The 144,179-nt window shown below is 41.0% G+C and overlaps 1 protein-coding gene and 2 pseudogenes across 4 annotated transcripts; 2 read left to right on the top strand and 1 right to left on the bottom strand.

Annotated features, from left to right (window-relative positions):
• Positions 1 to 28,427: 28,427 nt before the first annotated feature.
• LOC134484153 (ragulator complex protein LAMTOR5-like) lies at positions 28,428 to 28,727 on the top strand (annotated as a pseudogene).
• Positions 28,728 to 40,647: 11,920 nt separating this feature from the next.
• On the top strand, positions 40,648 to 89,652 carry Lamp2 (lysosome associated membrane protein 2). 3 transcript variants are annotated; one of them, XM_087599122.1, is made up of 9 exons: positions 40,648 to 40,835; positions 54,659 to 54,771; positions 56,362 to 56,575; positions 61,541 to 61,699; positions 63,020 to 63,219; positions 64,017 to 64,139; positions 70,689 to 70,752; positions 71,621 to 71,785; positions 87,004 to 89,652. In XM_087599122.1, the coding sequence occupies exons 1-9, from the start codon at positions 40,778 to 40,780 to the stop codon at positions 87,144 to 87,146; spliced, it is 1,239 nt and encodes a 412-aa protein (XP_087455248.1). In that variant the 5' UTR covers positions 40,648 to 40,777; the 3' UTR covers positions 87,147 to 89,652.
• A 19,972-nt stretch (positions 89,653 to 109,624) lies between these two features.
• Tex13c3 (TEX13 family member C3) lies at positions 109,625 to 111,174 on the bottom strand (annotated as a pseudogene). Its single transcript, XR_015646708.1, has 2 exons — positions 110,431 to 111,174; positions 109,625 to 109,766 (listed from the first exon to the last, which is right to left on the bottom strand). The product of XR_015646708.1 is annotated as a TEX13 family member C3 (transcript).
• Between the last annotated feature and the right edge of the window lie 33,005 nt (positions 111,175 to 144,179).

Below are 144,179 nucleotides of genomic sequence, written 5' to 3'. Positions count from 1 at the left end.
ATGGGGGTCACAACCCACAGGTTAAAACCTGTAGGGCCTAGGCCAAGGACCCACTGAACAATACATTAAGCACTAAGCAGATGGGTGATAACAAAAGCCTCCTCCCACCCATTCTGGAGACTTGAGGTGGTTAACTGTTTCCAGTTGCTAAGATCAGAGAAGATTTCCTCTTATCACTGATATGTCTGCTTTCTTGATGAGGAAGTTAATTATGTTCCAACCACAAACATTAGAAAAGGGAATGAATTTTTTGAGGTTGGAGAGGTGGCTTAGAGGTTTAGAGCACTTGCTGCTCTTGCAAAGGGCCCAAGTTTGGTTCCTAGCATCTACATGGTGGCTCATCCCCATACATAACTCCACTTCCAGGGGACCTGACACCCTGTTCTGACTTCCACAGATACAACTCACATATGTGGTGTACATACATACATGCAGGCAAAACACTCACGCACATAAAATAAATAAGTCAGTTTTTTAAAAAAAAAAGAAATGAGAGGCTAGAAAGAAGAGTACTCACTGCTCTTGGAGAGGATCCAGATTTACATCGCTGGGCCATGGTCACGCACACCTTTAATCCCCAGCACTGAGGTAGCAGAGGGAGACAGATCTCTGTGAGTTAGAGGCCAGCCTGGTCTAGAGATTGAGTTCCAGGCTGGCCAGTGCTGCATGGAGAAACCTTGACTAGAAAAACCGAAAATAATTTTTTTTATGTTGACCAGAGCTTTGCTAACTGGTCTTACGACTGGAATTTGTCATACCCCACCAGCAGCCTCCCAACTAGCTGTGACCCCAGTTTCACGCCACCGTGCCTTGCAGACCAAAAGTATTTTAATGCAACTTTTGGGGGTGGGGAGCAGAACTCAGAACCCAGGACTGTGCACGATCATCAACTGCTTTACCACTGAGCTATATGCCCATCCTCAATGCAACTATTAATAGTAACATTTAGTCCAAAGACAAGAGCAATGTGGGATAAAGTGCTCTATTGGATGAGATGTGGGGAATCCAGTGTAAACTGAGACTGTCCAAGACAAAGTGGTAGGTACGTGGTCATCCTGGCTATGCTTCTTTCTGGATTGTTATCCCTTCAACATAGTCTTTTCCAATTTCCTAGACTAATGTCACAATGCAATGACTAACTACTGACACAGATAATTACACAAGCTTCCTTCCAATGTTCTTCAGGCTTCTGGGGAGTTTTTGTCCCAACCTTGCTGTTCCTTTCTGTTCCCCATGTTATAATGTTAGTATCCCTCAATGGTCCATTTGGACCCTGCTTCTATTTTCAATTGGCACTCTCTTTTTATGAGCCTGTATCTAGTTTTATGGCTTTAAAATTAATTTTCTTGGGGTGTAGAAATGCCTCATCAGTGGAGTGAACTAGCTGCTCTTGTAGAAGACCCAGGTTAGATTCCCAGCACCCATGTGGCAACTTAAAACCCACTGCAATTCCAGGTCTAGGGACTCTAATGTTTCCTCTGGCCTTCCAGGGCACTGTATGCACATCATGCACTTACATGCTGGCAAAATGTTCAAATACATAATAACTTTTGGGGGCTTGTTTGAATTTTGAATCAAGGTCTTTGTCAATGTTCTGGGACTCACTTTGTATGCTAACAAACATTAACTATTATTATGTCTATCATACTTCTTTTAGGATTTATTTTTACTTATGTGTATATGTGTGCATCTTTGTGTGTGTGTGTGTGTGTGTGTGTGTGTGTGTGTGTGTGTTCATCTAACCCCTTAGATCTGGAGTTACAAGTGGTTGTAAGTTGCTTTCAGTATTCCAAAAGATCAGACAATACTGCTAAGCCATCTCCTTAGCCACTATCCTATTTTTAATGTCATAAAAATCATAACATTGGAAATTATTTTCTTTAATTACTCCTCACTAGCCTCCTAAACTAGAATAGAAGCTCCTTGAAATTAAAGCAATCCCTGCTCTATTCATCACATTATGCCTGGTCCATAAGAGGTGTTCTATAAACATTTGTTGAATTGAAAGAAAGAATGAGAGAGAGAGAGAGAGAGAGAGAGAGAGAGAGAGAGAGAGAATGAAACAAGAACATGAACACATTGCTCAAACTTAACAGTGTCATAAAGCATTTTTTGTCTCTCTTTTCTTTTCTTTTCTTTTCTTTTCTTTTTTGTCTCTCTTTTCTATTGTAGCTTACATGAGAAATTCTTGGGAGAAATGTAAAAAGTAGCCATGTTGACTGAGGGTCCAGGTACAGTACAAATGACCTAATGTAGGTGCCTACTGACAGCAAAAACTGCTGTGCCACCGAGGTTTCTCTCTTCTGTGGGATGTGTCTCTTCTTGGTTGAAGGTTTGAGGGACTCCTCAGAAGCTGACATACAATAATGTTTTAAATGAATAAAATAATTCAGATTTTAAAAGGAACTAATTTTATCAAGTATAACTATTTAAACTTTTAATGATGTTTTAAACATATCTTTACTTTTTACTTATTCACTTTACATTCCGCTCACTGCTCCATTCCCAGTCTCCCCCTCCTACAATCCTTCCCCCATCCCCTTCTTCTCCTCTGAGCAGGTGGAGGCCCCCTCTGGATATCCCACCGTCACCTCACTTCAAGTCTTTGCTAGGCTAGGCACTTCCTCTCCCACTGAGGCCAGACAAGGCAGCCCAGCTAGAAGAACATATCCATATACAGGCAGCAGCTTTGGGGTAGCCCCTACTCCAGTTGTTCAGGACCCGCATGTATGTTCTTTGGTTGGTGGTTCAGACTGAGAGCCCCAAGGGTCCAGGTTAGTTGACTTTGTTGGTTTTTCTGTGGAGGTATTATCAGATTACCTCAGAGGCTGCAATCCTTCCTCCTGTTCTTCCATGAAAGTCCCCAAGCTCCATCCACTGTTTGGCTGTGGGTATCTGCATCTGTCTGAGTCAGCTGCTGGGTGGAGCCTCTCAGAGAACAACGTGCCCCTATCTGCAAGCATAATAGTGTCAGGGATTGGTGCTTGCACATGGGATGGGTCTCAGGTTGGACAGGTTGTTAGTTGGCCATTCCCTCAGTCTCTGCTCCATCCCCCATGCCTGCATTTCTTGTAGACAGGATAAATTTGGGTTGAAAGTTTTGTGGGTGGGTTGGTGTCTCTTTTGATCCACTGGGGTTCCTGCCTGGCCACAGGAGATAGCCTCTTCAAGGGAGTCACAGTTAGGGTTACCCCCATTGATTCTTGGGCAACTCACCTATCCCAGGTCTCTGTCTCATCCTGGAGATGGCCCCCACCTCCCCCTCCTGTCATGTTCAGATTTCCATTCATTTTCATGGCCATCTGGCCATCTCTCCTATCCTTCCCCACACCTGATCATGAACCCTCTCCATTCCCATCCCCATTCCTCTCCCTTCCAGTTCCTTCCATCCATCTGTCTCATGACTATTTTATTCCCCCTTCTAAATGAGATCCAAGCATTCTTTCTTGTGCCTTTCTTCTTGTTTAGCTTCTTTGGGTCTGTGGAGTGTAGTATGAGTATTCTGTATTTGATGGCTAATATCCACTTATCAGTGAGTACATACCATGCAAGTCTTGGTATGTCTGGGTTACCTCACTCAGGATGATAGTCTCAAGATCCATCCATTTGCCTGCAAAATTCATGGTGTTTTCATTGCAGCAATCGAAACCCAAACTAAGACAGGTAGCCATTTTTACAATATTAATTCTTCCGATCTTTGAGCATGGAATCGCTTTTCATTTTTAGATGCTTCACTTTCTATCTTGAATGTTTAAAGTTTTCATTGTAGAGGTATTTAATTTTCTTGGCTTTTTTTCCAAGGTAATTTTAAGGTAATAGTGAAAGGAACCATTTCCTCGATTTCTTCAACAGTTTGATATTGCCATATAGGAACGCTACTGATTTTTGTATGGTTTTATATGTATTTTTGTGTGTTAATTTTATATTCCAACCCTTTGCTGTTTTATGAGTTTTCTGGTAGAGTTGTTAGGGACTTTTTTTTTCTTTTGGTTCTTTTTTTCGGAGCTGGGGACCGAACCCAGGGCCTTGCGCTTCCTAGGCAAGAGCTCTACCACTGAGCTAAATCCCCAACCCCAGGGACTCTTATGTAAGCAACCATGTTCATCCACAAATAAGGATGCTTTGACTTCTTCCAAAATTTTTGGTAAATAACCTTTAAGTACATCTTTCCATTTTCTTTTTATGTGATTTATGCTCTTCTAATATTTTTCCTCTTTGTGTGCTCGTGTGTGTGTGTGTGTGTGTGTGTGTGTGTGTGCGTGCGCGTGCATGCATGTGCTTGTGCCTGCATGCCTACCTGCCCTTTTGTATGCACGTGTATGTGGAGGCCTGAAATTGATGCTGAGAATGTTCTTCTACAGCTGCTTCATGGAAGCAGAGTGTGATGATTTGCATATGCCTGGCCCAGAGAGTGGCCCTACTAGGAGGTATGGCCTTGTTGGAGTAAGTGTGTCACTACTGGATGTGGGCTTTCAGACCCTCATTCTAGCTGCCTGGAAGTCAGTTTTCTCCTAGCAGCCTTCAGATGAAGATGTAGAACTCTCAGCTCCTCCTGCACCATGCCTGCCTGGATGCTGCCATGCTCCTGCCTTCATAATACTGGACTGAACCCTGAAACCTATAAGTCAGCCCCAATTAAATGTTGTCCTTTATAAGACTTGCATTGGTCACGGTGTCTGTGCACAGCAGTAAAACCCTAACTAGCTCAGTGAAACTCAGAGCTTCCAATAAGACTAATCTCACTACCTCGGAATGCTGTCTGCTTTCCAAAGCTAGAATTGGAGATGGTGGCTATGATGCTTGTGCAGTCAGCTTTCTAATCTCCAATTAGAAATAGATTGAAGATCAGTGTAGCACTATGCCTTTGTTTAGTCTTCTATGTCTATACTACTGAAAGATTAGTGCATTTCTTCTGCTTATTTATTTTAGTGTTATTCATAATTTTCTTCTCTATTTCTATTGTGTCTATATTAGGTTGAATGACACAATGTGCTCATTAGGTGAACTTGTAATTTGTGACAGGGTGATGAAATCTTAAAATCTAAAACTTGGAAAACCTGGATCATATCAGAAAGTTTCCTCCCTGTGGTGGCTTGAATATGCACTAATAGTGACACTATTAGGAGGTGTGGCCTTGTTGGAGTAGGTGTGATCTTGTTGAAGAAAGTGTTTCACTGTGGGGATGGGCTTTGAGACCCTCCTCCTAGCTGCCTAGAAGCCAGTCTTCTGTTTGCTTTTGGAACAAGATGTTGAACTCTCAGCTCCTCCTGTACGATGCCTGCCTGCATGCTGCCATGCTCCCACACTGATGATAATGGACTCAACCTCTGACCCTGTAAGCCACCCCCAATTAAACGTTGTCCTTATAAGAGTTACCTTGGTCTTGGTGTCTTTTCTCAGCATTAAATCCTTAACTAAAACGACACTGAGTCCTAATTTTAATTTAAAATGTTTGAGATGCCGAGCTCTATCCCAGGCCCTTATGCACTTTAGGTGGATGTCCTAATACTGAACCACTTGCCTACCCCTCCGATTTTATTTATCCCACCTATCTTTAAAGGGGTTAAAACCTACCAAGTATAGAATCGTTGTTTTTCTATTATGTTTATGTATTTTCTAAGTTTATATGTCTACATGCGGAAAGGTGACCTTTCTCTCCACTCTCCTGGCTGCTAATGCTCTCTTCCTCTGATGTCATCCAGGTGTTCTGGCTCCTGTCCCTGCTTCCGCACTGCTGGAGGACTGATCTCAATTTAGTGTAGGGATGAGCTGTGTCCTGTTTAAAATCATTCCTGCGCTCCCTTAACCTTTAGGACAACTGTCAAACCTAGCCCGATCAGTCGTCACATATGCCTTTCTCTCCCTGCAGCATTTGTCGTAATCTCAGTGTGTCAAGGACGAGGAAATGCAGCCAGGACATCCCTCTGCACTACCACCCTAGGTAGCATTTGAGGCATTTGCCTTAGCTTTTAGAAGCCTGAGTCAGGCCAAACAGGGACTCATGATTTGCATGCTGAAAAGAATTCCGGGTCTAGCCTGTACAATAAGGCAGAGTTGGTTATTTTCTTAAAGGTCTTTTTTTTAAAATGAATTATTTATTATACTTTAAGTATATGAGTACGCTGTAGCTGTCTTCAGACACACCAGAGGAGAGCATCAGATCCCATTACAGATAGTTGTGAGCCACCATGTGGGAATTGAACTCAGGACCTCTGGGAGAGCAGTTAGTGCTCTTAACCACTGAGCCATCTCTCCAGCCCCTTTCTTAAAGATTTTAATATAAGCTTGAACAGGAGGGTTAAAAAGAAAGTTACTTTGAGGATGTACCAAGCGAGGGTACATGTTTCCCAAGAGGGGGAAATGAGATGTACTGGATTGCGTCTACAAGCTTCTCCCAGAAAGAGTAAGCAATTAGTTGTCCGAGCACTGGTCATATCCATCCTTTGGATGGCTCTTGAGTTATATCCCGGGATGTTGCTAAGAAACCCTTCACATTAATTTCGTCCCTATTTGACAAGAGAGCTACCGGAGGTGGCTCCAGAGATGTATGGGTGGAATTAAATCTGATGAGGTAAACTCAGAAGCTGCTAGGGTTACAAAAAAGAGTTTAGTACATATCCTTCCTCTTTTTTTTAAATTTACTTTCCACCCCCATCACAGCCTCCCTCCCTCCTCTCTTCCCAGTCCTACCCTTATAAATCCCTCCCCCATTGACCTCTTGCCTTCTTCTCACAGAACGGGACCCCCCCCCAGTACTACCCCGCCCTGCCCTGGGACATCTAGTCCCAGCAGGACTAGGCATATCCTCTCCCACTGAGGCTCAACCAGGCACTGCAGGTAGAGGGAAGGAGATCCAAAGGCAGGCAACAGAGTCAGAGACAGCTCCCTCTCCACTGGTTAGGGGACCCACACGAAGACCAAGCTGTACAAAACATAGGAGCTTCAGTTCCTGCATCCTCGCTAGTTGGTGGCCCAGGCTCCAGGAGCCTCCATGGTCCCAGGTTAGTTGACTCTGTGGATCTTCTTTTGGTATCCTTGACACCCCCCCCCCCAACTTGTTCACTTCTATCCCCCACTATGCTGTAAGAGTCCCCAGGCTCTGCCCGATGTTTAGCTGTGGGTCTCTGCATCTTCCCCCATCCACTGCTGGGTAAGACCTCTCAGGAGACAGTTAGGTTAGGGCTTTTTATCCCTGCAAGCATAGCAGAGTATCATTAATAGTGTCAGGGGTTGGCTCTCTCCCACGGGATGGGTCCCAAGTTGAGGCAGTCAATAATTTGCTTTTCCATCAGTCTCTTCTCTATTTTTATTTCTGCACATCTTGTAGGCAAGACAGATTTGGGGTTGAAGGTTTTGTGGGTGGATTGATGTCTCCTTTCCTCCTGTGGAAGTCATGTCTACTGCAGGAGCTGGCCACTTCAGTCTCTATATCGCCCTCTGGTGGGAATCTCAGCTAGGGTCACCCCCATAGACTCCCCTAATCCTCTCTAGTCCCAGGCCTCCAGCTAGTCCCAGAGATGCCCTCCCCCAGTGCTTTCCATCCTCACTACCAACCCCGTCTCACCTCCATATCCGATCACCATCCCTGTTCCCCTCCTCACTCCCTCTCCTATCCTGTTCCCTCTCTCCATGCTTCTCAGATGACTAGTTTCCCCTTCTAAGTGAGAGGCACACATCCTCCCTTGGGACCTTCTTACTATCTAGTTTCTTTGGGTCTGTGGATTGTAGCGTGCAAATCCTGCACTTTATGGTTAATGTCCACTTATAGGTGAGTACATGCTGAATGTGTCTTTCTGGCTGTGGATTATCTCACTCAGGATGATATTCTCATGTTCCATTCATATACCTACAAAATTCATGATGTCTTTCTTTTTAATAGCTGAATAGTATTCCATTGTGTAGATGTACCATATTTTCCTCATCCATTCTTCAGTTGGGGGAAGTCTAGGTTTCCAGTTTCTGGCTATTATGAAAACAGTTGCTATGAACATAGCTGAGCAAATGTCTTTATGGGATGTTGGAGCATCTTTTGGGCATATGCTCAGGAGTGGTATGGCTGAGTCTTCAGGTGGAACTATTCCAAGTTCTCTGAGAAACAGTTGAATTGATTTCCAACGTAGTTGCACAAGTTTGCACTCTCACCAGCAATGGAGGAGTGTTCCCCTTGCATGTGCTATCTCTTGAGTTTTTGATCTTTGCCATTCTGATGGATATAAGATGGACCCTCATAGTTGTTTTGATTTGCATTTCCCTGATGACTAATGACTTTGAACATTTAAGTGCTTCTTAGCCATGAGAGATTCCTCTGTTGAGAATTCTGTTTAGCTCTGTACCCCATTTTTAATTGGTTTATTTGGGTTGTTGGTGTTTAACTTCTTGAGTTCCTTGTAAATTTTGGATATTAGCCTTCTGTCCACTTTTGTCCACTTGGTGAGGGTCCTTTCCCAATCTATAGGCTGCCATTTTGTCTTATTGACAGTGTCCTTGGCCTTACAGAAGCTTTTCAGTTTCATGAGATCCCATTTATCATATGTGATCGTAGAGCCTGAGCCATTGGTATTCTGTTCAGGAAGTTGTCTTCTGTACCTATTCATTCAAGGGTGTTCCTCATTTTCTCTTGTATGAGATTTAGTGTATCTGGTTTTATGTTGAGGTCCTTGATCTACTTGAACTTGAGTTTTGTGCAGTGTGATAAATATGGATCTATTTTCACTCTTCTACGTGTAAACATCCTGTTAGACCAGCACCATTTGTTGAAGGTACTTTCTTTTCTCCATTATATGGTTTTGGCTTCTTTATCAAAAATCAAGTGTCTATAGTTATGTGGTTTTATTTTTGGGTTTTCAATTTCATTCCATTGATCAACGTGTCTGTTTCTTTGCCAATACCTTGTAGTTTTTATTACTATTGCTTTGTAGTTTGGTGATTCCTGTGAAGTTCTTCTAGTGCTCAGGATTGTTTTTGCTATCCTGGGTTTTTTGTTTTTCCATGTGAAGTTGATAATTGCTCTTGCAAGGTCTATAATAATTGTGTTGGAATTTTGATGGGGATTGCATAGAATCTGTAGATTGCTTTTGGTAAGATGGTCATTTTCACTATGTAAAGCCTGGGAAATCTTTCAGTCCTCTGATATCTTCTTCAATTTCTTTCTTTAGGGACTTGAAGTTCTTGTCATACAGATCTTTGACTTATCAAGTTAGAGTTACACTAAGATATATTATTTGTGCCTTTTCTTTAGTTTTTCAAAAAGAATTATTCGTTTGTTTGTTTTTTATTTATTATATATAAGTACACTGTCACTGTCTTCAGACACACCAGAAGAGGGCATCAGATCCCTGTACAGATGTGTGTGAGCCACCATGTGGTTGCTGGGAACTGAACTCAGGACCTCAGGAAGAGTAATCAGTGCTTTTAACCTCTGAGATATCTTTCCAGGCCAGTTGCTCTAATTTCTTTCTTGGCCCATTTATAGTGATTTTTTTTTAGTTAATTTTGAATCCAGCCACTTTGCTTAAGGTGTTTGTCAGCTGAAGGAATTCTCTAGTCAAATTTTTGGATTTGCTTGTATATACTATCTTATTATCTGCAAATAGGTATACTTTGACTTTTTATTTTACAATTTGTATCCCCTTGATCTCCTTTAGTTGTATTATTGCTCTAGCTACTTCAAGTACTGTAAGAGGAATGGCAGGTTTCACTGACAAGGCGGTGGTCGATTCTGCATAAAGGTCAATAAACAGCTAGACAGGCCACTCAGCCACAGAGGCAACCTATGCATGAAGGCCAAACTGAAGTTTGCCTGAGAGACTAGTGATTGGTGATGCAGACAATGACAATCAATGGGAAACTGCCACTTGGAGGACACAGTTGCTTGAGGCCAATGGGATGCAGGTGCAGGGAATAAAGGGCACACCCGAGAGTTAATAAAAAAAAAACTTGCTGCTGCATTCTCACCTGCTCCAGGAGTCTGAGCTCTTGATTCCTGCTTTCTCACCCACTGCCCCCAAGGTGGATGCCAGGCAGGACGGAGGACTCAGGCAACAAAGCACTATATTAAATAGATAGGGAGAGAGTGGGCAACCTTTCCTTGTCTCTCATTTTATTGGAATTGCTTTAAGTTTCTGTCCACTTAGTTTGATGGAAAAAGAAAGCAATACATCTATTGGCTTGCTGCATATCATTTTGATTATGTTTAAGTATGTGCCCTGTATCTCTGATCTCTCTAAGCCTTTTAACATGAAGGGGTGTTGGATTTTGTCAAAGGCTTTTTCAGCATCTAGTGAGATGATCATGTGATTATTTTTCTTTGAGTTTGTTTATATAGAGGATTACACTGATGGGTTTCCCTATGTTGAGCCTGCATTGCTAGGATGAGGCCTACTTGATCATGATATTCCTGGATTTGCTCTGCAAGGATTTTATTGAGTATTTTTTGCATCAATGTTCCTAAGAGAAATTGGTCTGAAAAATTTTCTTTCTTTGTTTAGTTTTTGTGTGGTTTAGGTATCAGGGTGACCGTGGCTTCATAGAATGAGTTTGGCAGTGTTCCTTCTGTTTCTATTTTGTGGAGTAGTTTGAGGAGGGTTATTAGTAGCTCTTCTTTGAAAGTTTGGTAGAATTCTGCACTAAAACCATCTGGCCTGAGCTTTTTTTGCTTGGGGAATTTTAATGACTGCTTCTATTTCTTTGTGATTTATTGTGCTGTTTCAATAGTTTAGCTGGTCTTGATTTAACTTTGGTAAGTGGTATCTGTCTAGAAAATGAACCGTTTCATTAAGATTTTCCAATTTTGTGGAGTACAGCTTTTTGAGGTAAGACCTAATGATTCTTTGAACTTCCTCAGTGTTGGTTCTTATAGATCCCTTTCCATTTCTGATTTTGTTTATTTGGATACTGTCTGTCTCTATGTCTTTTGGTTAGTTTGGTAAGGGTTTGTTTATTTTGTTGATTTTTCTCAAAGAACCACATCTTGGTTATCATAACTTTTTGTATTGTTTTCTTTGTTTTTAACAGATTGATTTCAGCCCTGGGTTTGGTTATTTCTTGTCTTCCACTCCTTTTTGGTGTGCTTGCTTCTTTTTTTTTTCTGGAGTTTTCAGGTGTACTTGTAAATTGCTGGTATGAGAACTTTCTAATTTCTTTTTGGAGGAATTTAGTGCTATGAACTTTCCTCTTAGCACTCTTTTCACTGTGTCTCATAGTAGGGAGTTGTTCAATTTCCATGAGTGTATATGCTTTCTGGTGTTTCTGTTGTTGTTGAAGTCCAGTTTTAATCCATGGTGGTCTGAGCAGATACAATGTGTTATTTCAATTTTCTTGTATCGTTGAGGCTTGCTTTGTGAACAACTATATAGTCAATTTTGCAGAAGGTTGTATCAGGTGCTGAGAAGAAAGTATATTCTTTCGTGTTTGGGTGAAAGATTCTATAGATATCTGCTAGGTCCATTTGATTTATAGTCTGTTAGTTTCATTATTTCTCTGTTTAGTTTTTGTCTGAATGACCTGACAATTGGTAAGAGTGGGTTGTTAAAGTCTCCCACTATTCAGGTAGAAAAAAAATCTATTTTATTAGATATTAGACTGGCTACTACAGCTTGCTTCTTGAGTCTGTTGCTTGGAAAATTTCTTTTCCAGCCTTTTACTCTGAGGTGCTGTCTATCTGTATTACTGAGGTGTGCTTCTTGTATGCAGCAGAATGATGGGTCCTGTTTTCACATCCATTCTGTTAGCCTGTGTCTTTTTATTGGGGAATTAAGTCCATTGACATTGAGAGATATTAATGACCAGTGATTGTTGTTTCCTGTTATTTGATATTGGTGGAATGTGTGTGAACACATGCACTTGAGCTTCTCTTGTTTTTGCTAGTATGGAATTACTTATTTCCCGTGCTTTCTTGGATGTAGTTATCCTCCTTGGGTTGGAATTTTCCTTCTAGTATTTTCTGTAGAGCTGGATTTGTGGAGAGATATCGTTTGAATTGGATTTGCCTTGAAGATCTTGTTTTCTCCATCTATGGTGATTGAAAGTTTTGTTGGGTACATTGGCACCTGTGGTTTCAGAGGTTGCAAGATACCTGTCCAGACCCTTCTAACTTTTAGAGTCTCTGGTGATAAGTCGGCTGTAATTCTGATAGGTCTGCCTTCGTATGTTACCTGCCCTTTTTCCCCTTGCTGGTTTTAATATTCTTGCAATGTTCAATAGATTTTATGTTATGATTATTATGTGGCCAGAGGATTTTCTTTTCTGGTCCAGTCTAATTGGTGTTCTATAAGCTTCTTGTATGTTTATAGGCATCTCTTTCTTTAGGTTGGACAAGTTTTCTTTTATAATTTTGTTGGGAATATTTCTGGGCCTCGAAGCTGGGACTCTTTACCTTCTTCATTCCTACTATTCTTAGGTTAGATCTTTTCATGGTATTCCAGATTTCCTGGATGTTTTGTGTCAGAAATTTTTTAAAAAGATTTATTTATTTATATATTTATTCATTTGTTATATATAAACACACTGTAGCTGTCTTCAGACATAGCAGAAGAGAGCATCAGACCTCATTACAGATGGTTGTGAGCCACAATGTGGTTGCTGGGATTTGAACTCAGGACCTCTGGAGGAGCAGTCAGTGCTCTTAACCACTGAGCCATCTCTCCAGCCCTCCTGTCAGGAATTTTTAAGAGCTAGCATTTCCTTTGACTGATGTATCAATTTCTTCTATTGTATCTTCTGCCCATGAGAGTCTCTCTTCCATCTCTTGTGTTCTGTTGGTGATGCTTGCGTTTGTTGCTCCTGTTCTCTTCCCTAGGTTTTCCATCTCCAGGATTTCCTTAGTTTGTGTTTTCTTTATTGCTTTTATTTCCACTTCCATGTCTTGTACACTTTTATTAATTTCCTTTACCTGTTTAGTTGTATTTTCCTGTATGTTTTTTAAGGGATTTATTTGTTTCTTCTTTGAAGACCTCTATCTGTTTGATTGTATTTTCCTGTATTTCTTAAAACATTTACTTATTTCCTCTTTAAGGCCTCTATCATCTTTGTTAGATTGGATTTAAGGTCATTTTCTTGTCTTTCGGTTGTGTTAGGATATGCAAGGCTTGCTGTGGTTGGGAAGCTGTGCTTTGGAGGTTTCATGTCGCCCTGCCTCTTGTTGATTGTGTTCTTTTCAGAGCCTTTAGCCATCTGGATGGTTTTGGTCCCTGGATGTTCTTGTTGTAGGTATTGGAGGTGGGGTGAACCTCCATGGTCTTGCTTTGGCAGGCCTCTGATTAGTATCCCTAGGATGTATGGTCCCGGACCTGCAGTTCTGATTGTATCAGGATCCTCCAGTCTGTATCGTTCAGAAGCCCCAGGACTAATGAAGCTGGTAGGGAAGGTGGTGGGAGACTGGAGGCCCCTCCTAGGATAGCAGGCTGCTCAGGATAGCTTGGCTTGCCCCAGAGGACTCAGCCAGCAGGGAAAATGGTTAATGGAAGGGAAGCTAATTTGTATGGTTTAGGATCCACAGGTCTGATGAAGGTTGGGGGAGAGATGGTAGGAGAATGGAGGTTCCCCCTGGGATAGCAGGCTGCTCAGCTATTTTTTTTTTATTTTATAAGTATTGGTGTTTTGCCTGCATGCATGTCTGTATGAAAGTGTCAGATCCCCTGAAACTGGAGTCATGGTGATAAGCTGCCTTGTGGGGGTTCTGGAAATTCAATCTGTGTCTGTTAGATGAAAAGTCAGTGCTCTTAAATGCTGAGCCATTTCTCCAGCCCCAACTATATAAATTTTTAATAAGAATGCCAGTCGCCATGGCATATACTTTTAAAACACTCAGGAAGCAGAGACAGAAGGTGGATCTCTATGAGTTAGAGGACAGCCTACATAGAGTTCCAGGACAGTAGGGCTATGTAGAAAGACCTGGTCCCCCCGAAAAAACATATTTAATTAAAATATGTGATATAAGGGGCAGGCATGACGGCTCATATCTATAATTGAAGCACTCAGGATGCAGGAGCAAAGGATTATTACAAATTCAATATCAGATTGGGCAACTGTCTTAATTATTTTTCTGTTACCATGACAAAACATCATGACCAAGGTAACTTATAGACAAAAACATTTAATGGAGCTCACACTTTTAGAGGGTGAGTCCATGAGCATCATGGGGCAGGGGAGCATGACAAGCAGGCATGGCACTGGAGCAGTAGCTAACAGCTTACATCTGATCTACAAGCATGAGGCAGACACAGTGAACTAAGAATGGTGTGAGCTTTTGGAACTTCAAAGCCCACCCCCAGTCAATATCCTCCTCCAATGAGGCCATGCTTCATAATCCTCTCCCTCTCATCTGGGGACCAAGCGCTTGAATATATGAGCCTATGGGGGGGCATTCTCACTCAAACCACTACATCTACATAGCAAGTTCTAGGCCAGCCAGGGCTACATAGAGCAACCCATCTCCAAAACTGTGTGATAGAATAGGGACTGTGTTTCTCTGTTAACATATTAAATACCAAGAGCTGAAGGAGAATTTAGAAAGTAATAGACCAAGTGTTGACAATGTAGTTCAATGTTAAAGTGCTTGCCACCATGCATAAGGCTCTAGGTTCAATTCCCAGCACAGAATAAAAGGTATATGAGTAAACAGGTTTATGTGGGTAAAGTTGAAAAGTTCAGAAAGAAAACAGAGAGTAATACTAGGGATGAGGAAAGAAGGCAGGTGGATAAAGGACAGATGGGATATGAGGAAAGGAAAGAGCAGGATAGGGGGACCTAGAAGGAGAAACATTGGGAGTAAGGGGTGGAAGAGATGAGGCAAAGAAGATACACATGAACATATTTTATTGGAAAATGCCATAATATATCTAATACACTATATGATGATTAAACAACTAAAACATAAGAGAGTAATAGTCCTAAAGGACTGGGCAAAACAAGCAGTGTTTCAGAAGATCCACAATAATAATAATTGTGATATAAAACCACAAAACAGAGTGTGGCAGTAGATGCTTTTAATCCCAGCACTAGGGAGGGTGAGGCTAGTGGATCTATGGGAAGTCAAGGACAGCCTGGTCTATATAGCAACTTCCATACAGCCACATATTGAGAACCTGATTCCAAAGCAAAGCAACAAAGCTAATTATGAAAAACACAAAAATGGGTTCAACTAGTGATGGTGGTTCACGTGTTTACTAAGTCTGCTGAGGCTTGTGCCAATATTCATGGTTTAAGGAGGTCCCAGATTTTGGCTGGAGGTTAGTTTAGAGTAGTGGTTCTCAGCCTGAACGTCTCAATTCCTGTAGGGATTGAAGGATCCTTTTATGAGGGCCACATATCAGATATCCTGCATATCGAACAGTACAATTCATTAACAGTAGCCAATTTGCAGTTATGGAGTAGCAATGAAAATAGTGTTATGGTTGGGGGTCACCAAAACATGAAGAACTGTATTGTGATGGTTGGTATGTGCTCTCTCCAGGGAGTGGCACTATTAGGAGGTGTGACCTTGTTGGAGTAGGTGTGTCAATGTGGGCATGAGCTTTTTTTTTTTTTTAAGATTTATTTATTCATTACATATAAGTACACCATAGCTGTCTTCAGACACAGCAGAAGAGGGCATCAGATCCCATTACAGATGGTTGTGAGTCACCATGTGGTTGCTGAGATTTTGAACTCAGGACCCCTGGAAGAGCAGTCAGTGCTCTTAACCACTGAGCCATGTCTCCAGCCCGGGCATGAGCTTTAATACCCTAATGCTACCTGCCTGGAAGCCAGTCTTCTGTTTGCCTTCAGATGAAGATGTAGATCTCTCAGCTCCTCCTGCACCATGCCTGCCTGGATGCTGCCATGTTCCTGCCTTGATGATAATGGACTGAACCTCTGAACCTGTAAGCCCAATCAAATATTCTAAGAGTTGCCTTGGTCATGGTGTCTGTTCGCAGCAGTAAAACCATAACTATGACATGTATTAAAAGTTCTCAGTTATAGGAAGGTTGAGAACCACTGCTTTAGATGATTGTGCTCTGTTTTTCCTTTTGTACTGTGTATATCCTCTGAATTCTATCTCTAGATGTTGAGAGAGTCCACATTATTTTTGTTCCTCGGGGCTCTAATCTTTTTTAAAAAAAGATTTATTTATTTATTTTATGTATATGCATACACTGTACACTGTAGCTGTCTTCAGACGCACCAGAAGAGGGCGTCAGATCTCATTACAGATGGTTGTGAGCCACCATGTGGTTGCTGGGATTTGAACTCAGGACCTCTGGAAGAGCAGTGAGCACTCTTAACCACTGAGCCACATCTCTAGCCCCTCAGGGTTCTCATCTAATAGTCTTTTCTTTAGTGTGTCTCTTCAGCACTTAATGTATGATGCATTTTGAGTGATTGTGACTGTCTGGTATGTTCAGGAAAACTCTCTTACATGTGTCCTTATGGCATGTGCCACAAGGTTCCCTTTTTTTTTCTTTTTTTCAGAGCTGGGGACCGAACCCAGGGCCTTGCGCTTGCTAGGCAAGCGCTCTACCACTGAGCTAAATCCCCAACCCCCACAGGTTCCCTTTTAACTACTTGATATTTCTGTCATCTGAGTCTTAAAGCAGTGAGCATGGAAAAGAACATTTCTTCCTCCAGTTTGCAACAGCGAGGGTGCTGCACCTAGCCCTGAGGAGTGTGATCCACATCCTTTGCTAATCCATCCTCTGCTGGGTTCTCAAGTGGACTTTGCAAAAGAAGCAGTGGTGATGCTTGGTAAGCATGCTCAAACCCAGAGATTCTGGTGAGTATATGGAAGGGGTGTGGTGGCTAACAAGAAACAAACACCTTCCAGGAATTGAGGGAGATAGTGTGTGAAGCCCTGCCTTTGTCTTCCCACTGTGAGACAGATGGCAGCACTCACCAACACTGTCCTGTGGATTTGGCCCAAGCCTTGTTGAGCTGTTGTTGAAGTTCAACTTTTTTTTGCTTCATCTGGCTCCCTATTCTTTCCTTTCACAGTGATTAATCTCTAAACACACTCAATTCACACCCTAAAATCAGTGACTGCTCTTGCAAAGCCCAACTAATGACAAGCCATGCCCTGACCTTTAGGAATATCTTAGTTTCTTTTTTCTTTTTAAAGATTTATTTATTTTATTTATATGAGTACACTGTCACTCTCTTCAGACTCACCAGAAGAGGGCATCAGATCTCATTACAGATGGTTGTGAGTCACCATGTGGTTGCTGGGATTTGAACTCAGGACCTCTGGAAGAGCAGCCAGTGCTCTTAACCACTGAGCCATCTCTTCAGCCCCTTACTTTCTTTTCTATTGCTGTCACAAAACACCATGGCCAAGGCAACTTATGAAAGAAAGCATCTGATTTGGGGCTCACAGTTCTAGGAGGTTTAGTCTATGACTATGATAGTGGTGAGAATGGCAGCAGGCAGGCAGGCAGGCATGGCATTAGAGCAGTAGCAGAGAGCTTACATCTGCTCCACACATAAGATACATATCTCTACCTCTATCTATCTATATCTCACTGGGAATGGCATGGATTTTTGAAACCCCAAAACCTGCTCCCATTTACACACCTCCTCCAACAAGGAGATACCTCCTAATCCTTCCAAAACAGTTCACTAATTGGGGACCAAATATTCATACATATAAGCATATGAGGCCATTCTCATCCAAACCAGCACAGTGAGCTCAACTTCAATGTTTGGAGTCCAGGATGCTACCTCTAGGCAAGCTTACTTGCTTCCCTGTAATTCAGTGCAGAGAAGTCAGGTCTCCCACAACAACCTGTACTTGGTAGTCATGCTTCACCCATGAGGTCCCAAAACAACAAAATATCTCTATTTTTGGAGCCAGGGGTCATGAAGCAGGGAAAGCTTCATGGAGTGGACTGGATTGGGGAGGAACACTCTGAAGGGGGACAGGAACTAATCCCAGCTCTGTCTTGTGTCTCAGAGTCTCTGCTAGGAAGTTTACTTCATTTCACTTAATACTCTGCTCACAACAATACTACAAGATAGATAGGTCTGCCACCAATGATAATGAAAAAATAAAATCAATACTACTTATTCCCTAGTATTAAAAATCAGGTACTGTTCTGACCTATCACTATCCTTTTTATCTTGTTTGACTCTTAAATGTCCTCAAAGATGGGAAACTTTCTTTTTAATGCCACTAACTAACCAGCCCCTCCTAATCCCTAACCTCATACCCATATAAACTGGAACCTTCTAGTTCTTTGGAAAGTCAGTTATGTCAAATGATGCTTTGCTGGGGCACACCGGTGAAAGGAAGTCTTGCTGAAGCAAACATGTAAAAGACTGTTTCCCTGAAGCAGACTCAGGTGAAAGAATGTTTGAGTATAGCAAACACGTGAAAGGACGCTTAATGAAGAAGTAGAATATGACCCCACAGGGAGTGGGGGATGGGCATTGAGCCTTGGTTTGCTTTGCTCCACCTTACTCTTCTTCAGTAATGACATGCATGTATTGGTTTGCCTTACAGTTTTGTTGAACTGAACTTGTGGTAATGCTGCCATTGAGGAAAACTCCCCCAAGAACTGCTCCTGAGGTTTCTGCAGCAGTTTGCCACCTCCATGACCTCTCCTCAGGTCAGTTGGTGAGCATGGCAGTTTCCTCAGGGTTGCCCAACAGCTGCCTGATGTCTGCTTGCTGAAAGGACTGGGCTGTAGCTGCTGGTTCATGCCTGGTGTCTGCCTGCCTAGAAGACTGATCTGCAGCTGCTAAGTTATATTAGGTGTCGGCTATGAGACTGAGCGGCTGCCAAAGAACATTGAGCTCACCCCCAAAGAACTATTGCTGGACAGGTCCACTTCTCTCCTATCCTAATAACTTGTCTCTTCCACTATATCTGCTGGAGGGTGGGCTAGAGGAGATGTTGAACCCTTATTAAAAGTAGCTTGCAAAAAGTTTATGCCTACACCCACACCTTATCTAGCATTAGAGTCAAAAGAATGCATCTAAAGTGGAAACAAAAGAAACTTATCCTAATACCACCAGTTTGTTTTCATAGGGGAAAATGGAATCCAGGGTCCCAGGTCCTAGGGGTGCTAGGGATTTGCCAATAGCTGGACAGCGTCTATGAGAAGAAAACAGTTGTCTGAGTGCAGACAATCTCAAGGGCAATCTTGCTGGCAGGTTCATGTTCCCAGGCCCAGGAACCTTTTCCTAACTGGATTGGTGAAAACTCCCTTGCTCAACCTTTATGTCAAAACATGACTGGGCAAGGCTGCAACCTACCTGCTTCCCGCTGCTTTGTGATCTCCTCCTTCCAATGTGCTGTGCAGTTTCTGTGTCGTCAGCTCCAGCCTCTGTTCTGTGGTCCCTGATAGATAGATCAGTAGCAGCTTGATCACAATCGATTTTTGTCATCTGCATAGACCTGATGTTTGAGATATGGTGGATCTATGTTGGATTGAAATGGCCCCACAACACTAAGATCCATGTTCGTGATCCTTGTTCTCTTAGTAATTCTACACACAGATATATTGCGCGGCAGCAGCCCACATTTGAGACCCAGCTAGTTTGAAGGCACCGACCAAAGGGTTCATCCTTTGCCTCATCCTTGGCTAACACTGGTTTACTCAAGAGCTTTCTAAGGAAGTAGAGGCGCCGAGAGAATAAACGGCTAATTTTAGCACTCTTGGTTGGCAATGGAAGGTGCCATAGTTTGAATTCAGGTCTGTGACAGCCTGGACATGTAGCTAGAGGTTCTCATTTCTATGCTGTATACTTGTATATTACAGGTTTTTGTTCGTTTTGAGACAGGGTCGTAGGGAGCTCAGTGTTGACTATGTAGCTGAGGGTGACTATGATTTCTCCTCCTGCCTCTACCTTCTGAGTGTTGGGCTTATAGATATGGGCCACCATGCCCAGTTCCACGGTGCCTGTGGATCAATCCAGGGCTTCATTCAAGCTAGAAAAGTATTCTGCTACCTAATCACCGGACCGATGGTTTGGTCTTTGTAGTTTTTCTTTCCTTTCTGTCATTCCAGTTATTTTCTTTAGGGGTGGAAGGTAGTAATGGTGGTGAGTAATGACATCTCTAACCTGAGTTGACCTTGAACTTGGGCTCCTCCAACGTCTGCTTCCCAAATGCTGGTAATAACAACCATGTGCCCCCCTCCAGCGTCCTTTTATTGAGGCCTGTGGATGTTGTGTTTTCTTTGTTATTACAGCTATCAACATAAAAACACAGCTCTCACTTTAGAGGAAATAAGAGATAGTTTATTCTGGAGGCAAATATGGACCACCACAGCCTCAGAACACGGAATCAGGTTGCCTCAAATATCATTTTAGCACACAGTAGCAGTTTAGTGAAGTTTTTATATTTATAAAAATCAAATAAAACCGTAAATCAGGATACTTTTACAAGACAGTGATGGAAACACCAGCTAGGCAGACTGCCCTGCTGACAGGCTTCCTGTTGGGGCTGGAGGAAACCAGCCATCTAAGTTAACATCCCCAAAGGCTTAAGACATCGCCTTAGGTGAGCAATGGATGGCTATTAAGAGAACTCAAGCCAATTTGGTTTTGTGTTTGCAAAATTTCAACTTGCTACAATCAAGATGTTATATATCTTTGTAGTTGTTTTAACAGAGAGATATTCCCCCTTCAGTTTTTAAGATAGCAAAATATTAATGGAATATTCTAATGAAAACTCTGGAAGTAAAAACTGTGTTTCTATACTTATAGAAACTCAAGATTTTAAAGTAAACAAGTTATCCAATGAAAGGAATAATAGATGTGATTTAAAAAATGTCATTTTCCTAACTCGTTAGTTACTTAGAAGCTAGGGTGATACTGATCATTGAATCCTGGGAGTGTGCTTTTTGAAGCAAGTTTCGTCGACATGTAAATTACACATATTTCGAGTGTACAGTTTGGTTAAGTTTTGAAGGAAATTAGGCTCAGGAAATGATGGTGATGTCTCTGTGGATCCAAGTAAGTTATGTGCTAAGCCAAAATCAAAGCCGGGCTGCTGGGCATGCTCATGCTTGTATATAGAATGCTGGCTGAGTAGGTACGCAGACGACTTCAAAAGCACATCCTGCCAGTAAAGCCAGGAGTACCTAAGGGACAGCCCCTTTTCTCGAAAAGGCCATAATTAATTGGTAGGGCTTGAATGCAGCTCTTGGCGCCAACGCCAAGAATAAAGCAGCATCCCACGGTCAAAACAAACTGCATTTAAAGCCCAGGCCTGCAGGGGGAGAAAGCTCCCGGAAGAATGCCTGGAAGGCAGCGGAGCCCGGGAGTCTTTCGCTCAAAAGTACAATAGTCCCTTTTTGATGAACAAAGTTGCTTTGACCTTTGGCAGCACGCATGGCCTCCTGGGGCAACGGGTGAGGCTCTAGCACACCGAGGGCACAAAAAGCCAATGCCTCCTCGGGAGCTTCTGGGCCCCTCGGCTTCCAAACGCATCCCACGTGCCCTTAGGCGCTCCACCCTCAGCCTAGGTTCCGCCCACGGGACAAAGCAAAGGCACTCTGAACTCTAAGCTCCCCAGCCCGCAACAGAGACTAAAGAGGGTGGAGGCGGCAGGAGGCTGGGTCCGCCTAAGTTTCATTTTTTTTTTTTTAATTTCAACTATTCACGTGATTGTCCGACTCCTGACTCAGCGATTTCCCTGAACCGCCGCCTTTCATTTCTTGGTTTGTCATCACCGCCTTCTCCTTTTTCTTTTATGGTCTTAGCTACCACTTTTGAACATTTGAAACGGAACTTTCTTATTCCACACAAACTACAAATGACTTGGAAATTTAAAAAAATAAAAGTTGAAACCACAGGTTTAGGATCAGGAGTTGGGAGGCCAGCTTATGACATACAGCAAGACCCTGTCTGAAAAAAGAAATCACATCTATTTTAAAACTAAGGTAGCTATTTCTTTTAGCCCAATTTACTTCAAGCCCACAAAATGATAACATGTTTTTAAATAACCCTGTGGCTGATTTCTCAGGGAAGCAACGACCACACAGTTTCTTAGTTTTGTATTTTAATTCTGGATTATTATATTGTTTGTGTTTCTCTTTTTGTTAATGGATAAAACCATATATGCTTACTAATAAGTTGAATATTAAAATTGTTTATAATTTACACTATATTTTGATATGTGGCTACTTAAATATTTATTTTTATTATTTTAATTATAACTGTCTACATGTATATGTGTCTGGTGCTGGAGGGCTCAGATTGGCCTGGAGTTGGAGTTACAGGTGGTTATTGCAAAGAACGTGGGTGCTGGGAACCTAAGTGCTTTTAATCAGAGCCATCTCTCCAGCCTCCAAGGCAACTTCTCTTTTGAAATGTCAAACTCGAGCCAATGAGCTGGCCCATGATCTATCATTCTTTTTTCCTCTAATGAGAACGCAAAAGCTACTTTTAGCAATTGGGAGGGGCTGGAAATATAGCTATCAAATACTGTCACTGTGATGAGTAGTATCTAAGGACCCAATGCAAGAATTAGAAGATAGGATATGTTTTTATAAAGAGATAAAGAGAGGGGTATTATGTTCTAGGGAGGTGTGATGAGGTATGGGAAAGGGGGAGCCTCAGTGGGACCATGCTGAGACGTCCCTTCCCTCCAGGGGCCAGGGACACGAAGGTATAGTATAGAATAGAATTCATTCAGGGAATGGTGTGGGGAGTTAAGAGGGTAGTAGGGCAGAGAAAGAGAGAGAAAGAGAGCAGTAGAGAAATTGAAGAGTAGAGGTCAGCCATGACCACGTAGAGAGAAGGGGGAGGGGAATGGGGAGAGAAGGGACAAAGAGTGGGGAAGAGCAAGAAGGCAAGAGAGAGCAAGAGGGAGCGAGAGAGAGGAGAGGGCAAGCAGCCCCTGTTATAGTGTCAGGCGTACTTGGCTGTTGCCAGGTAACTGTAGGGGTTGAGCTTAGACAGAATGCTAACAGGTTAAGAAATAAAATGGGGTGGACACCTGTGATGCCTGGAGCGGCAGGGAATCCAAGGCCAACCTGTTATAACTGCTCTCTGCCCTCAAATTTTTAAAGAGATTTGATGAACAATTGCCGAGATGTTTTTCTCCTTCTTCTTACAGTTCTACTGTACAATTCAATTTCTTAGAAAGCACGCTTTTGCTTTCACTTTTCTAAATTGGTGATAGGTTATTTCTCCACTGGTGACCTGAGGCAATTCAAACCAGATTGCAGTATATTAAATGCAGGTTTACTGGGAAGGTGCTCTCCTCGAGTTTACTGGGCCCAAGGGACCAAGAGCAGGGAAGTCACCATGGGAGGGGGTGGGGAAAAGAAAGGGCAAAAAGAGAAGAAGAGGGGAAAGGGAGAAACCAAAATGTCCAGGTATAGGGAAGAGTCTCTGGGGAAGGGTAGCCCAGTTCCCAGTCTGGAAAATTCAGAGTTGGGGGCAGAGTGCCAGTTAGGGACTGAGGGATGCTGGGAGAACCTGGAGGTCAGGTCTGCTTTGACACTCAAAATATTCACTGGACCATTATCCCTTTGCTTACTTGTTTGTTTTGAGACAGGGCCTTTCTCTCTCTCTCTCTCTCTCTCTCTCTCTCTCTCTCTCTCTCTCTCTCTCTCTCTCTCTCTCTCTAGTCCTGGCTATCCTGGACCTCACTATACAGACCGGCTGGTCTCAAATTCACAGAGATCCCCCTGAGAGCTGTGGTTAATGCCCACCATGCCCATTTTACAGGCAGTTATGAACACCTGACTTGGGAACAGAACTTGGGGCCAAGCACTCGTAAATGCTGAACCATCTCTGCAGACCCTAAACGTTTGTTTTCATCCTTACGTGGTCATTATGGAAGATAAGGGCAACTGGACAGCTCAAACGACAGTATGGGAAACAGTTTTAATCCCAGTCCTTGGACATAATCCCTTAATAATATTTGGTGGGTTTTTTGGTTACTGTCTTTAAAGAAATTATTGCCACTAAACAATTCTGTTTCTAAAGTATTTCCTTCATCACAATGCCTGCACTTTCCATTTATTGACAACGTATTTTCTGTCAGTGGTACTGAGAGGACAGAAGGCAAGGTCTCTCCCACATGGTAGGCAAGTGCTCCACAACTGAAGCCCAGCCCATCTCCCAACATGCAACTTAATGGTCAGTTCATGCACGGTTCATTTTATGAGTTGAATATGGATCACATGAGCCCAGTTTCTCCATTTTGGGGTGTGTGTGTGTGCTGAACCCTGCAGTGAATTCTTTTTGAGAAGTGAGGCAGCCTTTGAAATGCTAATAGCCACTCCCAAACCAGTCTATGTTTATAAGTTTGTACTCTCATTTATTGGAGTCAGCATATGCTTGAACATCTGGGCCTTACTTTTGAAGACTGAGTCTTGTTCAAAGTTTTCCCTCACATAGAGGATAAAAACCAAACCAAATAGCCTGGTCTACATAATGAGTTCCAAGCCAGCCAGGGATACATAAATAGAACCTGTCTCAAAACAAACAGACCACAAAAATATTTTTCTAAATAATTTCTTTTGTGCTTGTCCACAGGGTTTCATATGTGTGTGTGTGTGTGTGTGTGTGTGTGTGTACATTTCCATTAATACCCAGGTTGTGTAAAAGAGTGATTTAACTCCCTTTGTACTGAATAGTGAAGAGAAACTTGAAAGTAATAGGTGTCCATTAGATTAGCAATCAGGGCTGGAACACAGGAAAGCGCTGGGCATCACAGAACTTAAGGAAGAGTTAAAGACAGCCAGTGTATTCACCTCCTAGTGTTTATTAGTTCATGCTAGCCAATATGTAATCAGATATATATATGTACTGTTTGGTCAGGCAGATTTTAAGCCACATATTGTCTTGTTACTTTTATAGCCCTATCCCAAGATCATCTCGTATAGGCAAAGGAGAAAAATTGATCCATTCTATAATATTTTCCAAGGAGCAGCTATTTAGCATGCATTATTCTTGGTCTTTGCTTTAATATTAGTTAACATGAAAGAGATAACCCCCCGCACTTCAGGCATTAGTGCTTTAATGAGGAAAGACTTAGTGGATGTGAAATGCTTTTATTTTATGATAGAAGGAGGTAAGCACTATGTGAAAATAGGAATGAGTAGTGTGTGTGTGTGTGTGTGTGTGTGTGTGTGTGTGTGTGTGTGTGTGTGTGTGTTGGGGTTCAGTATCAAATAGGGTAGTCATTAAGAAAGTGACCGTGGGCTGTAGAGATTACTCAGTGGTTAAAAGCACCTGTTCTTGCACCTGGGTTCACTTCTCAGCACCCACCTGGTGTTGCATAACCAACTAATGCTAGTTCCAGAGTATCCAAGGCTCCTTTGTGACCTCCCTAGGCACCAGTCACACATTGGTGCACATACATTCACGAAGGAAAAACATTCATACACCTAACACAGAATAAATAAATCTACAGGAAGAACATTTAAAAAGCAATGGGGCAATCAAGGAGAGACCATGAAGACTAACAGGGAAACTAAAATGAGTAAATGGATAAATAAATCGTGGCTATGTGGCCCCCAAGCAAGCACGATTTTAGTTCCACCTATGCTGCGGACTCTCCTGAGATGGAGGCAAGCTATTGGAAGATGCTTCTAGGTTGCTTTCCTAGAACTTGAATCTCAGAAAGAAGATAGCATCGCGCTATAAAGTGGAGCCAGAGCCACCAATGCCCTTGGAGTCAGCCACTCACTTTCAGACTTGCAGGCTCCAGGAGGAATAGTCCCAAAACTGTTGAGACCAGTGTGTGCTCATTCCCCTGGATTGTTTTTGTGTTGTTTCCCCCTCTCTCCATCCCTTCTACTTCCCCTTCCCTCCTCTCCCCACTCTGCTTCCTGCTTCCTCTCCCTTCAGATTCATTCCATCTCTCCTCCACTCTACTTATCATCCCTAAACAATTCCCCTTCCTTCCTCTTTTGTCCTCTCACAAAGCCCCCAGAGCTTTATAAATCTTTCCAGTTCCACTCCTCCCCCTCCCCTACTCTCCCCTCCCATCGTCCCCCCTCCTGCATTTCCAGGATTCCATGTTACTGCACCCTTCGACCTTGACACTGCCTCTTCTGGTGACTCTGAGCTGTCCTCCACCTTTCACGCCTTCCTTTGCTTTCTCCACTATCCCCTCTTAACCACACCTGCCCCTCTTCCTCAACCTACCTCCTCCCATCCTCTGCCCTCTCCCCTCCTGTCTCACCTCCCTACCTTCATGAACCCCACTCTCTTTTCCTGTCCTACCCTTTCCATACACACCTCAGTCCCTTTCCATCTCTCCCCTCTCCCACAGCCTTCCTTCTTCCTCCCCTTGTCACTGCCTGAATTTCCTCTCCTGTCTCCTCCTTTTCTTATGAAGTCCCACCCTCTCCTTTTATCTCCTCACCTCCTAACCATCCCCTCTTCCTATCTCTACCCTCACCCCTCCCCTTTGCCCTTCTCCCCTGCCCCTTCCGCCCCTAGCCTTCTCCTTTCTTATCCCCTTCCCTCACTCGCCTCTTCCCCATGTTGATACTTTTCCATCTGTTTTTATCTTCTTCTCACTTTGGCCCTCTTCTCCCCCCACCCATCCCTCAGCTCACCTCTTCTCCTCCACTACCCTTGTTTGATTTTTGTAAAGAAAAAAAAAAGAAAAGGAAAGAAAAAAACCTCAGAAAACTCCCTATTTCCTTTCAACATGTTCTAAACACCACTTCCCAAGGTAAAATAATGGAAGACTCGCTGTTTGCCATTCCCAAAACATGTCTTTTGCTGATTCATCAAACCAACACATAGTAGGTGGCTTAAAACAATGCAACTATATTGTAGCACCATTCTGACCTAAAACCAAGTGTCAGCATGCGGGCAGTCCTTCTGGAAGTTCTTGGGGATATTGCTTGCCCTTTCTAGCTTATAAAGTTGGTGGATGCCCTTGGTTCACAGACCTCTCTTCCATTGTCCATCAGAACCGATAATGCAACCCTCTTACGAAGTGTCCAGTTTCCTCTGAGCGCCACCCCAACAGCCAGATTGCTTCTTGAGCTCTGGAAAAAGAATCCACCATTGCCAGTGAACCAAGCAGCTGGAGCCTGTTCCTACCTTCTCTGCTGTCCCTTCCCTGTGCCTCCTCCCATCCAGGGCAGTCACTTCTAGAAAAATGGCACTTTCCTCAGAAACCCACTTTAACCAGAATTCATTCTTAGATGTGTGAAATGCAAGAAAGTGTGTAGGAGTTCATGTACTGCTAAAGCTGACAGGTCCAGGGAAAGAACACCAGCACTCTTCACATACTGTCTTGGAAAGGGAGTTTTGAAGTTGCTTTAGTCTCACATAGGGCACTTGAACCACCATCTCCTACTCTCCCTTACATCTAGCACATCTGGAATTGACCATCCCAGTGTCTTCACATCCTGTCTTGGGGCCTTGAGCTGCCACGCCCACTGTTCTTTATGGCCTATCAAGGGCTTATTGTCAGTCCCGCCTGGAGCTGTCTTCACGTCAACCTCTCTGATCCCTGCTTCCGCTGTTACATCTCTTTCTCCAACTCTACCACTTCCTTCTCTCGCTTGCGATGACTCCGTGACCACATTAGGCCCAGTAGAGGAAGTCTGTCATACTTGTTCATTTTAGAGTCTGTTGAAAGCCACCTGTAGTCCCAGTGCTCAGGGGGCAGAGGCAAGGAGATCCTGAGTTTGAAGTAAACCTGAAATCCTGTCTCAATATAATAAAATAAAAGCCAAATGACAGCAAGCTTAGTTTCAACAGGGAACCATTAATTCACTTTTTAAAAACCTTTTTCTGGGGCTGGGGAGGTAGTTCAGTGGTTAAGAGCACTGACTGCTCTTCCGGAGGTCCTGAGTTCAATTCCCAGCAACCACATGGTGGCTCACAACCATCTGTAATGGGATCTGATGCCCTCTTCTGGTGTGTCTGAAGACAGCTACAGTGTACTTACATATAATAAATAAATAAATAAATAAATAAATAAATAAATAAACAAATAAATAAATAAATCTTTTAAAAAACTTGCCCTGACAAGATATGGGCATCTTTACTTTTTGAAGATTTATTTTATATGAGTACACTGTAGCTGTCTTCAGACACACCAGAAGAGGGCATCAGATCTCATTACAGATGGTTGTGAGCCACCATGTGGGTGCTGGGAATTGAACTCAGGACCTCCGGAAGAGCAGTCAGTGCTCTTAACCTCTGAGCCATCTCTCCAGCCCTGATATGGGCATCTTTGTAGGAACATTGCTCTGCATATCAAAACTCACCAGATGTAGAAACTCTGCCTCTACTAGCATTAGTTTAAATTATTTTTGTTCATTCATTCATTCATTCATTCATTCATTCATTCATTCATGTTTTTAAAGACAGGGTCTTTCTGTGTAGTTCTGGCTGTTCTGGAACTCACTCTGTATGCCAGCCTGGCCTCAAACTCACAGAGATCCACATGCCCCTGCCTCCCAGGTGCTGGGGTTAAAAAGGCATGTGCTAGAGGAAGTGTTTTGCTGTGGGGCCTTGGGCTGGGGCAGACAGTGTTCAGGATGGAGGTGACTTTGGAGCAGCATTTGGAGGACACAATGAAGAATCCATCCATTGTTGGAGTCCTATGCACAGATTCACAAGGACTTAATCTGGGCTTACCCTGTCCAATGAGCATGCTGGAATGATATCTGTTCTAGCCCTGCAGGCAGCTAAGCTAACCTCTGACCCCACCCCTCTGACCCGACATCTCTGTGGCAGGTTTAGAGTCAGATAATGGGAACGTTATGATCCAGAAACACGATGATACCACAGTGGCTGTGCACAAAATGGCCTCTTGACATCTGATGCCAGCTCTCTAGTGACCTCTCACCGGGATTCAGTCATGTCTGTCTCAGTTAACTTGTAAAACTATTAAAGTTCCAGAAATCAGGCCATTTACTTAATGTCCAATGTGGACTTCCTCATTTATATGGTAGCCAGTTACCAAGATGTCAGCTAGAGAGGAGTGTGGTGGCCTTGTTTGGGCTTTTGTCACTCTGCTCTATGGTAACAGTAACTGTAGTCCAGGATTGCGACCCATCATGGCCTAGAACTGTGTAGCTCAGGCTGACTTCAAATTTCTGGTCTTCATGCTTTCAAACTCCTACATCCTGGGATTATAGCGTTTGTCTCTAAGGTCTAGGCCACTTGGTATATAGAACTTTGTTGTGGTCAATAAACCTGTTCTGAGGGAAAAACAAGGCCTGTGCCACTGCTACTGCCTGGTCATTTTCATTATTTTTATTTTATGCATGCGGGTGTTTTTTGTTTGTTTGTTTATGACTGCATGTATGTCAATGCGCATGCCTGGCGTTTAAAGAGGCCAGAAAGTGGTTTTGGATCCCTAAAACTGGAGTTACAGACTTGTGAGCTGCCATGTGGGTTCTGGGAACCGAACTCAAGTCTTAGCAACTTCTCTCCATCTCTTCAACCCCTACTGGTGTTACTTCAGTTTGCTTGTTTTCACGATCTGTACTAGAGGTTGAACCCAGGGCATTGCATGGGGTAGGAAGCTGCTGTACCAAGAAACCACATTTCCAGCCTTTCATCAGTTGTTTGGTTTTGCTTAAAGTCTACATTATTTGGGGAGGGGGCTGGGGAGATGGCTTAGTAGGTCAGAGGCTCCCAGCCGTCAGCTGTTGGCTCACAACTATCTGTAGTTCTAGTTCGGAGAGTTCTCCACCAGCACTGCATGCACATGGTCCAATTACAAACACGGAGGCCAAACACACATACTCATTTTAAAAGAAGAGGATCTGGTGCTCTTGCAGAGGACGTGAGTTCAGTTCCCAGCACACAGGCCCACAATGTGATGTAACTTCCGCTCCAGGGAATCCACCCAGCTCTTCTGACCTCAGCAGGGACTCACTGCATGAACATGGTACTCGTACGTGCAGACAAACGCCCATACACAGAAAAGAAATCTGAATCTTTTAAATAATTTTAGCATTGAACACAGAGCTTTGTGCCTGTGAGGCAAGCACTCTCTAACAATGAACTATGACCCCCTAGCACACCTCTGGTTACTTTGTAAATTTTTAAAAGGTCAAAGTCTTTTTTGAAGCATTTGTCAATGAAATTGTGTTGACACCGAATGTGTCTGTCCTTAGATGCCACTAGTGAAGGCCTATTCCCTTCTCCTTCACTGTCCACTACATCCTGTATCAAACACTGTAGCCCAAGTGTTCAAAAGCTCTGGAGTATGTGTTGGCAGAATCCTTAGAAGTCACCTACCTAACTTTCCTTTTGATGGCAAATTTCTTCGTGCGGTTTCCTGTCAAGCAGTCTTTGCTTTCTCTGTAAACAGTCATGAATTTGGAGCACATAGCCATGAGTGAATTACTTTTGGTTTTGCTTTTTCAAGACAGGATTTCTCTGTGTAGCCTTGGCTGTCCTGGAACTCACTTTGTACACTTGGCTGGTCTTGAACTCACAGAGATCAGCCCGCCACTGCTTCCCCATTGCTGATATTAAAGGCTGCACCATCACCACCTGGTTGAGTTAATAATTTTTCAGGTCTTGTTTGAAAATGTAAAAGGAGCTAAAAGTTCAGGCGGTAGGAAAGGAGAATTTTTAACTGTTTTTTTCTACTTCCTTCTCCGGAACTGCAGGAAATCCCCCCCCCCCCAGCCCTTGCCTCTGTAGGTATTTACGAACTAACTTATAAAGGGATGTACTTTCTTCTTAGTTGTGTGTGGGGGTTGGGGAGCAGTATGTGTAAGCATATGTGGGTGCCAGCAGAGGCCAGAGGCATTTGATCCCTATTATGAGAGTCATAAGCTCTTGATGTTGGAAACTGAAGCCTGGCCCTACAGGAGAGTACTAAACACTGTTAACCCCCGAGCCATCTCTCAAGTCCTTCTATGGGTATTTGAAGATGGCTATCTTACTGAGACTTCCGTTCTCCTGCCTGAACGTGGCTCTTGACTTTGTCAATGTCTGTCGGCAACTATGGTGCCCAGAAGGAAACATAACATACAACTATATCAGAGGTCAGTGGGACAGTTCCTCTCTTCACTTGAACTTTCGGTCCAAGTGGCCTCAGCTTGTGCTTTGCACTTTTAAAGAGTCTGTTCTTTTACTCTTTGTAAGATAGATGTTCAAATGTGTATTTATTTTGTTTTGTTTTATGTGTGCATGTGCACATACTAAAGTAAGCCTCTCTAAGCAGTAAAGACATCAGCTCCTCTAGAACTGGACTTACAGATGGCTGTTAGCTGTTATGTGGTTACTGGGAACCAAACCTGGGTCCTCTACAAGAACAAGTGGTTTTTAGCCATTGAGCTCCCTCCAGCCCCAAGAATAATGATTTTCTTTTCTTCTCTCTTCTCTTCTCTTCTCTTCTCTTCTCTTCTCTTCTCTTCTCTTCTCTTCTCTTCTCTTCTCTTCCCTCCCCTACCCCTCCCCTCCCCTCTCCTCTCCTCTCCTCTCCTCTTCTCTCCTCTTCCTCTTCTTCTTTCCCTCCCCCCCCCTCTCTCTCTCTCTCTCAGAATCTCACTTTGTAGCCCAGGCTGGTTTGGAACTCATTATGTAGTTCAAACTCAGAAGAGATCTGCCTGCCCCTGCCTTCTGCATACTAAGGCTAAAGGTGTCAGTTTTAAGAGAATTTTAAAAATCAATGTAAAACCTGGCTTCACATCTAAGCATGGTGGCACAGAAACCAAACCCCTCCCCCTCATGGTTAGCTAGCTATGTTCAGTGTAATCTCACTGGTGTGAATCTACTATTCAAGTTGGGTAACAGTAGATTTTGAGGCACTTGAATTTGAAGGATCACATTAGCTCGTGTTCTTAAATGTGGCTTGTGTGCAGTTGACGATCACTTAATTCTCTGGATAATATTCCATTAGTTGCTGGTCAAGCATGGTAGCAGGCTCACGCCTGTACCGCTGGCACTAGGGAGGCTGAAGCAAGAAGATTGCCAGTTGGACAATAACTTCAGCAACATGGTAAGTTAGAAGCTAGTCTGGACTGAATAGTGCTGTGTTACAAACAACATTGGGATTCTTTTCGTTTTCATACTTGTTCTCAGGCATAGAACAACACTTACACACTTACCTATACATTTAACAGATTAGCTCTCCCTCTCCCCTTCTTCCTCTTCCTTCTCCTCCTCTTCTTCCCCCTCTTCTTCTTTGTTTTTTTTTTTTTTTCGGAGCTGAGGACCGAACCCAGGGCCTTGCGCTTGCTAGGCAAGCCCTCTACTACTGAGCTAAATCCCTAACCCCCTTCTTTGTTTTTTTTTTTTTTTTTTTTTTTTTTTTTTTTTTTTTTTTTGAGACAGGATTTCTCTGTGAAGCCCTGGCTGCCCTGGAACTCATTCTGGAGACCAGGCTGGTCTCAAACACAGAGATCTACCACCCTCTGGCTCCCCAATGTTGGGATTAAAGGTCCATGCCACCATGCCCAACTCCCCCACCCCTACTCCCACTCCTTCTTTCCTTTAGAGCAGGAAGCTTCTATTGTTTTCCCTATATTTGACTATATCAGCAACGGACTGATTTTCTGTCAAACATAAAAAACTTTTGTAAAAAGAAAACATTTTTAAAGAGGTCTTTGAAAAAGGTTTTTTGTTTTATTTTGGGCTTTTGTTATGTATCCTAGGCTGGCCTTGAAATCATAGCAGTTCTCCTGCATCTGCTTCCTGAGTTCTTTGCCACCATTCTTGGATTATAGAAATGTATGAGCCACCCACCATGTCTGATCCAAAAGTTGAAAATGGTATTTTTTGAATAAGTAAAAATAAAAGACTACAAAATTTTCTCAATATAAGTTTATTTAGAAAAAAGTCTGTCAAAGTGTTCCCTCTACAAATCTTTATCATTTAACTAGTTCATTAAAATGTAGATTTTCCAGCCCCACTAAGATCTTTAGATTCTTTGGTAATAGGGCTCAGAAACCTTTTACCTTTGTGTGTGTGTGTGTGTGTGTGTGTGTGTGTGAAGTTTTACTGTATAGCCCTAGGCTGGTCTCAAAGACTTAACAGTATCTCTAAAAAGGAAAGGAGGGGTGAGGATGGAAGAATAAAAGAAACACACACACACACACACACACACACACACACACACACACACACACAGAGGGGATGGATAATAACTTTATAAAAGGAGACTAACTACTAATTAGTTGTCTTGCTTTTTTTGCTAAGGAGAACAAGTGGCTCTTAGACATAAGCATCTTCTTAGTGACAGAGTGGTAGTGCCCTGGAGACTCAAAAGGTTTATGTGGCTGTTTTGTTGTCTCTGTCCCTGGTTACAGAACTTTGCCTTCCACAAACCACTGAGACTCGGAAGAAAGGAGTCATATCAAGTGAGTTCTACTCCCCTTCTCTGTAAGTGATCATTCTTTTTTAATATATTTTTTACTTTTTATATTTTGTTTATTTTTTTTGAGACAGTTTCTCTGCATAGCCCTGGCTGTTCTGGAACTCACTCTGCAGATCAGGCTGGCTTTGAATTCAGAAAAATCCATCTGCCTCTCCCTCCAATGTTCTGGGATCAAAGGTGTGCATCACCACTGTCAGGCTGTGTGGTAATTCTTTATTTACATTAGTATGTAGTACCATATCTAATAATTCTATTGCTGATGCTCGTAAATGATGTTTTGAAATATTTACAGTAGAACTGTTACATGAAAATGTCTGCTATGTCTGTTGATAGCAATTCACAAAGTACTGACAATATTTGGTTTGTTTTTTCCCAATGGCAATAGTAATTATTATTATGATTGTAGTTTTTCTTCTTTTCTTTTCTTTTTTTTTTTTTTGAACTGGGGACCGAACCCAGGGCCTTGTGCTTGTTAGGCAGGCGCTCTACCGCTGAGCTAAATCCCCAACCCCATGATTGTAGTTTTTTAAGACAAGGTTTCTCGGTGTAACAGCCCTGACTGTCCTGTAGCTCACTCTGTGGACCAGGCTGGCCTCAGACTCATAAACATCTGCCTGCCTCTGCCTCCCAAGTGCTGGGGTCAAAGGTGTGCATCACCAGTGCTTGGCTACTATTAATAGAAAAGTAAATATTGGTATTACTTCTACCAGAACTAGTAGTACTTATTAGTTATTGAATACAAGTTGAACACATTTAAGGTGCACACCATGGTCTTCTGATGGCTTCTTTTTACTAATTTTGATTGCATTAGCAATGAAAAAAATTGGATGGGTGGACATTCTTTTTAAAAGCCGATTGCAAGTCAAGAAATCTTTCCATGAGTATGCACTGGGATAATCAAAACAACCTCTGAAGCGTGGCATTGCTAGCAAACCTGTGCATTTCAATGGGTGAGAGTGCTAAGGTCACCATCTAATAAATTCTGTAGCAGAAGTGCGCATTGCTTTCAGTGGTTCCTGCGCCTCTCTCATTGACATGAAACTTTAATGAAGGGAGCCTTTTAGAGCACAGAGTTAGAGCCAAATGAGAGCCGACCAGCAGACAAGAAATTCTGAGGTAAGAGTTCTGTTCTCAGCTCTGCTGCCAACTCGGGGAAATAATGACCTTGGTGAGCAAAATGGCATGGTTGACATAGAAATTCCTTCTTCTGATTTCAAAATACCTGCTATTTTATATAAAAAACGCTGTATCACGTGACTACCATCTCATGCCCGAGAGCTTGTGGTGGCCATTTCAGTTGACTTTTAGGTGCCGATCATCAGTAGTCACAGGGTGAGGTAGGACTTCTTGAATCTGATTCTCTCTTCTAAACTGACACTAAGAAGGAAGAGAACAATATGACATTATTTCCTATAGAACGTCATTTCACAATTTGGTACATAAAGTTGTCTTAGGATCTAATGCTTCCTTAATCTATTGAATAGAAAGACAATATTAACGCCAGAGATGGTGGCTCTCACCATAATTCCAGCACTTGGGAGGCCAAGGCAGGAAGATCACTTCAACTTCAAAGCTATCATGGACTATAAAATGAGACAAAAAAAATAAGAAGAGAAGAAAAAGAAACTATGGAGAAAGGTGTGGTAGTACGTGCTTGTAATCCTAATGCTGGGAGGAGTGTTCAAGGCCAACCTAGGCAGCATGAGATCCTATCCAAAAGGAAGAAAATAGAGGCTGGAGTGAGAAGGTTCGTGGGTAAGAATGCTTATTGGTTTTCCAGAGGACCTGAGTTCAGTCCCCAGAACCCATGTCAGACAGCTTGTGACCACCTGTAGTTCCAGTTCCAGGGGATCTGACTCCTCAAGCTCCTCCATACACAGTCATGCATATTCAAAAGTACACATGTGTATGAGTACACACACACACACACACACACACACACACACATACACACACACACACACAGAGGCATACATAAAGTTTGGAAAAAGAAATAGCAACAAAAGAAAATCACAGAGAGGGGGGGCTATGAACAAGGCTGGATAAAAGTGTGTGTGTGTGTGTATGTGTGTGTGTGTGTGTGTGTGTGCGTGTGTGTGTAAGAACACAGAAGTAGGTAGAAAAACAAAGACTCAGAAGGGAAGAGACAGCAGGATAAAAATAGATGTCAGACCTGGTGCTGCATTCTTTTAGCCTAAGCACTCCGGAGGCTGCAGTAGGGAAATAAACCCAAGGCTAGCAGGGCAAAGTGTCCCACGTCTTTAATCCCAGCACTCTAAAGGCTGGTGGACATCTGTGAGTTTGAGGCCAGCCTGCTGTACACAGCAAAGTTCCAGGCTAGTCAAGGCTACACAGTGAAACCCTATCTCAAAGCAAAAGAAAATCACTGAAACCATGAACACAACAACAACCAAAAGTCCAAGGCCAGCCTAGGCTATAGATTAAGATTCTAACTCAACAACAACAAAAAGACATATATACAAGGAGAAAGTGGTCAAAGTAGGGGTCAGAAGTTTGTTATAGCTGGTTAGTCAACTGGGGGAAAAAAAGAACCAACCCTCCACTTTCCCTGACATGACACAGACGGAGAAAACAGGAAGTAGGCTGAGGTAATTCCTCCTGCTCCGTGCTGACGTTATATACTCTCTACTTTTTCCTGTATCCTCTGTTTACTTACTAATTCAAGAACTGTTCAGGGCAGTGCATGCCTTTAACTCCTATACTCCACAGAGGCAGGTGGATCTCTGAGTTTGAGCCAGCCTGGTTTACAGAGAGAGTTCCAGGACAGCCAAGGCTACACAGAGAAGCCCTGCCTCAAAAAAAAAAAAAGGCAAAACAAACAAACAAACAAACAAAAAACCATTAAACATTTATGAGTACAGATTATGAGAACAGAATATTGAAAGATACGGCCGCATTCTCTGCCCTGAAGACGCTTAGAGCTGGAACAGCCTCAGGATCATGGAAGACACAAGCTTTGGAAGGACAGCCAGGGTGCTGGGGCAACACATAGGCTCAACCCGTTTGTTCTTTTACTGGCTTAAGAGGGGTTCCTAAGGGAAACTATCACCTGAGGGGGAAGCCAGAGTCATCCTGCTGTGGGAGAGGTGGGAGAAGACACTTGCTGGGCAGACATTGGGGACTATAGACTAGAGGTTATTTCAAGTTTTGTTTTTGTGTTTCGCAGTGGTTTTACAATGTTCTCCATTCAATGAGTATACAGTTTGTAGAGAATAATTATAAAATATGAAAGTCAACTTGGTTGTAATAATTTATATGTGGAGAGGATAAGATACACCGAGAGAGAAAGTGACATTGCATAATAATTAAAAAATCATTCTTCCAGGATGAGGCACTAAATTGTCAATTTTGTTGTTTTTGTTTGCTTTTGGAGGCAAGTCTCACTAAGTAATACTAGCTGACCTTGAACTGGCATATAGACCAGGATGATCTTGAACTAACAGAGATCTCCCACCTCTATCTTCTAAGAGCTGGGAATAAACGTGTGAGAGATTACGCCGAGGCCCCTACATTTCCTTTGTAGTGGTATTTTTAGTATGTACTATAGCGATTCTCAATCTGTGGGTCTCAACCTGTTTGGTAAACTCTATCTCTAAAAGTATTTACATTATGATTCATAACAGTAGCACAATTACAGTTCGAAAGTAGCAACAGAGGTAATGTTATGGCTGGGGGTCACCACGACATGAGGAACTGTATTAAGAGGTCACAGCTTTAAGAAGATTGAGAACCACTGATATACTACATCGCCGAAGCCAAGGCCTTGTGGGGCAAGCACATGCTCCCAAGGCATTTGGATGCCATGGCAGAAACTAAATTTCAGGCCTGTGAGAGCTACAAAGGGAATTCAAGGGCAACCCGGGCAACCCGGTAAGACTCAGTTTCAAAGGAAAAATACAAAAATAGAAGGGGTTGGGACTATTGTCCAGTGATACGGTGCTTGCTCTGTAGGCCCAGTACATCACATCCAACCCCCAACCCAAAATAAATGGTCCCACATATGCACACAGGTCTATCTTTAAACTGTCTATTCTGTTCCGTGGACTGGACTGTCCTTGGGACAATACTGCTATGAAGATGTTTCTAAATGAAAAAAACATGCTCCTTTTTGATGATCTTTTGATGTGTCAGCAAGGCTAATTAATCAACCTAAAACTAGCCGGGGTACTGTGATGGGATTGTTCAGTTGTTCCTGAAGTTTGTTAATGTGTTGACTTTAAGGAACGGGAGTTTTGCCAGGTGAACTGTGGTCATAATGTAACTAGTTCAAAGGTATTTAGACTAGAACTGCAGCTCCCTAAAGAAGAAAGACAGCGGGTAGGCTGAATCTGACTCATTGCGAATTTTGAGAATGGAAGCTCCTGTGGTAATCTGATGGTGGAAGGGGCTCCAGAAGTCTAGTTCAGCACTACAAAGACCCGAATCCACTTTGCTCTTGCCTCACTGCCTGACACTTACCTGACACTTTTCCAAATGCCCAAAACAGTAAGACAAATCTAAGTAGTTGGTTAAAATTCCGTGTTAAAGAAAATGCTGATGAGACAGGAAATGGTGGTGTGTTTGGAGTACCAGCTAGTCAGGGCTCTCTGCAGGAGGATTGCTTGGACTTATCTAACCTTTCAAAAACCAGTCTGGAAAATGGAGCGAGACCAGGTCTCAAATATATAACAAAATAAAATAAAATGAAGCATTCTGAGATAGCTTTCATACTAACCATATGAGTCTGGTGAGTGTGGCTTAAAAATGTATTTATTAAGCTTTTTTTTTTCTTATGCAGGGCCTTACTGTATAGCCCAGGCTAGCCTTGAATTTCTGATATTCCTGCTTCAGACTCTTTAGCTCTGGGATTACAAGCATGTGCTATCATGCTTGATGAGAATGTTTATTTATTTTTAAAATAAATTGTCATAAAGCTATACAAATTCAGTTCACAGAGCAATTTAAACACTGGGGTCCTGGGAGGTAGAACAGCAACTCAAAGCCCATCCTCAGCGACCCTGGCTGTCCTGCAGCTCACTCTGTAGACCAGGTTAGCCTCAAACTCAAAGATTTCTCACAGAGATCCTTCTGCCTATGACTCGGTAGTGCTGGGATTAAAGTTGTTTACCACCACATCCAGTCATTATTTTTTTATTATGAATAACATTTGTGATTTATACACACTAATTGACTTCAGTGTGATCTTTTTCATACATTTGTAGGGCACACTTTGATTATATTCACAGGGTCTTTTTACATCATTCATTGTCCTGATACTGGGGAAAAGGACTATTAGTGATCGTCTAGCCAGGCCTGATTGTGCATACCTTTAATCCCAGCACTGGAGATGGATGCAGGAGGATCTTTGTGTGTTCTTGGCTAGCCTGGTCTATATGAGATCCAGATCAGCCATGGCCGCATAGGGAGACCCAGTCTCCAAAACAAACAAACAATCCTCCCCCCCCAAAAAAACAAAAATAGAACGAAAAGAAAAAACCCAAACAAAACAACAAAAGTGAGTTAAGGAAATGGACAGAGTTCTTTAGTAAGGATTGGTGGGGCAACTTCTGAGGGCTTGATGTAGTCATGTGTTCTCGGCAGACACAGGACATGGCTCTAGAGGACTATTACGAGTGGGAGAATGGTCAAATGACATTTTGCTAAAGTTAATGACTAATGCTGTAATGTGTGTTAGTCCCATGTTCAGCAAGGCGTTTGCTCCTGACTTACTTTCACCCATGACAGAACACATTCATTAGCAAGTGCTCTTACTTTCAGGAATGGATCACATTAAAGGAAATAATCGTGAATGCAGATCTGTGAATACTAATATTTGGGTTGGAGTAAGAAACTGGGGTGGGTAGTCACCAGTCCCATTAGAGAATTAACTAAATCTGTAAAGTTCCACAGAAAAATCCTCATCAATGTCTTGTGTAATTCTTGAGAATTCACTAAGCTGCCCCCACAAATCTCTTCTCAAGCTTATTTTTAGATAGAACCTCAGATTAAAATCTCCTAGACTGCATGACTCAGAAGCTATGTTTTAGAGCTTCTTCTTATCTTTTTGTTTATTTGTTTGTCTTGAGACAGGGTTTCTCTGTGTAAACAGACCTCACCTGTCCTGAAACTTGCTCTGTAGCCCAGGCTGACGTCCAACTCACAGAGACCTAACTACCTCTGCTTCCAGAGTACTGGGATTGAAGGCATGAGCCACCATGCTTTTAATACTTCTCAAAGTTCAGTTCATGGACCTCAGCATCCGAATCACTCCAGGTGTTTGTTTAAGAAAGGAATAAGACAGGATTGGAGGATTGCTATCCCAGCTACTTGGCATGCTGAGACAGAGGAATCATATATTTAAGTGCTTCCTGAGCTACAGCTGTATGAGTTTAAGGTCAAACTATTAGGCAACTTAGTGAGACTATCTTAAAAAAATTAAAAAAAGGACTCAGTGCTTGTTTAGCATGTGTGAGGATTCAACCACAAACAAGCAAAGAACAGTGAGCTTGTAGGACAAAAGGCCATTTGTTTCAGAATTTCTAAGGCATCAGATAAAATAAACAAAACTTCTTCTAAAAATCCCTGAGACGAGTGTGTGTGTGTGTGTGTGTGTGTGTGTGTGTGTGTGTGTGTGTGTGTTTTGGAAAGTAAAATTTGAGGGCCATTCCTTTATTCCAACGCTGGGGTTTTATGTTTATGTTCTCCTCAGTTGTTTTAAGTCATGTTTGTTTACTACTCACTTGGCAAGTATACAGAATACTGTTTAGTATGAACTCATTAGAGAACTTCAGTGTATTTGTATTCCAGATAGAAAAACATCTGGAAGTTTATGTATTTTGTAAAGAGTGTCTCTGGGTAGTAATGGGAATGATCTTTATTTCTTTCTATTCTTATTTCTCTCTCTCTCTTTTTCCTTCCTCTATTTAAAAATACGCTTCCTCTTTCTGGGTTCAATTTCCCCATCAAGGAAAGAGAGTGTTATAACTTTTTGAACTTCAAGAACATAGTCTGATCCATACTACCCGCTAGCTTCCCGGTTCACTTATAGTATAAACTGTGTAGGTGGTCTCTGTACTTGAATAATGAATGGTGTATTATTTTTACATACATTATCTTAAGATGTTTAGCAACGGTTTTGTTGCCAGAAAAATGATTCTGTTTGTTCTCAAGGACGTAGAATAGAAAACCCACTGTCTACAAGCATCAAAGTTCCTCCTTTCCTCTTAGCCTTAAAAAAATGCCCTCCTCGCACATCTCTTCCTAACGTAATAATGGCTGTGAACCAAAAAGCCAGGGCGTGGCCACCGCCCGGACATCACCGCCCCTCGCTCTGCTTTCAAACACGCTGATTGGCTGAAAGGAATAAAGAGCCCCGCCCCTGGTCTTATGACTCCAGCTGAAGCAGCGAGTCCGGGCTTCTGCGGTGCCTCTGGTCGGTGGTCGCCCGTGCTTTCGCTTTCTCAGGGCTGTGAGGGTGTTCGTTGGAATTGTCGGTCCAGTCGTCACTTGTCCTGAGGGATCACGATGCGCCTCCTCTCTCCGGTTACGGGCTCGAAGCTCGTCCTGCTCTTTCTGTTCCTGGGTGAGTTTTCGGGCCCTCTCCTTTAGTATCTTTCAGCTGGGCCCGGGGGATCCGGGGAGTTTCAAAGGCCACAACCTGAAAGACTGGTCTTTGAGGAGGCGTTGAGAGACTGAACAGCTGACACAGGGCGGCGGCGGCGGCGGCCACAGCGGCGGCCCGAGGCGGTGGCGGGGGTGGGGGGGGTGGTGGTGGTGGCGGGCGTTGGGGGTGGGGGGGCTCGACCTAGAGAAAGGCCTGGCCATGGGATGGCCGGTAAGGAGGGCCTTTGAGAGTAACAACGGGGCAAGTAAGGGGATGAGGAGGACGTCAAGGGATTCGGCAAGAGGAGCTAAGAGTTCAAGACCTCTGGGATAGAGAGAGCAACTTGGAAAAGTGTCGAGGAGCAGACACCGGAAAGTCTTGGTGTCCTGGATCAGGCAAGAGTTTTGAAGATGGTGGGGGAAAACAGTATAGAGTGAGAAAAGACATTTGGAACGGAAGGCACTGCACCCTTGTGAAATTGTTGGGGGGAAGAGCACAGGGGCTAGGTAGATAGAACAGGAGGGCCTACGGGGCAGAGACATCATTCAGGGAGCTTCAGAGGTAGGATTTGAGGCTGGGAGAAAAGGTGATTGAAGAGATAAGGAGTGGTCTTGGAGTTTTGTGGGTAGAGGGATTTCTATCTAAAGTGACTGGAGTTAACTTCCCGAAAAGAAAACTTATACCCAACCTCTGGAGACTAAAGGGGTGAGTGATTAACTTTGGTGGGGAGAGTATCTGAGTTGAAGGTGTTGAGGATCTTGTTTTTTGTTCGTTCCTTTGTTTTTTTTTTTTTCTTTCTTCCTTTTTCTCCTATAACTTTCGCTACTTCCTCCCAGCCAGACTTCGACAGAAATATCCCTAGGTGCTAAAGCCCGGGAGTTTCCAAGATGGTAATTGTGCATCTGAGGTTTAATCCATTTTCTTCACAGCCTCTTGGATTTCTCTCTCTCTCTTTTTTCTCACCACGATCAGCTTATTCGTGGTTTTAAAGTGGTAGGTAACAGCCTAAGAGTTGTGCTGTTACTAGGTGGGAAGAGTAGCCAGGGTAATAATGTCGGTTGTTTTTGATCTGCCTCAATAGACGTGAGAGTCCATAACAGCCAAAACTTGAACTTTGATCCCAGTGTGGCCTCCTGACCTGATTAACTCTGCTGGTTGTTACCTAGTGCCTCCTGCTGTTTGGGCTTTAATAAAGGAATAGAAGGAAAAGACCCAGATCTGAATGGACTGGGAATAGGTATATTGAGGGGGCTTTGAGAAGGCAAAAGAATTGCATTTGGAATTCACATGTTGTGGAATAGAATCAACTGGAACAGTGTGTTCTTACTCAGTGGGCATTTGGCAATATCTTCTCAGAGGCATTACATTTTTTCCCTTAATAGCTTTTGAGGGTTTTTTTTTTTTTGAGATTGTATTTCAATTACATTTTGTCTTCTCTTACCTACTTCCGAATTTTTCCATATACTTCTCCCTGCTCGTCTTCAAATGCATGAACTCTGTCTTCATTTATTGTTATTGCATGCTTATAAATTTGTATATATCTATGTATTCTAGAGGAATTTTCGTTTGTCCCACTGTACAAGCCAGGGATCCTGCTAACCTGCTTGCAAGAACAGCAATGGCCCCTCTCAATAAAGAGTTCTCTCTCTCAACATGTCAGCAGTGCCGAATGTGAGGAGTACAGCTTGAGAGCATAATATTCAGTGAAATCATCCAGTAATTCCCAAGGAGCTTACTAGGGAGTCTTTGGAATCAAAACTTTCCCCGATGTTAAGGTCTTTCTTCTTTTCCCTCCTAGACTTTTGTTTATGTACAGTAGAATTTTCTAGAAGTTGTATACATAAATTATGCTGATATCACCACCCTTCTGATTCTAGTGTTCTGGCTATTTATTAATTTATCAACTTTCATTTCTAATATAGTAAATGTCAGGAGATATAATTCACCTAAGCCAAGACTCTGTGAAGTCTTCCATAGGCCAAACATTCTGACTCTACTACATTTGCAGGCCCTTGATCTAGCTGACCATACTGTGTAAGAAACTCCTATAACACTTCTGAAATTGGGTCACTAGCCTTGGCATGAGCACTTAATTCTAAGCCTTACCTGTGAGGCACTTACTGAAGGCTGGCTGTCCCCAAAGAGAGGCTTGTTTGCAGGAAAAACACCTTATCAGTGACAAGAAAACATCTGACAAAGGCCTATTAACCAGTAATTCCCTGCCAGTTGAATCTGCACAAGCACAACGCTGTTATTGTTCAGAGAGGGTGAGAAAAATACTTGACCTGTGTGCTGGCTTTTGTGCCATTAAAATATTTTTTTTGTTGTTGTTGTTCTTTTTTTCGGAGCTGGGGACCGAAACCAGGACCTTGCGCTTCCTAGGTAAGCGCTCTACCACTGAGCTAAATCCCCAGCCCCCATTAAAATATTTTTAATGAGCTCTTTTCTTTTGCATTTAAAAAGGCGGTGCATGCTCATTACAGAAAATAAACAGACAAGAAGACTCAGTACACAGAAGAACAGCTCAGACCTAGTGATTTGGAGTTAATTCAATCCATCCTTTTGGATGTTTTCTGAAGTTGATTCCCTCCATCCACGCATTCAGAAAGGGAAGTTACAGGAGCAGCAATGTAGGATGCAAGTTTTTTTTAACTACTTTTTTGATTTATCTATATTTTATGTATGTTTTTTCTGCCTATATGTCTGTGTCTGACACATGTCCCTGGTACCAATGGCAGTTTGAGGAGGGTCTCACATCCTCCTGGAGCAGGAGTTTACAGACACTTATGAGCTGCCATGTAGTACAGGGAGTCACCTGGCTTCTCTGGAAGAGTGATGGCTGAGCCACCTCCAGCCCCAGGATCTAGTTTTTAAGTTTACACAGCTGTTCTTTCAGTCATTTCCTGGTTTGTTGTGAGGCTGAAGAAGATTCTTTCACTTAAGAATTGTTTTTCGATTTTCTGTTTTACATTCCCATGTCAAAATGGACACCCAAGAATAGGGTTTTGAAAACTGTAGGCATAAATGTGTCCTGGTGCTTAAGTGGGTACCAGTCCTGAATGTGTACTCTCATTGGTGTTCTGGTTCATTTTGCAACTTCATAACTCTATTCCATCTCTCTCGGTAGCCTCTTAAGTATTTTAGTGGAGCAGTAGTTATGCAGGTTTTTAATCCTAGCACTGGGGAGACAGAGTCAGGCAGATCTGTGAGTTCTAGGCCAGCCTGATCTACATAGTGAGTTCCTGGATAGCCAGGGCTGTTACACTGAGAAACCTGATCTTGAAAAACAAAAACAAACAACAATCTACTTTAAGGCTGGGGCTATATCTCCATTTTAGAGAGCACTTACACAGAGTAGGTGAGGCCCTCCTAGGTTTACTCTCCAGCCAGTTCTGTAAAAATCCCTTGCTTTAAAGGAGATACAGGAGATACTCTTAAACTTTATATTTAATATTTATATTGGTGTCTTCCACAGACTTCTAAAAATTTTTTAAAATAATTTTTTATTTTTTATTTTGTATTTTTTCAATGCGAGGTTTCTCTGTATAGTCCTGGCTGTCCTGGAACTCATTGTGTAGGTAGGTCAGGCTGTGTCTGCCTCCGGAGTCCTACAAATGGCTCACAAAAATCTTTTGTTGGCTTTCATTTGAATGAATTATGAACAGTGAAAGATGACCATTTTGGGGAGAAAAGCCTGTGAGTTAGAGACATGAAAAAGGCAACAGATGAAAGTCCTTTCCTAACATCATTGCTTAATTGGGTTTCCATCATTTCCGGTGTGCTCATCGATTTTTTATAACTAGCCTAACTTCTGTTTTTTTTTTTTTTTCTCAGACAGGGTTTTTTAGTGAAATAGCCCTGGCTGTCCTGAAACTCACTCTGCAGACCAAGCTGGCCTCCAGCTCACAGAGATCCACATGCCTCTGCCTCTTTAGTGCCGGGACTAAACATTTGTCCCCACCATGCTCCACTTAACTTCTTAGTTTTATTTAAAGGGTTGAATGAGACTTAAAAAAAAAACCAGCTTTGCTAACCGTCTTAGAGTATAGTTCAGGTTGGGGCCACTCCCTCCCATAAATTATTAACTGCCTATTGTAGGCTAACCATCATAGCCAGACAAAAGGGGACAGCAGTGTAGACAGTGGATGGTCCACTGTCCTAGGGCCTACATTGTAGAGGGTGAAGCTATCTCCATAGGTCAGTAACATTTCAGATAACAGGGAATGAAAATGAATAGCTGAGCTAGTACATGCTGGGCTGACCTGTGTGTGTGCTTATATTATGTGGTAAAAGACTTTCTAATGTTGAATGGCATTTGGGTAGAGACCTTGGTGCTGAGAGGATGCCCACTACACCTGTAAGCATTTGGGACAGTGTGGGTGAGGAGGCTTCGGGAGGATGGGGGGTGGGAAATCATGGTCAGACTAGTATGAATTTTCAGTCAAGTACAAAAAATTACGTTAAAACAAGAGTGTTTCCCAGCTCTTAGGTGTAGTAGCCTATTTTCTGTTTTTATGGTCTTAGTCTCTGAGTGGATGAGGTGACTGGTGTTTCCTGTAGCTAGCAGTAGACCTACTATGGAGTGGCTGAAGGTCAGTAGTTTTTTGCTGGGGGTATTTATGGCTAGGCTCGGTAGGCAGGATGGTGAATGAGGTCAAACGTGATCTCTCTTTGTCTTCTCTGGTTCTTACATGATGTTTTACAAACAGCTCTGCTGTGTCTTTAATTGAGCAGTAAGAGTACAGGTCATTATAGGCTGTCTCACATGATAATTCTAGTCTCTCCTACTTGGGCTCCTTTTTGAGGGGTTAGGGGAAACACGGTCTCACTGTGTAGCCCTGGAACACCCAATGTAAACCAGGCCAACCTCAGATTTACTTAGGAGATCACCTACCTCTAGCTTTTTAGTGCAGGGGTGTAAGGCCTACACTATCACATTGGGCACTTGAAATATGCCTGGGTAGGCCTGAGGCCCAAAGTGGAGAGCTAAGAAGGACATGGTGGGAATGAATGTTCTCAAGCAACCAGCACCTCTCCTTTCTCTTTCTCTTTCAGAAAGACAAAACATTTAACACCGTTTTCCTGTTGGTTTGTTTTTCCTCTTGTAGCCTTACCACAGTTTGTTTAAATAGCAACTTGTGATTGTCATGGTTCAATTGAAATTCATCTATCTGTTGTAGAGACACTCTAAATAATGTCTACGAGTCAGGAGTCATATTGGTTATTGCAACCGATAGGGTTCTAAATATTTAAGTATTCTGTGTATCTCTAGCCTTCTTGACCTGGAATTTATAACCCAGCATTGTCTCAGCACTGGACAGAGCTTCTGTGACCCTGCTTCAGGAAGGCGGCACTTCCTAATCACAATTTCTAAAGTGGTCAGAGATTCTTCCATTCCAGAAGTGTATTTTATGAGTACTTTGTTGGTATCCCAGTGTGCATTGCAAAAGCACTCTGGAGGCTGCCAAGTGTGGCTCAGCAGTAGGCACTTTGATTACGTCAGTAAAGTTGTCTCATTTTCTTACCTACTCTCTGACCTTAAAGAAGAATCAAGGAAGTCATTTTATGGTTTAGAACAGTATGTTTTGTTAATTTTAACTGTTGCTTTTCACACACCAACATTCATAGCTTAAAGTCTTATTCGCTGTTGTAGCAGACCTAACAAAAAGAAAAATGTAAACAAGGGAGCCACAGATAAACATGAGAACAGCTGACCGGTTCTAAACCCATGGGAAAACCATCGCTTAACAGAGGAGAAAACAGAGAAGAAATTGTGGGCCTTTTGTCCTGTTGTGGTTTTTCAGTGGTCTCATTCTGTAGCCCATGCTCACCTGCAACTCATACTGTGTAGCCTGGGTTAGCCTGGAATTCATGGCAGTCCTCCTGCCTCAACCCCCTGAGTTCTGAGATTATAGGTTATGCCCTGTTTGTAAAGAGAGTGTGTGTGTGTACAAGTATGAGTACATATGTCCATATTGCACATGTGAAAAGTACAGGACAACTTGTAGGAGTCAGTTTTTCTATCCTGTGGGTTTGAGAATTGAACTTGCTTCCTGGCTTCTAAGTTGTCAAGTTGGTACAAGCACCTTTACTTCTGAGCCATCTCTTTGGCCCCTTTTTAAGAAAAATATTTATTTTCTATGTATGCATGCTTTGCTTGTATGCATGTCTGTGTTCTATGTTCATCTCCTAGTGCCCCTCAGAGACAAGAAGAGGGAGTTGGTTGCCCTGGAGCTGGAGTTATGGATGGTTGTGAGCACCATAAGTGTGCTGGGAACGGAACCCAGGTCCTCTGCAAGAACAGCAAATGCTTTTTAACATTGAACCATCTCTCCAGCTCTGTATGCCTTCCTCCCCACCAAAGCCCGCTTTTTGGCCAACCTCATGGTAAATGGGTAAAGTTTAGGATAGGAGTTCATGGGATGAAGGTAAAGGTACATTGAGAATTTCTTTTAGTCCTGCGTTTACCGAGAGGAAGGCTTGGAAACAGGATCTTTAACGTGATGAAATGTTTATACTCCATCGAGAAACCCATTAGACCAATCCTGCAATTCTTGGTAAGAGTGACTGGCCCAGAGTCCCACAGCTAGTAAGCTTGGCTTACTGAGTGGAATTGTAGCTTTTCAGCCCCACAGATGGGTGAAGGGTTCTTTGTCATTTCGTCATTTCATTATATTGTTTCTGACGTCACTGTTGTTTTAGTCTGGTTCTTTTGCACTGTATTTCTATGAGTGCTTTGCCTGCTTGTATGTTTACCATGTTTATGCCTGGTACTTGAGGATACCATGGGAGGGTTTTGGGTCTGGTGGGACTAGAATTAGAGACTATCATGAGCATCCATGTGGGTTCTGGGAATCCAGCCTGGGTCCTCTGGAATCATCAAGCCATTTCCCCATCCCCTGTTGTATGGATTTGATTTCTCTTCTGTCTCTAGTTTTTGTTTGTTTGTTTTTTTCCCAAAATAGAGTTTTTCTGTGTAACAGCCTTGGTTGACTGTAACTTGCTGTGTAGAGCAGACTGGCCTCAAACTCCGAGATTTGCCCAGGTCTGCTGATCAAAGGCATGTGCTGGCACAGTGCTTTGTTTTAGTCTGTGTACCGTTCAGGCACATCTTGGGCCAAACAGACCTGTGAAAACCCAGCCACTTTTTTCTTTGCAATGCTTTGTGTTTGGATAGCCAAGTTCTGAAAAGCTATACATGGCCGTTTCGGAGCAGCCCTGAGAGAGAGCAGCATTGCACTTAAGAATGTCGCTTTTTGAGACATGATCTTTGTTCTTTTCTTTTGAGAATAAAGTCTCAGCTCCATAATCACACATTCTAGGAGATATTCAGCTCTGCCTTTGAAAGGCTGCACAGCCTTTAAAATCCACATACAGCCTTTAAAATCGTTTGGCTATTTTACACATCAAGCATAGCGGTGAAGTGTGGAAATCACTTGCTAGTGATACTCTACTCAAGTATTACATTTCAAAATTAATCTCTCCCTTTATGGGAAAAAGCATTATTCATGGCTTGAAATCTGAGTCACAGTTTATGGAAAATTGACATGAACCTTGTGGCAATATCCAGAACACTGATAATTTCATGATTTGAAGTTCAAAAGAACTGGCCTCCTGTCATAAGACTGAGCCATATATCAGGTCCACAATGCAGGGTATTTTTACTTGGATGTAATTGATCAGTATTTATTGAAAACCTAACATGTATTCAGCATTACTAGAGATAGAGGAACAGTAATGGACCCGTTTTCCAGTGTGACAGACAAGATAAGTGACATTCATATAAAAGATACACTCTTAGGGACTGTGACTTAGATAAAATCTTATGATTAAAGGAGCATATTGGAAGTCTAATGAGTGACGGGAATATTTGTAAAGGGAATCTTTATCCACATATATCACCCATTCGCAGACTTGGTACTTTATTAATAAAAAATTGCTTACTATAGCAATTATAGCAACTATAGCATAGTTTCCACAGCATACTAGTTTGCTGTGAAGTAGCAGTTGAGAAATGCTGTATTTTGGAGCCTTTGCCATTAGGAGAGACAGGATTAAATGACAAAATAAGTTGGGTTTGCATTGCCCCGAGAGCTCATGATGTCGAATACTTTTAAATGCATTTATTGGCCAGTTGTTGTTCTTCATTTGAAAATTATCTGTCATTTGTCCCTATAATAAAAAATCTTGAAAGAGCATTAAAAATATCAGTAATTCAAGATAGTGTAAAGTCCACTGAGATGTGCAAATATGTTTTATGGACTGTTCTGTAAGGGCTTTTATATTCAAGGGAACTTTGTGGAGAAATGTCTGCTAAAAACTGGATAGCATGTAAGTATTTTTTTTTTTTTTAGTTTTTGAAACTGGTTGGTTGTAGAGGGCTTATTATCTAGCCTAGACTGGCCTTGAACTCATGATCTTCCTGCCTCAGCTTCCTGGGTGCTAAGGTTTCAGGTATGCATAACCATGCCCAGCTTCAGTTTCAGTTACAAGCATGAGAAATAAAACCTGATGGATTTTAAGCAAAAAGAGAATTTATTGAAAACATAGTAGGATAGGGTTTGGTAGCACAGACCTGTAATTTCAGGCAGAAGAATGGAGTTTTCAGCCTGGAAAATCGTGAGTTCAAGGTATTCTGGGATATATAGCAAGACTGTCCAACTGGGCAGGGTGATTCCTAGGGACTGGGAGGCAGAAACAAGTGATCTCTGAGTTCAAGGACAGCTTAGTCTATGTAGTGAGACACCACTGTCTCAAAAAGAAAGGGGAAAAAAGGAAGAAAAAATATTGTCTTGAAACAGACAGACAAACTAGAAAATCAAACAGCTTTCCCCCCCAGGTACCAACAACAACAACATCTGAAAACTATAGTGGGGCATATTATATAGTCTTTGAAACCATAATTCAGCTGTTAGGTAAATATTCAATATATAGGTTTACAAACATGAAAGAATGTTTACAGCAACGTTTGTGATGGGATAGACTGGGACCTTTCTTTTTTTTTTTTTTTTTCGGAGCTGGGGACTGAACCCAGGGCCTTGCGCTTCCTAGGTAAGCGCTCTACCACTGAGCTAAATCCCCAGCCCCGACTGGGACCTTTCTAACTGTCCATCAAAAATACCACAGATAAATAGCAAAGGTTCACCCCATAATCATAAGCAGTAGAATAGAATGAATAAATTGCAACGACACACCACAGTGAATTTCACAGGTGATAATGTTGAGTAAAAGAAGACAGACCCGAAGGAGAGCACAGTCCATTTTTCTGTTTATATCAAGCTAAAGAAGAGGCAGTATTCATCAGTTACAAGTTAGGATGGCATTTTACTTTAGAAAAGAATATTAACTGAATGGAGAAGCTATAGGAACTTTGAGTGTATAGTCAGCCTTTTTTGTCTTCTATAGGTTCCATATCTACAAATTAAATCAGGTACAGATCAAAGGATGAGGGCGAAAAAGAGCATACTTAATATTATGGACTTTTTTAACATCAAATTTATGCTGTATTGTATAAGTGATCCAGGGAGGTTGTAGAAGGATGCAGATGGTTTATGTGCAAATACTGTGTACAGCATTTTATGTAAGGGATTAGAGCATCTGTGAACTTCAGTATCCTCTGGGTGTCCTGAAAGCTGTTCCTGTAGACACTACTTGGAATGTTCTGCTTCTTGAAGGACAGTTCACACCTGCCCATATTAAAAAAAAAAGCTCTGAGCTGTGTATACCTTTTCCTTACATGTTATGCTGTATATATTACATCTCTATAACATATTTTACTTTAAAGTGAGCAAGGGCTGGGCATGTAGTTGTGCGGTAGCACACTTGCTCCCCAGTTCAATCTCTTGTACTCAAATCACAAAATAATGTATAAAAAAGGTGCGTAGTATATCATGTTACTTAGAAGGAGGAAGAACTCTGGTCATGTATACCAAAACCTAATACCCTAGGTCATGCTACTGGATGCTATGACCAAGTACAAAAAGTTAAGCTTCTACCATTGGCTAGCATACCTTTTTCTTTTTCTGGTACTTGAACCTGCTAAGCTATTTCCTTGCCCATAGGATGCTTTTTCTATAGCTGGTTCCATCCTCAGCTCTTACTTTTAAGTCTGGGTGGAGTTGTTAGGGCCAGTTTAGCTGTAAGGAAGGTTGGGAAAGCAAGTGTCCAGCAATTCTAGTTTCCATAGCAGCCAATGATGCCATGGAACCAGTAGTTACAATCATGTCGAAGGGTACAGTTATTTTACCTTTTCAGCCCCAAAGTAGTAAGTCCTTGAGGTGAAGATTTAAGCCAACAGAAGGAAGTGGGTCTCAAGTGCTAGAGAAAATAGAAGTGAAACTGAGTGAACTATAGCCTTTGGGCCCAGTGGAAACCAGTTCAACCAGATTAAAGGGTGTGTTCTGGGAAAATGGTCTGAATGATGGTGAAGAAATAGGGTGGGACAAGATTAAGGGTTACTTTGAAAGTCAGACAGGAATTTAAACTTAATTTGGGAGTCTGGGAACCAGTTAAAAAGTTTAAACCTGTGTGTTGGAGAAAGAAGTGGTATCTGGCAGTGCTTTCTAGGGACAGCTCAGAGGGGTCTATAGTAGTGTAAGGATGGGGTGGTAGATCGGGAATGGACGTGTAGGGAGGAAGAAAATGCCTTTGCCTTTGTATTTGATAGTATGGGATCAAGGGAGTTCATTTGGAGGAAGAAGTAAAAATGAATCTGGAGTTTGGAATTAGTTTGAGCTGATAAACCTATGAGTGAAAGCAGTTCTGATGCAGGTAGACTTGAAGAAGGATGGATAGGTGTGTCTGGGTCCTCAGGGCATCCCTCTGTTCTCAGTCTTGTTCCAGGACTTAGATTAGGTATCTTGAATTTGATCCAAAGTAATAAATGTGAACTACAACACGAATTCTCTTCTTAAATACTTTACTTTCTTACCATGACAAATTGGTTCTGTTACTATCTTCCACAATTTTCTTCTTAAATTTTTCCTGTTCCTTTTCTTCTTTCTTCTCTTTTTTTCTTTTAAGACAGGGTTTTGCCTGTAGCTTTGGCTGTCCTGTAACTTGCTCTGTAGACCAAGCTGGCCTCAAGCTCATAGAGATCCACCTGACTTGAGATACCTTCTTTTGAGATGAGCTTAGGGTAGCTTTTTACCTACCTTATCGTCTTTTTAAATATTTATTTTAATTTTATGTGCATGGGTATTTTGCCTGCATGTATATCTGTGACCACATGTGTTTCCAGTGCCAGCCTAGATCAGAAGAGGAGATGAGATCTCCTAGAACTGGAGGTAATGTTGGTTGTGAGCCACTATGTGGTGCTGGGAATCAATCTCAGGTCCTCTGGACTAGCATCTAGTACTCTTTTTTTTTTCTTTTCTTTTTTTCGGAGCTGGGGACCGAACCCAGGGCCTTGCGCTTGCTAGGCAAGCGCTCTACCACTGGGCTAAATCCCCAACCCCGCATCTAGTACTCTTAACCACTGAGTTGTCTCTCCAGCCCAGCTTGCATCCCCCCTCTTTTTCTTTCATTCAAGTATTTTAGATTTATTTTTTAAGTGCATCAGTATTTTGCATGAATGTATGTTTGTGCACCATGTGGGTGCCTAGTACACATAGAAGCCAAAAGAGGATATGAGATTCCCTGGAAATAGAGTTTTAGACAATTGTGAGCTGCCATGTGGTTACTGGGAATCAAACCTCCATCCTTTGCAGAAACAAGTGCTCTTACCCACTCAGCCATCTCTGCCGCCCCATGCCTAAGCTTTCCGAATCCCATGCCTCAGTATTCTGGATGCTGGGGTTGTAATAAACCATTATGGCTGGCTTCTCAGTTACTTTCATAATAGTTTTGAGTGGTTTGCATAGAAGAAGAGTATCCTTTATTTTTAAAATGATTTTAAATAACACATAAAACATAAAATTATATACAATAAATGAGGTATAATTTTTTGGATGCATATGAATATTGTCTAATTTTAAAGAATCAAACTAAACATTGATCCCTGGTGTTGCTCGTTTCTTTTTGTGAAAGCTTTGAAAATCCTTTCTTTTTGAAGTGTGCAGTACACTGCTGCTGTCCTGTGCAATGTGTTGCTGTTGAAACATATCAGGGATGCTTACTCCTAAATGTCCTATCTGTAACTTAATCTCTCTTGATTGGCATTTCTCCATCCCTTGTCATCTACTCTGCCCAGCTTCTTGTAGCCACGATTCAACTTTCAATTTCTAAAGACTACAGCAAAAGAGAGATGTATATTCAATCCTGTATGAATATAGATACAAAACTCTTAAAACCATAAGAAATTGAATGCAATAACATATTAAAAAGATAATTTATCATGACTAAGTAGTCTTTATACCAGGGATACAAGCTGGGGACTTTCTGCCAAGCTTTGAGATCCAGCACAGGTGCAGCAAAACTCCAGCCCATTAGGAATCATAAGTTTCAGTCCTCAGCAGCACTCTCCAGTAGACTTGGATCTGCTTGACAGCTCCATTTCATGTCCACGAAGAAAAGAACGGTGACAAAAACCTATGTGCATCATACAAGGTCTTTCCGAAATGCATCTTTGCCAATACTTAGTCACTGTCTGCCACTCCAAGCTTCAGCATTGTGTTGGGGCTTGCTAAGGCAGCTAGGTCTCTGGAGCATGAAAGGTAGCCTTTTGTGTACAGCTTGGAAGCTGTTGCTGAGGCATGCTGCTTGGTATTCCTCTTAGGAGTTTTCTCTTTAGTCTGATAGCGTGTCCTTGCCTGTACATGATACTGCCTTGCTTGGATAGCATTAAAGGGTGCGCAGCAATCTTAACAGGAAGCGGCTTCCCCTTGGGTGATGTATCAGACAGGCAGGACAATTCTCAGAAGGCTGCTCGTTATTTATGTTGTAGGTGTAGTTGCTGGCCTATTTCCCCCTTCTCCTTAAAATAGGAAGCTTTAGGGGCTCGAGTTTAATAGGCAATGTTTCAGCAACCTTTAAGGAACAGAAGATTAAGAGTTGATTAGATGAAAAGTGCCAAAGCATTTCTGCATGAAAATTTCTCCATTTACAGAAGGCATAGGTTGAGATTTGAGGAAGTGATTGTGGGTCCATGAGAAAGGTTCAAACTTTTCACTCAGTTAAATTTTAATGAGAAAGTTATGAAGATTGACTTTTCTTATGGATCTAGGCTGTAACAGCCCTTTGAGATGTTGCTTCTCTGGTATTGTGATACATGTGTTTCGAAAAGCTAAACCTGATCACATCAGAATAAAATGATTTGGCAAGATCTCTATGTGTCCTAGGTCATACACTTGGCAACAGAATTTTGCGTAAGAATGTAAGCCATGTGATTTATCGTCATTGCAGAGGAAGTTTCACTGACTGGGTTGAGAGAAGCAGGAGTTTAATGCACCTTCCAAACTTGCCCCACCTTAGTTACTTCAAAAACTAAAGAAAGCACTGGATGCAGCGCAGTGGAGTCCTTGCCAGATGTATGGGGCCCTGCCTTTGGTTCACAGCACTGCAAAACCACATAAGAGCAGCAAGAAGACAACTGTAATGTCTAAAACAGAACTAACAAGGCACGAATGAATGTCGGGACCAGATGTCACTAGTTTCTGCCATTCCCTAAGCATCAAGGATCTACTCACCAATTTTCAGAAGAGAAAATTCTACGTGTATTACTAGTAGCCTGTTAAAAACTACAAAGAAATAGCACCAAGATAACCATCTACTTAAACATACATGTTTTATTTTAGAGCTGGTTGAACTTCAGCCATGGCTAGGATTTATTTTATCTTATATTGTACTTTTGTTTTTTAATTTAGGAGCAGTTCGGTCCGATGCATTGAAACTTAATTTGACAGATTCAAAGGGTACTTGCCTTTATGCAGAATGGGAGATGAATTTCACAATAACATATGAAGCTCTAAAAGTCAATGTAAGTAAACATATTTGCCTTTTTAAAGGTTTGTTTGGTTTTTATGTTTATGGTGTTTTGCCTGAATTGGGGTCTGTGCACCATATGCATACACTGCCCTGAGAGGTCAGTAGAGGAGATTCAGTCCTGTGGAACTGGAAGTACAGTTGACAGTGAGCTGCTATGTTGGTGCTGGCAATCCTCTGGAAGAGCAGCTGATGCTGTTAACCAGGGAGCAGTTTTTCTAGTCCACTTGAGTAAGCAGGTTTTTTGGTATGTGGTGATGGTACTGGGGTTTGAACCCAGGGTCTAGTAGGTGCTAGGTAAGCACTGTACTACTTCCAGTCCCATATTTGTCTTGAGTTTCCTATCAGGGATTTATTTACATTTAGCCTTTTTTGGTCTGTGTCCCACCATCCCAGATAGGGTCTCTGTGTGGCCCTGGCTGTCCTGAAACTCAGATCCACATGCCTCTGCCTCCTAAGTGCTGAGATTAAAGGTGTGTGCTACCATGGCTAGCTTGACATTTAGACTTTTTTTTCACTTTAATTTTTTACCTTTTTAAACAAAGATTTATTATGTATTCAGTGTTCTGCCTGCATGTATGCCTGCAGTCCAGAAGAGGGCATCAGATCTCATTACAGATGTGAGCCACCATGTGGTTGCTGGGAATTGAACTCAGGACCTCTGGAAGAGGACCTCTTAACCTCTGAGCCATCTCTCCAGCCCCTACTTTTTTACCTTTTATACTGCATACAAATAAGATCTTATGTTAATTGGCCTAACACTTACTATAAAAGGATTAGACTCTTACAAGTATTTTGTTTAAGATTGGAGGGGATACTTTGAATTCATTGATTCTTTGGAGTTTTCCTTGGAGATGGTAATATGCAAATGAGGAAAGACTTCATCATATTTTAGTTACAACTACTTTTGTAATAATAGAATATACTATAAAAAAATTGTTTTAAAGTTTTTTATGTGTATATAGGTTGTGTGGGTGTAATTTTTTTTTTCTGTGTGCTTGTGCACCATTTGTGTGCCTGGTGTCAGAGGAGGGCAGAAAAGGGTATAGCGTCCCCTGGAACTAGAGTTACCATTGTGAGTCTACAATGTGGGTTCTATAAATGCAACTCAGGTCCTCCAGATGGGTAACCAGTGCTCTTAACCAATGCCATCTGTCAAGCTCCCAACTTCTAAGAAGTAGTTGGCTGTATCTACCTTTTTGTTGGTCTTTTTGGTCTTTTTACCTTATTTTCCTTTTGTTAAAGCCCTATTTATAACATGACTTTAAAAAAAAAAGTCTACAAGCTGAGAACTTGCTCATTGGTAGAACTCTTGTCCATTGTGCATGAGACCCTGGATTCTCTCCCCAGCTCTGCTGAAATGAACAAACAGCTAAAGAGTCCAGGCAAGTTTTCTTGCCCAGAGAACTGGTCTGCAGCTAAGGAATCTGAGATTGGCTCTCATAGCACACCAAGCAAAGAGCCTCTTGGCTAAGGGGAAAGTGTGATTTAGCTAAAAGTGGTACACCTAACTCAGTTCTCCAGGGGTGGGCTTACTGATGTCTGTTTTGTTCTTACCCACTCCTAAACTTTCTTTATCTTTTAGGAAACTGTAACCATTACAGTGCCTGACAAGGTGACATACAATGGAAGCAGTTGTGGCGATGATAAGAATGGTGCCAAAATAATGATACAATATGGATCCACTCTCTCTTGGGCTGTGAATTTCACCAAGGAAGCATCTCAGTATTTTATTAACAACATCACGCTTTCTTACAACACTAATGATACCAAAACATTTCCTGGTGCTGTACCTAAAGGTAACCTTAATTGGATTTGTTTCATATTCTCTTGCTTTCATTAGTAACAAAAAGTGTCAACTAAAATAATGATTATTATGCCTATCTGCCATCCTAATAAGAGTGAAAAATCAAGTCCTCATTTTCATTTCAGCCTGAATCCATGCATAGACTAGTGTTGGACACAAAGTGATATTGAGTGTCTTGTCTGGACTCTTTTACTCTATACCATAAAGTACTCTGATTGTCACACACAGTATTTTACTGAGTATACAGTTTATAGCAACCCTGGGAAGTAAATAAAGGGAATGAGGCTTGGTGACTTCCCCAAAGGCTCACTCTAAATTTAGTGAGTGAGTGAAGAGCTAGTGTTTGAAATAAGTTCCCAGAGATGGCGACTTCCAACACTTAACTGTTGTTATCTATTCGGTAGTGGGTCCTCAACAAATGTTGAGTGAGAAAACTCTTTACTAATTGAAAGTGTACATGTTCAGTAATGTAGAAGAAATACCTCACCTTCAAATGCTTTTACTATTAAGATGAACCTTTACTTGCAAAGTAAATGATAAAGTAACTAAACGTTTGCTATTTTGAGACATCAAAGAACAACTTCAACAACAACTTAGATGATTAGGCCAGTCTTGTCATTCTTCAACAATTATGCATTTGAATATTCTGAAAGTGTGTATGGTAGGGAATTTAAGGGTTTTTTTGTCAGGCTGACCCGAATGTGTACTCCCCATCAGCGCCATTGAGGATCGAGATCCTTGGTGTTTATACACCGTCATGCTCAGTTCGTGATGCTGATTTTATTAGGGATGTGATTCTCTCCCTTTTCAACCGCATCAGTGATGTTAGATTAGCAGGGTGTCTGGAGTACTTAGCTCTCTTACACATAACGTGCCATTCTGATTGCAGAAGCACTGACAGGTTGACATCAGGTGCCAAGATCTGGGGTTATTACCACCTTTGGACTTGTGGATGGAAAAATCATACTTTAAAGCCATGGATCTCTTGAGTTCAAGACCATTCTGGTCTACTCAAAAATCAAACTCAAATTTTAATTCTATTAATCTCTTATTTTGACAGGAGAACCGAGGCAAGAGGTTATTGGCTATTTTTAGATATTTATCTTTGGCTAGGGCATGGTTGTATTATCTTTAGCTACTAGAAGATTTGTCCTTGACTTTCAAGTTTAGAAATCACTGAGGGAGACAAAGCTTAATTGTGTTCCCAAGTGATATGAAGAACATTTAGCCCACTCTGAATTTTCTTTGTTCGTATTTTCTGTTTAAGTGGGTAGACAGCTTATAAATCCTTTGCGACCCTGTGAGGAAAGTGCTAGATCCTCCCTCTCAACAACAACAACAAAAGGCACACAGTAAATTCAGAATGTAAGATGCATTCTGTACTTGCACCTGTGGGTCTCTGAGTGGTCTCACAGGGGTCCTGATGAGGAGCAGAGAGAGACGAGGGATTGGGAACAGTGAGGAATCAGTTTATGATAGAGGGGTAGAAGTGCTTGATCCTGAGCAGCTGGCTAATGGTGGGCTATAAGTGGAAGGATTAGAGCAGGATGCTTCCACCAGGGGGCGTCAGAGGACGCACAGCAGTCATTGGACAGTTGCCTGATTAAAATCCAGGCTGTCTGTGTAGCAGGAGGCAAAAAGCCAGTTGGCTCAGTGCAGTGGACCTCATTATAGGGGCCTGGGAAGCCAAGAAAGGGCTTTTAGCATGATGAAGGTAGGCACTAGGGAAACTGTGGTAGGCTTTTCTAAGCCAGAAAATGATATAAGCAAAGCAGAGAGAATGGTTTCCAGAGAATATACTGCTGGATTAATTTGGAAGTGAGGAGACTACAAGCAGAGAAGCCAGCTTCAAAGTCTGTTATAATAATCAGGAGATGATGTAACTCATCCCTCAACCACATGGGCAGCTGTTAAAAGAAGATGGCTTTGGTCAGACAAGTTAGATAAAATCACTAACATGCTAACCCCCTTCCTCTTCTTTATTTTAAACAAGTGGTTGACTTTTTCTGTGACTGTCTTCTGTATAATATTTTATCAAAACTTTGGAATTTAAAATACTTTCCTTACGTGCACTTCAGGGAATTGTCTTTGAAATAATTTAGTATTTTGAAATGCTGCTTTCGCTTTGTTTTGTTTTGATTTGTCTCTTTTTCAAGACAGGTTTTCTTTGTGTAGCCTTTGCTGACTCGGACTCACTCTAGACCAGACACACTTTCAACTCACAGAGATCCTACTGCTTCTGCCTTCTGAGTGCTGGGATTAAAGGCATGTGCTACCACAGCCCTGAAATACTAATTTTTAGTCATTTAATAATTGAAGTGTCTTTGAAGCTGCTACTGAAAAAAATGTTTTCATGATTAAATATATATAAAAAACTCAGAGTAATACTGCAGACCTATAGAGATTATTACCCCAACTCTTTTTTTTTGAATTTTGAGTCTCATTGTATAGCCCTGGCTATCCTGGAATTCCCTATGTAGACCAGATTGGTTTTCAATTTACAGAGATCTGCTAGTTTCTGTCTCCTGGGTGCTGAGATTAAAGGAGTATGCCTAGACTAATAAATGTAATTTTACAATGGCTGCTTTATTATTTAAAAAAGGAAAACTTTTCTGATAAATTTGAGGTACTCCTTGGCTCCATTTTCCTCCCTGCCTGCTAGAGGCAACCAGCCTTATAACTTCCGAGTGTAATATTCCTGTCTGTAATTGTTTTAACTTTTTTAATATAGTTTCATAGTATAATCCTAAAATGTTTAGAAGCTGTTTTTTTTCTATCATCTTTTTTGTTGTTTTGTTTTTGAAACAGAGCTCACCAAGTAGCTTTGGTTTGCCTGGAACTCAGCTATGTAGTAGAGTAGGGCTGGCCTCAGACTCAGAGATCCATCTGCCTCTGCTTCCTGAGTATTGGAATTAAAGGCACGCGCCACAACTTCTGACTTCCGCTCATTGTTTTTTGAGGTCTGTCTTTATATAGCAAGTTCACATCTGTTCCTTTTTGATAACAAGGAGACAATCTTAGGAAAACATTCAAATTGAAAAATTCCCCAAACCTCATCTGTCCGTTAGGGGGTGCCAAGACAGCACTAAGTGGCTGCCTTGTTACATGATGGAGCCGCATAGAAGGCCTGTGTTAAGGATCATGAATACATTCTGTTCTGCTTCTCCAAGAGACCAAGCCACTTAGGTCTACATGATTTCAGTATTTTGGAGTTTCACTATAGGCATTCCAGTAAAAATTCTGTTCACAGTAGCATAACTTTTTACCTGAAGATTTCCTGAAATGGAATCATTTGTTTTACATTTTTATTTATTACTTTTTTTGAGACAATTTCTCTGTGTAACAGCCATGGCTGTCCAGGAGCTTACTTTGTAGACCAAGTTGGCCTCAAACTCACTGAGATCCGCCTGCCTCTGTCTCCAGAATGCTGGGATTAAAGGCATGTGTCACCAGTGCCAGACTGGGACACAGTCACCAGGCCTGTCTCTGAATCACCTCACTAGTCCCAGAAAGAGGAAGGCTCTATCATTTCTAATGTAGCTCAGGTGGGACTCTAGCTAGCTGAATCCAAGAATGAGCTTGAAGTCCCAGTCCTCCAGCCTCTCTGTCTCGGGAGCAGCAGCTACTTCAGTGCTGGCTCATGTGGTTCTACCGCCTCATTTTATGGGGTGCTGAGTATTGAACCTAGGGCCTCTGACATGCTTGTAGGCCAGTACTCTACTCACTGAGCTGCATTCTCAGCACTCCGCCTTTCTTACAGTCCCATCTGTTTACTGTAGAAAGGCGTTTTGAACTTAACCCTGGCTTTCTTCTTCCTGCCCGTCACTGTTCACCTAAGTAGCCCATTGGCCTTCTGTTTCCACTGCTAATTAAAAGTTAGGGTCAGAGTTTTTCTCTGCCTATGGCTGCATATTTGTTAACATTCCTTAAAATAAATTAGGTCTTATTTCCTAAGGCCCACTCCTAAGATTGGTACCTGCTGATAAAGGAGATCTTTTTTCTCCAGCAAAAATGGACTCCCTTATGCTATGTTGTTCTTGTTGCTGTTGTTGTTGTGTGTACACCTTTTGTTTTGACACTTTTTGTCTTCTTTGTTTCAAATTTCATTGCTACGCTCATGGTTATTTTGAGAGCAAGGGTGTAGGAAGGGGAAGGATCTTGAAATTGGGTGGGTAAGGAGTGGGGAGGGTCAGGGAGGGATTGGGGGAGGGAGAACATGATCACTTTGTGTGTAGGAGTATTTGCTGTCAAGTCTGACAACCTGAGTTTGGCTGTCCGGAACCTGTGAAGAAGGAGAGAAGCATCTCCTGCAGTTTATCCTCTGTCCCCGTCCCCCACATATGTACTCTTGATAACCAGCATGCACGCGAGTGTCCATGCACCCAAAACAATAACAATAGCAACAGATATAGTGAAAAACAGAAGCAAGTCCTCCATTGTCAACCCAGCGCATACTGTCCTTAGATGTGAGAAGTTTCAGAGGGCCACCACCTACATACACCTTTTTAAAAAATGATTTTTATTATTTTAACTTTTATTTTATGTGTATGGGTGTTTTGCCTGCACATATGTCTATGCATCATGTGTATGCCTACTGTCCACAGAAGCCAGAGAGGTGTGACATCCCCATGAGACTGGAGTTACAGGGATTTTTGGCCACTAAATGGGTGCCAAGAACTGAATGTGCTTATTCTGGTATAGCTGCCGGCGTGCTATACCACGAAGTTATCCGTCCAGTCACTGCTTTCTGATTTTTTTTGTAACCCTCATGTTTTGTCTTCCCTATGCCTACAGTTCCAGTCACAGTGAATTTGTCATTCCTGTCAATGCTCCACAGTTTATTACTTTTGGCATGGCAAGGCCTAGAAGGAAAGAAAGGCTGTATTTATGTTAATGTAAATATATTAGCAGTTTCTCATGTCTTCCTGGAAATGCCATTGTTCACCTTGTTTCATAGGAATCCTTACTGTTATCATTCCTGTGGGATCCCAGCTTCCATTGGGTGTCATCTTTAAGTGCAGTAGTGTTTTAACTTTCAACCTGAGTCCTGTTGTTCAGCACTATTGGGGCATTCACCTGCAAGCTTTTGTCCAAAATGGTACAGTGAGTAAACATGGTGAGTTTGTTTTTGTTTGTTTGTTTGTTTGTTTGTTTCTTTCTTTCTTTCTTTCTTTCTTTCTTTCTTTTTTTTTTTGACAGTATTTCTCCATGAAACAACCCAGGCTGTCCTGTAACTCTGTAGACCAGGCTGGCCTCGAACTCCCAGAGATCTGCCTGCTTCTGCTTCCCTAGTGCTGGCATTAAACACATTTTTCCCCAGTTCCTGACCAAAAACCATGAGACCGTAAAGTATAAATTTATATATGTGGCTCTTATTTTAAGGGCAGATTACATCAGGTACCATTCATTGAGATCATCGTCTGAGAACATTTCTTAAGGTGCAGACTAAATATTTTTAAAGTTATTTTTCTTTTTCTCTTCTTTCTTTCTTTTTTCTTTTTCTTTTTCTTTTTCGCAAGACAGGGTTTCTCTATGTAGTCTTGGCCATCCAGAACTCGCTCTGTAGATCAGGCTGGCCTCACATGTCAGAGATCCACCTGCCTGTGCCTCTGCATCCTGGGATCAAAGATGTGAACTAGGATCAAAGCATAGGCTTAAAGTGATAGCCATTTTTAGTGATAATTTCAGTTGAAAGCTTATGATGCATGGAAACGTTTTGTTTGTAGTATGCAGTATGTGTGTGTGTGTGTGTGTGTGTGTGTGTGTGTGTGTGTGTGAGAGAGAGAGAGAGAGAGAGAGAGAGAGAGAGAGAGAGAGATTAAGAGAATGATTGTATGCACTAGAGGCCCCCAGTGAACCATTTAATGAAAATGTAAAATTTCACATTCATTACTAGAAAACTACTAATACTTCCTAAGAAGGAATTTTAATTCCCATAACCTACTATAGGAGTGATAGAAATAAAAGGTTCCTTTGAATTTAAACCCTTCAACGATTTCCAAGCTAGTTTTAGTAAGCACTTCTTCACAGTGGTTGTTGTGTTTGAAGGAAAAAGACTTTTTAGCTTGGAGGAGGGGGGCGTTGTTTTTAGACTTGGCTCTGAATTTCTCATCAGATCAGAGACAGGTGAAATTCTTTGAAATAAAGACCTTTGCGAGTGCAAGAAAGAAGAGTATGTGGCTTTACTTGAGTAGCTATAACTTTTGATATGTTCTGAGTTTGTTTACTCTGGTTATAACTCATAAGAAATTATCTGTCTATTAAACAGTACTTTAGGAACCTCTGCTTCATCCACTTTAAAAATATACCACCAAGGTCTTCTTTTGCCCTAATTAACCCTCTTGGACTGTGAGAACCTGACTTGGAGAAGTAGTTTGTTCTCTTCCCTGGCCCAGTAAAGCAAGATCACCCTAGCTTATTTTGTCCTTTGTTTTAGAACAAGTGTGTAAGGAGGACAAAACTGCTACCACTGTAGCACCCATCATTCACACCACCGTGCCATCGCCTACTACGACACTCACTCCAACTTCAATACCCGTTCCAACTCCAACGGTTGGAAACTACACCATTTCTAATGGCAATGCTACCTGTCTGCTGGCTACCATGGGGCTGCAGCTGAACATCACCGAGGAGAAGGTAGGGTTTAGTGAAACCTTTTTTTGTAATGTATAGCGTACCATGCACTTAAGAACTAGACTGACTCAAGTTTAAATGCACAGTTGGTGTTGAGTTTTGAATAGTTTGGAAAGACGATATCCGTGAATAGTTAATATCACCATCAAGGCATCTTGGCCAGCAGAGAACCTGCCAATTTATTTAAAGACTTCTTTACAAGCTTAGATTTTATAAGCCTTCAGTAGAGGCTCAGCATATGTAGTTAAGTTAGAGATGGAGTAAAGTTCAGGGGTAGAGCACTTGCATCCCATGCACAAGGTTTGGGTACCATTCCAACACTGCCAAAAGTGAAAAATCAAACTGTAGCCTATTCAGCCTCTTGTTTGAACCACACTGTAGGTTGGTGCAAGGCTATTTGATGAGTCAGACAGAGGAGTTAGGCCCAAGTACTTGTCGAGTTGCAATACCTCATTCGGACAGCAGAGGGCGCGCCAGTGAACAAATCCCATTTTTCTATGATTGAAACAAGCCAGACAGATGGTTCTTGTGCTCTAAAAAAAAAAAAAATGTGTTTTCATTTTGGCTCATTACTGAGGAAACTTCCCTCTTCTTATTGTTGTTGTTGAAGTCGGCTGAGTCATAGCTTGAAGGCTTGTGTCAAGTTTTCTTGAAAGTAAGACAACAAGCATTCTACATTAAAAGACAACAAGCAGTCTACATTAAAAGAGGTTGTGCTGTACTTTGGTTTTATCAGTGTAATGGGCTTTGGTGTTGACTTTTACAGTTAATCTGCACCTTCCTTCTTTATTCTCCTGAAGGTGCCTTTCATTTTTAACATCAACCCTGCCACAACCAACTTCACCGGCAGCTGTCAGCCCCAAACAGCTCAACTTAGGCTGAACAACAGCCAAATTAAGTATCTCGACTTTATCTTTGCTGTGGTGAGTACTGACTGTTTGCTAAAGCTAAGTTCTTTCTCTGAGAAGTGCCCCTGCAAGTCTCCAGAGTGGTAGGTGTATGCCAGGGTGGGGGCGGGGTGATATTCGGTTTACTTATCCCTGCTCATCTCTGAGTCAGCTGGACTATCTATGGGCTGGGCTCTTGTATTAATAATTATAGAAAGTGGCTATTGTACTATTATATGTACTTCAGTGTAGAAACACGAATGAACTCACATAAAAAGAAAACTAAGTATAGTTTTTATACTATTTTCTCTTATTAGACAATTCTCATGCTAACACAAAATTTTACATATTTTATAGTTATATTCTTCTTATAAAGATACATTTATTATGTACATTGGTGTTTTGCCTATATGTATTTGTGAGTGAAGGTGCCACATGCCATGGAATCACAGAGAGCTGTGAGCTGCCATGTGGGTGTGGGGAATTGAACCTGGGTCCTTGAAGAGCCACCAGTGCTCCCAATTGCTAAGTCATCTCTTTAGCCCCATTAACATTCTTTATAGTAGTGTCTGTACTAGTAATAGCTAGCATTAAATAAGCATTGTTAGCTGTCTGTTTCTCTAGGTCCTGCATACACAGATTAAACCAACCTTGAATTAGTATTAGGTAAAAATGTCTCAAGTTCACTGTCTGTGGCAAACATTCTTGCTTAGAATGCACAAAATCCTGCAATTGATCTCCATCCAAAACCAAAAAAATACATTTACTATGAACATGCCCGGGTTTTGTTTCTGTTATTAAAATATAAACAATACACTTTCTTTTACACATTTATATTTAAGGATTATAAGTAATTTGGGGATGACTGAGAGTATACAGGACCCACATGGTAAGCAAATAGTACAGCACTTTGAAAGGGGGACTTGGACTTCCTAGATTTTGGTGTCTGTAGTGGGTCTTGGTTACTAGTCCTCTGAGAATCTGAGGGACAGCTCCCTTGTTTCTATGTGTAAGTTCATACATCGATTCATTAAATTAGGATCTTTTGCAGTGCCAGCATTCAAGTTTCTTTTGCTCATGCTTATATTAAGAGCTGAACTGTAAGAAGTTAGATATACTTGTTCTACTTCTTACGACCATTTATTAGTAATTGGGGACCCTAATTTCTAGCATTTCAGAAGCAATTACTAGTCTTAATTTTGTGTGATTAGATCTATGTGTACAATAGTAGCAAATGGGAAAGAAGAGTAGGAAATAGTTGTAGGTGAGGGAAATAGGGAGCCACCACTCTTCTGTTCTTGTGCAGAAGTAGTGGGTAATTGTATAAAAGCCACTTCTGCTTTCAATTCATATTACTATATATAGGTATGGGAATATGGTCTCGGCATCTGATGTGTAGAAAGTAGCTATGGCCCAGCAAAGTGGTATATACTTAAAGAGTGAAACAGGGGAATCCTGAGTTCAAGGCCGGCCTGAGCTATGTAGTGGGGCGCTCTCTCAAAAACAAAACAAAACAAAACAAAAACCCCAAAACACAACCATACACACAACAAAAAATGTCAGAACAGTATTTCAGATCTGACCTTGTTATCTCTAGTATAACTTTTTCTTCACAGACTATTGAGTAATTAATGACTATATTAAATTCTTATTCTAGAAATATTTTTCCCCAGTATTCAAATAAATCCTTTGTTATAGTATGTATGTGACCACCCATTGGCCACTAAACATGTCCAAATACTTGGAGTTTCAGTTGTCAAGTGTCCATGTTGCAAGTGTGACACTCTGGAATTCCATCTCCAGCACTGTGAATTACAAAATAAACAAAAAAGACTTAATGTCTTTGATGTGTCAAGGACAGGCTTGCTCTTGCTCTCCTTCCCCTTCTCTTTTTCTTTTTCTCTCTCTCAGTTGGGGTTGGATTCAGGGACTCACAAATGCTAAGGAAGCATGCAGCTACCTGGCTACATGCCTAGTGCCAGGCCAGATGTTCACACAAAGAGGAAGCGAAGAACATAGTTGTGACTGGAGGAGAGGTGAAGGTGTAATGGAAAAGATGACATTCGAGGGCATTCAAGGGTAGGTCAGATCTGTACATATAGAGGGAAGGAGAAGTGGGAAAGTAGAGGTTGGCTCTGGATAAAGGAACATAATCAGTACCAGCTGGGAGGATGATGGCAAGCTGTGTTTTCAGCTGGGTATATGAATGTAGTTAGAACAAAGTTAGGAGCACATCTTGAGTGCCAGGCAGAGGCATTGACTGAACAGAGGAAGGACTTAGTAAGAGGAAACATCAAGCCCTCTGGTACACTTGCTGCTGAAATTTCTCTCTGTCTTCATTTCATTCCAGTCTCTCTGCCTCAGGTCTGCTTCCAGCCGTGGTTTCTCTTGTCTGGGTTGTTCAAAAGCCTCTTACCTAACCTCCCCCTTTATCTCCCTTAGATTAATCTTCCCAAAGCACAGCTCTTTCCATAAATCTTCAGTGATTGTGTTTTGCCAACAAGGTAACATCTAAACAACAGAAGGGCAGCTCAAGCCCTTTCCTCCATGCGGTGAAATCTGCTCTGGTAGCTTTTCTTTCACTCCATGAACCTTCCTTTACTCTGACTTTCATGTAGTAGGTTGTGATGTCTAAGAGCATAGAAATAACCAGTCCATATGTTTGGAGCCAGACTTTGGGTTTTAATTCCAGCTCACTGATTGCTAATTGGCAGCAGTGGGGGAGGTCACTTAGCAACTCTGTGCTGGAATGACTCATCCCAAACTGGGCATAGTAACAACATCGGTAGTATAGGGGGTTTGGAGTCAAGGCCTGTGGCATAGCTCTATACTTACTTCCAGCTACCTGGGAGGTTGAGAGAAGAAAGCCAGCTTGCACTACTTGAGTTTAGTGCTAGTCTGGGCAACTTAGGGAGACCCTGTCTCAAAATAGCAAATGAAATGACTGAGGACATACAGCTCAGTGTCAGGATGCTTGTCTAACGCCTGCAGAATGCCAGGGTCAGTTTCCAGTGTCTCACACACAGAACGAATAACGGCTAGCACTTAGTTTATTTAGGTGTTTATTTAGGTAATGTTTTTTTCTCACTACCTTTGCTTTATGCTCTTGCCTTCTTGAACATATCCTTGGTCCACTTGTTTCCTAACCAAATCCTGCCCACCCCAAATTCCCCATCCCTCAGCTAGCATGATTTTTACATCTTCCCTCATTGAAGATAATTTCTTTCCTGTCAAATTTCTAACTTGTCACTTTCATTTTTAACAAGATTAACTTATTTGTATACTTTTCTTTCAAGTCAAGGAGCAAGGGGGTTACAACTCCAGGACTCATAAATGCTAACTAAGCAAGCCCTCCACCATTGAGCTATATCTTCAATTTCTTATGTATATATCTGTGTTCCTGGCAGATTGCAAGCACTGGGAGGGCAAGATACAAGTCCGATTCATCTTGCTAGTCCTACGGAGTATTTAAGACATGTTACTTTGTGTATACTAAGCATGTAGACTGTTAGAATGACTGGCTGATCAGTTAAATGCTTAAGAAAGATAGTAGGGAGTGTAGACTAGATAGAGGGACAGTAAATGTTCCATACTACAATAGGATGACCAGTTCAAAGTATCCTAGGTTGTACTTTATGAAGATCTAGAAAAGGGGGCTTCAGAATTTAAAATATTATCAGTTCTAAGGCAAGAGGAATGGCAGTTACCCTTTATTTGATTAGTATGTGGTGTATGCATGTGTCAGAATATCACACTGAACTCTATTAATACATATAACAAAGTGCTGGGTGTAGTGGTACACACTTAGGAGGCAGAGGCAAACAGATCTCTGTGAGTTCTAGGCTAGCTTGGTCTACATAGTGAGCTCCAGAACAGTCCTGACTATGTCAGAAAAACCCTGCTCCAAAACAGAATACATACAATTAACATATTTAGTGGGATGTGGTAGTGCAAGCCTTTGATCCAGCACTTGGGAGATAGTGGCGGGGGATTGCTGAGTTGAGCTAGCCTAGTCTACATAGTAAGTTCCAGACAATCCAAGGCTACACAGTAAGATACTGTTTCAAAATAAAAGTAAAATATATGTTAGTAAAATAGTAAATTTCCAAGCATTTGGGAGGCAGAGGCATGTGAGTCTCTGAGTGTGAGAAAGTTCCAGCAAGAGGGTATATAATAGAGAGATACCCAGCCTCTAGTAGACAGACAGACAGACAGATAAAAGTTTGACAAAATGGGTCAGTGGGTAAAGGCGCTTGCTGCCAAGCCTGATGATGACTTGAGTTTTGTCCTTAGAAGCAACACGATTGAGGGAGAGAGCAATGAGTTGTCCTCAGATCTCCACACACAGGAATATATGCATGTACACACACAAACAAAATAAGTATAATAAAAATTTTAATAAACATTGTCCTGATGATGCCCTCAAGCCTGTTGCATGTAATAAGGCCTTGGGTCTAAGACCCAAACCACAACATTTAGAAAACAAAGCAAAATGCACAGGTAATGTATTAAAAGATCAAGATGATGAGCAAACGAGAGATAACAGTAGTGAAAAGCAGAGAGCTGAGTGGGTTAAAAGATCACATGGAGAGCTGGCCATGGTGGCACATGCCTTTTTTCCCCCAATTTATTTTTTTATTCACTTTACATCCCGATCATAGCTCCCCTTCCTCCTCTCTTCCCAGTCCTGCCTTTACAAATTCTCCCCCCCATTACCCTCTCCCCTTAACCTCAGAGAAGGGGAAACCACCCTCCTCCTTGGGTACCACCTCATCCTGGGACATCTAGTCTGAGCAGGACTAAGTCTATTCGCTCCCACTAAGGCTGAACCAGACAACTCAGGTAGGGGAAGGGGATCCAGTGGCAGGCAACAGAGTCAGAGACAACCCCCGCTCCAGTTGTCCTGGGACTCACATGAAGACCAAGCTGCACCTCTGCTTCAAATGAGTAGGGGGCCTAGGTCTGGCCCATGCATGCTCTTTGCTTGGTGGTTCAGCCTCTGTGAGAACCAGCCCCTGGGCCCAGGTTAGTTGACTCTCTAGGTCTTCTTGTAGTGTCCTTGACCCCTCTGGCTCACTCAGTGTTATCTCCCACTCTTTCACAAGACTCCCGAGCTCTGACTGATCTTTGGTTGTGGGTTTCTGCATCCGTTTTCATCTGCTGCTGCATGAAACCTCTTGGGAATAGGCTAGGCTCCTGTTTGATATAGCGGATTATCATTAATAGTGTCAGGGATTGACTCTCTCACATGGGACGGGTCTCAAGTTGGGGAAGTCATTGGTTGGTCATTCCCTCCATCTCTGCTCCATCTTTGTCCCTGCACATCTTATGGGCAGGACAGATTTTGGATTGAAAGTTCTGTGTGGGGATAGATGACCCCCTCCCTCCACTGGAAGTCCCATCAGGCTATAGGAGGTGGCCACTTCAGTCTCTATATCCCCCTCTGGTAGGAATCCTCAGCTAGGACCACCCACAGACTATTAGTAGCCTCCACTGTCTCAAGCCTCCAGCCTGTCCCAGAGGTGCCCCCACATATTTCCATTCTCAGTCCCAGCCCTCTACTGTTCCCCTCATCCCACTCTTGTTTGCTATGCCTGTTTCCCTCCTCACCACTTCTCTCATCCAGTTCCCTCTCCATCCACCTCCAATGACTATTTTGTTTTTCCTTCTGGGGGAGAATCATGCATCCTCCCTTGGGCTCTCCTTATTACCCAAGTTCTTTGAGTCTATGGAGTGTAGCATGGTTAGCCTGCACTTTATGGCTAATATCTACTTATCAGTGAGTACATACCATGTGTGTCTCTCTGTGTCTCGCTACCTTACTCAGGGTGATGTTCTCAAGTTCCATCCATTTACCTGAACATTTCACAATATCTTTGTTTCAGCTGCCTTGGTTTTAGCTGAATAAAGTTCTATTGTACATACGTACCTATTTAGGCAGAGGCAGGAGGATCTCTGTGTTCCAGGCCAGCCTGATTTGTAGAGCTGAGTTCCAGGACAGCTAGGGCTATGCACAGTAACCCTGTCTCAAAAAAGCAAAACACAGGGCTGGAGAGATGGCTCAGTGGTTAAGAGCACTGACTGCTCTTCCAGAGGTCCTGAGTTCAAATTCCAGCAACCACATGGTGGCTCACAACCATCTGTAAAGAGATCCGATGCCCTCTTCTGGTGTATCTGAAGACAGCTACAGTGTACTTATATATAATAAATGAATAAATCTTAAAAAAAAAGCAAAACACAAAACGAACAAAAAACAAAATAAAAAAATGATCACATTGTGACCTAGGCTAGATAATAAGGACTGAGAAGGGGACAAGAAGAATAAAACAGAGGAGAAGATGAGTTATCATATATCCAGAAACATCTGACTGCTGCAATCAAAGAGTTTAGAAATGAAATGCATTGGAAAATAATTTTGTGACTATTAGTGACAGGACTTAGTTGTAGTTTATGCTGCTGGCCCAGGTCTTATGGTTTTTTTCCTCATCTGTATAATGGTACTAGATTTCTATTCTGTGGATGTCAATTCTTTTTTTTAAAGATAGTTGTGATATGTTATTAACTAGAAGCTCTTTTTTTAAACAGAAAAATGAAAAACGGTTCTATCTGAAGGAAGTGAATGTCAACATGTATTTGGCTAATGGCTCAGGTAAGCACAGCATAGGCTTGGAGGACAAGAGTGGGTTTTATGGAAGGAGAAGAAATACTAATTAGCTTATGGCCAGATTGTGTCTTATGAAATAGAAGATGCTGTGTAAAAATATTTCTTGATCACAACTTAAAATCTAATGTAGAATTATAGTGTCCTATCCCTTGCAGAGTCATCTTTTCAAAGTATGGTGGATATTTGTTAAGGAAGTGACTGAATTTTAGACTACTGAAACATCTATGGAAAGATTAGGGAGACATGGATGAGGTGGTGAATGCCTGGGATTGCAGCCTTGGGAAGCAGAGACAGAAAGATCCTAAATATGAGGACAGCCTGGGTTGCATAGTGAGCCCTAGGTCACTTTGGGCTATTTAGCAATATCCTGTCTCAGAAAACAAAATAAACAAGTGAACTTAGTAATGGCAACAGTTGTTTTTTGGGGGGTCAGAGCCTGACTCCAAACTCTTATACTTTACTAAAAAGCCCTGAGGAAGTGCTAGGGAGAGAGCTCAGTTGTTCAAGTGCTGGCAGAGCACAAAGATCTGAATAAAGAAAAGGTAGATGTGGCAATGTGCACTTGTGATTTCAGTGCTGGGGAGGCAGAGACAGGTGGATCACTGGAGCAAGCTTATCCAAAAATAAGCTTTAAGCCAGTGAAAACCCTTGTCTTCAAAACCAAGATGGATAGCACCTGAGGAACAATACTCAAGGCTGTCCTCTGGCCAACCCTCCACATGCATGCACACATCTAGGTAAATATGCACACACACACACACACACACACACACACGTCCTCCTCCCTCACACATGAAGACAGAATCCTGGTGATACACTAAGAAGTTACTGACCTGCCTTTTTTCCTCTGCAGCTTTCCATGTTTCAAATAACAACCTTAGCTTCTGGGATGCTCCTCTGGGAAGTTCTTATATGTGCAACAAAGAGCAGGTGGTTTCCGTGTCTCGAACATTTCAGATAAATACCTTTAACCTGAAGGTGCAACCTTTTAATGTGACGAAAGGAGAGTATTCTACAGGTAAGAAACAAAGAAACCTTATTCACTACATTGTTCTATCTCCCTCTGGGTGGTTTTTCCTCTGGGTTAAAGGGATTCTGTACATGAGCATAGAGAAATAGCTTCTGATGGGAAGTTCTTACAGCCTGGAACCAATTGTGTAACTCTTCACTTGGTCATCAGTTTTCATTTTTGAAAACCTGAAAATAATTTGAAGTATTTAAGGATCCTTTTTCAGGAACAGGTACTCCCCTGGGGTTTTGTTTGGGTGGGGATGGCACTTGGAGCAGCAGCTTTAAGTACCTTATATCTGCCGCCTTGGACCCTCTTCTTGGGGGAACATTTTCATACCCATATGAAAACAATTTGGTTTAATTTGCTTAAGACACAAAATACAGGGTAGTAGCAAAGCCTCACAGCCCGTGAATTCATCTTGCTTGCCAGAGTGACATAGGGAGATCTGCAAGTATAATTTAGTTCAAGTAAGGCTTTTTGAAGACCTACTTTAGAAGGGCAAATGATGGCCTTTATTTGAGTTTTAATGAAATCCTCATATACTGTATTTGTATGAATATAGAAGATGGATTTGGCATTGCAAGATTAAGATTTGCATGACAGAAAAAAAAGTACAGCAAATTCCTTAAGTGACTTATGCTTTTAAACCAATTACTTAAATAGGAGGTTTGTGGAGCAGAGCTTTGCTGAGCAGAGCTTTCCAGTCGTTCCCATCCTTCCCAAAAAATTAATCTAGAGGCTTATAAGTAAACAGAGATGCTATGATTAAAGTGAGTATGCTGTGAACGATTCGGCTGCCTTTGCAGTGCTATGGAATACCATCTTGGCCTTGCTCCGTCCAAAAGAGACTTTACCATTCTTGTGGGTAGAAAGGTTAATCACAACTTAAAAATATATTCAAGACTCCATTTCCTTTGCCAGAAGTGACATGTGCTTATAATCATAGTACTTAGGTGGTCAAGGCAGTCATCTGGGGTTCAAGGTCATCCCTGGCTGAACAGTCACTTCCAGGCTAACCTGGGGTATATGAGATCCCATTTCAAAGAAACAAAAACAGAATCCAATTTCTTTCTCTGTTTGTTTGCTTATTACTTTAATTATTTTGATCTTACAATAGATTTATTTTTGAATCTTCATCTAGCTCCCCTACATTATTATCCTAGTTTGAGGTCCGGTTTTGTGTTTAAAATTTAAAATCACCTGCAGTACTATTCTCAGTTCAGGTCACTCTCTCGTTGGCAGTGGCCCGAGATGAGCCAATGCTCTTGCCTAATTTGAAAGTGTGGGTGCCAGAGAGATATATAACATTTTAATACTGATATTGAATGCATGATCTATTTATGGAACTAGGTTCTTGGTTGTGGGTAACTATAAATATCATACCCAGGTAATACTTAAGTGTATTCAGGGAGGAAATAGAATTGCAGTCAGGTTGAAGAGTGTTGATTGGATTTTATTAGATCAGACTACTTGCTATAAATAGAAAAAAATAGCCCCTTTGGGCTGCTATTCTGAGCCAGATTGATAAAACATGTAGTAAACACACTCAAATTAGTAAGCGGTCCTAGTTTCTTAGCTCTTCCACCCACTGAAATCACGTATATTAAGTTAGGGACAGAAGCTTTTTGTGAGACAGTTTGGACAGTGATTTCTCAAGTGTTGAAGTCATACGGTCTCTGTTGTGACTCTAACTCTGCCTTTGCAGCCTGGAAACCACCCTAGGCAGTTCATGCAGATGAGTGTGGCTGTGTTCTAGTAAAACTTGAAGGATATGAACATCTGAATTTCATGTAACTCCCATGTTTCACAAAAGACTATCTTCTTTTCCAGTCATTTAAAATTATTCATCTTATTTTAGCTCTTCAGCCAGATTTGCTGACCCCAATTGTTAATGAACTCCAGAGCCAGCCTGAGTTCAGTCCAGCAATACCCTAATGTTTTCTATTTCCCCAGAGATGCACATTCTCCCACTTAGAGGTTAAAGTGGTTCTATAGACATAGGCTGGCTTAGATCTCTTCATTGATGATAAAGTAATTCTCCATCTTAGAAGTATGTATAACACTGTGTGCATATCACGTGATACATTGTTTACTTTGAACTATAAAAAGTCTGTATTCATACATAAAAATATCTTCATATGTACTCACAAATGAAAGGACAAATACACTTTAGGATTGTAGCTTTAACTGGTCATCACTTTCTATACTTTATCATAAAAGTATGCCTGCTTTTGCTAATTTGAAATTTATTTTATAAGAGCATTTCTGACTTTTAAATCAACATCTTTTACTTCTGGCTATTTCTTTTTGATTATACTCATTATTTGTTACACACTTTTTCTCACCTACAGCCCAGGAGTGTTCGCTGGATGATGACACCATTCTAATACCAATTATAGTTGGTGCTGGTCTTTCAGGCTTGATTATCGTTATAGTGATTGCTTACCTAATTGGCAGAAGAAAGACTTATGCTGGATATCAGACTCTGTAACACTAATCCAATGTGATCTCTGTTATAAAACAATAAAGCAAGTACAAGTTCTCGCATGTAATACTATTGAAGGTACATTTAGTTCCAGTCCTGCTCTTAGGTTGGGTGGTATGGCAGACCTCAAACTAAAACAAAGACTCCCAAATGCGATCCACTTCAAATGAATCGTGTGATTTTGGTTTTCCTGACTAAGGAGTTTAAAACTACTATAGCAAAATGCATGGACAAAATTATCTGGACTACAGGTTCTGTCTCACTGTCTGGAATTCTGATGAGAACGTCCAGTGTAGGAAAAAGAGCAGGTTTCTTCTGCCTGCATGAGGTTGACTGCGACCATCATGATCTCCAGTGGATTTGTACTTGCTCGTTCTGCATTTCTTGTGACTTTTGTTTGCAGGTTGACTTAGCTACTTCAGCATTGCTCCATGTTTGACCTATGAAAAAGGTATCAGTAGATTTGAGCAGAGCCCAGAAGTATCATGCTCTTGCCAGTAAAATTCTTTTCCCATGTTTTTTTTGAATATATTTGTACTGAAATGACAAAAACACAAAAGTCCTAAATTTTAGAATAGATGTTAATCTTTTTATTTAATCTTTAAAAAAACTGGATGTTTCAATCTTTTAAATTGCAAGACACAAGGCAATTCCAACTGGGCATTTCAATCTGGTTTTAGGTGCTTTAGAGATAATTGCTAGGCAGTGCCAAATGAGGGCATCAGTGCTTTGTACCCGGAAATTGGCCTCTATATGCAGCACTAAGATTAATACAGCTTTCTCTTGAACCTTCCAGTCTTCCATGTCGGTGGTAATGTGCTTTGTTTTTTCCTTTTTTTTCCTCAAGAAGAAATGTTAGTATGTCCTAAATAATGAAGTGCACTTACGCTCATAAAATTGCTTGCACCTAATCCAAAAGTCATGGTCTTGCCTTAGTTCATTAACATGGTCTTCATTTCCGGTTTGCATTGACTGCTATAACACTTACTCATTTGGCTTTCATGTTTAAATGGTTCTGTGATAATCAAAACTTAGTTACTGTTCACTGTGGTACTTTTCCATTCAGTTCTGTACTCAGAGATGGCACCACCTACTGCTTCTATGAGAGAGTTAATTATTTCAGCCCAATGCCTAACACATCATGTATTCCTTACAGCTTCTAGGACATCTTCCATACATGTATGCGTACATGTGTCCATACTGGTATGACCCAGCAAATATTTCTTAAGATATTGATCTGCAACCATATATAGAAGGTTCTTGTTATTGGGAGGGCAGATTAAATGCCTTTCATTCTCAAGAAAGTGAAGAGCTATCTGGGTTCCAAAATGCTGATGTTGAATACATGATATATATGCACACATATAGGCACTTGCATGTTAGCATGTTTATGTCTGTGACTGTCTTTTGAGTTATATAGGAGTGACAGAGTTTGTGTCACTTTAACTTGCTGTCTACTTAGCCTGAAAACCTTACTCGTTCAGAATCATAGTCCTGACTGACTTCTAGAGCAACCAGGGCACTGCATGGCCAACTTAAAACACTTGTTATAAACGAACCAGAAATCTGATTTTTAAAATACATTTTTCATTTTAACTGTGTTTTAGCATAAGCTTGTTAATTCTAAAAGAATGGATTGTGCTTTTAAGAACATAGGTCTTATGTATTTGTCATGAATCAACAAAACAGCTTTTAAAAAAGGACTAATTGGAACAAGTGGGTGGCACTGGCTTAATGCTGTTAATGTTTCTAAACGAATTTACATTTAGATCATATATTGGATTCATATTAAGATACCTCCAAAGCACTGTTTTATAGAAAGATCTGATTTCAATAAATATTTTTGTATTTTACATGGGCCAGTTTATGTCTGCTATTTACACTATTATTTCCTATAGACAATACACACTATCTTTGTATTTTTTTTTTTTGTATTTTTGTTTTGTTTTACTGGTTTTGCTTCTCGACGGTAATACTCTATTTGGTTTGGGATGTTTTCCACACTTTAGTATTTGTATAAGAAACTGGTCCATGTAAGTACTTTCCATGTTTTCTCTTCAACTGTTTAAAGTGCTAGTTGATGTACGATATCTCTTCTCAGATATTTGCCTGTCTGTTTGCCCAACATTGCTTCTAAATCAATAAAGATTCTTTTATTTCTTAAGGAAATTTGCTCACATTTTTTCCCACTGGTTAAAGTGAAGATTTTGTATATTACATGATGCCAATTTAAAAAAAAACCTTAGAAGAAGTGCTTAAGAATAGAATTAGATTGTTTTCCATATATGTTGTCTGTGTGCTACTCTTGTCTCGAACAATAGCCCCATTCGTAAGCTTTGAGTGGCACAAGGATGACTGCAGAATAAGGGTTCCCTGAGACATGCATCTTTGCCTAGGCTTCAGGTCTGTGTGATTTTATTTGGCAAGTCTGTTTTATGAGAGAGAGGGAGAGAGAGAGAGAGAGAGAGAGAGAGAGAGAGAGAGAGAGAGAGAGAGAGAGAGAGAGAGAGAATGAATGAGAATGAATATGTATGTGTGAGAGTGTGTAAGCAGGCGAGCATAAGCACTTTTGTGGAATCTCAGTCATAGCTAGTGAGGTAAATAGTAATCTAGGATATTTATTTCATAGTAAATCTTTTTGGTACACTTTTCTTAATTCCTGAATTGGGGCTAGCATTTCATATCCATAACACAACCTGTCTCTTAGATTAGCTCACACTGGCATTTTCAATCGCCATGGATTTTCCCAGTCATATTAATTAGTATGTTATGCAAGACAGCATAGCAGTTCACCCGGCAGGTTTCTCCGGAGATCCTGAGGTAAGCCATGACATTGCACTTAGTTACCACAGCTCTCAACACAGCTAATGTGGGAAACATTGGCCAAGTTCCGGAACTGCTTTAGGGTGTTAGTCTCACAGGTTTCTTCATCTAGGGATCGTGGGGGCTTTCAAATTCTGCTTATTCTTCTTACCTCTTTGAGTAATGCCTTTCATTTCAGAAATGATAAACACACCTTTGAATATTTTAGAAGGAGCCTGATAAGAAGCCACATGTTTTATTTCAAACCCAAACTTAAATTCAGTGAACAGTGTACCATTTTACATTTCATGCATATTGTCAGGAAGAATTCTTAGAAGACTCATCTGTTTTGAAGATTATAGCATTACCATCTGTTTGTTTAGGTAGAAAAAGTTCAATTGTTTTGGGTTCACATCTCTTCTTCTACCTGGAAACCAAAATCCTGTCAGTGATCATTATGTCTTGTCTTTTAAATTGGTACAGACATAAGTTAAACCGAATAGTTTCAAATATTTTCTGTATGCACATGCATGTACTTGCATGTGTGTATACTGTGTGTGCATGTAAAGGCCACACATCTATGTTAGCTTTCTTGTGTGGTTTCCACCTTATTCTTTGAGACGGGGTCTTTATTCATCTGTAGCTTGCTATTTCTGCTAGACCGACTGGCCAGAGTGCTTGTTGGATCCAGCGACCTCCTCCTTCCTCAGTGCTGCCCTGTACACAGTAGATGCGAGGCATGTGAGCATAGCTCCTCGTGCTTATACAACGTGCACGTTACCCACGGAGCTGTCTCTTCAGGGTCTTCAAGTATCTGTTGAGCTTCAAGTGATGTACTTGAAATGGTTTGAATGTAGATCTAAAAGAAATATAAGTAAGGTGTTACATTAGAAGGTGAGTCACGAAGTTACTCTTTAAAAAACGATCTTAATTAGCATTTAAAAGGAGTTTCATGTTTCATTATAGACGTTGTCTAATTCTTAGACTGAAATTATCTTTGGAAGATTTCTGAGTACAAAATTGAAGATTAGTGAAGTTTTATTTTTTATCTATATGGCCATGACATCTTTTAATCTTTTTTATTTTATTTACTTTGGTTGGCTTTTGTTTTATTTTGGTTTTTTTTTTGTTTTTTTGTTTTTTTGTTTTTTTTTTTAAGACAGGGTTTCTCGACAGTGTTTTTTGTCCTGGGACTCACTTTGTAGACCAGACTGACCTGGAACTCAGAGATCCTCCTGCCTCTGCTTCCTGAGTGCTGGGATCAAATGTGTTCCCCCCACACCCCCAATCTTTAAATTTCCTGTTGCTCCTGTGGCTCTGAAACCTTTTCACAAGGTTGGGTGTTTTTCAGTGATAGACCGTTTCCTTAGCATGTATCAGGCCCTGAGATCAGTTTGCAGTGATGGAGGTGAGGGCGCAGGTTGGCTGTGGGGACTCGCAACAGTCAGGCCCCGTGCCACACAGTCCTTTAATTGCAGCAGTTGGGACACAAACAGGCAGATCTTTGCGAGTTGAAGCCCAGCCTGGACTACACAGTGAGTTTAAGTTAAAGCAAGATGGCACAGTGAGACCCTGTCTCAAAAAAACATTCCCCAAATACAGTTTCTTTCCTCAGAAACATTTTCATTGTAGTATTAAGTCTACATTAGTCGGATAGCTGAACTCAACACTGGCCTACATAAGGAGTATTTCTTTCCTTCAGAACACACTCCTATTGACATCAACTGTTTCAGTGGTAGAGCAGCACATCCAGAATCAGCCCTTGGAAGGTGGAGGCAGATCAGGATTTCTGGGTCATCTGTAGCCACATAGCAAATTTGAGTCCAATTTGGACTACATAAGATCCTGTTTCAAAAAACAGCAAAGAATAAAGTAAAACAACTTTTTTAAAAATCAGATTTTGTTTCAGTTACTTACAGATTCTCTTAAAGTTGCATTTATACAATCAATAGCTATTGTAAATTAGTATTTCATATACTAATTGGGCATTTTAAGTAAGTGAGCGCATCTAGAAAGATCTTTGTATTAGTGGAATTGCCTTTTTGATCTGCTCTGGGAATATTTGTCTTACATGAAAGCCTTATTGGCAGTATTTATGAAAGTCATCTCAGTATTAGGTCAAACACCCAATTTGGAAAAGAGAAGACTGCTGAGACTTTTTGCCAAAATAAGAAATTAATCTGCTAATGAATTTTTTAAAATTCAAGGGGTATTAAACCCAAGGCTTAATACTTTATGATATGTGCCACCTAATAGTATATAGCCTGGGTGGTAATGTGGGAAATTGAAGGGGTGGAGTTAACTGCAGACTCTTTAGTACCATCTGTTCTCAAGTCAAATCCAGCATCATCAACTCTCTGGATTCTTAATAGAAGGCAATTTAAAATGACCATCAGGTTGGCAGCCAAAGTCAATGTCAAGATGTTTATAAACTCCAGATTGCATCTTGTTTCCAGTTACTGACCCAGAGTCTGGCAGGCAGAGTAGAGCTTGGTATATTTTGTGATTGCAGAGCATAGGCAGCACTGCATTGCAGCCTCCTCTTTCTTTTTCTTTTCTTTTTTCTCTATATGAGTTTTTGCCTATGTGTATGTATGTGTACCACCTGTGTGTCTTTTGAATGTGGAATAAAGAAGGGGGTGTCAGATCCCCTGGGACAGTACTCATGAATGGTTGTGAGCTACCATGTGGATGCAGGGAATCAAACCCAGATCCTCTGAACAGGTAGTTCTGCTCTTAACTCTAATTCCCATCATTCTTATTTTGGCATAATCCTAATGGATTTATTTAATCCTAATGGACTTATTTACCTCTGGTAGAGTTCAACCCCTGAAAGAAAACTTAGGCAACACAAGGCAGGGAGTGGAGAGTGGGGGATACTGTTAAGTGGTGTTTCAGCATCCTGATTCTCTTTGCCAAGTGTCTTAGCTCTCCATCCTTCCCTGCAGTCATAGTAGACTTTTTATGATCAGCGCTTCTGGACTCTCGTTCCTCCTGGGTCCTAGGAAACCTTCCATTGAACATCTTCAGTAGGTCATTAGCTTTGCTCTTTAAATTATTTTTAATAAATATAAGTATTTCTTCAAACTGGAGATGGTAATAAAAGACCCTAACTTCCAAAAACTCCAAAGTCTGCATTCATAAAGGGAGCTATTACTCTGTATTATAATGTATAATGTATAACACTCGGTATTATAATGTATAATGTATAATGCTATTCATTAGCCTTGTTCTTTTTATGAACATTTATCTCATCTTAACAAACATATTTATCTATCCCAGATGCTACCTTTTCTTTATGTCCCTATTCTAAGCACCCCATGCTGTCTTTTTCTTAATCTTAAATTTATAAAGAATGCTCTCCTTAGTCCTTGATGTTGTGACTGATAGTTCACTGTTGACTTGTCTGCAGCAGTGTGAATCATGCCTGGTCCTGCCTATTGCTAGATTCTATAGGCATTGTTTTCAAATTCTCTAATATATTTAACTCTTTTCACGACAATGGGAACTCTCCCTTCCTGAGCCGTGACTCCATCTTCTACCCGCCTTTCCTACTTCTATTTTTATAACTTAGTCCCTCAAATATTAGTATTCCTAGGAGTTTTCTCTCTGGTCCCTTTTCAGTTTACTCATTCCAGTAATTGACATTTTGTTTGGGACCCAAACACCTTGTTTTCTTAGTATTTTAAAAACGCTACACAGACTAAGGGTTTTCTTTGTGATGCTTTCCCACATACTCATTCTTGCTGCCGCTCTTTCCCTCCCCCTTTCATGCTTTCATGTTACATGCACTACATTTCTCCCTTAAAAATTGCTTTCTCTCTCTCATTGTCTAGTTTCATGACTGTATACAAACTAAAATATAGTATCTGAGTATCAAAGAAATTGTGCTGTTTGTCTTTGAGCCTGTCTTATTTTGCTCAACATGCTAACATTAGTTTGATCAATTAGACTTAAAATGAAATGATTCTACTTTTCTTTATAGTCAAATAAAATGCCATTGGGTATACGCACCACATTTTCTTTATCTAGTCACCTTTCCGTAGACATCTAGGCTGGTTCCTACTGTGAATTTGTTTACTACTATGTACGGTGCAGCAGTAAATGCAGATGTCCAGGTATTTGGTGTAGGATAGACCCCTTTAGCTTGGAACACAAACATCTTAAATTCAACCCCAAACTGAGTATCTCCCTTTTCTACATATCACCCTTTTACGATCTTTCCCACTCATCTTCAATAAGTATGAATGCAACAAGACTAAAATTCACCACTATGGTGAAGGGCACCAGCATTGGCGTAAACACCCGTGTGGCATTGAAAGCATTGTGGCATTGAAACCCGTGTGTTATTGTGGCCTGTTAAGCTCCTCATATCCATTTTTGCCAATTTTACCTTCTAAATGGCTCAGTGGTCTCCCTACTGCACCTACCCGTCATGAGCCCAGTTCAGGACTATGTTATTGATCTCGTGGATGCTAGCAATAGAGGCGGCCCCTAGCTTACTGCCTAGTCTTCTATCTGCGATTCTGGAATGTGCCCTCATTGAATTCCGGTTACTGTTGGTTTTTCCAGTGCGATAAGGCAGAACCACCGAACAGTGTACTTTTGTGAGCTGGTCTTAAATACACTTTTTCTGGCTTCCATCCATTGTTCTATGTCACCTTCCTTGGCATTGCTCCTGGAGTTTTTATGTTTTCTTACTGTCCACGTTTTTGTCTGCACTGTTTTTGGTTTGCTTATATTTGTTATTACTGTTTTGTTTTGTTTTGTTTTTCTCTACAGGGTTTCTCTGGATAGCCCTGACTGTCCTGGAACTCACTCTGTAGATCAGGCTGGCCTCAAACTCAGAGATCCACCTGCCTCTACCTCCTGAGTGTTAGGATTAAAAGTGTGCACACCCCCCCCCCCACTGGCTCTCTGCACTGTTTCTTACACCTGCAGTGCCCTCCCATTATCTACATAGTCAATTACAATTAATGGTTAGTTCTTTGTCTTAAAAACTCACATCAAATGCTGCCTTTCCAAAGTGTCTTACTTAACTAAACTGAGTTGACGAGGTCCCTGAAATATTTCCATGATACTTTGGGTATTGCTTGTCCCACCATAGCACATCTTGAATTTCTAACTACTGATTTCTGTGTTTGACTCTCACACTAGTGATCTAAGTGATCATACTGTGTTTTATTATAGCATTCCATACATACATAGATTGCATTATATGCTGTTCTCATTTCTTCTTCCCCAGTACCTTCCTGTCCTTCCTGTTCCTCTCTTGCTGAGTCTTCTTGACAAATAGCCTCTCCTGCTTCCATGGCATCGATAAGCCTTTACCTATAGACCACACATCTTACCATTTCCTTCCTCTTTAGAAGCTTTTTCACCCCTCATGTGTTCTCCTTTCCTTTCTATTTACACACACATTTAAATCTGCATATCAAAAGTAATATTTTACTGAGTCTGGCTTATTTTGGTTAAGATAATGATCTTCAGTTGCAGTTTTTCCAGCAAATGACACAATTGCACTTTTTTTAATGGCTGCATAAAATTCATATATATATGTATATGTATATATATATATATTCATCCAGTTTCCTTATCTATTTACTTGTTGGACATCTGAGTTAGGTCTTAATACATCTTGTGACTAGTGCTGTAGTAAATATGAATGTACAAGAATCTCTGACTTTGATTTCCTTTATTGGATACCTACTCAGGAGTGGGATAGCTACCTTATATGGTAATCCTGTTATTAAGGTTTTTGTTTTGTTTTTATATACTAAATTATATTCTCTGGATACATAAGCAGTAGTGAAATTCCTTGATCACTATGTATATGTGGCATTTCTCTTTTTAATTTTTAAATTGTTTCTTTGAAAATTTGATATACTTATATATTGTCTTCTCATCAGAACTCTCCTGCAACTTTGTATTTCCCTCCTATTTCTATCAACGTGCTCCCTTCCTGACTTGTCCCTTTTCCAGATCCCTCCCTCCCTCCCTTCTCTCTCTCTCCCCCCCCCCCTCTCTCTCTCTCTCTCTTTCTTTCTTTCGAAACTTGATACTGATTTCCATGTTTGCTAAACCAAACATTCCTACCAGTAGTGATAAATACTACTTTTTTCCTCGACTACATACACGTGATGAAGCCAGCAGTTAATGCCAACAGGGCCAGATTATCTTTCCTTATTATTAAGTGAGCTCAATAATAGGATTATGCATTGAGCTCTGTATCTGCTTTATACAGCTGTTTATTTGCTGAGTTAGTGCTCTCTAACATTCAGGATCCAATGTGATAGTTGGCTCTTAAAGTTCTAGGCTGATCAAGGGCAAACAAATTTCTAGAAGAAGCCTGGGAGTGTGTGATCACTATATGTATTTCCCCCCAATGACTGCTTTTTTATGAAGGGGAACTGCATGAAATTACTGGGTTTTTTGTTGTTTTGGGGGTGTTTTTGTTGTTGATTTAAAAAAAAACTTTTGAGGGTCAACTCATTAGATATCATATGTCACTACTGATAATGAATGCCAATGACTTGTTGTTTTGATGTAAAATTCTGTATATGAGGGAAGGGCTGTCAGTTTAACTTAAAATTGAGACATATGAAATGCCATTGTGTCTGTTCTCAATTGTCCTTTCTCCACATCCAGCTCAAGACTGCAGTGCAGATGAAGACAACTTCCTTGTGCCCATAGCGGTGGGAGCAGCCCTGGGAGGAGTACTTATTCTAGTGTTGCTGGCTTATTTTATTGGTCTCAAGCGCCATCATACTGGATATGAGCAATTTTAGCACCTACAATCTGATTGAATATATTACAAAATACATACAAATAACAAAGTTGTCTTACCTGTCAGTTTATGAAACACTTTGCTACTTAAGACAGACTCCTTGGAACTTTTATTTGGAAATCAGTCCCCACAATTTGAGATAAGGCTTTTTTTGAAAAAAAACAAAAAACAACAAAAAAACAAAAAACAAAAAAATCATTCTCTGATCTGCTTAAAATGCAGACTGGCTTTAAAAAAAGGAGAAAATGAATACACGTGTGTGATGTTTTAAGGTCTGTCTTAAGAAGCTTTGGCCAAATTGGGATCCTAACCTAAATGCCTTAAACTTATTAACATGACCGTTATAAGAAAAGATATATGGAGTTGTATCTTACTGGAATTAATAAACACTGCTTCACCACCGGTGTTCTGTTTCAATTTGTAACAGCTGTCCTAATTTAAACTCACCACTACTGTGCCTTTGCATATACTTAAGATACCTATCAGATATGCCAGACTTGCTTTTTAGGGGGGTGAAATAGACCCCTTAGGGCCATCCACATTTTTTAAAAAATAAGATCTTAAGAGGAACCAGAGGGCTTTTATTTGTTTGTTTGTTTGTTTTTGAAACAGGGATTCTCTGTGTGGCCCTTGTTGTCCTGGAAGTCACTCTGTAGACCAGGTTGGCCTTGGACTTGGCAGAGATCCACCTGCCTCTGTCTCCCAAATGCTAAAATTAAGGCATGTACTGTCACTGCCCAGCTAAGTATTACATTTTTGAAAAGATTATGACTTGATGCCTTTTGAGTTCAAGTTAAATATGAAATTGATTCTCAAACTTGTGATTTTTCATAGGTTAAAAACAGGCTCAGGAGGCTATAACAGAGCTTGGACTGACTTCTTAATTAGAAGGGGTTTTTTTAGGGAGGGGGTGGTGGTGGTTGGTGATGTGAAAGAGTCTTTCTGTAGCTCTGGCTGATCTGGTAGTTACTATGTAGTCCAGGCTGCCTTCAAGCTCAGATCCAACTGCTTTGGCTGGCCAAATGCTAAGGTCACAGGCATTTGACCATTCCCATCCTGGGGTTTTAAGAAAAATGTTTCTTTTTCAGCAATATAGACTGAAAGGATTCAAACAGTTAACCACTTGCCTCGCTCTCTTTCTCTTTGGATGCCTGGTTAGCACTGAAGGATAGCGGATTCTATGAACTAATTAGGACAGATTGTGTTGTGTTTCTCTACCTCATCTTGTTGATCTCTGGAGCATTAAAATCTATTTAGTGTTGTCATCAGACTGGTACTTATGAAATGTAAGCTAACAGCAATCTCAGAAGGGAGGCACTGAAGCACAGCGGCTATGCTCTTGCTTCTCTAAGACAGCCGCTGTGGGGCACAGCGCTGAGAGGGGTGGAGAGAGAGGCTGTTGGCATTCAAATGAGCCAGGCAGCTAGTCCAGATTGAAACATTTTCCTGGTAAAAGTGAAGTGCTGATGGAATCCGTAAATAAATCAGAGGATTTAACAAATGAGACCATGTACACACTGAAATGATCATTAATTCATTTTAATGTGTATATTGACTTGCTCAGAGTTTCTGTCACGTACTAATTAACAGTGAAAATGTGTTTAGGTTTCCAGCTGTCAGTGTCTGTTAGGGAGCTTTCTGGAAAACAGTAGTCCTCCAAAAAAAAGAAAAAGGCTAATTGTAGTTACTGAAATTGACATTATGTATTTTCAGAACCATGACAATGTTTGTGTGAGTGACAGAAGTGTAAGAGAAAATCTCAGATAACAAAAACCATTATAACTTATTCATGGCTTTAGCCTTGTACGGAAAAGACCTTGGCAATTAGGTACTCCTGAGGTCCGGAGCTGTGTGGAGAGGGACTCGATGTTACATGTTCAGCAGCAATGAAACCATCAGTATTTGGATTAAATAATCCAATCACTCAGTAGTAAAATGATGATTGATTAAAACTTGAACTTCTAAATTCAAAGGTTGGCACTTTGAGAGGTGTCCTTTGTTTTGCTTCAGTCATTTTGAAATAAGGAATATAGGCCTTCTCAGTTGTCCACTGAGTCACAACTATTAGGATTCTCGTGTTGTCAAAACTCAAGCCTCTTTGGATCAGACATACAGGAGGAAAAGGGAAGGGACTGAGTAATTGTGGATCACTATTTAATCCTGCAGTACCACATAATGTAAGCATTAGTGGAAGGGAGGGAGGCCCAGCTTAAATAACTTGACAGACTCCTTTCGTTCGTTATTACTTCAAAGAATCTGATTTCCAGTTCTTGCGTGAGAGTTTAGTGTCCACATTGCTCATGCTTGTTCTGGTGATTCCGTGTGACAGACTTGCATGCCTTTGATACTACTATTCTTCACCACGGCCATCAGTAAGTGGAAAGAATTACTTGTAACTTGTGAGCTACCTGATGCCTGTGTGAAGAAAAAAATGTTAGCTGGAGAGGTCACTAAGCATATTTGTTGGTCTTGCAGAGGATCTGGGATCGATTCCTAGCACCCACCTGTAACTTAAGTTCTGAGGATCCGATGCCCTCTTCTGGCCTCCAGGGCACTGAACACGTGGTATATAGCCACACACAAAGGCAAACGACCTGCATAATATACAAATACATTAATCTTTAAAAAGCTGAGCACATTAACTTGATCCTGTCTATCTTGTTTAGAAGTTTTTTTTTTTTTTCTTTTCCAAATGTGCTTGGTATGGAACCGAAGAGCCTTAGGCACGCTAGACAAGCACTCTAGCACTGAGCTAGCGTCCCTTTCCCACTTAAAACTTTTCAAGTGTACATGTGGCGAGGGAGAAAGAGCTTGGGGAGGTGCAGAGGCAGTAATTTCCTCAGTGCCATTAGGCAACTGGAAAGTTGTGTAAGCTAATAGTATAACTCAATATTGTCTAAGCTAAGTTCAGAATGTGAACCCTTTCCCAGTTTTGCTTTCTGCACTGACTTTTTTTTTTTTACACGAAATGTTAAGAAATAATGATCTTGCTGTGCAATGCTCAGGTGGATGTTTCGAAAATAAGAGTAATGCTTTAAAGAAAACGATAGCGTGTGTCTACACTCTCGATGCTTCGGTTTGCGTCTTTCTGTCTCACTGTATTCTTTACTAATTTCCTTTCTTTGCTGTCTGTCTGTTCTTTTCTAACAGCTGAAGAATGTGCTGCTGACTCTGACCTCAACTTTCTTATTCCTGTTGCAGTGGGTGTGGCCTTGGGCTTCCTTATAATTGCTGTGTTTATATCTTACATGATTGGAAGACGGAAAAGTCGTACTGGTTATCAGTCTGTATAATCAAACCAGTCTAGTGCTTCCATTGGCCAAAAGCCAAGAATCGCTGTGCGATAAATAGGATTCACAGACTGACTTCAGTGAGTTGCAAGCTGGCTTGGGCATGAGTAGAACTTTAAAAATGTATTAGGACCAGTCTTTATTTCCATTATTTTCTTATCCGTTAAGATGTAATTGAAAGAAAACTTATGACTTAGACTGTCTTTTTAAAGTAAATAATTTTAAGCATTTGGATCCAATTTTGGAAGCATTTCTACTGAAGTATAATTTTATATGTTGCCATTAGTTGTATTTTGCTACTTTGATGTTATTTGCAAAATCAGAGCTGATGGAGAATGTCACTTGCTTCCTGAAATAAGTTTTGAAACATAATGAGTTTAGCTCATAATGAGAATGACTTTCTGCACTTTCTAAGGTGGATTGTTTAAATCTGTGTAATTCTGTTACTTTAAAAAGGGGTCTGGGGGCTGGAGAGATGGCTCAGTCGTTGAAGGCTAGGCTCACAACCAAAAATAAAAAGAGGTCTGGGATGTAACCCAGTGGTACTGCATGCATATGTGAAGTTCTGGGTTCCAGCCTCACAACTTTGAAAGTAGCATTTTAAACAAACTACACTCAACAGAAAATTCTGCCTATTTCTCCATTACTGTTAGAGCTACTATATTTTAAGAAGCAATTTTTGTTTGTTTTTTTGGCTTCTGCCGTTTGGGATGTATTGATTATATTAAACCTGACATTTTTACTGCAAGATGAAGCAATACCGTTTGTGTTTTTTAAGGTGTTGATTTAGAGTAGGCTATGTTTCTTTAAGGATATAATTTAGAATTGTTTCCCGGGTTTAACTTGTTCAGAAAGTGAATTCATCCGGCACTAACAAAAAGAAAAACCCCTCTGTATACTTTTTGTGCCTCAGTGAGTTCAAAAATTGATATTTCTAATGCACTGACTTTTTCCTCTCACAGTGGCAAGTGCTAACTGTGGAATCTAGTGGACCCTGACAGGTCATCTGTCAGGTGGCTGCCTAACCAAAGCTTGCCTGGGGTGATCTTACAAATGTATTGATCTTCATAGAGACTTGTATCCCTGTAGGAGCCATATGTGGCTGTGGCTTCTGGAGTAAGGTAGTAGACACTACTTATCCTTATGTTTGTTGGCTCTTTAGCCACTGAGTTACTTCGGATGTTAAATACTGTGCATGTTTATGTCCCAGATGTCAGCTTTGCACACCTCATACTAGCACGAGGCAGACATTGAATTTTCTCCAGCTATTTTCTCTCTACTAAGAACTGAGGAGTCCAAAGATCTGCTTTCACTTCAGAGATTTTAGTCAAGCCTAAAATATTGATCTTAAGTCCAAGTCAGTGGTTCTCAACCTGTGGGTTTTGACTCATTAACAAGCCAGTCTCCAAAAATATTCATATTACAGTCCGTAACAGTAGCTAAATTGGTTATGAAGTGGCAACAAAAATATTTCATGGTTGGGGGGTCAGCACAACATGAGGAACTGTATTAAAGGGTCGCAGCATTAGGAAGGTTGAGGACCACTGGGCAAAGTGATGCTAGTTTGGGAGCAGATCCCACAATCAAATCCCAATCTACCTCTCAGCACACTGCAGCTGCTCACCACTGTGCTGCTGCCACCAGCTGCTGCCAGGGTATTTTACCATTAACCACAGTTACAAAATCCTGTTAAAAAGAAAGCAGGTTTGCCAAGATGCTTTCCTGCTATCTTATCTCTGTTCATCTCCAAAGCAGAGACACCCAACTGTGTAGAATGCTGGGTAACTCAATCCCTCTCCTTTAGCAGAGTCAAATGCTCCATTTGCTCTAAAAGATACAGAACGGCTTTTAACAAAATGTCCTCCAAAGGCTTCTGCCTATTTGTTATTTAGCAAAAGTCATTTAGCCAAAATTCGGGTACTGTAAAGAACAGTGGCTTCCTTTCAATATATATTTTGGATATTATCTAGAAGCCTAATTAATTAAATGGACTTTTTGGCTTGCTAAGTAGATGGCTTGAATATTCAGAGAGATTCCAAAAATATGGGTATATTCAAAACCTTTCTACTTTTTGAGCAGGAAGCTAATGTAATTCTTCATTAGGTATTATGGCTTTATATTAGGCAATTAGCAGACATGTCTTTTATTCACTGAGCATTAAAATACAAAATTGTAGGAGGTTAAAAAAGTTGCTTCAATTCCGATGAAGTTCAAAGTCTGTGAACTGAGTGGAGTGTTCAATTAGCTTTGCTTTGTAAGTTCGTGTTATCCCAATGTAACAGTGGATCTGACTAAGACTTTGATCACACTTATGGATGGTGAATCATTTTCTACCTAATCCTCTTTGGGAGAACTGATGCTTGCTGTTCTTTCAAGTTTTGGATTTGTCCATTTAAGGAACTAATGGATCCAGGGAAAATAAAGTATACTGTGGTATTCTTGTTTGATCTCATATGTGTGATTTTAGATCGATGCATTAACGCTAATAAAGGTGATACATTCCATGCCACCATGGATAACCTCATTTCTGTGTGCACAGCCTTAAGAGCTTAGATTGATTTATATCTTTTAAATCCGTTTGATGTGTCGCATGAATCATGATCTCAAAGGTCTGCAACTTAACTCAAGTCCCATTATAAGGAAACTACTAGAACCTTTAAAATCAACAATTAAGATATGAGAGCCTACATATTCATGAAAATACCAAGAAAATACCCAGAACAAAATGTATGCACCAATAATTCTAAGAACTTAATAAATGTACTTACATGTTTGCGAATACCAATGACCTGTACTCATTACTGAAGTACATTCTCATGAATAGATGCTTTCCTGCAGGAGTAGGAGAGGAGCTGAAAGGTCCCTTAAATTCTTTACAAGACCTATACTCACTTGGATGACTACATTAGATAATACATAAATATATTTCTTCCTGTTTGCATTAATTTGGATATCAGGAGAAGGAATTTAGCATTGTTTCTCAGTTCTTAAGTGTTAGCATCCCATTTATTGATTGCTACATGTTTTATCCCCATCCTCTGTTCTTTTCTGGGACATGGTCACACATAACCCGGGCTGGGGTTTTGAACCCCTGAGCCTCCTGCTTCTAACTCCTGGGTACTGATGTTAAAGGCAGCACTGCCACATGCAACTTTAGTTGGAAAAGTGGCTCTACACAGGATTTGTGGGACTCATTAGGGAAGGGAATCTCAACAGAATAGTTTTTGTTTCATCTCCTGTACTGAATGTATTCACGATTCAATCCTTAAGAGCACAGCTAGCAAGAATACTCCATGTATGTTGCCTGTAAGGGTTCCTATGGATCTAAGTCCACTTGAAGGATCACCCTTTAAGTTCAGTGTGTAATCCCTGAAAGCTACTACTGTCTTTAGAACTCTGGGGAAATATTTCCTCTTCTCCATTACTTTTATTGTTTATGTATTTTTAGGCCACTGTAAATTTGGATCACTTTGTTTCAAGAGGAATGCACAATGAACAACAAATTTTGGTACACAGTGTTTTGTTTTTTTCCTTGAAACAGGGTTTCTCTGTGTAACAACACTAGCTGTCCTGGAACTTCCTCTGGCCTTAACTTCACAGATCCATCTGACTCTGTGCTGGGATTAAAGGTCTGTGCTGCCTGAACGGGAATTGTGGCATGGACATCACCTGCCTTTATTTCTCCCATAATGCCTTTTTTATAGCAAAGAAACCAGTTACTTTTCTCAAAACAAAGCCTCACTATGTAGTTCTGGATGGCCTCAAACTTCACAGAGATTCTCCTGCCTCCCTAGTGCTGAGATTAAAGGTGTGCACCACCACCACCACCACCACCATCAGATAGCAACTCTAGTTTCAATGAGCAGCTCCAGTGCTAAGCTCCCGACCCACACTGTGTCATTCAGGACAGTAATCCTCAGGTTGCGAATTATCGTTCCCAGTTCACAGAAGTGAGGTCACTGAAGCATTGAAGTTAGCGGCTAAGCTGATATCCGAGTTCAGGTTCGTCTGCCTCCACAGACCATACCATTTAGCATTATACATCCTGCTCCTCTAAGAAGCTTTAGGCTTAGAGAGCATTTGCCTTGTATTAGTCACAGAAATCTGACTTTTGTGCTCTACCAGCTTGCTGTTAATCAATCCATAAATACTCCTCATTATCCTTGAGTTTGGAAGGGTGGGTGACTTTTGTGGCAGCATGCCTTTTGAAAGCGCGGTGCCAGGTTGCAGTGTGTCTTATTACTCATGTTAAGCTTTGGGCACCATTTTTTCCAAGCTAGCCTCATCCATTTATTCTGATCACGTATCATTATCATTCTGCCCTCAGATTCTTCTGCATCATGAATCATTTTGACGGTGCATTAGTGTGTTTAAGAAACTAAATGGAACTCTCTCTGTCCTCGCTTTCCTTAATGTCACTCCTATCCCAGAGTCATGCCTTGGATTTAAGTGCACTATAGCTAGGACACTTGGCAGTTTGAACCCTGATACACAGCTCCTACTCCCAAATCTAGGGCAGTTTTGAAAGAGTTTCAAGAGATGCTTACCTTCATATTTAAACTTCTAGCTATGATCTGTAGCATATCTTCTCTAGTACATCCCTGAACTCCTTTGTAGCCATGTTGACCCTCCACAACCCCCAAGGGTGCTTTCATCTCAAGGTCCTTGTTGTTTCTCTGCATTCTGTCTGGAAAGGTTATTCCCTAGCTCCCTTCATAGCTTGTCCTCCCACCCCAGTCAAGTCTCTTTGAACTGTCATCTTGTCAATAAAGCATTACCTGCCCAGCCTGTTTAAAATGACACTTCAGGGCCGAAGAGATGGCTCAGTGGGTAATAGCACTTGCTGTGCAAGCTTAAGGATCTGCATTTGAAGCCCTAGCTGGGTACGTCCATGCATACTTACTCATAACCCCAGCACTGGAGAGCAGAGACAGGCAGATACGGGAAGAGTTCCCTGGCCAGCCAGTGGAGCTGAAATGGCAAACTTCAGGACAGTAAGAAACTCCATAATTTTTTGTTATTTTTGTTCTGTGTTGTGTGGGTGTGTATTATTTCATTTTGTTTTGAAAATTTTCATCTTACTGTTTTTTATTTGTTTTGATTGAAGGAGGGAGAAAGATGAGTCGGAAGAATAGAAACATGATAAAAATATATTGTATGAAAATAGAGAAATCGGGAATAAAGAAATACACACACACTCACACAGATGACATTCCTATGACTTTCCATTCCCCTACCTTATGTCACTTAACTCCATCAGACATGCTGTGTCTCTTTCTCGTTAATGTGTATTTCAAGTGTGTTTCCCTCTAGAAGATGAATTTACTGAGGACAGGCATTATTGGTGAAGCTGCTATTCTGTTCCAATCCCTAAAATACTGCCTGGTATATAATTTGCACAGGAAAAAAATTATTGAATGACTGAGCAATCATCTTATGTAATCGGCTAAACATTTATTAAGCACCAAATGCCTTATTCCATCAAGTCTAACATCTATCAATTATAAGATCAATATTGCCAATTATAATGAGGCCATAAGAGGCCTGCTGATTTCAAAGATGTTAAAATTGAAATAAAAAGGATTTTAGAATTGATATTTTCTAGGCACCATGGAATGTACTTTACATAGATTATGTCATTCACCACTAAACATTATCTAAAGAAAGGATAGCTAACTATAAATATACCGTCTATATTATGGAAGCAGATCAAGCCATGGTCCTTATATACTCTTATTACAGACTTTCAATTAAACAACATACCAGTTCTATTTTGAAACTTGTTACTACATTTTTGTTTGGTGTGCATACATGCATCTGTGTGCAGAGGTCAGAGGACCACTTGTGAGACTTGGTTCTCCCTCCACCATAAAAAAATCTGAAGAATCAAGTGCAGGTCGCCAGGCTTGGTGCCAGTTGTGCTCAGCCACTGAGCTACCTCATCGACCTTCTTCTGAATGACATGTGTGAGCTGGGGACGTGGTTCAGCAGATAAAAGCACTGGCTGCATTTGCAGAGGACCTGGGTAGATTCCCAGCACCCACAGGGCATCTCCCCACCAGCCTTAACTCCAGTCCCAGAGGATCCACTCTCATGGTCCCATTTCTAGTTTCATGACCAAAACCAGAAACATATAAAGTTAAATTGTGTACTTTTACTAGGATCCACAGGAGAGAAAATGTGCTTCTTTTTGATGTGTGTATGTGGGATAATTGCTTGCTATGCCACTTAACATAATTTCTAGTTCTACTTATTTTTCAGTAAATTTTCTTTTTTTACAGACTTATTTTTATTTGTATGTATATGCGTACCCTTGTGTGGTGCGTGCATGAATGAGAATGCAGGTATCTGTGGAGGTCAGAAGTAGGTGTTAAATCCCCAGGAGCTAAAGTTACACGTGGATGTGAGCTCAGGTCCTCTGAAAGAGTAGCAGGTACTTTTAATGGTTGGCCTCCTCTCCAAGACCGTGATTTCATTTTTTAAAAAAGAGGCAACAAAAAAAAATCCATTGTATATTGAACATTTTTCTTAATCCATTGATCTGATTCTATTTCTTAGCTAATATGAAGAGTACAGCAATATACATGGATGTGTGGTCTCTGTGGTAGGGCTTACAGTCTCTCTTTCTCTACACACACACACACACACACACACACACACACACACATACACACACACACACATACACTCTTCTCTTCCCCCTTCCCCCTCCCTCTCTATTCTGACCACAGTTTTCCCTCCCTCCCTCTCCTCCCATTCTCCCCCCCCCCACCTCTCCTTTGCCTTCTCCCCCCAAGAAAAGAATAGGCCTCCCATGGATATCGATTTACCATGGCGTATCAAGTTTCAGTAAGACTAGGCACCTCTTCTCATATTGAGGCTGAATGAGGCACCCAGTAGGGCAGGGGTCTCTCGAGCAGGCAAAAGACTCAAAGATAGCTTCCGCTCCTTGTGTTAGGACTCTTACAAGAAGACCAAGCTACATAATTGTAACATATGCAGAGGGCCTATGTCAGACCCATGCAGGCTTCCTGGTTGGTGGTTCAGTCTCTGTGAGACCCTATGAGCCCAGGTTGAGTTTGTGGGTTTTCTTGTGATGTCCTTGAACCTTATGGCTCCTATAGCCTTTCCCTCCTTCCACAGGATTTCCTGTGCTCTGCTTAATGTTTGGCTGTGGGTATCTATATCTGTTTTCATCAATTGCTGGGTGAAGCCTTTTTGATAACAACTGGGCAAGGCACCAATCTATGAGTATAGCAGAACATCATTAGGAATAATTGTCTATCCTAGGTCTCTTGGCTATCCATCTTCTGCATCCCAGCCTTCCAGGCAGTGTCAGGGATGGTCTTATGGCGTGGGTCTCAAGCTGGACCAGTCATTGGTGGGACACTCCCATAATTTCTGCTCTACCTTTACCCTAGTACATCTCGTAGGTAGGACCAATTTGTATCTTTAGTGTTATGACTGGATCATATGATAGTTGCATTTTTAGTCTCTTGAGGGCCCTTCACAGTTGATTTGTGTACTGGCCACACCAGTTGATATCCCCAATAGCAGTGTGTAAGGCTTTCTCTGTTCTTACATCCTCTCCAGCATTTGTCATTATCAATTTTCTTGTTGGTGGTCTGGGATAAGATCGAATCTCACTGTAGTTTTAATTTCCATTTTCCAGATGGCTAAAGGAAGAACATACTATTTCTTGTGTCACTTTTAATTCCAAAAAGGAGCCTGCATCTGTAGCTTCTGGAATTTTCTCTTTTATTTATTTACATCCCAAATGCTGCTCCCGGTCCTGGTCCCTCCTTCCCAGAGTCCCTTCTTCCATGCCCCTCCCCTTCTCCTCACCCTGGCACATCAAGTCTCTGCCAGATTAGGAACATCTGAAGCCAGACAAGGCAGTCATGGAGATTGAACTGCACATCTCCTAAATAGTGTGCTGTGAGGCCTTGGTCCAGCCTGTGTATGTTCTTTGGCTGGTGGTTCAGTCTCTGAAAGCTACCATGGGTCCAGGTTAGTTGACTCTGTTGGTCTTCCTGTGGGGTTCCCTTTTCCTTCAGCTCCTTCAATCCTTCCCTCAACTCTTCAGACCTCCATGCAATGTCTGGCTGTGGGTATCTGCATCTGTTTCACTCTCAGAGGATAGTTATGCTAGGCTCTTGTCTGCAAACATAACAGAGTATCAATAATAGTGTCAGGGATTGGTGGTTGCCCATGGGATGGGTTTCAAGTTAATGGTATCAGGCTGAATCTTTTCCTTAAAGATGATCATAAGAAGAGGGAGTAGAGAGGGAATAGGGATGAGATAAGACCCAAATGAACAGAGAAAATATATTTAAACCATGTTTAAAAAAGACTGAATTGTGCAGTTATGCAATGAGTTGCAGAATCCACTTGAAAGATACACACATGAGACTCAAAGGAATAAATAATTAGATTTTATAGCTTCAGCTAAGAGAATACATAGGTGATGAATACCAAGAAGCCACATACTGCTTTACCTCCACTAAAAGGGTAAAAACTAACAAATACTGGGAAAGGTTTAAAAACTGTTGGTGTGGACATATATTTGGGGAAAACAGCATGAAGATTCGTCACAACCAGAAATAGAACTATCACACAATATGGCAGTCCCACCACTGGCTTCAAATCCAGAGAAAACGAGATCAGTATGATTCTACACTTAAGGGTTAGTGTTAATACTATTCACCAGAGCCCAGATATGTAAGCACCCTATGTTTCCATTGGCAGATGAAGTTATGATGAAAATGTGCAGATCACTTCTCGGCCTTTTGGCTAAGATCAAGTGTGGAAAATGTGCAGACGTGCAGTAGAACATTATTCAGTCTCAAAGGAATGCAGTTTGGGACTGAAGAGATGGCCCAGTAATTAAGAACACTGGCTCCACTTTTCCAGAGGTCCCAGGTTCAATTCCCATTGTCCACATTAGCAGCTCGCTTGCATCCGTAACTCCAGTTCCAGGGTATCTTCACCCTCCTCTGACCTCCACAGACAGCTCCCTTACATGGTGAACCACCTGCATGTATACTATTTTTTTTTAAGTGGAAAGAGGAAAAAATGCAGCTCAGTCATTTGTGGCAATGTGGATCGAGTTGGAGGTTATGTTACATGAAATGTATCTGGCATAGAAAAAGAATGCCTTATGTTCTCATTGATATGAGCAACCTTAAGAGTTTGTTCCCACAGAAAGTAGGATATTAGGTCATGGCTCCTAGAGTCCTGGAAATGTTTGGGGAGAGGAGAATGGACAGAGCATGATTTTAGAGCACAGAGGTAAAGTTGGATAGGGCAAGTATCCTCTAATGCAGTAGCAGAGTAGGATAACTATTGTAAATTACAATTTTGAACATTAAAAAACAAGTAGGGAGACCTTTGACTCCTCATGCTGCAGAGAGATAAATCAATTGCTCTGAACTTATCACTACATATGTATAGCAAAATATGTTAAAACGTCACAGTGTATCCCATTATTATGTATAGTTATGTGACATTTTAAAAAACAATCTGGGGGTCGGGGATTCAGCTCAGTGGTAGAGCGCTTGCCTAGCAAACACAAGGCCCTGGGTTCGGTCCTCAGCTCAAAAAAAAAAAAGACAAAATAACAAAAACAATCTGGGCCAAGGAGATAGATGGCCTAGTGGGTAAGAGGCTTACAATGCAAGGATGAGCACTTGGATTTGAGTCCCTAGGACCCATGTAAAATCCAGGCCATCATGTGTGCCTTTTACTCCAGTGCTGTGGGAAAAAGACACATGGATCTGGAGCTTGCTGGTGAGACAGTGGGCTGTTGAAATGGTAGGAAGCAGAGTAGGTGAGAGACCATGTCTCTAGAGGAGGAACCTGAGGTCCTCCTCTAGTCTCTGCTGGTACACAGACCCATACAGACATGCGCATATGGCATGTAGAGCACACACACATCATATATAAAATTAAATGATAAGTTAAAAGTCCACATTTGGATGAATTAAAATGAGAACTGGTGAGTAATAAAATAGTGCTTTTATTGAAATGTGTTATAAAACTAGAATCAAACATTCAGTGATTTTCGTAGACCAACAGTTCAACAGATAAACCATACAGCATGATGTGGTTTTATTTTTATTTATTCTTTTTTGTTTTTTTTTCAGTTTTATTTTTTACTGGATATTTCTTTCTTTACATTTCAAATGTTACTCCCTTTCCCAGTTTCCTGTCCATACACCCCCTATTCCATCCCTCCCTCTTCTTCTCTGAGGGTGTTCCCCCTTCCTGCCATGACATCCCCCTATACTGGGGGTCCAGCCTTGATGTTTTGATTGTTTTTTGATGTTTTGTTTTTTTGTTATTTTGAGACAGGGTTTCTCTGTGTAGCTTTGGCTGTGCTGGAACTCACTCTGTAGACCAGGCTGGCCTCAAACTCAGAGATTCATCTGCTTCTGCCTCCATAGTGCTGAGATTAAAGGCACACACCACCACTGCCTGGCTGATGTGGTTTTGTGTGTGTGTGCGCACACGCGAGTGTGCTCGTGCACGCCTCGCATGCGCGCACATGCTAATTTATAGAGTTGTTATCTTCAGTCAGTAGGGAAAGAGTAGCATATTGAAAAGAATGCTTAGCTATTAAACAATAGTTTACTTATTTTGAGGGAAATAGGTTTAGACACCTAACTTCACAGCAGTAAAACAATGCAAGAAAGCTTAAATAGGTTAAAATTTAAACTACAGAAGATCCCATTCGAACATAGGCAGCTATATATCTTATCTCAAAGAGCACAGTAGTGGGGATGTTATGGTACAAACACTTGCTTGGCATGCACAGGGCTGTGAAATAATCCCCAGCAGTACGTGCGCGTGAGTGCACACACACGCACTCACGCGCGCACACACACACACACACATGCACACACAACTAAAAAATGACAGTGAAAAAGATATTTCAATATATAAAAATTTATTATTTCTGATCATCTAAGTAACTCCAGACAAAAAGTTAAGGATGGCCATGATAGCAAAACCAAGAGAAAATATTTGTACCCTGAAGTATATGGGTTAGGATAATATCCTTTCTACCAAATACTGACACAACAAGAGACAATAGCCATTCCTATGAGTGAACTGGATCCAAGACTTGAATAGGTGAATCAAAGCAGAAAAGCTGCAAGTAGACAACACTTGAGAAGATGCTCCATCTTCCTAGCCGCAGAGGAATGGAAGCTAAAACAAGATAACTATCAGGGTAAATGTTAAGTTAGAAACATTACCATGTGTGTGATGTGTGAGAGTATATGTGGGACTGATTCTTTCCTTCCACTCTTATGTGGGTTCTGAGGGCTCACACCTTGATTACCAGGCTTGCACTACTGTGCTTTACATACCAAGCAATCTCGCCAGCCTCCTAGGTTGGTTATATTTTTCAGTGATAATATTTACTTTTGCCTGTGAATCAGAAAACTGCACACTAGTGTAATACTGAGTGAAAGTGAGGATTCTTGTTTTGACAAATAGATTGTGAAACATGCATATGATAGGATATCATATAGCCATTTAAAACCACATTCTCAAATAAGAACAGCAATATGATTATGTCTGTTAAGGAATAATAATAGGTTGAAGATGTGTAGGGTGCTTGCTTAGCAGGTATGAAACACAGTTTGATCCCCAGAACTGCATGTCTGTGTTATAGTAACTAAGGCACTGGAGGCAGGGATACCAGAAGCTCAAGGTCATCTTTGGCTACATAACAAATTCAGTGCTATCTGCAGATATATAAGATTGATTCTCAAAACTATGTCCCATTTTCTTTTGGTAAGTAAATCTCTCTTCCTGTTCACCACTCCTCTACCCCTCCAAACATCCTTCCTGTCCCTGGATCTTCCCTCATGCTGGGACCACTGATTCTAAAACTATGGAGCCTACAAAAATTTCCCATAGTTTCTACGCATGTTTATAAAAACGTATGTGTTTATACATATAAAGTAAATAGATCAAACTATAAATACCTTGCTTCTGGCTTTTGGGTTATGAATTGCTTTCATTACTTTGAGCTGTTCAATTTAGATTTGCTTTGATAATGAGAAAGGCCTTGGGAAAATAATTTCCTCAGAGTGGGTTTTGATTCTCCTTGGCTTTCTCTTCTGCACATAAATAACACCCTACCTCCATGAAAGGACAAGGCCTTGACTTCTGCCCCATCTCACAGCACTTTTAACAAGAAGAGTTCCTTTCTTTTTTGTTGTTGATTTCATCTAGTCACATGGTACTGAGCTCATGAGCTTAGTCTGGCTCCCCTGCCTACACCACAAATGACCTCTAGGCTTTGGCCAAGATCCTCTCCAAATCACAGGCCCTTCCCAGATCTACCCCTACACTCCAGGATTGGACCAGGAAGCACATCATGTACACCAGTCCAGTCCCCTCTGTCCACCTGACTTTATTCCATCTAAGTCATCCAACTTCTAGGCCTAACTTGCCTATATTTCCTCTCTTCTGCCCCAACCTGCTCTGCTATTATCAGAATGAAAACTAACAAAAGAAGTCCATGTGCCAAGATTTCATCATGAAAATACCAACAGTATGAAATATCAAGCCAGTCTTGTAGAAGTGTTTGCCAAGTGAACAATTTTCTTGATGAACCCAGGGCATAGTATTTAAAAGAACAATTGTAAACTTCATCAAAGAACTTAAGGAGTTTAAAGAAGACAGAAAGGAATAGTTCAAGGAAATTAAGGAGAAATAGCTTAGGGAATATAAATGTCTGAGTGATACCTAGAAAAACAATCATAAGACTAATGGAAATGACAAAGACAATACAGGACTTGAGAATAGAATTCAGTGAGGAGATGGAAACACTGAAAGATGTAATTGAAAATCCCAAATGAATTCAACGAGGAAATTGGAAGGAAAGCCTTACAAATAGGACATAGAAAATACAATGTTAGGACATGAAGATCAATAAGAGGGTCTAGACCAAATAAGCATGGAATATAAACAATTTAAAACACCATAAGAAAGGAACACACAGGAAATGTGGGATGCCATGAAAGGAAAAAAACAATCTTTGAATTATAGGCATAGATGAGGGAAAAGAATCCTAAGTTTAATAGGATGGATCGGTTCTTCAACAAGATCATAGAAAAAACTTCCTAAACTAAGGAAAGATACAACTATATAGATATAAGAAGTATAATGAACATTAAAAGACTTGATAAGAAAATATCTACATCCTCATAGCATATCATAGTTAAAACACAAACTCTACATAACAGAAAATGTATTGAAATCTGAAAGAGAAGAGTAAATGTAACACATATAAAAGAAAACTCATCAGAACACAGTTGATTTCTCAGTGGCAACTTTGAAAACCAGAAGAGCCTGGAGCAATGCATTCCCAGTCCTTAAAGACTATGTAGATTAATATACTCGTTAAAACTATCTTCCAATACTGATGGAGACAGAAAAACTTTTCAAACATAAACATACTTTAAAAGTTTTTTTATATTCAGCAAGCCAAACATAAAGAAAATACAAGTATTATTATTTCTCACTGAAGAGAAAATGAACAGAGCAGATAAATTATGGGAAGAAATAATGAGCCATAAGCATGAAAGCACAAAGTATCACTGAGAACACAGTGCCAAAAATCAACAGGATGAACATAATTAACACACACATTTCAATAACAAATTCAAATATCAATAGCCTCAATTTCCCAATTAAATGACAAAGGCTGACTAATGGATCAAGACACAAAATTCATTTATGTGTTCTCTGTAAGAAACACAGCATTAAAGATAGACACTGTCTTAGAATAAAAGAATGGACAAAAATATTCCAAACAAATGAGACCAGGAAGCAAGCATACATCAATAGCCTACTCTGACAAAATAGACATCAAACTAAAACTAATCGCAAGAGATAAAGAGGTATACTTCATTCTAATCAAGTGAACAGTTAACACAGAAGACATTACTATCCTAAACATCCACCAAAGAGATTAACAACAATCCATTAATAGTAGGTGATTTTAATACTCCACTTTTTCCAATAAATAGGTCATTTGGAAAAAATAGACATCAGAATTAATTGACATTATACATCACATAGACTTAACAGATATCCATAGGATATTCTACCCAAATGTATTAAACAACTCACTACTGAATGATGAATGGGCCAAAGAATAAATCAATAAAGAAATTGAAAAAGCTTCCTGTAACTAAATGAAAATGAAAACATAGCACAAAAAATCTCTTGTCTATGAGGGAAATTTATAGTTCTAAGTTCCTACATTAAACGAACAAAAAAAGGAAAGAACACAAATAAATGATGTGGTGATGCAACTGGAACTTTTAGAAGAACAAGAACAAATCCATACCCAGTTAATGGCAAAGATAGTGAAAATCAGAGTAGTTATTAGTGTAACAGAAACAGGAAAAACAATACCATTTTTTTTTATTAACTTGAGTGTTTCTTATTTACATTTCGAGTGTTACTCCCTTTCCCGGTTTCCGGGCCAACATCCCCCTAATCCCTCCCCCTCCCCTTCCTTATGGGTGTTCCCCTCCCCATCCTCCCCCCATTGTCCCCCTCCCCCCACCAGTCTAGTTCACTGGGGGTTCAGTCTTAGCAGGACCAAGGACTTCCCCTTCCACTGGTGCTCTTACTAGAATATTCATTGCTACCTATGGGGTCAGAGTCCAGGGTCAGTCCATGTATAGTCTTTAGGTAGTGGCTTAGTCCCTGGAAGCTCTGGTTGCTTAGCATTGTTGTACATATGGGGTCTCGAGCCCCTTCAATATCTTCGAGTTCTTTGATTCCTTCAACGGGGGTCCTATTCTCAGTTCAGTGGTTTGCTGCTGGCATTCGCCTCTGTATTTGCTGAACAATACCATTTTTTAAAACAAATATAAGAGCTGGTTCTTTGAGAAGGTAAACTGCCAAGTCCAGCATGCCCATGTTGAAGGAACAGTGTGACATAGTTTCCTGCCCCTGGAGCAGAGCAATCAGGGTGTGGGCCTCCATGAGTGTTGGCTGTTGCAAGGCATAAGTTTTGTTTGTGTCTTTTACTTTATGTTCCTCCTTCTGGGGTATGTCCTCTTTGCCAAGGTTAATGACTCCATGATAATTAGAAATGGCATGAGTCTGAGAGATGAGGGTATGTCTATGTCCTTAGCAAAAATGATAAACACTGTGACCTTCAGGCTATGGGAAAGAACTCTGAAAACATTAGTTCAAAAATATGTAATTTCTCAACTATGTAAAATATAAGGATGCAATATAAACTATATGAGGGCCTTCATGGACCTAAAAGAACAGAAGCAGGTGCACTATGAGCCAGCTTATCTTCTTACTTTATCAAGTAAGAAGATAAAGAGATTTGGGGAGTGGTGATGGCACAGCAAGATCCCACCCAGCTAAGTTTATTGTTTGTGCTTACAAAGGTAGGCAGATTCCTGAGTTTAAGGTCAGCTTGGGACAGACCCAGTTTAGGTCCAGGCCCAGGCATATTGGGAATGGTAATTTTTAAGACAGAATTCTATCTACCTAAACTTATTGAAGAATCAGGGGGGCTAGGGTCAGGGGATGCTGATTCATGGAATAAAGAGAAATTGGGTGGATGATTGAACTGATATGTAAATAAAAGATTGTGTTTTGGTCTGTGAGAGCTGAGCTATCTGGATGAGCTGTTTGGGGATTTCCAGAGAAAGCTGTCTCAAATAGAACATAAGCTGTCAGCTTGTACTCACCATTTTCATTTCAAGTTGTCACTCTCAAACAACCCTCCCTTAGAACCCCTCTCCAAGCTGAGGCTGGTTCTTGGCAATAAAAAAGCTTGACAGACCCATTTCCCAACTAGCCAAAAGAAAAAGAGAGGACCCACATTAACAGAATCAGAAATGAACAGGGAAACAACATATACTGAATAAACTCAGTATTATAAAGGAATATTTTTTAAAGATTTATTTTATGTATATGAGTACACTGTAGCTGTCTTCAGACACACTAGAAGAGTGCATCAGATCTCATTACAGATGGTTGTGAGCCACCATGTGGTTGCTGGGAATTGAACTCAGGACCTCTGGAAGAGAACTCAGGGCTCTTAACCACTGAGCCATCTCTCCAGCTCCCAAGGAATATTTTTAAATAGACTACCTATATGCCATTAAAACCTAAAGGAAATAAATGAAGTTTTTAGATTCAGCCAAACCACCAAAATTAAACCAAAAAGAACTCAGCAACTTAAACAGACCTATAACAAGTGAGGAGATTGAAATGACAACAAAAACAACAACCACTTGTCCCTTCCAGGCTAAAAAAAGTTCAGGGTAAGAGAATTCAGAGCAGACTCCTACCAGACTTTCAAAGAAGATATATAGCCAATCCTTAAACTATACAAAGGAGGATAAGGAGAAGAAGAAAGGCAGACAGGAAGATCTCAAACTTCTACAGAGCCATCATCAGTAATACCCAAACTAGGTAAACACAAAACAAAACTAGAAAACCACAGGCCAGTATCCTTGATGAACGTTGACTAAAAACATGCTCAGGAAATACTTGCAAACAGAATATAGACATATATAAAATTATTAGGTCCATGACCAATTTGACTTTATCCTTGAAATACAGGGATGGTTCAGCATATACAGGTCAATAAATGCAATATACCACATAAATCAACTTAAAAGTAAAAATCACATGATAAATTCAATAGATACACACAAGGCTTTGACAAAATCCAACATTCTTTCATGATTCAAGTCCAAGAGAATATAGGGATAGATGGAACATGCCTCAAGATAATAAAAGCTATATATGAGAAACCCATAGCCAGCATGCTAAATAGAGAAAAGCTTGAAGCAATCCCACTGGATTCATGAATGAGGCAAGACTATCCAATATCCATTATTTTTCAATATCGTGCTGGAAGTACTTACTGGCTAGAGCAGCAAGGCAAGAATGGGAAATTAAAGGGATATAAATGAGGAAAGAAGTCCAACTATCCCTCTTTGCAAATGACACAATACTATAGAAATCCCAAGAATTCTACCAGAAAACTTCTGTAAATGATAAACAAATTCAGCAATCTGACAGGATACAGCACCTTGCACAAATCAACAGCTTTTTTGGTATACCACTAACAAATACACAGAGAAACAACATGGACATGTCTCCATTCACTATTAGCCTCAGAGAAAAGAAAATATGTCGGAATAAACCAACCCAAGGAAGTGAAGGAGTCTATGTGAAAACAACCATTTTACCAAAAACTATTTAGAGATCCAATGTAATATCAATCAAAATTCCTATCTAATTCTTCACAGAAATAGAAAAAAACTATCCCAAAATTCATATGGACCTACAAAAGCCTTGGGACATCCAAAAACAATCCCAAACAAAAAAGATCAATCTTGGAGTGATTATCACTCCAGAGTTCACGATAGATTACAAATAGCCATAGTAATAAAAACAATATAGTAATGACATAAAACTGACATGGTGACCAATGGAATGAAATTGAACACTGGACATGAGAAACTGTCTTTTGAGTGGTTGGTCAGGGTTGTCTCAGACACTTGTTGTATAAGCAGCCTATTGCTATTGCCCTTGGTTGCCTCAAAGAGGTGGAAAATAAGTCCCTATTGCTGAAGAGAGTGTGCATTTCAGACACAGGGCTCGGAGATCCCTGAGCTGGATCTGACCTGAATGCCTCTCCCTTGAGGACTAGCTCTCACGGTACTAGAAAGCACTATGCAAGCTTCCAAAGGAAGGAAATAACCAATGTACCTACTTTGTTAGCTAGGATGCCTATGAGCCACGATAACAACGAGCAAGGTCCAAATAACTCTAATTGTGCAAAAGTGGCATACATACTTTGCTGGTAATCAACAGCTCTCTAACTGGACTCAAGACCTAATTAACAAGAGAGATGCCATGCCTGGTACTGAAAATCTAGCCAACAACTCAAGGCTAGGGAAGTCTTGGATCTTAGAGGAGAACCTACAATCACCACTTTACTAAACAGCATAATCCCTAATTATACCCACAAATAGGTGTAGTCCTCACCCTTCATCAAGGAAGCTTTGCAACACAAGAGACAATCCCAGAAGACCACAACCAATCAAAATACAGAGCTGTGGAACACAGTCCCAGTGGATATATCTACAAAATACTACTGTACTTAAGGTGCATGGAACATTGTACATGAGGATGTGAGAAGATTTTGAGCCAGAGGATCAGGGATTTGCTGTGAGATTGTTTCCTAGGGATGCCAGAAGCTATACCCATGAAGTCTCACTACCATGACACGAGCTGAACAAGGACAACAATATACATGTCATTGTCAATTGGTTAAATCCCAGGAGGTCTCAACCCTACACAAAGAACTACAGGAAACCAAAGAATACTAAAAGTGGTAGAAAGAGTCTTCTTTGGGGAACAGCATGCTAATTGGTTATCCAATACCAAATGATCAGCCCTAAAAAATACATTGGAGTAACATTATACAGACGGAAAGGGTTATATTTAGAAATATATGTATATTCATATCCATATATGTGTATAACAACTATTAATGAAAAAAGAGGACATGGATTTGGAAGAGTACTAGGGTATTATTGCAGGGTACAGTGGGAGGAAAGAGAAGGGAGAAATTATATAATTTCAAAAAATAAATGAAAAATGGTGAAAGAAAGAGGTTTATTTGTCTCTCATTTTCGGAGATCCAAAAGTATGGCAATAGCATCTGGTCAACTCTATTAAGGGTCTTATTGGTCGCATCACCTGGCAGGGCATGTGAATAAGTAGAAATTACATCTTGAGACAGGAAGTAAAAAAATGTTTTTCAGTACTCACACCCATGCTTTTACAATGTGCTCTCCTCAGAAGTCACTCCAGGAGAAGAGTGTTTACTCCTGTGGAGTGCTCCCAATATCTTAGGAACCACCAAGTAGGACTTACCACTTAAAGGTCCTACCACTTCTCAGCCCTGTGGAAGCAAGTGTCCAACACATAAACCTTTCAGGGAGGGATAAACAACATCCTCACCTTGGCAGCCACCAACAGGATAATAACCACAAGGTCTCAGATAGTAAGCGCTCAATAATATGAATAGGTCCTTAGTTGCTATTCCTCTAGACCATTACCACATTGTTACAAAGAACAGCCCACATGGTAGATGGAGGAGCCAACACTTAAGGAGACTTGGAAATATTCAGTAACATGTTTGAGGTTGCAGAGCACAGTAGTAGCCTTTTGAGCCCAATTCTTTGGCTTCATAGTCCAGCTCCCATTGGTAAAAACATTCTTACTATCTTTACCTCATGTGTCCAGACTAGGATGAAGAAGAGGGACTTGGGAACCATTGTAAATGAATCTAGTCAAAGATTCCAGCAACTTTGATGTGAAAAGATCCCTATAATATTAGGTAATTACATTAATCTGTAGAGACCTACAGATATTTTGGTGTGCTTCAGAGTATAAATGGAAAGGTCTGCTTTGATGGAGCAGCAGCTATGAGCTCTAGGACAATGTGTCTACATTAAGCTGTGGATTAAGACAAATTTCGGCATGCATCTGACATGCCTACTAGGTGTCACATCCAGAACATCTGGAGTCAACATGTAGGAGTTAGTACTTGAGAATTAACAATAAATAAATCATCCAGTAACCTTGATGATATTGGTCCACACTAAAAAGGACCATGACACTCCCAAGTCTCATCATTTTGTCTTTCCTATTTTCCATGGAGGTAAGGGTATTCAAGAATATTATGAACTTTGCCCCAATCCAGACAGTCTAGATATGGGATTAATAGCCCTTGTGGACTCCTTTCTAGCATTTTAGACTATAACTAATCACAAATCTGGGGTATAAGATTGCTGCTGAGGCAGAGTCACTTTTGTTATTTCCCCCTTTTCCTATCCCAGTATCTAGTAGGTAGTCAGCCTTGCTAAACCTCATGGAATTTTTCTCTTGTGACTAGTCTATAGTCTAGCTGTTTTCCAGAATCATAAGCACCTTTGGTAAGCTTATATGTAGGAGAGAGTTGAGGATGTAGTTCCATTGGAACCTAAGGTGCACAAGGCTCCGAGTGACAGTCCTCAGCTTCACACAACCCAGGACTAGTGAACCACATATATAATCCCAACACTCAAGAGGTGAAGGCCAGAGGCTCTGACGGATCATCAGTTGCCTAGTGATTTCAAGACCAGACTTGGCTACAGAGACAGCTTAATGGACAGACAAATAGGTGGGGGGGGGGGAGAGAGAGAGAGAGAGAGAGAGAGAGAGAGAGAGAGAGAGAGAGAGAGAGAGAGAGAGGGGAGGGAGAGAGAGGGAGAATGACAGGAAAGAGAGATGAAGGAGGAGAATGGAAAGATGGAAAAAAGGAAAGAAAGAAAAATTATATGTGTGAGTTTGGGGACAAAGTCTTGCAGGGCAGAAAAGCAAGAGATATTTCCATTTACAGTATATTAGGGAACCACAGTGTCTTAGTTAGGGTTTTACTGCTATGAACAGACACTATGACCAATGCAAGTCTTATAAAGAACATTTAATTGGGCTGACTAAAGCAACTCTTATAAAGACATTTGATTGGGGCTGGCTTACAGGCTCAGAAGGAGTTCAGTCCATTATCATCAAGGCAGGAACATGGCAGCATCCAGGCAGGCATGGTGCAGGAGGAGCTGAGAGATCTACATCTTCATTTGAAGGCTGCTAGCAGAATACTGTCTTCCAGGCAGCTAGGATGAGGGTCTTATAGCTCACACTCACTGTGACACACCTATTCCAACAGGGCCACACCTTCTAATCGTGCCACTCCCTGGGCTGAGCATGTACAAACCATTACACATAGAGAACCTCAGGAAAATGACTTCTTGTCCTACAAAGGGATCTTAGTCCCCAGATATCAGGGCAGAAGTACCTACGTCTCCTAGCTCAGGAACAGATATGCCCATTCTCAAGGTACCAGATAGTGAGGGTAGCTGGGAAAACAATGGATTGAAGGCCCCACAGAGGTGCCTCCAATCCTTGGTAATCATCACAAGAGGAGCAGCATTCCAATAGGAAATGAAACTGAACTTTATCTAGTTGGGGTGAAAGGACAGAGAAGACGGGATCCACCACCTCTAACAAATCTCTGAAATACAATCTACCCAGAACACATACCAGGCAAGTGTACTCTCTATTACTAATTAACACAAACACTCTGACAGAAGTGGCTCCTGGTTAGCTGGGCAGGATCCTTCCCGGAACTCATGAACACTTGTGGACCTCTCAGGTCCAGCTCCATTCTGGCTCCTTCATGCCTTGCAGCCACTGATTCAGAGGAATAGAACGCATGCAAATCCCACACCTTCTGGTAGAGGAGTCCACAAGCATGCTCCACACACATCAGTTCTACTTAAAACTTAATTAATCCCACAAGGAGGCACCATCCATGTGGATTGCTGTGGTGACCCTGATGTTCTTCATCCACTTCTGACAGGACAGGGGCTTGGGATGGGGGCAGTTCAGGGTTGTGAAGAGCCAACACTAGTCTAAATACTTTCTTCAAGACAACCCAGTGATCTTCTCTGCTAGGCTGATTGGAAAGCCATGAAAATATCTATGACCCTCAAGAGAGGAAAATCCTACCTGCGTTTTCATGAGACCACCTTCCTGGTCTTTGCCACTGCTCATATCTGTCTAACTTGAGAGGAAGACAACAAAACAGTTTGATCACTGAAATCTGTCCATGAAGATCTATTTCATGCTGTCCCCAAAACTGATTGCAAAAATGGATCCAGATAATCTTTCTATTGGTTTACTCAGGACCACATTATACCATGACAGAGAAAACATTTCTGATCTAATTTGTATTCCCAATTATGCTAATTCTTGTCATCTAGCTATCCTAACCAAGAAAGATTATGATGTATATCAGTTAATAGAGCATGGAGTTCCAACTCCTAGCAAACCCAAGCAGTCAGTAACTATTTGTTTTATTAGTTACATGAAACTTATCAAATGTGCTATTAATACTACAGCTCTCTAAAATTTTCAGTTATCAAGTTAATCCCTTAAAAAAGGGAGACATGAAATTTTAGCAAGGCTATTTTGCTCTTTAGTGTTCCCATATAAAAGTCTTAATGTTGCCACCCCAAATTACAGAAATGTCTCTTGATTTCTTTTTTCAATTGAGTTTGTCCAAAGGTTGCATTTCACGCAGGACAAAGGACACCATGAGCCACACTGTGTCTGAAATTATGTTCCCTATTGTTACCTAACCAACCTTACCCAAAGGGATTATAATGTGCATACTGGATAACACAATTGTAGTTTCTATCGTATGTGAATTTATCAGTACCCATTCAGTGGACTAATGAATGCAATTCAATGAACTTGTGATGATCTCTAAAATTTTACATTTGCCTGTGATTCCCTTTGAACTCCGCGGTGTCAAAATCTATATGCTTTTCTCCCCTAAAATATATACTCAGACATTTCGACAATTCACATTTATTTCTTTGGTAGCAGCAACTAGCTGAGGTTTTACTGAGGCGGAGATTGTTTTTGAAAGTTATTTCACGAAGATTCACGCACTGGAAGCTGGGAATTCTTCAGCCCCATGAAAAGCATCTAGAACTTAGAGACACAAAGAATAGCACCAGTGAATGTTATAAAAACAAATTAAAGCAATAGCATTCTCAAAGAAAAAACACTGTATCCACAACACATTGTACCTTACATTTTAAAAGCATAGCTATGCCCTACAGAAGATCTGGTGTTATGCAAGAAGGAAGTTAAGGAGAGTACTAAAAGAGAGAGAGAGAGAGAGAGAGAGAGAGAGAGAGAGAGAGAGAGAGAGAGAGAGAGAGAGAGAGAGAGAGAGAGAGAGAGAGAGAGAGGGAGAGAGAGGGAGGGGGAGAGGAGGGGAGGGGAGGGAATAGAATAGTGAAATGCTTTTACTTGAAGTTTCAAAAATTCTATGATGTAAATAAAAGCAAAACATAGGAAAGAGATCCCAGGAAATGATTTTCTCCCTCCCTAAATTCAGTGAGAACCTTGTTCGGGGTTAAAGCCTCCCAGCTCCCCTGGTTTTATCTAGTTTTTGTCCATGAATTCGGTTTCTCAGGCCCGGGCACAGGGATCCAGCGGCAGCAAGAGGGTTCATGGATAGAGATCCTCCTTTCCCTTCTGAGATTACTCTGGCTGGGAAAGGAGAATGCCATTGGGAACGACGACTTACAGAACACTGATAGAGGTGGCTGTGGGGCCTCAGCTCAAGGACTAGGGGATCTTAGCATACCTGTTAGGGATGCCATCTGGGCTTACTTCGGGGACACTGCGTTCTGCCCATTCTGCAAGCCTTTGTCAAGAGCCTCTTTGCTTTTGTTGACAATGAGGGGCCTTGGTGGAGTGCCTGGATAATCAGCATCTTGTGACTCGGCGAGGAGTTGCTGTGACAGCTCGAATTCAACTAGCTTCCTTTGCAACATATCACGCTCAAGCACCACTTGCTTCAGGTTGTTTTTTGCACTGAGAAGCTCAGAGACCACTTCATCGCGTTCCTCACGCAGTCGTTGCAGGTCTGTGGCCAAAGTCCAGGTGGCTGCCTCATGCTCTTCTACCTGATCGTGCAGCTGCTGAACGCGCCGTAACTGCTTTTCTTGTTGCCTCACAGCCACCCTCACACCCAGGGCCAGAGCACTCCAGGCACAGGCTCTCTTGATGGAGCGCGGTACATGGGTATCAATCACGACAGACTTCAGGCCATCTTCTATATCCTTCCAGGGCCGTGAACGGAAGGTCAGGTAGAAGCCAGGGCCACCGCCATTCCTTGTCACCTCTTCATTGATGAACAGAACCACTTCGCTGTGGCGGAAACCACTCTTTGGGTCATCAGTATCCAAGGCCATGGTCAAACCGGTTCTAAGTAGTGGAATGCAATTGGCTCGCGCGTCAACTCAGTGCCTTATCCAGTCCTTGGTCGTAGTGCCTCCCTCCTTCCTCCCCCTCCTTACACTGAAGCCCTGAAGTCACCGGGCCACTCACACCAACTCCTCCCACACAGGAGATTAACATGCCACGTCATAGACATGGGCTATGAGACCTGCAGCATGGCCTGCTTGAACCAAAATGCAGTGGAAGAGATATTTCTTGCTTGCCTGGCAAGTTGAGTGTCTGATCTTTAAAGTACACCATGGTAGTCCAACTGTCCTAGGAACAGCAGTGAGCCCGTAGTTTCCTGAGAGTTTCTGAAAAGTAGCACTCTATCTGCATTCTACCTGGCATGAATTTTTTTTCTCTTTCTCCCCTTTCCCCCTCCTCCACCTCCCTCTTCCCCATCCTCCTCCTCCTTTTTCTTCCGTTCCTCCTCTCTTCTTCCCTCCCCTCCCTCCCTCCCTCCCTCCCTCCCTCCCTCCCTCCCTCCCTCCCTCCCTCCCTCCTTCCTTCCTTCCTTCCTTCCTTCCTTCCTCCCCCTCCTCTTCCCCCTCTTTCTATCTTCCATTTCTTTTTAAAGGTCATATCTCTGTGTAGAGCCCATATTTCTGGATCAAAGTTTTTATGCAGTACTAAGTTCCTTAAATCAAAGTGAGTGACAGAACTCCCTCCCAGTTTTCCTTTTAAATACCTAACGTTGTTCTAGATGCCAGAAATCTCTATTCTATCTTCTCAGGTTTTCATCTTTGTTTATCTGTGTGTCCTATTTGTCAAGACAGGTCTTTGCTATGTATCGCAGTTTGGCCTTGAACTCACTACTGATCCTCCCCTGTGCCAGGCTTATTGGTTTGCACCCCTGATGACTTTCCTCCGGGATTTTAGGATATTTTTAGGATATTTTAGGATATTAGAAGACTATGCCTTCTTTGGGATTCCACATTGGCTTAGGTGTTCTTTTGACCTTTTAAAAAGGTTTATATTTGTTTTATAACTATGTGTGGTTAGGTGTGGCTGGAGGAATGACTCAGCAGTTAAGAGTACTGGCTGCTCTTCCAGAGGACCTGGGCTTGATTCTCAGCATTCACATGGTGGCTCCCAATCGTATCACTCCAGTTCAGGGAACCCAACCTGTCTGTGGCTTCCCTAGACACCAGGCGTGCATATGGTACACAAGCATACATGCAAGCAAAACTTTTGTTTGCAGAAAGTTTTTTAAAATAACAATTTTAAAATAAGAATTATGCATATGCATGTATGTCTTTGTGGAGTGTATGTGCTTATATGTAAGTTGCCTACAGAGACCAAAGAGGGCAACAGATCCCTTAGAGCTGGAGTTACAGTAGGTTGTGACAGTGACAGATGGGTGCTGGAAACTGCTCGTAACTGCTGAACCATCTACCCAGCCATGCTTTTGGCATTAAAAAGTCACTTTATTTAGTTTGCATGTGTGTTTTTTGATCATTTGCCTACATGTACTATCACATGCATGTAGAGGCCAGCAGAAAACTTTCCAAAGTCAATTCCATCCTTTTATATGGGGACCTTGAATTGCACTCAGGTCATCAAACTTGTTAGTGGGCACCCTTACCTGCTAAGCATCTCGTTGGTGCATCTTTTGGCATTTTATTAGCATATATCAATTGTACAAAATAATGAACTCCAGGGCCAGCTGTGGTGGAGCCCACAGCTCTGTGTGTGTGTGTGTGTGTGTGTGTGTGTGTGTGTGTGTGTGTGTGTGTATTTTAGTATAGTCACTTCTCTTGGACACAGACACTACCTCCGTGTGTCCTTCCTCTTCGCAAATAGTCATTGCAGTTTGTTCTGTTGCATCCCCCTTCCTAACTGCCTCCTAGTGTTTCCTCCTTTTCTCTGGCTACTTTTCCTCTCCTTTCAAATGGTTCACACTTGTGCTTTCATGTCACGTGTATTCCATTGCTCTTTCCCCCACTTAAGGCCGCCTGTAGTTTCTTACACATGCATATCTACACCTAGATATGACTTTAAATCTAAGTTCTACATATGAGAGGAGACCTATGAGACTTGTCTTTCTGACTTGTATAATTTATGTTCTTGCAAAAGCCATGATTTCACTTTTCGTTCTAGCTGAACAAAATTCCAATGTGTTTATGCCCCATACTTCCTCTATTTACTTATTTTTATTTGTGTTTATTTTATCTGTTGATGGAAATATAGACTGCTTGCATTTCTTAGCTACTGTGAATACAGCACCAAGCATCTTTACATATATGTTGACTTAGAGTCCTTCAGGCATATTCCCAAGAGTGGTATGACTGGGTCATGTGGTAGCTCTATTTTTAGTTTTTTTTTTTTTTTGGAGGAGCTTGCACGCTGATTTCCATAGTAGCTTCACAAGTTTACATCCCCACCAACAGTGTATAAGAATTCCTCTTATGCAACATCCTTGCCAGCCTTTTTCATTAGTTTTCTTGATGACAGCCTTTCTGACTGGGGTGAGAAGGAATCTCAAAGTAGTTTTAAATTGCATTTTCATGATGACTAATGAGGACAAGATTTTTTCAAGTATTTATTGGCTATTAGCATTTTTCTTTTGAGAGCTCTCTATTCAGTTCATCAGTGCTTATAAAGATTGGATGATTTCTTTTGGCTGCTTAATATTGTGGCTCTCTAGTCTAGATATTCATCATCACTGGGCTTTCTTCTCCATTGTGTGGGGATCAGAGGACAGCTGTGTTTAGCTTTTATTTGGGTTCCAGGGATCCAAACTCAGGTTGCTAGTCTTGTACTTCAAGTACTTATACCCACAAATGAATCTCTCTCTGTGATATAATTTGAGATCAGGTATGATGATACTTTCTGCATCATTCATTGTACTTAGAATTATGCAGGCTCTTTCTTTGGTCCCATATGAATTGTTTTCATCCATTCCTTAAAGAATGTCACTGATATTTTGATAGAGATTACATTGAACTTGTAGGTCGCTTTAAGTAATACAGCCATTTTCACAACAGAAGTTCTGTCAATCCATAAGTATGGGAGGTTTTATCTTCTGGTGTCCTCTTAAGTTTATTTTTTTCATTGTGTTCATATCTCCATTGTAGAGGTCTTTTACCTCTGGCTAAGTTTATTAGTATGTGTTTCCCCCCCCCCTCTCTGTATCTATCTATCTATCTATCTATCTATCTATCTATCTATCTATCTATCTATCTATGTATCTTTGGTTTTTCAAGACAAGGTTTCACTGTGTAGTCCTGAATATCCTGGAACTTGCTCTGAAGATCAGGTTGGCCTCAAACTCAGAAATTTACCTGCTTCTACCTCACAAGTGCTGGGATTAAAGGTTGTGCCACCACCACCTAACAGATATTTATTTTGAAGCTATTGTAAATGGCATTTCCCACCCATTATTTTTTTCTTGCCAAATTCATTGTTGTATGGTGCAGGTTGATTTGTATCCTATTACTTTGATAACAATCTTTATCCGTTCTGGAAATAAAATGATTTAATAGTGAACAAAGTAAAGAACTCTCAAATAAGTATCCTATTGATGTAGCCCAAGGTCTTAGAAAACAAGTATAATACAAACAAAACATGAGTGTAATATAACAATGATGATAGTTTTGTTGCCATTTAGTAAATTGTTGGGTACAGGATGATCACATAACTTTGTCCTCATTATTTTGAAGTATATTCCCTCCATTCCTTGGTTGTCTTAGGGCTTTTATCATGAAGGAAGGGATGCCAAGTTTTCTTGAAGATCTTTGGCACGTTAGATGAGATTATCACATAGTTCCTGCCATTAATTCTGTTTGTATACTGTATTACACTTCTTTCTTGTTTATTTTAAATCAAACTTGCATTCCTGGAATGAAAACAGTTCACCCATGGCGTATGATCTTATTAATGTATTCTGGGATACAGATTATGAAACTTGTATTGAGAATCTTTGTATCTATATTCATTAGGAAAATTAGTCTATGCCTTTCTCTTTTTTTGTGTGTGTCTCTATTTAGTGTGGTTTTGCAGAATGTGTTATATAGTATTCATTGACTTTGTATTTTATGGAACAGGTTGAGAAACATTGGTCTTGGCTTTTTAATGGTTTGACAGAATCTTGCAGTGAATCTGTCCAGTAAATATTTACTTTGTTTAGAGGACTTTTATTGGTTCTTTAATCCTGTTTTTATTTTCGGCATGTTTAAGTTGTTCAAATCATCTTGACTTAGCTTCAGTATGTCATAGGTGTTTAGGAATTTGTCCATTTCTTCTAGTCTAGATTTTTGGAATAGAAATTTTCCAACGAGTCTCTAGATTTCTGTTATAACAATAACCATTTCTTCTCTAATTTTATTAATTCAGTTTTTTTGTGGGGGGACTTAATTTGGCTAGGGGTTTTCCAGTCTTTTTTTCTCTTAAGAGATAGTTTTTTGTTTGATTGAGCCTATGTATTATTCCTAGCCTCTATTTTATTTCTGTGTTGATCTTTATTTTTTTGCTGTCTACTTCTTCGGGGTTTGTATTATACTTACTTTTTAAGATCTTGGGGCATACCAATAGGATATTTATTTGAGAGTTCTTTACTCTTTTTCTCTGAAATAATTTTATTTCCAGAGCTCACAAAGAAAATAGCCTGGGAAAACATATGTGACCACTGGATACATATGAACCTACAGCTTTTTAACATAATCTAACTCTATTAGAGAATTTAACATAAATATTTATTAGGCATAATTTTTCATACATATAGTAGCTGGAGTTGGTGTCCTTGAAGAAAATTTGGTTTCTATGAGGTCATGAATGTGAGGTTATCACTATGGGAATCACTGCCCTTTTGAGAAAGAAACCTGAAACAGAAATTTCCTTCCCCTATTGGAGAACTGGGAGAGAGAAATGTCTTTCTGGGAAGCTTTGTTACAGCAGCCCAAACTGAGACACTGAGATTAGATGGACAGATCTCACAATTTAGTTTGCATAAGGAAGCAGATTTTGCTTTTGGTCCATCTCTGCGCATGACTTTATATTTCTGCTTGTAGAGTTTGTGATGAAAATGTTTGCTTCATTTATTTGCAGTGGAGAGGATATTTTTTGCTTACTATGTTTCCTTTTTCTATAGGAAAGACAGTTTGGGCCAGATAAGCATGACCTGGCATCAACATTGATTTGGCAGTGTTCTGAACTGCAGTGAGTCTAGGAAGAAACAAAATAGCCTTGCAATCCCAGCTCAAAGCACTGGAAAGAATTAGCTTGGTGTTTTTGTGGAACTCCTTACAGTGGGAGTGGGGGTGTCTCTGACTCTATTGTGTGTTCTTGGGACCCTTTTTTCTTTTCTTTTTTATTAGATTTTTTAATTTACATTTTAAATGTTATCTTTTTTCCCAGTTTCCCCTCCAGAAACTGCTATCCCATCCCCCTCCCCCACTTCTTTGAAATTGCTCCCTCACCCACCCACCCCACTCTCATCTCCCCGCCTTGACATTCCCCTATACTGGGGCATCAAGTCTTCCCTGGACCACTGGGGCAGGGAGATAATATTTGAAATGTAGATGTAGAAAATATCCAATAAAAAATGAAAAAACAAAACAAAACGAAACAAAAAAGAACAAACCTTCCTTTTAGAGTTGCTATAGCTGTGTACCAAAGGTTTTGGTAAATTGTATTTTCTTTTCTTTTGTTTTTTTTTAAGTTAGAAAATATTTACATAGCATTTCTTTAGTTTGAGTTGTATGTTGGTGCACATTTGTGTAGGTTGCTGTTGTTGTGCAGGTGAAGGCAGATATAGGGTAGAATGAGGACTGTCATTGGACGAGAAGGAAGGATGGACAGGAGAAAAGATTTAGAGAGGCAGAGTAGGCAGGAGTGAGGAGGAGGGAGCTGAGAGAACATGGTGGTAGATGTTAAGATTCCTCTCTGCAGGGGTTGGGGATTTAGCTCAGTGGTAGAGCACTTGCCTAGGAAGCGCAAGGCCCTGGGTTCGGTCCCCAGCTCTGAAAAAAAGAACCAAAAAAAAAAAAAAAGATTCCTCTCTGCACATATTACGGGTTGTTATGACTATTCTTTTTTTTAAGATTTATTTATTTATTATATATGAGTACACTGTTGCTGTCTTCAGACACACCAGAAGAGGGCATCAGATCTCATTACAGATGGTTGTGAGCCACCATGTGGGTGCTGGGAATTGAACTCAGGACCTCTGGAAGAACAGTCAGTGCTCTTAACCACTGAGCCATCTCTCCAGCCCTGTTATGACTATTCTTAAGGGCTGGGTGTGTACAGGATTTTGTCTAGATGGACAAATTATATCTTATCAATTGGATCAGAGAGAACATATCATATTGTGTGATATGTTCTTTCATGTGGCGACTTAATTGAGGTCAGGAGACTGTACGGTGGCCAGACGCACTGGGCTCTCCACAGAATTGGGATGTGTGTGCCTGGCATGGTGGAAAACAGCCAAGAGAGCTGTGAGTGAGGGCAGGGTGGCCTGACAGGGTGCTGCTTTAGAATGGCTTATGGATAGCAAGTCAGAGAGTACTTGGGGGCAGTGTGGAGCCACTGAATAAACCAACACTAGCTCCAGTGGCTCACTGGAGCCACAACTAGCAAGAGAGTTCGACGGCCAGGGTACTCTTGGCAACTGGTTCCACCACTTTTTTTATTTTTACTGAAACACATATTTGTATGTGTTTGGAGATCAGAGGAAAAGTTACAGAGTTGGCCATTTCTTTTACCACATGGGCTCTGGGGATCAAACTCAGGTTGTCAAGCTCAAAAGCAAATACCTTTACATGTTGAGACTTTTCAGTGTCTTAATTTTTTAAGTGTGTGTGTGTGTGTGTGTGTGTGTGTGTGTGTGTGAGAGAGAGAGAGAGAGAGAGAGAGAGAGAGAGAGAGAGAGAGAACAGTACATTACAGTACATATATGTTGCACATACATGCATATACAAATACAACACGGAAGTGTTGATGTCTGAGGAAAATTTATGGAAGTTAGTCTTTTGCCATGTGAGTTCCAGGAATTGAACTCAGATTATCAGGCTTGGCATCAAATGCTTTTACCATTACTCTCTGTGATGTCTAATTTTGGTTGTCAACTTGGCCACATCTGTAAGCAACTAAATCCCAAACATCTAGCCATGTCTCTGGGGGAATTGTCTTGACTGGATCATTTGAGGTTGGGATATGTACCCTAGATAAAGATAATTTGAGGTGAGAAAACCCACCCAAATCTGGGCCACACCTTCTGATGGCAGCCCACATAAAAGAACATGGAAGCCATGGAAGAAGGAAGCTTTTGCCTACTTGTCTTCACTCCTGCTGACAAGTCATCTATTCTGTTGTTGAGACGATTCCTCACTGGTATTAGAACCTTCTTCTTTGGGAGCCCCATGTAGGATGAAGACAGGTCGCTGTCTAGGATGGCCCTAGGACTTCAGCCACAGATTGGAAGTGCTCAGGCATCCAGTCTCATGGGCTGAACAACTACCCTTGGGTTTTCCATCAGGAGACAGCCACTGTGTGACTACCCAAATCACATCCTGTAAGCCACACAAATATCAAACACACACACACACACACACACACACACACACACACACACACACACACACACACCTGATTTAGTAATATGTAACGACCTACTTTATCCCTTCTGGTTAATTTTGGATTAAAATCTGTTTTGTCACACATTAGAACAGACATTCCTGATTCCTTTTGGATTCTATTTTCTTGAAATATTATTTTCTATTCTTTCCCCCCCTTTTTGTATATGTCTTAGCAAGGTGAGATTCTTAGGACAGAATGCTTTTCTACATTTTGATCCATTAAAACACTCTGATCGAAGGCCTTAACACCATTCACTTTTTTGTTTTTGTTTTTCCTTTTTTCTTTTTTTTTTACTTTTTTCTTTTATTGGATATTTTTTATTTACATTTCTTTTTTTTATTAACTTGAGTATTTCTTTTTTTTATTTTTTTATTTTTTCTTTTTCTTTTTTTATTTTTTTTATTAACTTGAGTATTTCTTATATACATTTCGAGTGTTATTCCCTTTCCCAGTTTCCGGGCAAACATCCCCCTCCCCCCTCCCCTTCCTTATGGGTGTTCCCCTCCCAACCCTCCCCCCATTGCCGCCCTCCCCCCATAGACTAGTTCACTGGGGGTTCAGTCTTAGCAGGACCCAGGGCTTCCCCTTCCACTGGTGCTCTTACTAGGATATTCATTGCTACCTATGGGGTCAGAGTCCAGGGTCAGTCCATGTATAGTCTTTAGGTAGTGGCTTAGTCCCTGGAAGCTCTGGTTGCTTGGCATTGTTGTACTTTTGGGGTCTCGAGCCCCTTCAAGCTCTTCCAGTTCTTTCTCTGATTCCTTCAACAGGGGACCTATTCTCAGTTCAGTGGTTTGCTGCTGGCATTCGCCTCTGTGTTTGCTGTATTCTGGCTGTGTCTCTCAGGAGAGATCTACATCCGGCTCCTGTCGGTCTGCACTTCTTTGCTTCATCCATCTTGTCTAATTGGGTGGCTGTATATGTATGGGCCACATGTGGGGCAGGCTCTGAATGGGTGTTCCTTCAGTCTCTGTTTTAATCTTTGCCTCTCCCTTCCCTGCCAAGGGTATTCTTTTTCCTCATTTAAAGAAGGAGTGAAGCATTCACATTTTGATCATCCGTCTTGAGTTTCATTTGTTCTAGGGATCTAGGGTAATTCAAACATTTGGGCTAATAGCCACTTATCAATGAGTGCATACCATGTATGTCTTTCTGTGATTGGGTTAGCTCACTCAGGATGATATTTTCCAGTTCCAACCATTTGCCTACGAATTTCATAAACTCGTTGTTTTTTATAGCTGAGGAATATTCCATTGTGTAGATGTACCACATTTTCTGTATCCATTCCTCTGTTGAAGGGCATCTGGGTTCTTTCCAGTTTCTGGCTATTATAAATAAGGCTGCGATGAACATAGTGGAGCACGTGTCTCTTTTATATGTTGAGGCATCTTTTGGGTATATGCCCAAGAGAGGTATAGCTGGATCCTCAGGCAGTTCAATGTCCAATTTTCTGAGGAACCTCCAGACTGATTTCCAGAATGGTTTTACCAGTCTGCAATCCCACCAACAATGGAGGAGTGTTCCTCTTTCTCCACATCCTCGCCAGCATCGGCTGTCACCTGAGTTTTTGATCTTAGCCATTCTCACTGGTGTGAGGTGAAATCTCAGGGTTGTTTTGATTTGCATTTCCCTTATGACTAAAGATGTTGAACATTTCTTTAGGTGTTTCTCAGCCATTCGGCATTCCTCAGCTGTGAATTCTTTGTTTAGCTCTGAACCCCATTTTTTAATAGGGTTATTTGTTTCCCTGCGGTCTAACTTCTTGAGTTCTTTGTATATTTTGGATATAAGGCCTCTATCTGTTGTAGGATTGGTAAAGATCTTTTCCCAATCTGTTGGTTGCCGTTTTGTCCTAACCACAGTGTCCTTTGCCTTACAGAAGCTTTGCAGTTTTATGAGATCCCATTTGTCGATTCTTGATCTTAGAGCATAAGCCATTGGTGTTTTGTTCAGGAAATTTTTTCCAGTGCCCATGTGTTCCAGATGCTTCCCTAGTTTTTCTTCTATTAGTTTGAGTGTGTCTGCTTTGATGTGGAGGTCCTTGATCCACTTGGACTTAAGCTTTGTACAGGGTGATAAGCATGGATCGATCTGCATTCTTCTACATGTTGCCCTCCAGTTGAACCAGCACCATTTGCTGAAAATGCTATCTTTTTTCCATTGGAAGGTTTTGGCTCCTTTGTCAAAAATCAAGTGACCATATGTGTGTGGGTTCATTTCTGGGTCTTCAATTCTATTCCATTGGTCTATTTGTCTGTCTCTGTACCAATACCATGCAGTTTTTATCACTATTGCTCTGTAATACTGCTTGAGTTCAGGGATAGTGATTCCCCCTGAAGTCCTTTCATTGTTGAGGATAGCTTTAGCTATCCTGGGTTTTTTGTTATTCCAGATGAATTTGCAAATTGTTCTGTCTAACTCTTTGAAGAATTGGATTGGTATTTTGATGGGGATTGCATTGAATCTGTAGATTGCTTTTGGTAAAATGGCCATTTTTACTATATTAATCCTGCCAATCCATGAGCATGGGCGATCTTTCCATCTTCTGAGGTCTTCTTCAATTTCCTTCTTCAGTGTCTTGAAGTTCTTATTGTACAGATCTTTTACTTGCTTTGTTAAAGTCACACCGAGGTACTTTATATTATTTGGGTCTATTATGAAGGGTGTCGTTTCCCTAATTTCTTTCTCGGCTTGTTTCTCTTTTGTATAGAGGAAGGCAACTGATTTATTTGAGTTAATTTTATACCCAGCCACTTTGCTGAAGTTGTCTATCAGCTTTAGTAGTTCTCTGGTGGAACTTTTGGGATCACTTAAATATACTATCATATCATCTGCAAATAGTGATATTTTGACTTCTTCTTTTCCGATCTGTATCCCCTTGACCTCCTTTTGTTGTCTGATTGCTCTGGCTAGAACTTCAACAACTATATTGAATAAGTAGGGAGAGAGTGGGCAGCCTTGTCTAGTCCCTGATTTTAGTGGGATTGCTTCAAGTTTCTCTCAATTTAGTTTAATGTTAGCAACTGGTTTGCTGTATATCGCTTTTACTATGTTCAGGTATGGGCCTTGAATTCCTATTCTTTCCAGGACTTTTATCATGAAGGGGTGTTGAATTTTGTCAAATGCTTTCTCAGCGTCTAATGAAATGATCATGTGGTTTTGTTCTTTCAGTTTGTTTATATAATGGATCACGTTGATGGTTTTCCGTATATTAAACCATCCCTGCATGCCTGGGATGAAGCCTACTTGATCATGGTGGATGATTGTTTTGATGTGCTCTTGGATTCGGTTTGCCAGAATCTTGTTGAGTATTTTTGCATCGATATTCATAAGGGAAATTGGTCTGAAGTTCTCTTTCTTTGCTGTGTCTTTGTGTGGTTTAGGTATAAGAGTAATTGTGGCTTCGTAGAAGGTATTCGGTAGTGATCCATCTGTTTCAATTTTGTGGAATAGTTTGGATAATATTGGTATGAGGTCTTCTATGAAGGTTTGATAGAATTCTGCACTAAACCCGTCTGGACCTGGGCTCTTTTTGGTTGGGAGACCTTTAATGACTGCTTCTATTTCCTTAGGAGTTATGGGGTTGTTTAACTGGTTTATCTGTTCCTGATTTAACTTCGGTACCTGGTATCTGTCTAGGAAATTGTCCATTTCCTGAAGATTTTCAAGTTTTGTTGAATATAGGTTTTTATAGTAAGATCTGATGATTTTTTGAATTTCCACTGAATCTGTTGTTATGTCTCCCTTTTCATTTCTGATTTTGTTAATTTGGATGCACTCTCTGTGTCCTCTCGTTAGTCTGGCTAAGGGTTTATCTATCTTGTTGATTTTCTCAAAGAACCAACTTTTGGTTCTGTTGATTCTTTCTATGGTCCTTTTTGTTTCTACTTGGTTGATTTTGGCTCTGAGTTTGATTATTTCCTGCTTTCTACTCCTCCTGGGTGTATTTGCTTCTTTTTGTTCTAGAGCTTTTAGGTGTGCTGTCAAGCTGCTGACATATGCTCTTTCCTGTTTCTTTCTGCAGGCACTCAGTGCTATGAGTTTTCCTCTTAGCACAGCTTTCTTGTGTCCCATAAGTTTGGGTATGTTGTACCTTCATTTTCATTAAATTCTAAAAAGTTTTTAATTTCTTTCTTTATTTCTTCCTTGACCAGGTTATCATTGAGTAGAGCATTGTTCAATTTCCACGTATATGTGGGCATTCTTCCTTGATTGTTATTGAAGACCAGTTTTAGGCCGTGGTGGTCCGATAGCACGCATGGGATTATTTCTATCTTTCTGTACCTGTTGAGGCCCGTTTTTTGACCAATTATATGGTCAATTTTGGAGAAAGTACCATGAGGAGCTGAGAAGAAGGTATATCCTTTTGCTTTAGGATAGAATGTTCTATAAATATCCGTTAAGTCCATTTGGCTCATGACTTCTCTTAGTCTGTCTACATCTCTGTTTAATTTCTGTTTCCATGATCTGTCCATTGATGAGAGTGGGGTGTTGAAATCTCCCACTATTATTGTGTGAGGTGCAATGTGTATTTTGAGCTTTAGTAAGGTTTCTTTTACATATGTAGGTGCCCTTGTATTTGGGGCATAGATATTTAGGATTGAGAGTTCATCTTGGTGGATTTTTCCTTTGATGAATATGAAGTGTCCTTCCTTATCTTTTTTGATGACTTTTAGTTGAAAATTGATTTTATTTGATATTAGAATGGCTACTCCAGCTCGCTTCTTCTGACCATTTGCTTGGAAAATTGTTTTCCAGCTTTTCACTCTGAGGTAATGTCTGTCATTGTCTCTGAGGTGTGTTTCCTGTAGGCAGCAGAATGCAGGGTCCTCGTTGCGTATCCAGTTTGTTAATCTATGTCTTTTTATTGGGGAGTTGAGGCCATTGATGTTGAGAGATATTAAGGAATAGTGATTATTGCTTCCCGTTATATTCATATTTGGATGTGAGGTTATGTTTGTGTGCTTTCATTCTCTTTGTTTTTTTGCCAAGACGATTAGTTTCTTGCTTCTTCTAGGGTATAGCTTGTCTCCTTATGTTGGGCTTTACCATTTATTTTCGTTTGTAGTGCTGGATTTGTAGAAAGATATTGTGTAAATTTGGTTTTGTCATGGAATATCTTGGTTTCTCCATCTATGTTAATTGAGAGTTTTGCAGGATACAGTAACCTGGGCTGGCATTTGTGTTCTCTTAGGGTCTGTATGACATCAGTCCAGGATCTTCTGGCCTTCATAGTTTCTGGCGAGAAGTCTGGTGTGATTTTGATAGGTCTGCCTTTATATGTTACTTGACCTTTTTCCCTTACTGCTTTTAATATTCTTTCTTTATTTTGTGCGTTTGGTGTTTTGACAATTATGTGACGGGAGGTGTTTCTTTTCTGGTCCAATATATTTGGAGTTCTGTAGGCTTCTTGTATGCCTATGGGTATCTCTTTTTTTAGGTTAGGGAAGTTTTCTTCTATGATTTTGTTGATGATATTTACTGGTCCTTTGAGCTGGGAGTCTTCACTCTCTTCTATACCTATTATCCTTAGGTTTGATCTTCTCATTGAGTCCTGGATTTCCTGTATGTTTTGGACCAGTAGCTTTTTCCGCTTTACATTATCTTTGACAGTTGAGTCAATGATTTCTATGGAATCTTCTGCTCCTGAGATTCTCTCTTCCATCTCTTGTATTCTGTTGGTGAAGCTTGTATCTACAGCTCCTTGTCTCTTCTTTTGGTTTTCTATATCCAGGGTTGTTTCCATGTGTTCTTTCTTGATTGCTTCTATTTCCATTTTTAATTCCTTCAACTGTTTGATTGTGTTTTCCTGGAATTCTTTCAGGGATTTTTGCGATTCCTCTCTGTAGGCTTCTACTTGTTCTCTAAGGGAGTTCTTCACGTCTTTCTTGAAGTCCTCCAGCATCATGATCAAATATGATTTTGAAACTAGATCTTGCTTTTCTGGTGTGTTTGGATATTCCATGTTTGTTTTGGTGGGAGAATTGGGCTCCGATGATGCCATGTAGTCTTGGTTTCTGTTGCTTGGGTTCCTGCGCTTGCCTCTTGCCATCAGATTATCTCTAGTGTTACTTTGTTCTGCTATTTCTGACAGTGGCTAGACTGTCCTATAAGCCTATGTGTCAGGAGTGCTGTAGACCTGTTTTCCTCTCTTTCAGTCAGTTATGGGGACAGAGTGTTCTGCTTTCAGGTGTGTAGTTTTTCCTCTCTACAGGTCTTCAGCTGTTCCTGTGGGCCTGTGTCTTTAGTTCACCAGGCAGCTTTCTTGCAGCAGAAAAGTTGGTCTTACCTGTGGTCCCGAGGCTCAAGTTCGCTCGTGGGGTGCTGCCCACGGGCTCTCTGCAGCGGCAGCAACCAGGAAGACCTGTGCCGCCCCTTCCGGGACTTCAGTGCACCAGGGTTCCAGATGGCCTTTGGTGTTTTCCTCTGGCGTCCGAGATCTGTGCACAGAGAGCAGTTTCTTCTGGTTTCCCAGGCTTGTCTGCCTCTCTGAAGGTTTAGCTCTCCCTCCCACGGGATTTGGGTGCAGAGAACTGTTTATCCGGTCTGTTTCCCTCAGGTTCTGGCGGTGTCTCAGGCAGGGGTCCTGCCGCTCCTGGTCCCTCCCCCACGGGAGCCCAGAGGCCTTATACAGTTTCCTCTTGGGCCAGGGATGTGGGCAGGGGTGGGCAGTGTTGGTGGTCTCTTCCGCTCTGCAGCCTCAGGAGTGCCCACCTGACCAGGCGGTTAGGTCTCTTTCCCACGGGGTCTGGGAGCAGAGAGCTGCTGCGGGCCGGGATCCACGGGCGTGGGACCTCCGGCATACACAGGACGTGCCCGGTCCTAGAGGAATTCTGCCTCTGTGTGTCCCGATCTCACCAGGCAGCTCTCTTGCAGCAGACAAGTTGGTCTTACCTGTGGTCCCGAGGCTCAAGTTTGCTCGCGGGGTGCTGCCCAAGGGCTCTCTGCGGGGGCAGCAACCAGGAAGTTATTTACATTTCAAATTTTATTCCCTTTCTCGGTTTCCTGGACATAAGCCCCCATCCCATCCCTCTCCCCTTTTTCTATAATGGTGTTTTCCTCCCCATCCACCCTTCCTTCCCACCTCCCCCCACTGACATCCCCCTACACTGGCGTGTCTAGCCTTGGGAGGACCAAGGACTTCTCCTTCTATTGGCTCCCAACAAGGCCATCCTCTACTACATATGCAGCTGGAGCCATGGGTCAGTCCATGTATAGTCTTTAGGTAGTGGCTTAGTCCCTGGAAGCTCTGGTTGTTTTGCATTGTTGTTCATATGGGGTCTCGAGCTCCTTCAACTCTTTCATTCTGTTCTCTAATTCCTCCAACGGGGGTCCCGTTCTCAGTTCAGTAGTTTGCTGCTAGCATTTGACTCTGTATTTGACATGCTCGGGCTGTGCCTCTCAGGAGAGATCTACATCCAGCTCCTGTCAGCATGCACTTCTTACCTTCATCAATCTTATCTAGTTTTGGTGATATATATATACTGTATACCCAGGTGTGCCAGGCTCTGAATGCCCATTCCTTCAGTCAAGCATCCGCACTTTGGTCTTCCTTCTTCTTGAGCTTCATGTGGTCTGTGCATTGCATCTTGGGTAATTTGAGCTTTGGGGCTAATATCCACTTATCAGTGAGTACATACTATACTGGTTAGTTCTGTGTGTCAACTTGACATAAGCTGAAGTTAACACAGAAAAGGAGCCTCAGTTGTGGAAATGCCTTCATGAGACCCAGTTGTAGGGCATTTTCTCAACTGGTGATCAAGGTGGGAGGACCCAACTCATTGTGGGTGGTGCCATCCCTGGGCTGGTGGTCTTGGGTTCCATAAGAAAGCAAGCTGAGCAAGCCAGGGGAAGCAAGCCAGTAAGTATCATCCCTTCATGGCCTCTACATCAGCTCCTGCTTCCTGACCTGCTTGAGTTCCAATCCTGACTTCCTTTGGTGATGAAACAGCAATGTGGAAGTGTAAGCTGAATAAACCCTTTCCTCCCCAACTTGCTTCTTGGTCATGATGTTTGTGCAGGAATGGAAACCCTGACTAAGACACATACCACATGTGTTTTTCTGTGATTGGAGTGCCTCACTCAGGATGATATTTTCTAGTTCCATCCATTTGCCTATGAATTTCATAAAGTCATTGTTTTTGATAGCTGAGTAATATTCCATTGTGTAAATGTACCACATTTTCTGTATCCATTCCTCTGTTGAAGGGCATCTGGGTTCTTTCCAGCTTCTGGCTATTATAAATAAGGCTGCGATGAACATAGTGGAGCATGTGTCCTTGTTATATGTTGGAACATCTTTTGGGTATATGCCCAAGAGAGGTATAGCTGGATCCTCAGGCAGTTCAATGTCCAATTTTCTGAGGAACCTCCAGACTGATTTCCAGAATGGTTGTACTAGTCTGCAATCCCACCAACAATGGAGGAGTGTTCCTCTTTCTCCGCATCCTCGCCAGCATTTGCTGTCATCTGAGTTTTTTATCTTAGCCATTCTGACTGGTGTGAGGTGAAATCTCAGGGTTGTTTTGATTTGCATTTCCCTGATGACTAAGGATGTTGAACATTTCTTTAGGTGCTTCTCAGCCATTTGACATTCCTCAGCTGAAAATTCTTTGTTTAGCTCTGTATCCCATTTATAATAGGGTGATTTGGCTCTTTGGAGTCCAACTTCTTGAGTTCTTTGTATATTTTGGATATTAGCCCTCTATGAGATGTAGGGTTGGTAAAGATCTTTTCCAAATCTGGTGGTTGTCGTTTTGTCCTAACAACAGTGTCCTTTGTCTTACAGAAGCTTTGCAATTTTATGATGTCCCATTTGTCAATTCTTGATCTTAGAGCACAAGCCATTGGTGTTTTGTTCAAGAAAATTTCCCCAGTGCCCACGTGTTCGAGACTCTTCCCCACTTTTTCTTCTATTAGTTTGAGTGTATCTGGTTTGATGTGGAGGTCCTTGATCCACTTGGACTTAAGCTTTGTACCGGGCGATAAGAATGGATTGATTGCATTCTTCTACATGCTGACCTCCAGTTGAACCAGCACCATTTGCTGAAAATGCTATCTTTTTCCTATTGGATGGTTTTGGCTCCTTTGTCAAAGATCAAGTGACCATAGGTGTGTGAGTTCATTTCTGGGTGTTCAATTCTACCCCACTGATCAAGCTGCCTGTCTCTGTACCAATACAATACAATTTTTATCACTATAACACCATTTACTTTTAGGGTTATTATTGAATAGTATGTATTACTTTCTCCATCATCTTAGATATTTGCTTATTTACTAAATTAACTATGTTTGTTTCAAATTCTTTTGAAACATGATCTTGGCTGAATTGGAACTCTCTATGTACACCAGGCTGGCCTTGAACTCACAGAGCTGTGCATGCTTCTGTTTCCCAGTTTTGAAAGTAAGGGGATGTGCCACTATGCAAGACCAATATGTAAATTCTTCTTTGTTTGAGACAGGGTTATTCTCTGTGGCCCTGGCTGTCCTGGAACTCACTCTATAGACCAGGCTGGCCTTGAACTCAAAGAGATATGCCTTCCTCTGCCTCTTCAGTATTGGGTTTAAAGGTGTATGCCTCCCCCACCTGGCTCATAATTTTTATTTTTAATCTCTCCTTGTGAGATATCTTCTTTTTTTATTGGATATTTCTATTTACATTTCAAATGTTATTCCTATTCCCAGTTTCCTGGACAAAAGCCCCCTATTCCATCCCCGTCCCCTTCTTCTATTAGGGTGTGACCCTCCCCATTAGGGTGTGACACTCCCCATCCACTCCCACATTCCCTCACATTGAAGGTCCAAACTTGGCAGGACCAAGGACTGTGAGATGTCTTCTTTCTTGAGCTTTTGTGATTTATTTTTTCTTATCCTTTCTTCCTCTTCTGTGTGTACCATTCCTTTAAGAACAGTAAACAATGCTGACTTACTGGACACAAATTGCTTTAGTTTACCATGGAAGGTCGTTCTCCTTTCATTTCAAAGGAGAACTTTGCAAGATATGGTAGCCTTGCTTTGCAGGTTTTTTATCCTCAGCACTTGAAATACATCAGTTCATGTTCTCCTGGCTTTCAGGGTTTCTGCTGAGAAGCGTGCTATTATTCTGATAGGTTTGCTTTTGTGAGTAACTTGACACTTCTCTCTTTCAGCTTTCACTATTTTTTTGTTCTGTGTTCTTAATATTTTAACTATAATATAACAGCAAAAGGCTGTTTTCTGGTTGTGTCTAAATGGGATTTTAAATACCTCTTACACATGGATATCCATTTATTTTCTCTGATTTGAAAATTTTTTCAGTTATAATTCCATTGGTTATTTTTTTCTGTCAGTCCAGTCTGTATTTTAGCTCTCTTTATAGAGCAGTTTTGTAGGTTTCATCCTTGTAATTGTGTCCTAGGTGTTCCCTCTTCCCAACCCCCCTCCTCTTCCCGCCTCCCTGCCCTGACATTCCCCTACAGTGGGGGCTCCACTCTTGGCAGGACCAAGGGCTTCTCCTCCCATTAGTGCCCAACAAGGCCAGCAGCTGGAGCCATTGGTCTGTCCATGTGTACTCTCTGGGTAGTGGTTTAGTCCCTGGGAGCTCTGGTTGGTTGATTGGTATTGTTGTTCTTGTGGGTTTGCAAGCCCGTTCAGCTCCTTCAATCCTTTCTCTAACTCCTCCAATGGGGACCCTGTTCTCAGTTCAGTGGCTGGCTGTGAATATCTGCCTCTGTATTTGTCATGCTCTGACAGAGACTCTTAGGAGACAACTACATCTGGCTCCTGTCAGCATGCACTTCTTGGAATCCCCAATATTGTCTGGGGTTGTTGAAAGTATGAATATGGGCTGGATCCCCAGGTAGGGCAGTCTCTGGATGGCCTTTCCTTCAGTCTCTGCTCCTCCAAACTTTGCCTTCATATACCTTCCTGTGAATATTTTTGTTCCCTCTCCTAAGAAGGACTGAAACATCCACACTTTGGTCATTCATCTTCTTGAGCTTCATGAGGTCTGTGGATTGTATCACAGGCAATCCAAACGTTTGAGCTAATATTCACTTATCAGTGAGTGCATACCATGTGAGTATTTGGGGATTGGGTTACCTCACTCAGGATGATATTTTCTAGTTCCATCCATTTGCCTATGAATTTAATATAGTCATTGTTTTTAATAGCTGAGTAGTACTCCATTGTGTAGATTTACCACATTTTCTGTATTCATTCCTCTGTTGAAGGGCATCTGGGTTCTTTCCAGCTTCTGGTTATTATAAATAAGGATGCTATGAACATAGTGGAGCATGTGCCCTTGTTATATGTTGAAGCATCTTTTGGGTATATGCACAGGAGTGGTATAGCTGGGTCTTCAGGTAGTTCAATGTCCAATTTTCTGAGGAATCTCCAAACTGATTTCCACAGTGGTTGTATCAATTTGCAATCCCATCAACAATGGAGGAGTGCTCCTGTTTCTCCAAATCCTCTCCAGCATCTGCTGTCGCTGGAGTTTTTGATCTTAGCCATTCTGACTGGTGTGAGGTGGAATCTCAGGGTTGTTTTGATTTCATTTCCCTTATGACTAAAGATGTCAAACATTTCTTTAGGCGCTTCTCAGCCATTCGGTATTCCTCAGCTGTGAATTCTTTGTTTAGCTCTGAACCCCATTTTTAATAGGGCTATTTGTCTCCCTGCAGTCTAACTTCGTGAGTTCTTTGTATATTTTGGATGTAAGTCCTCTATCAGTTGGAGGATTGGTAAAGATCTTTTCCCAATCCGTTGGTTGCCGTTTTGTTCTAACAATAGTGTCCTCTGCCTTACAGAAGCTTTGTAGTTTTATGATATCCCATTTGTTGATTTTTGATCTTAGAGCAGAAGTCATTGGTGTATTGTTCAGGAAATTTTCTCCAGTGCCCATGTGTTCAAGATTCTTCCCCACTTTTTCTTCTATTAGTTTGAGCGTATCTGGTTTGATGTGGAGGTCCTTGATCCGCTTGGACTTAAGCTTTGTACAGGGTGATAAGCATGGATCGATCTGCATTCTTCTACATGCTGACCTCCAGTTGAACCAGCACCATTTGCTGAAAATGCTATCTTTTTTCCATTGGAAGGTTTTGGTTCCTTTGTCAAAAATCAAGTGACCATAGGTGTGTGGGATCATTTCTGGGTCTTCAATTCTATTCCACTTGTCTATCTGTCTGTCTCTGTACCAATAACATGCAGTTTTTTTTTAAATCACTATTGCTCTGTAATACTGCTTGAGTTCAGGGATAGTGATTCCCCCAGAAGTCCTTTTATTGTTGAGAATAGTTTTAGCTATCCTGGGTTTTTTGTTATTCCAGATGAATTTGCAAATTGTTCTGTCTAACTCTATCAAGAATTGGATTGGAATTTTGATGGGGATTGCATTGAATCTGTAGATCGCTTTTGGTAAAATGGCAATTTTTACTATATTAATCCTGCCAACCCATGAGCATGGGAAATCTTTCCATATTCTAAGATCTTCTTCAATTTCTTTCTTCAGAGGATTGAAGTTCTTATCATACAGATCTTTCACCTGCTTGGATATATTGAATAAGTAGGGAGAGAGTGGGCAGCCTTGTCTAGTCCTTGATTTTAGTGGGATTGCTTCAAGTTTCTGTCCGTTTAGTTTAATATTACCTACTGGTTTGCTGTATATGGCTTTTACTATGTTTAGGTATGGGCCTTGAATTCCTGTTCTTTCCAGGACTTTTAACATGAAGTGAATTTTGTCAAATGCTTTCTCAGCATCTAGTGAAATGATCATGTGGCTTTTATCTTTCAGTTTGTTTATATAATGGATTATGATGCATGATTGTTTTGATGTGCTCTTGGATTCAGTTTGCCAGAATTTTATTGAGTATTTTTGCGTCGATATTCATAAGGGAAATTGGTCTGAAGTTCTCTTTCTTTGTTGGATCTTTGTGTGGTTTAGGTATAAGAGTAATTGTGGCTTCATAGAAGGAATTTGGTAGCGCTCCATTTGTTTCAATTTTGTGGAATAGTTTGAATAGTATTGGTATGAGGTCTTCTGTGAAGGTCTGATAGAATTCTGCACTGAACCCATCTGGACCTGGGCTCTTTTTGGTTGGGAGACTTTTAATGACTGCTTCTATTTCTTTAGGGGTTATGGGTTTTTTTAAAATGGTTTATCTGTTCCTGATTTAACTTGGGTACCTAGTATCTGTCTAGGAAATTGTACATTTCCTCCAGATTTTCAAGTTTTGTTGAATATAAGCTTTTGTAGTAGGATCTGATTATTTTTTGAATTTCCTCTGAATCTGTTGTTATGTCTCCCTTTTCATTTCTGATTTTGTCAATTTTGACACACTCTCTGTGTCCTCTCTTAGTCTGGCTAAGGGTTTATCTATCTTGTTGATTTTCTAAAAGAACCAGCTTTTGGTTCTGTTGATTCTTTGTATAGTCCTTTTTGTTTCTACTTGGTTGATTTCAGCTCTGAGTTTGATTATTTCCTGCCTTCTACGCCTCCTGGGTGTATTTACTTCTTTTTGTTCTAGAGCTTTTAGGTGTGCTGTCAAGCTGGTGACATATGCTCTCTCCTGTTTCTTTCTGCAGGCACTCAGAGCTATGAGTTTTCCTCTTAGCACAGCTTTCATTGTGTCCCATAAGTTTGGGTATGTTGTCCCTTCATTTTCATTAAAGTTTAAGAAGTCTATAATTTCTTTCTTTATTTCTTCCTTGACCAGGTTATCATTGAGTAGGGCATTGTTCAACTTCCATGTATATTTGGGCTTTCTTCCTTTATTGTTATTGAAGACCAGTGTTGGCCTGTGGTGGTCTGATAGGACGCCTGGGATTATTTCTACCTTTCTGTATCTATTGAGACCTGTTTTATGACGAATTATATGGTCAATTTTGGAGAAAGTACCCTGAGTTGGTGAGAAAAAGGTATATCCTTTTGTTTTATGATAGAATGTTCTATAAATATCTGTTAAGTCCATTTGGTTCATAATTCTATTAGTCTATGTCTGTGTTTAATTACTGTTTCCATGATCTGTTCATTGATGAGAGTGGTGTGTTGAAATCTCCTACTATTATTGTGTGAGGTGCAATGTGTGCTTTGAGCTTTAGTAAGGTTTCTTTTATGTATGTAGGTGCCCCTCTATTTGGAGCATAGATATTTAGGATTGAGAGTTCATCTTGGTGGATTTTTCCTTTGATAAATATGAAGTGTCCTTCCTTATCTTTTTTGATGACTTTTGGTTCAAAATTGATTTTATTTGATATTAGAATGGCCACTCCAGATTGCTTCTTCAGACCATTTGTTTGGAAAGTTTTTTTCCAGCCTTTTACTCTGAGGTAGCATCTGTCTTTGTCTCTGAGGTAGCATCTGTCTTTGTCTCTGAGGTGTGTTTCGTGTATGCAGAAAAATGCTGGGTCCTCATTACGCATCCAGTTTGTAATCTGTGTCTTTTTATTGGGGAATTGAGTCCATTGATGTTGAGAGTTATTAGGGAATAGTGATTGTTGCTTCTTGTTATCTTGGTATTTGGAGGTGAGCTTATGTTTGTGTTCTTGTCTTCTCTTTGTTTTGTTGCAAAACAATTAGTTTCTTGCTTTTTCTAGGGTGTAGCTTGCCTCCTTGTGTTGGGCTTTACCATTTATTATCCTTTGTAGGGCTGGTTTTGTAGAAAGATATTGTGTAAATTTTGTTTTGTCATGGAATATCTTGGTTTCTCCATCTATGTTAATTGAGAGTTTTGCTGGATACAGTAACCTGGTCTGGCATTTGCGTTCTCTTAGGGTCTGTATGACATCTGTCCAGGATCTTTTGGCTTTCATAGTCTCTGGTGAGAAGTCTGGTGTGATTCTGACAGGTCTGCCTTTATATGTTACTTGACTTTTTTCCCTACTGCTTTTAATATTCTTTCTTTGTTTTGTGCATTTGTTGTTTTGACTATTATGTGACGGGAGGAACTTCTCTTCTGGTCCAATCTATGTGGTGTTCTGTAGGCTTCTTGTATGTTTACAGGCATCTCTTTCTTTAGGTTAGGGAAGTTTTCTTCTATAATTTTGTTGAAGATATTTACCGGTCCTTTGAGCTGGGAGTCTTCACTCTCTTCTATACCTATTATCCTTAGGTTTGATCTTCTCATTGTGTCCTGGATTTCCTGTATGTTTTGGGCCAGTTGCTTTTTTCCATTTTACATTATCTTTGACCGTTGTGTCGATGATTTCTATGGAATCTCCTGCTCCTAAGATTCTCTCTTCTCTCTCTTGTATTCTGTTGGCGATGCTTGTATCTACAGCTTGTTGTCTCTTCCTTTGGTTTTCTATATCCAGGGTTGTCTCCCTTTGTGCAGTGCAGTCCAGTTGGCAGACACCACACACAAATCAGCAAGGGCAGTTCAATCCAGAAGAAACTGTAAGTTACAGATAATTGTCCATTGCCATGTGGTTGCTGGGAATTGAACTCGGGTCCTCTTCAAGAACAGCATGTGCTCTTAACCACTGAGCCATCTCTACAGACTCACAGAGGTAAGTCTTAAAAGCTATTATCAATTAAACAAAAAATATGGAGTCATGGGGCTGAAGGGATACAGGTCAGTAACAGAGTACAAGTCTAGTGTGTGCAAAGCCTTGGCTTCAATACCTATGGGTACTCCCACCCATCGAGTGAGGCTTTTTTTATTATAATTCTGACTGATGACAAAAATAAGTTGTGCTTCATTTAGTTGAATTCAAATTTTTTTTAATGAGACAGGTACTCTCTGAGGCCTAAAGCTTGTAGCTTATAAATAATGTGAGAAACTTCCATTAAATGCTTTGTTCAAGAGCCAGCTATCAAGTTTTCTGAGAAGCAAATAAGTCTTGATCACTGCTAGTAAAGGTTATGGGAAATGTATTGATTGGGACTTGCATTGTGATTTCAATATATGCTATACACAAGGCATGTGTGACTCTACCCAAAATATGTGTCTACGAGGTGGTACACTGTCCGAGTTATTTAGATCAAAGTGAGGAACCTTGAGACAGGAATTATTGTTGTCACCGGACATGCCAGAGAGCCAGAGTCTGAAAAATGCTGCAAATGATTCTGTTATTTGGTCAGAGGAAACAATGTAGGGCATTTGAACAGCTATATTGACCCTTAGGTTCTTTTCTTTATCAGAGATATTCTGGTATTTTTATGCTATTGTAATTGTCAGTGTATTACCATGTAGCCCAGGATGATTTTCAACTTGTAATCTTGCTGCCTCAGCTTCCTGAGTGTTAAATTCATTTATGTGTGCAGTTGTGCTTGGCTTTCAATGCTTCCTTGAGACATAACCAAACAGTCTCAAAAGCCTTCTCCTCATCCTAATATCAGTTACACTTTACACTAGGTGGAAGACAAATGAATCATTCTGAGATACACAGCTAGGTCTACAACAAAATGCACAACCTAATTGTATTTTAAGGAGGGTTCCAATTCCATATTGGCATCTTAATTACTTATTAATGACTAAAATCTCTGATTTAGGTCACTTGAATCTATAGCAGAGTTTCTGTAAGAACCCAGCCATCAGAGCACAATGCAGCCCAACCGAAAATACATGCTAGTCAGCAGCAGCAGCAGCTCGAAGTACATGCTGAATCTCCAGGCATTGGTCAGTTAGCAACTGAAAGCAAGATAGAAAGGCCATCTTTTTGCATCCTTTTCACAGCACTAATTTTGGGCAGAAGAAGAGATACCCACCAAAAATTGGTTTTGATGTAAAGAGAATGGGGAAGATTTATGATTGATTTGCCCATTGAGCTGTTAGGGTTTCTACTGCTGTGAAGAGACACCATGAACACAGCAACCCGTATGAAGGAAAACATTTAACTGGCGCAGGCTTATAGTTTAGAGATTTAGTCCATTATCATCACAGTAGGAAACATGGTGGCATGCAGGTAGACATAGTCCTAGAGAGGCAGCAGAAAGTTCTACATCTAGGTATATAGCAAGAGGAGGAGACTGCGACACACTAGGCCTGGCTTGAGCATCTGAGATGTCAAAGACCCTAGTGACAGAGTTCTTCCAGCAGTGGCCACACCTACTTCAACAAGGCCACCCCTCCTAATAGTACTACTTATGAGCCCATGGGGGACATTTTTCACTCACACCACAGAGGCTTTCTAGGACCACCAAAATAGACATCTCAAGATGAGCGTGTAAGGAAAGGAGACTTGAATGGGTTTTTATGGTGGTTAGGAGGAATGCTGAACTGAAGGATCTTTGAGGCCAACATGCTTTGAAGCCATTTCATGTCCCCCAGAGAGAAGGAGAATCTGAACTTTCTGATAAGCTTGCTGTGTTGCAAAGCATGAATGGAAAGAACTATCAGAAGTCAGACTGAACAATGCAATCAACTTCTCTGTTGCTACATACTATTAATGACAGTGTGGAAAAATAAATGAACTTGAGTCCTGGTGTCCATTCAACCCCTAAAATGGCTGTTTCTCATGGTGCCAAAGCACTCACATGTCCTTATGACTTAGGATGTTTTGTGATCGGCTTTCTATTCCTTGTAGAATTCTAAACTGATAATATCAAAGTTATTATCATCCTGTTAAATACATAACAGGGAATACGAGAGTGGTTGAGTGTAAGTAACTCTAATGTGGTTCAGTATAAACAGACCTTTCAGTGTAATTCATAATGAAATGAATTAAAGGCTGATATATTAGGGTAGTATTGACAACATACTATAAAAGCTTTCATAAAATCTACCAGGTATTCCTATTAAAAATACAAAGAAGGAGTAGGAATTATCTACTTACCTAAGATGATGAGAGAAATGTTATTACCCTGATTTGTTCATTGTGCAAGGTGTACATGCACCAAATCATTACATTGTGCCTTATAAATATGGGCAAATATCATGTTTCAATCAAAAAAAGCAACGTTAGTTCTTAAAATTTAAAAAGAAAGAAAAAAATATTCCAGAGTAAGACACTAAAATGTTTACAAGATGATCAGGAAAGCTGTTATAATTATTACTCCAATACTCTTCCAGATTATAATAACTGCAATTAAGGAAGAAAATGATATAGCAAAATAAATACTGAGAGAAGAGTTTTGACGTTTTGGATGTAAATGTGCTCTCAGGAAATTCAAGAGACATTAATAAATACCAGTAGAATCAATGAAAATGTCAAGATTGAAAGATACAAGATAAACACAGGAGATTTATCTCTGTAGTAGGAATAAATTGGGATAGATAGGAATGAGTAAAATGTTTCTCTCACTATACTGACTTAAATTAAAAAGTTCTCCAAAAGACAAGTTCATAGTATGGCCTGGTTGTGTTTGGTTTTGTCAATTTAATACAGCCTAGAAAAGTAAACCTGAATAGAGAAAATGCCCCAGGCAAGTCTGTGGGGGCATTTTCTTGATTAATGATTGATGTGGAAGAGCCCAGCCCATTGTGAATGATTCCATTGCTGGGCAATTTGTCCTGGGCTCTATAAGAAAGCATGCTGTGCAAGCCAGGGGAAGCAAGCCAGTAAGCTGCACCCCTCCATGTCCTTCCTCTGCATCAGCTCCTGTTTCCAGGTTCCTGCCCTGTGTGAGTTCCTGCACTGACTTCCTTCAAAGATGGACTGTTATCTGGAAGTGTAAGCTGAAATAAAGCTTTTCTTCTCCAAGTTGCTTTTGGGGAAACCTAGCATAGACATAAACCTAGCATAGACATGTGGGTAAATTTAGTTTAAACTCAATTGCACGTCCCAGAATTCTTTTTCTTCCATATTTACAGTTAGGGTGGGCCACAAGGAAACTGCTATGGGAGAGGTGGAAGACAGAAGTGAAGCCATACTCACTTTGGAGCTCAAGCACACTGTCTCTTTTCTGGTGTAAGATAGCAGCAGGCTTTGTAGCTACACTGGATTTTCTCATGGTTGAGAAATAAAATGTCTGCCACAGGCTCACAAGTTTGAATGACAGCTGGTGGCACTATTTGGGGAGGTGATTGGGTCTAGCTGCTTGGGAAAGTGGGTAGCTGATAGGGCCTAGCTGAGGGAAGTAGATTTCTGCTGGGTGAATCATCACCTGGCTTATAGCCAAGATCTACTTCCTGCTCTCTCTGCCCCCTGGTATGTCAAGATACGAGCAAACAGCTGCCCAAAGATCTCTCTCTCTCTCTCTCTCTCTCTCTCTCTCTCTCATTAGAATATATATATACACATATATATTATATATATGTGTACACACACATACACACATATATATGTGTATATATGTATATATATATATATATATATATGCCCTTTCAAACTATGAGAAAAATTCATCTTTCTTTCTTTGCATTGCTTCCAGTCAGGTGTTTATTTAAAGTAATGAGAAAAGTAACCAATGTACTCTTCTTTGGGATCAACATTTGAAAAACAAAATGAATTTCCACTTCAATGGGTGTCTTCGTTAGGGTTTTCCTGCTGTGAAGAGACGCCATGAGCAAGGGCATCATTATTTGGGGCTGGCTTACAGGTTCAGAGGTTCAGTCCATTATCATCAAGGCAGGAGCATGGCAGCCTCCAGGCAGGCATGATGCAGGGGGAGTTGAGAGTTTTACGTCTTCATCTGAAGGCTGCTAGGGAAAGACTGGCCTCCAGGCAGCTAGGATGAGGGTATTAAAGCCCATGCCCACACTGACACAACTACTCCAACAAGGCCACACCTTCTAATAGTGCCACTTGCTGATTAGCTTATTCAAATCATCATAATGGAGATGAGAGTTAATTTCAGAGCCAAATATGAGTGACTATGGCTCAGGAACACAAGGTTACTCCAAATCTTACACTACAAAGTGATAACAATTTGATGAAGTTTTCATAGTAACAGAATAATGAAAGTCATAAATCAAGGCACTTTTCAAAAACATGGGTGCAAACAGTAGGTAGGTCAGTTACATAGAAACAGGGAACATTCTGCTGTAGGTCTCAAATACTATCTGACAGCACACTTAGCCCTTTGGTAGTTTGGAAATTAAGGGAAGAGTTGTACATACTCAATGGTCACATACAGAAGAGGATAAGAAACAGTTATTATGGGGGATTCAGATGCACCAGGATAATTTGTCTCTGAACTTCAAACATTCAACCTCTTCACACAATTGACATTATAATCAGCTAATTACTCTTGCAAAAAGGTTCAATGATAGGTGCTGTTCTTTTCAGGCACTTTTTTTTTGTTTACAGAATCCTCACCCCTGAGCCAGGGGTATGAATTTATCTGACACAAAATGTCTTGATGTGTGCAAGATACTCATACCATCAAGATCAGAGGGGGGAGGGGAGAGAGAATGGTTTCAGAGTTCAATCTACCTTTGCTGGCTTACACTTGTGGGTCACAGAGATCCTGTCTTGTCTGTCTTCACCTTATCTTCACTATTCGCATGCTGGACTCTGAAATTTCAGCATCAGACACTTTATCTAGCTCACACAATTGTCTGTTACAACTGTTTTAAAATGTTATATACAGGTGGGCCTAGTGGTACATAATTGTAATCCCATTCTTCAAGAGGCTGAGGCAGGAAGATCATGAGTTCAAAAGAAGTCTGAGCTACATAATGACATCCTGTCTCAAAAATTATACACACGTTCACATGTGTACAGAAAGACAGAAAGGCAGAAGTAGAGATAGAGTACTTCTACTATTCTGACTGAGGTCTGACTTACACACATAGAAGCAAGTTTTTTTTAAGTTGAAGTGGAGAAAGAGGATGATAATGAGGAAAAAGGATGAATAAAAACAAAGTAAAAGGACGTATATGAACAAGGACACCATAATGGTGGTGGTTTGAGTAAGAATGGCCTCATGGGCTCATATATTTGAATACTTGGTCGCTAGGGAATGGCACTACTTGAGAGGGATTAGGAAGTGGGTCCTTGTTTGGGGTAGCTGTGGCCTTATTGGAGGAAGTGTGTCAGTGGGGAGGGGCTTTGGGGTTTCAAAAGCTCAAGGCAGACCCAGTAGCTCTTTCTGCCTGCTGCCTGTTGATGTGGATGTAGAGGTCTCAGCTTCCATGTTCACCACCCCGAGGATAATAGACTGAACCCATGAAACTACAAGGCAGCCCTAACTAACTGCTTTCTTTTGTAAGAGTTGCCTTGGACATGGTGTCTCTTTACCGTAATAAAACCCTAATTAAGTCACCTTGCATATACCAACTTAGAAAATAAATAAAAGAGGCAGACTTTCAGTTTTAATAAAATGTTTATGCTATAAACTGAATTTGGTCTTCAAGAAGGGAAATACTTTTACACGGACAAAAGATAGAAAATACTGATTTTTCTAGTCATGAATATATAAAGTAATAAAGGATAGTAATCCCTGAGAAGTGGGAAACATGAGCTGAGTCTCATGTTTATGATAACATTGTTTAGACCATGGCATGGAGAGGAGGACTCAAGTAAAAGCTGGAGGAGAGAGACAGTCTAGAGGAGAGTAGAGAATCTGCAGCAACCAGAGTAAGTAGGTTTTGTCAGGCATAACACTAAGTGGAAATAATGTGTATGAAGAATAAACTCCAGAGACTTGTAGAGGGATCACTGATGGTCTCTCAGGTACCTATAGATCCATGCACTCAAGAAAACTACCCAAGGCTAAGAAATTAGCCACACAGAATGGTTAGAAGCTATTTAAGTAGTGTCTGTTCCTTTCAGTCATACTGCTGAATAGTCCTAAAATCTAAGAGGATGCCCAAGTAGTGAAGAAAAGACTATACAGTGATTCACTGTTATCCTCAGCCATGGGAGTCAAACTTCTAATGTCACACATTATAGCTACACAAGTATCCCACCATTGAGGTAACATCTTTGAGAGGTTTTTGCTAATCTAGCTGGCCTCAAATTTACAAACTTCCTTTCTCAGCCTCCCAAATATTCAGGATTACAGGTGTGTGCTCTCATGTCTAATTGAAAGGTGCTCTTCACGCATTTGAAAGAACGTAAAAAATGAAACTAGGAGATTCAACTATTTCCATGAAATTAGCTGTCTTTAAAAAAAAGTTCAAGAATATTTGCAATATCCTGAAATTAAAATTTGATACTATTGGGCATCCAGTCAAAATTATAGGGTATAAAACTCAAAGAGAACTTAGCTCACCATGGGACAAACACAACTCTAAAGATGGGCAATCCTGTAATCTCAAAACCTGGGAGGCTCAGGCAAGAGGATCATGAGTCAAATAATGAGAAACTGTCTAAAACCTGAAGCCATGCTGGATGTGGTGGCATATTCCTATAATGTCATCACTTGTGAGGCAGAGTCAGAAGGGACAGGAGTTCAAGGCTAGCCTCAGCTACATAGTTTGAGACCAAGTCTGTGCTACACGAGATTCTGTTTCAAAAACAAAACAGAACAAGACACCCAAAAGGAAAAGAAAATAAGAAAGATATTAGAATTCGTAGACAAGGACACTAAAAGTTGCAAATATAGTCCATAGGACTTGAAAGCTAAGTAAAACACTGAATAATAGAAAAAGAAAGAAATAGAATTTGTACATATGAGAACTACGTAAGGATATATTGGATGGACATATTTATAATACTCCTGCAAATTAGACATCACAGCACAAAATATATGTGAAGATGTTGTCATAGGAACTCTCCTAAAACTATAAAATATCATCCAAAGAAACAAAGTATCAATGAGCTGTGATAAAATGGTGTCTTGGTTATGGTTTTACTGCTGTGAAGAGACACCATGACCAAGGCAACTTTTATAAAGACAACATTTAATTGTGGCTGCCTTACAGGTTCAGAGGCTCAGTCCATTATCATCAAGGCAGGAACATGGCAGCATCCAGGCAGGCATGGTGCAGGAGGAGCTGAGAGATCTACATCTTCATCTGAAGGCTGCAAGCAGAATACTCACTTCCAGGCAGCTACGATGAGGGTCTTAAAGCCCACGCTCACAGCGACACACCTACTTCAACAGGGCCACACCTTTTTTTTTATTAACTTGAGTATTTCTTATATACATTTCGAGTGTTATTCCCTTTCCCGGTATCCGGGCAAACATCCCCCTCCCCCCTCCCCTTCCTTATGGGTGTTCCCCTCCCAACCCTCCCCCCATTGCCGCCCTCCCCCCACCAGTCTAGTTCACTGGGGGTTCAGTCTTAGCAGGACCCAGGGCTTCCCCTTCCACTGGTGCTCTTACTAGGATATTCATTGCTACCTATGAGGTCAGAGTCCAGGGTCAGTCCATGTATAGTCCTTAGGTAGTGGCTTAGTCCCTGGAAGCTCTGGTTGCTTAGCATTGTTGTACATATGGGGTCTTGAGCCCCTTCAAGATCTTCCAGTTCTTTCTCTGATTCCTTCAACAGGGGTCCTATTCTCAGTTCAGTGGTTTGCTGCTGGCATTCGCCTCTGTATTTGCTGTATTCTGGCTGTGTCTCTCAGGAGCGATCTACATCCGGCTCCTGTCGGTCTGCACTTCTTTGCTTCATCCATCTTGTCTAATTAGGTGGCTGTATATGTATGGGCCACATGTGGGGCAGGCTCGGAATGGGTGTTCCTTCAGTCTCTGTTTTAATCTTTGCCTCTCTCTTCCCTGCCAAGGGTATTCTTGTTCCCCTTTTAAAGAAGGAGTGAAGCATTCACATTTTGATCATCCGTCTTGAGTTTCATTTGTTCTAGGCATCTAGGGTAATTCAAGCATTTGGGCTAATAGCCACTCATCAATGAGTGCATACCATGTATGTCTTTCTGTGATTGGGTTAGCTCACTCAGGATGATATTTTCCAGTTCCAACCATTTGCCTACGAATTTCATAAAGCCGTTGTTTTTGATAGCTGAGTAATATTCCATTGTGTAGATGTACCACATTTTCGGTATCCATTCCTCTGTTGAAGGGCATCTGGGTTCTTTCCAGCTTCTGGCTATTATAAATAAGGCTGCGATGAACATAGTGGAGCACGTGTCTTTTTTATATGTTGGGGCATCTTTTGGGTATATGCCCAAGAGAGGTGCCACTCCCTGGGCTGAGCATATACAAACCATAACAAATGGAATTTGTGAAAGATAGCAGATGAAATGTTCATTAACTTTCCTGACACAATAAGTCCACTGATTTTAGAAACTCAATGTACCTAAAATATTTAAAGAATGTCATGATTGCATTTCTCAAATGAGTACCGGGGGTAATTATTTACTGCGTTTTATGAAAGAATGACAATACATTGACTATTACAAGTAGTATGAGGGGACACAAATAAATGGTAAGGTACCCTGTTTTCATATTTTGGGAGATGTTGTTGCTAGCTCTCCAAAACAATGTATAAATTCAATGTGATCCCCATCAAAATCCCAATGTCATATTTTAGGAAAAAATCAACATAGATGAAATTCATAGGCAAATGGATGGAACTAGAAAGTGTCATCCTGAGTAAGGTAACCCAATCACAGAAAAACACACATGGTATGCACTCATTAATAACTGGATATTTGCCCAAATGCTTGAATTACCCAAAATGTAATCCACAGACCACATGAAGCTCAAGAAGAAGGACAACCAAAGTGTGGATGCTTCAGTCCTTCATAAAAAGGGGAATAAAAATATTCATTGGAGGAGATAGGAGACAGAGTTTGGAGTAGAGACTGAAGGAATGGCCATTCAGAGCCTACCCTACCTGAGGATCCAGCCCCTATACATACAGCCACCAAACTAGACAATTTTGATGAAGCTAAGAAGTGCATGCTGACAGGAGCCTGATATAGCTGTCTCCTGAGAGGCTCTGCCAGAGCCTGACAAATACAGAGGTGGATGCTCACAGCCAACCATTGAACTGAGAACAGGGTCCACATTGGAGGAGATAAAGGACTGGAAGAGCTTGAAGGGGCACGAGACCCCTTATGAACAACAATGCCAAGCAACCAGAGCTTCCAGGGACTAAGCCACTACCCAAAGACTATACATGGACTGACCCTGGGCTCCAACCTTATAGGTAGCAATGAATAGCCTAGTAAGAGCACCAGTGGAAGGGGAAGCCCTTGGTCCTGCCAAGACTGAACCCCCAGTTTAGGGGAATGTCAATGTGGGGATGCAGGAGGGGATGGGTTGTTGGGTGGAGGAAAGGTGATAACATTTTAAATGTAAATAAAAATATCCAATAAAAATGGTTACTGAAAAATAAAATAAAAATATTTTTAAATGCTCCAGAGCTCTATTCCACAATATAAATACAACATATGCCACTGAAACATGTATTTAAAATGGTTAAGGTATCAAGTTTATTGTGTTTAAAATCCCATGCAGTAGTTCAGGGTAGCTAGTCTGGACCTCCCTACATAACCCAGGTTAGCCTCAAACACATGGCAATGCTTCATCCTCCTGAGTGCTGATACTCCAGATATTTGCTTTCACATATTACTTATGTGAGATTTTTTTATTGTGATGAAAATATAACCTAAACAACCAGAAGTATGCAAATTCACTTTTTCATAAGAATGCTCGTTTGTAAAACAGTGACAATTAACCTAATATACAATTTAGAAATAGTTAAATAATTATTTTTGTTTTGTTTTGTTTTTAAACAAGGTTTCTCTGTGTATCCCTGG

Source organism: Rattus norvegicus, chromosome X (assembly GCF_021556685.1).
Source record: "Rattus norvegicus strain SHRSP/BbbUtx chromosome X, alternate assembly SHRSP_T2T, whole genome shotgun sequence".
NCBI classification, from domain to species: Eukaryota; Metazoa; Chordata; class Mammalia; order Rodentia; family Muridae; genus Rattus; species Rattus norvegicus.
The sequence above is the reverse complement of the archived record's forward strand: the minus strand, read 5'-3'. Positions and strand labels throughout refer to the sequence as shown.

Excerpts from the sequence above, each read along its gene's own strand:
- Lamp2 (XM_087599122.1), top strand. The coding sequence starts at position 40,778 with ATGCGCCTCCTCTCTCCGGTTACGGGCTCGAAGCTCGTCCTGCTCTTT. Across the intron at positions 54,772-56,361 it reads ATGAAGCTCTAAAAGTCAAT|GAAACTGTAACCATTACAGT; the intron begins GTAAGTAAACAT and ends TTTATCTTTTAG. Across the intron at positions 61,700-63,019 it reads TGGTACAGTGAGTAAACATG|AACAAGTGTGTAAGGAGGAC; the intron begins GTGAGTTTGTTT and ends CCTTTGTTTTAG.